Source organism: Artibeus jamaicensis, unplaced genomic scaffold, assembly GCF_021234435.1.
Source record: "Artibeus jamaicensis isolate MK-2021 breed Jamaican fruit bat unplaced genomic scaffold, CSHL_Jam_final contig_484, whole genome shotgun sequence".
In the NCBI taxonomy this organism is placed as follows: Eukaryota; Metazoa; Chordata; class Mammalia; order Chiroptera; family Phyllostomidae; genus Artibeus; species Artibeus jamaicensis.
The window spans coordinates 913748-1019670 of NW_026521859.1; the positions used below are offsets into that span (position 1 = coordinate 913748).

The following is a 105923-nucleotide window of genomic DNA, read 5'->3' on the forward strand; positions in this document are numbered from 1 at the left end:
CAAACAGCAGCCAGGTTCTTTTAGACCTTAAGCTATGTTATTCTTCTCTTTGGTACCATCTGAAGGGCTCCCATTGCAATCAGAGGCAATGAAACCTCTTACACTGTTTCCTCCTGGTTAATTCTCTGACCCCACCTTCTACCACTCTTAATTTTTCTCTTCATTCCAACTCCTTAACTTTCTGTTATTTGAACATACAAATTTCAATCTCATTTTAGGGACTTGACATGTTCTTTTTCTTCTTTTGTCTTAGCATGGTTTTCTACCACATGCCTTCTTTCATGTCATCTTTTAGTTCTTGAGTCAAATACATTAAGTCCTTACGTAATGTCTTCTATAGATTCTTGGAAACTGTGACATTAAGAAAAATCACATCGACAAACCGTTTTACCATAGGCTGATTGATATAATCAGAAGTTAAGTTTCTAAGGTTTGTTTTTGGTCACAACAAACATCACCCAACTTCTAAATAAAGACCCGAAACATTTCCAGTATTAAACATTGAAATAAACGTGAGCTATACACACACTTTAGAACAGGAAAGATAATTCTTTTCCAGCCTGCTTATTTCAGTTCAAGTTCAGGAGTGGCCAATGCCTGTCCCAGCAGCTCAGGGCACAAGGCTAGATATACCCTGGACAGGTCACCCTTCCATGGCAGGACCTCTCACACACACCCAACGCTCACTCAGACTATGACAATTTAGACACATCAATTCACGTCTCACACACACATCTTTGAGAGAGGGGAGGGAGCTGCGGTCCCAGAGAAGACATGCAAATTCCACAGAGACCCCCTCCACCCCACGAGGAATCCATTTTTTCTCTTTAACATTATAGTAAAACAACATTGAACTAAAAACCATATTATTCCAGGACTTGCTGTAGTACCACCCCCTGAGAGAATTCTTGTGACCTTCTATTAAAAAAACAAATGTGTTCATTGATGAACTAGGAAAAGCCATTAGTATAAGTAGAAATGAAATTGCCTTTGGTGTCTTACAGGTTGACACCTTATGAGAAGGGGACTGTACTTATTTTACTTTATAAAATAAGGTTTTTCCTTGAAATGCATTTGTGAGAGAGAATGAGGTATGGAGGGACCCAAGGGGTTGGTCTGAATGTTTCCCTGGACAGTGCCTCTTTGTCACTTTCACAGGACCCTTGTTTCTTCCTTGTTTTTTGTTTTTTTTCTTGCCTGTTGCTTACTGGTTTCCTGTTTTTGAGCTTATTTCTACCTTATCCTTCATGAAACCAGAAAAAAATTTAAAATTGAAAAAAAATGAGCAAAGGAGAGCAAGAGAAGATAAAGACTAATATCTCTGATGAAAGACCCTTACAGCATTTGTAAGACAATCAGACAAATGTGTAAAAAGATGTATCTTAATACCTAGTTGTGTGTTGGAAACAAGAACTCATGCAATGTGCAGAATACTCCATATGATTGGTACAGAGAATAATTTTGTGCACTTCGAGACTGCCGCCAGTAAAGCTCCGGACTGCCGGTTCTCCTCCCTCTGCCGTCGTTTGCTGCCCCGCCTCCCTTCCATCAAGTTCCAATACAAATGCGGCAAACGCTAAACACATTTACGTTCCAATCAGCCATTTCACTCTGTCGGACCTCTTAAAATGTATCTCTGAGCTCTTCCTCTATTATTGAAATATTAAGGGCACTAACAGATATTGCTTTTCTTTACATATTATTAAAGTCTAATATGTTAGCCCAATTTCTTAGTATTTGCAGACCAATTTCAATTAAATAGTCCCAAGAAAATAGGGCATCTCTAAAGCTTGCTCCTCACAGATATCTACTGCTTCCACACCCCCTCTTCATGGGGCTTTTATTCCCCATGTTTCCCTTCATATATTGGATCGCCCCTTTAGTTTCTACGCATAGCCCTCTGCCCTGGACTGTGCACTCATCTGGCATCAGGGTCCTCTACACCCAATCTGATCTGGTTTATTTGTTCAAGGCCTATCCACCATTTATTTGATAATAAAGATAATTTAGGATTTTGTAGCAGCAATCGTTGCCTACTTTACCCACGAGCCCTCTCCTGTTTTTACGTGCTAAAAGTAATCTGATTTCCTTTGGGAATCCACTCTTCTCCCATGTGATTCAAGGTCAATTCTTAATACTAAGTGATATTTTTTTTAGAAGAGAAGCCTTTTAGTACCCATGAAATACCCCCTTTCACTCCATTTAAAGACATCGATCCATTGGGAAAAAAAACAGTAAAATTTTTGTTAAAAAACATTAAATTATGAATAAGAATTGCTTACTTGCTACTATATACATATGTCCAAAGCAAACATTGGGCTTACAAATGAAGATTTTACTTAAAAGACAGCTGTTTAATATTTATAGTTGTATTTTTACCTAGGCATGAAACAGCCAGAAAACTATTTTACTTAGTTATATCCTAATTGCCTGTTACAGATTTTAATTATATAATAATATCAAATAATCCATCCCACTCAAAGTGTATATATATATAGATACATATTTCATAGACAGATCAACATAATTATATATGAAAGCTGGAAAAGTTCCATTATTTTATGAAGTTTTACGACTTTATTAAATGATAATCTTGTCTACCCCAAATTTTAAACTGCTGCCTTTTTTAAACTTTATATATGTGGTCTGCACTATTGCGGATGTCATTTTCCCCTTTGTCCTTCTCTACCCAGGCCTCACCCCTGCTCCCTCAGGCCGTCACCCCGGTCTTCCCCGTGTGCGTGGGTCAGGCATGTTTGTTCTTTGCCAAACCTCCTCATCATCTTTCATCCAGTCTTCCCCCCAAGTCCCTCCCCTCTGACAGCTGTAAACTGTTGCCCTTTAAAGGCATGTTTTCCTTTTCCTTGTAGAACCAAGGTAACAGACACACCTGTGTTATGAGACCCTAATTAAGAATACAAAACAGCCAGTGCAACTGGCTTTTTTTGAGGAGAAGGTTTTAGAGACACTCCTTGACCATTTTAGGTTTGGAAGCGCAACGACCAGTGTGACCTGAATAGACACTGAAGTCTCCAAAAGGCACTTAGGGAACAACCTGAGAAACGCGAGGGTAGTAAATCACTGTAGCCGTGGGGGGCATTCCTCTCGGAGCTCTATAAAGCAGAGTGTGAAACAGCAGACCAGGCAGACAGGGACATGTAAACACTCTAGTGCACCCAGGATACACGCTAACCTCACACTGCCTTAGAAGCAGTGATGCCATCATTTTGACCACCGGTCCCTTTGGTTTCATTTGGTTGCAGAGCTCATAATTTTGACTGTTCTCACAAAACTAAAAGAAGAAATATTTTACTTACTCTTTAAATTGTTGGTACTCGTTTCGCCGTACGTGGCAATGAAAGAGATGCACGTTTCAGAGCTCTCCAGGGAATTGAAAAGTAGGGACAGACGCAAGACCCAGCTTTGGAGTAACCAGAAATGCCATCTTCCTTCTGCCTCAAAGCTGTTCCCAGGAGACCTTTTTATTCACCTCAACAAGTTCCAGGTGGTACCACTCTGCTGATGCCTCGTGCTCAGGGACACCTGTGGGAGTTGATGGACAGAATTCCGGGGAAAGAAGCTGCTGGTAAATAGGCAGAAGCAGCTAGTGACACAAAAGCTTATTACTAGAATAGTCAGGTTACCCTGGAAGGAATCTGATCAACGGTTGAATTCTTCTGAGGATGATCTGGCCACCCTTCATCCAGTGTTTTTTCCTCGAATATTGCAGACGACCCCCTGGTGGCAAACTTACTTTCTCATCTGGGGAGAAAGAGATAAAAGGAAGATACTGGAAATTCTAAACGCAGTGGCTGTTGCTCAGATCTCACTTAGCAGGGCCACAGCCATGTCTTCCACTGGACTAATAGGTAATTCCACGTAAATATCCCACTGGTGTCAGTCCAAACCTGAAACAATCACCAGTGTACTCAAATTAAGATGAACTCTGAGTTATCCAAAGTGGCTAATTCTAAGAACATTTGACTCAGGGAGTCTTTATATAAGTGTGGGCAGTTGTAGGAAAACTGTAAGGGGCAATCCAGTAACTCAGGAACTCAAGGCTGTAACAGCTGAGCCCTTGGAACTACTAGTCCTGCAGAAAAAAAGAGAGGGAATGTTTAATGGAATCCAGAAGGCGAGTTTCACTGGAACAGGCCACTGACAGAAACAGTGACAGTTTGTCAAGGAAAACACCCAGCCCAAGGTGGGCCCTCCCAGAGGGACTGAAGGGAATATATTTCCCACCCCCTGTCATTTCTCATCATTGACTGAACCCAACTGGAAGCCAACTGTATCGCATATAGTTCAGCCTCCTGCAATGTGTAAGAGGTAGATAAAGGTGAGAACAGATCTGAAAATCAGTGGCATGCTGCCTTTTTGCGTTCCGAGTGGATCATCCTCCTGTATGAGCCAGTTTTCCGAGTAGCACCACGGTTCACCCCGTTGTGTAAATCAGAACCCCATTCTTCACCCCTGTTCCTGCCATCATTTTCACAACATCAATTCTCTGCAATGTGTGATCCCAAATCCCCATCTCTCTATTTGTGAAATATTTATGTTCATTCCATTTTTCTCATATCACTACTAGTTCTCTCACTCCCCTCTACCATTTCTTAGCAGCATCTATTATTTTCAGAAGTCACTTTCTTCACTTTTTTGGTTTTTGCATCTCTGAGAGGACTTTGTTCAGCACTATATCTCCAATATCTAACATAGGGTCTGGCATGCACAGTGACTCAATAAATACATGATGAACATATCAATTAACGTGGGCCTTCAATACTTAGCAGCCAAACATTACGGTGCATTTTTCGGCAGTCTCCTTTGCTGCCTTCAGTCTTCGCTGTCATTTACATGTCTGCCAGCATGCATTTTCTCATTCCTAAGTCTGAGGATGCCATTACCTTCTTTAAAATGATTTTTCAGCACTGTATAGACTTCCAAATGAAGCAGCTGATTTATTGGACAATCTTTATTGAACATACCTTATATGTAAAAGAATGGAAATCAGAGATGAGCCAACAGATTCAATCAGAGTGCTTACAATCTGCTGAGAGAAACAGTAATGAAGAATAAACTGCACTGAGGTGTAGTAATATAAGGCAGGGGCAGCACTGAGCAAAGAGCACCTGCCTGCTGGGTGGGAAGAGGCTGTGAGGAAAGGCTTCCCAGGGGACAGAAGAAGTTCACAAGCCACAGTGGGAGTGTCTCAGCTCCTTAGCCTCATGTTTAAGGACCTTCGGTGTCTCAGTCCTGATGAATATCTTATATTCCTTGTCCCCCATTTTTTTTAAATTTGGACTTCCAGCTCTAGAGACGGCTGACCGTTCAGAGTTCTCTAAAGGCTCCATGCTGAGTCCTGCTAGGCGGTTCTGCCCAGCATGGCCTCCTTCCTGCTGGCCTGGCAGATGCATCTGCTTTTCAGGGAGCTATTCTCCTTCACGCTCTGTCCTCCCCTTCTCTGCTCAGTGCAAACACATTTCTAAAAGCAACTTGACTTCTTCCCACAGTTTTCCAGAGGTGAGTTCATGGGTTCCCAGGCATTAGCAAGCATGAATTAAATAGCAGCTTTGGGCAGGGAAATGCCCACATTCTTTTCTCATTAACTTAGAGAGTTAACAGCCCCTGGAATATGGAGAACTCCTTGAGGAGATCTGTGACTCACCAAATCATTCTTCCCCATTTTAAAAGATAAATGGTGGCTTTTTTAATTACTCTGAGTAAACCCAGCAAATGTTAACTTCAAATTTAACTGAATGTACCCAGTTTGATCCACAGTGTAGTGAAAGCAATAGATGACACTACACAGAAAATGTCTGACCTTTAATTGTAAATATATTATTTGTATGCTTGGGTTATTAGATATTTGTGCCTCTGTGCTACTGTAGATAAAAAGAAATATCTCATTTATTCTTGGCAATGGGTACAAATATGATTACAGACAGTTCAAAAGCACATATGTATCAAAAACTTAATAAACATCTTTTCTACAATTTTCTAATTACAATTATACTCTGATGTGAAATCAAGCCAAAGTAACAATATGGAAACAATATAGAAGGGAACAACTGTTACTTTTTATTACAGAAGTTCATAATTAGCATAGAGAAAATTAAGTTCATAAACAAAATGCATTACCATTGAAATGCACACTGATTTTTCACCCAAAGCAGTTGCTTTAAAGCTTTGAGTATAAAATAAAGATAAGTTAAAAGTTAAAGTTCAACAAAATTCAAATTTTAAAAATCCAAAAATACCACTTTCGATTTTCAAGACTAATCATCTAACCAAATATATTTAGGAGTTTAAAGTCAATGCTAATAACTTAGCTAATGATTTGAAAATAGATATACAAATAACAAACACACTATAATTTTTAGTTAGCATTTTCTTTTTGGTGAGTTAATGAAAATTTATATAATTGAGCAGAAAAAAAACCCTGCTAACTGTGTCATATTGTGATGCAACTAATAACCATTCTGTGGATTCAACTGTATCATGAAATAAATCATGCAGAGTGTAATTTAGGTAACACTGTAACACTTTTTCCTTTCAAGGGCAATTTTGTAATTCTGTATCAGGGTCCCTAAAAATAATACTGTATATTTATACTTAAACATTTTCTTAAGAAAAAATAAATCGACACTTGCCATATTATTATACCTTACATTGTTATACTTAATGATCCAATATCATTAAATCCATCTCAACATTTTCTTTATTGATGATGAACAGGATATTCTGTTGACTGGCTATGAAGACTCGCTTGAAAGGAAATGATTGTTAATGATCCAAGACTCTTAATGAACCATGAGTCTTCCGGGTATTTGGACTGGTGAGGGATCTCTGGTTTGACATGGTATTCTGGAGGTTCTATATAAAAGTAAAAGAAAAAGTTAACAGTATGCCATTTTAAAGATTTTATAAATGTATGTGTGCTTATATTGTTGGATGGATCCTGTGCCTGGAGGTGAAACCAATCATTTTCCTGAATGTAAAGAACCAATAGGTGAGTATGCTATGGTCCTTCTAAGAAGTATCTGGAATTGAACTATGATTTCCAAGTAATCATTTTCAAAAAGAAAAAGAGTCCTTTCTTTTCTCAAATATTTTTTGTTTGAAAGTATTGGTTTCTACAAATTTCTTTGAAGATTTAGGGCTGTTTTAACTTAGTATGAGATGAAACAAATACAAAAATTTCAATCTTCCCTGCAGAAAGGCGTTCATGTGGATTAGACCTGACTACAGGTGAGTGGCATTCAGCCCCCTTTCACCGAGCAGGCACTATCTCTCTGCAGAGGTGGGAGAACACAGGTTTCCATGTTAATGATGCTTCTGTTTTGCTTTATTCTTTCTTTCTATGACTGCTTTTACTTTCATCATTTACTTAACCCTGAGTGTGGATCTTTCAGATCACATGTGAGGATGGATTTTCAATTGGATGGAAAATGATTTGTAACTAAATGTAATATGCTTAACAATATGACTGATTTCTTTAAAATAAATATTAGAGTAAATTCAAGATTTCTGTCTATACCACCCTCACTGTCATCCAGGTAAGGGATGTTCCTGTGTCTGCAGGCAAGAAGAGCAGTAAAGTTACACCAATGCACAGGGAATTTTAAATGTCCACCACCTTGTTTTTCTGTGGCACAACAGTCATCTGTCAAAACCCATGGGCCTGAGTGACAGATGTGAATTTTATACATTATATGTGAGGCTAAAAAATAAAGATTGAGAACCATTAAAATAAGATTTTTGCAAAAGACCATTTGTGCTCTTCTGAAACAATAGGTCTGTGATGGAATGTGCAGACAGGCCCAGTAACTGAACTCTCAAATACTGCAAACCAAATAAAGGGAAGTTGAATAAGTTCCAAATGCCATTTCCCTCTTGAAACTGACTCTAATTATATGGCCTTGGACTCTCAGAGTCCAAGGAATATCTTCTCATACAAATACAACTTCTAAGGCCATTGGGAAAAGCAGTTTGTTTTAGTATTGGTATTGGTAAGCATCAAGTTAAATGTTTAGAGAAGTTGGATTAAACAAATGGATATATTTAGCTGGCATTGCTATTAAAAATAAATGTTACTGAATGTTCATGGGCACAGCATACACTCTCTACGTGCCTGCCCCTTGGCACTGCCATATTCCTCCCCACTTCAGTGTCTCATTTATCTGCCACTGTGTCCAGGACGTGAAGCCTGAGGTTTCTGGGAGCAGCACGCACACATGCGTTGTGTAGTTGGCTGTGTCTCCCCCTGTGGGTGTCACAAAAAGGGAAATGCCCATTGCCTCTGGTACTCTCTAGGCTGAGTCTTACTGACAAATGTATCTTATGTTTGTATATATGTAATGTATATGCACACACTTATATATAGTTTCTTTATGATAAACTATATACAAAGATACATATAGGTATAATGAATTAGAAAATCAACATCACTGATATTTAAATGAGGTTATTTTTTTTAATTAAAGTAAGCAACTGCACACCACTTTACATCAATTTGTAGATGATAAATAGGTAGAAGGTTTTAAAACCCTGACATTTAGAAATCTAGAGATTACTGATCTTAAATCTCACAAGCCTGCTGGAGCATTACTGCATTTGAGCAATGAAGGCAGCCAAGAAAAAAAAATATTTGGAAAGAGTGGATTAATATCAGGCAGAAGTAATATCTTTCTAATGGTACCCTGTGAGGCCTCAAAATTATACAAGCCTTAATGCTTGCATATTGAAACATGAGTAAAATTCATTAGAATGTAAGGAATTAGAATGAAGAGTAAATCTTTAGGCAAATATAAACTGTATGAAGTGCACAACAGGTCCATTCTGTAAACTGATTATTCCTGCCAGTGATTGAATAGGGAAGGCAGCAAAGGTCAACTTGGATTTTGTATGAAAACCAGGAGAAGACTGATAACAATTTAATTGGGAGAACAATACATCTGTGCCTGCAAAATGCAATTCCCCTATGATCATATTTCTCTTCCATATGAAGGCTCAGAGTACTGTTTCCACAGACCCAGCCCACATTAAAAGTTGATTTAGTAGGTCTTAACAGAGAAGCATTCATTCTCAGGCCCTCTGTGAGCCCTGCCACGGCGAAATGCGCTCTAATGGGGCGGACTCAGCTTCAGCCCAGCCCTTCCGCGTGGTATCCAGTTACCTCAGCTTGATCGCAACCAGGAGGATTCCACAGGTGACTGTCATGCACACGACAGCATATATCACTTCATCTGGAGACAAAAGATTTTTAAAAGTTACTGGATTTCTCGAGAGAATAAATAATAAAAAGAATAGTACAGAAGTTTGATTTTTAACTGACTGTTGAAGGGGGAATGAAATCCACTTAGAGTTATTTCCTCTGTATGTTTACTTTTATGCAATGCAATGCCTTTGACATTGGACAGAGTTGAATAATCTGAAAGAAAATAAGGAAAATGAGATTAAAGCATTTAAAGGTAATGCATAGCTTTTATCCCATGGGTTGTAATTTGCTTTTTAAGGCAGCAACTTATTTCTATGATACTATTTTAATGAAATATAATAGGTTAGGGTAAACTTTTCTAAAATTCTGACAGCTTTTTTCACCTTTTAATCAGATAATTTCCTTATAGAAACTTTTTTCACAGCATGACTAGAGACCATATCACATTTTATAAAATATTCATATAGACAAGGAGAAAAAATAGTAACTTTAGGCTGTTATTGGGATATAAAAAGGGATTCCTTCTTTACGAGGGTGATTGTTTTAATGTACTTTTAATGATATGTCATTTCCCTGAGACCCATTGTATTTACGAATTTTTTTAAAAATTTATTTATTTATCTTTAGAGGGGAAGGGAAGGAGAAAGGGAGAGAAACGTCAATGTATGGTTGGCCTTTGCGCATCCCCTGCTGGGAACTGGCCTGCGACCCAGGCATGTGCCCTGACTGGGAATCGAACCACGATTGTCTGGTTCGCAGGCCCGAGCTCAATCCACTGAGCTACACCAGCCAGGGCCCTACTTATGAATTTTTACAAAGGAGAATCCTTAAACCCGCCACTGTGTTCACCCCTCTGCTCAGACATTTCAACATACAGATTTACTTATTCCCTGTATTCTGTTTCCCCCTTTTAACCCCTTCAGCCTCTATTGATGCTACTGGTTTTATCTCACTTACCGGCTCCTCTTGACCACTCCGTGACCCTAGTCTTTATGGCCACGTTTGCAAAACAAAGTTTCACTTCGCTTCACAAAACACAAAACAAAAAGATGTGATCCTTAAAATTAATCAATAGATCTATTTTCAGGTGATTTTTACTAATAACTCTGAAGTGAAACCACCTTTAGTTTTGATTCAGTTCCACACAAATATTGCCAAACATACCAATAACCCCAAAACCAATTTCTCTGATGACAGTGATCCAGGGGAATTTGGGGGCTTAAGAAAAATAAGGTAAAGTCTTCACTTGATGGAGGCTTTCCTGTCTTGTTTCAGGTGCCTTATGCATTTGGGGACTTAGAAGTCCAAGTATGAGTAGTCAGTTTTTTTGCAGAAATGAGTATATCAAGTAGCAGGATAATATGTCCCATGACAACCGGTGACAGCAGGGTCTGAGGAAGAGGGTGGAAAGCTCTATTCCTGACAGTCCCCATTAGTTCTCTCTCTGCCCAGGCCTGCTGCTGTTCCGAAGCCAGCTCCTTGGAAGCCAAGGTTTGATAAGCCTGGGGTTAAGGATTATCCCTATTACCCTAATTACCAAGGTTTGATACTAAGGATAATCAGATGAAAGCACAGGACGGTCAGTTTCAGATGAATAACCGAAGCCCCCCACCACCCCCTGCATCCAGAAGAAGCAGCCTAATATAAAAGCTAAAAAAGTAATGAGGATCTTGTCATTAAAAACCCATTCTCAAGGAGTCTAAACTCAATACAGTTAAGACATTTTTAGTTCAAGATTTTTTAATCCCCAACTCACAAATTGGGTTATCATGTAATATTTGTAGAAGTTGGGCCTTCTTAAAACTAAAAAAAAAAAAAATCAACTTCTTTTAAATGTAAAAGTAACAGAGGTAGAGCTTGTGGGAAATTTTCATTATTGTGGTTACAAAATATATTTTGTTATTCACTATAACGTTGAAATGAAAAAGTTCAGCTGTTTCCAATAATACTACTTTTTATAATAGTGGTCCCTTTTGAAAGAATTAATTTTATTCAAATTGAACATACAAATATTTAGTGAAATAAATTATTATAATACAATATTATGTTTAAATAAAATTTTAAAATAAAGGAAAAATTATTTTGCTTCTTTTTAATTCAGTGGCATTTTGTCAGGTTCATAGCCTACATGTAAATGCATTTAATGTACATTGATTATTCAAGTGAGGCTATCATTTTCTTTTTGAAGTTTTACCTCTAAGTACATTTGGTCTAGTTAGATATCATGATTTACCTTTGCATAAGAAAAAAGTATTATTTTGACAAATTATACTACCCTTTCGCTCTATAACTGCCTAAAGTAATTGTTAAACATTCACCTAGCAAAGTTTAGAAAGAATCATCGCATTCACTAAATTTAGCTCACATGGAACTCATTAACAAGGTTATAATAGATCAATGACAGAAATGCTAGCTAATGATCCCAGTGAAAATTTTAATGTGTCTAGCAATCACTCCGCAATCTTCAATATTGCACCCTAGGAGGATACCAAATATCAGTTAGTGAGATTAATGTTACAGAGGGTTTCTTGGCTACTGAAGCCCATTGGAGATTCTTCCCGGCCTTTTATAAACAGTGAGGTTTACAATGTTTTATAACTATGAAATTAAAGTCGGCAGAGTTAATAACCCACCTCAGCCCCACACCATCTGCTATATTTATAGATAAACACTGTCAGTGACTTGTTTATCTTGACTCGTTCCCTAGAGGAATTAAACACTATTATGAACTACATTGTAAAATCCCTGTACATTTGACGGGAAATCAAGATTAATTTCAGCCGTACATTAAGAACAAATTTAAATAGTATTCTCCCCAAATGAGCTGCAGAGATGTGATTATTTCTATGCTTTTCTTCCAAAGTCCTTGTGCCGAAGTGGCTGATGGAGACTAAAATTCTACTTTGTATAATTTATATGAAGTGGTAAGTGCAATGTACACAATGTGGTAGATAATATATGAAATAGTGTTTTAAAAATAGATGTCAGAATTCTTGAAATGGACATTAAACATACCACAAACTGAAAGTGTATAAACCTCCAATTAAAATTTTAATTAAAACACAACCTGGAAGATTTTGTTTAGAAGAAATATTTTCATAGAATAAGTGAGAAAAATTCTGTAGCTGTTTTTTAATGGTTAATGTATCATGTGACATTGTTATTACTGTTATTTTTTGCCTTTCTTTTCATGGTTAAATATAAGAGCAACAATACTGGGCAATAGCTTAGTGAGAGTGAAAACCAAGAATGACCTTTTTGCATATCCAAGGGTTGGTGCTGTTTACCAGACTTAATATATTAAATTTCTAATTTGTCAAATATTGTCCTCTCTGAAGATATACAAATTCCCAAATAGAAAATGAGTTTTGAATTATTTCATCTAATAATCAGGGGTGAAACTGCATATAACATGGAGTCTTTTGATCATCGTTGTCTGAAAGCCCCCATCTTAAAATGGATCTCAGAAGGACTGATGTTGGGAAAAAAGAAAAATACATAAGCATTCTTTAAGTCTGAAAAAAAAAACCACATTAGTAATGCGATAAGCCAAGGTCTCCACACAGATAATGGGAATATAATACCATTGCCACTAACGCTTACGTTATAAAACTAAACCTGCTAACAAATACACTTATCCTAGACAATCATGATCTGTGCCGATAAGGCAGGTTCGCAATCTTCAATAAAGATAAAAACACGTCTTAGGTCTACTTTCTACACTGTGGCAGAACCCATGGTGGTTGCCAGTCAGGGGTTGCAGGAAGGGGAAACTTGGAGGTATTGGTCAGAAGTGCAAAGTTTCAGTCCTGCAGGGCGCACAAGTCCTAGACATGTGCTGTATGCTGTGGTGTCTATTGTTAGCAATACTGAATTGTACCCTTAACATTTTTCTGAGAGGGTAGATCTCATTTTAATTGTTCTTATCACACACACAAATAATGAAGAGGATGGAAGGAGAACTTTTGGAGGAAACATATATGTTTTGGGTATAGATTATGGTGATGGTTTCATTGTGTGTACTTGTCTGCAAACTCATCAAGCTGCAGGCATCAAATATAGGCAGCTTTCTATAGGCAAAAAAAAGTAAGGAACAACAACAACACATCAATGAGGAAGTATACACGCCAGAACATTTGTCTTGATCTTTTGACCTGAGCCAAAAAGCTTAGGGTTCATAAATAACTATACAGATGGTCCCTGGCTTATGATGGTTTGACTTAAGTTTTTTTTTTTACTTTACAAAGGTGCCAAAGTGACAGAGGTTTAGTAGAAACTGTAGTTTGAATTTTGATCTTTGCCTGGGCTAGTGAACTGGGCAGTGGCAGGGAAAGGGTTTTGCCCAACTGTGGGCTAATCAGTGTTCTGAACACGCTTAAAGTAGGTGAGGCTAAGCTATGGGGTTTGGTAAGTAAGGAGTGTCAAATGCATCTTCAACTTATGACATTTTTACTTTATGATGGGTTTGTTGAAACAAACACCATTCTAAGTCTAGGAACATCTACTGGCAAGGCTGGCAACTGCTCTTTGACCCTCGGTTGAATGACAGTGTTGTTCACATGTCTAGTAGATACGCTTGGTGATTATAGTGAGTTTCAACTGCACTAATAAAATCTCCTAAATGTTCTACATTCTCCTTAGTAGTTTCTGCAAACAATGAAATAGTCATTGAGGTGGCGATGGGCATGCAAATTATGCTATTTCTGACAACTAACACTAGATTAGAGCAATAAAGTATTATGGTTTTAGAAGGCAATAATTTTAAATCTTGGAATTAAACATGTAGCTTTGGGCTCAAACATATCTAAAGATATTGATAGAAAATAGTAATAGAATATTCCCAGTTAGAGCATATGCGTACATCTATAAATACAAAGTGTGTATGCATAGTAGAATTACAAGACTGGCTGACACTTCTTAGATAATCTAATTTAAACTTTCATTGTAATGGTCCATTCTGCTTTATTCTTGACAGATAGTCATTACCATTCCTGCGATGAGCTATTTAATACCTTTATACATTTCCACTACAACGGATGGTCAGTTCTAATAAAAATAGAAAATTTCTAGATTGCTCTTTTGTCAACTCAGAATAATAAATCTACTTTTTTTGGTATCACTGCCTAGCTCTCTGGCTGCTTCGTGTACGTGTGTGTTTGTGGAGAAAAAGAGAAAGAGTGAGAGAGAGAGAGAGAGATCACACTATGAGTGTATTACATAATTCAGTGATTTCAAACTATAACGTGAATCTTGTTTATCTTAAAATGCCAATTTTAATTTAATAGGTCTGGGATAAAGCAGATGATGCTGATGCTGCAGGGTGAATATACATTTGTATATATATGACTATTTGTATACTTATATATTTGTATATATATCTTACATATGTCTACAGAATGGAAGAGAGAAATGCATTTATTGGGTTGGCCAAAAAGTTTTTGTCTTTAATTTCATTTAAATAATTTTATTAGATTGTATTGTGACAGCTGTCATATCAGTGTGCATTTAAAGAAATCAAAATTGGTAAATTTTTGTATAGCCATTTTAATATTGAAGATGGAAGAAAATATACAACATTTTTTGGCATATTATGCTTTATTATTTCAAGAAAGGTAAAAACACAACTGAAATGCAAAAAAAAAAAGATTTTTGCAGTGAATGGAAAAGGTGCTGTGACTGATCAAATGTGTCAAAAGTGGTTTGCAAAGTTTTGTGTTGGAGATTTCTCCCTGGAAGATGCTCCCCAGTTGGGTATATCAGCTGAAGTTGATAGTGATAAATTTGAGATATTAACTGAGAACAATGAATGTTATACTATGTGGGAAATAGCTGACATACTCAAAGTATCCAAATCAATAACATTATTGGTAAAATTAAAAATATGTCTCTTATTCTAAAACCATACAGCCTTTTTGGCCAACCCAATATATATATGCATACAACAAACAAAATGCTTTACCTCTATACATTTACAAGGTACTTGGACAAACACTCTTTAATTTTATAATAAGTATGCAGATGGGAAGAATTTTCAGCTCAACTTAACAAAGAATCTCAGACTTAGAATAGTCCTTCCAAGATCACAGAGTTGGTAAATACTGAAGCAAAATCTCCTACCAATTTTATATAAAGTAATACCACAAAAAAAGTAAAATACCTTCAGGTTTTTTTTAATGTGGTAGAAAATTGGCTTAGGAAATACATTTGAAAAATAATAGAAACCACTTTTTTGAAGGTGTTGTACACTAAAAAGCATTTAATAGTAGTATATGATTGTGAATATTCATGATTGTATATGTTTCTGTTGCTGAAAGTCACAGTAAAAGAGGTGACATAAAATCAATAACTAAAGCATCTGAAATGCCTCGCTATACCCATAAGATAGTTCAACTCATATGCACCTCTGAAATATGTCCATCATTTCCAATGTAATCAAACAACTCAAGACTTCCACCAAGATGGAGGCGTAGGTGGAAGCACTGTACCTTCTCACACAACCAAGTTTTAAAACAACAAAGTTTTAGCAACAAAAACACAGTCAAACCACAGAAAATTGAACTATACGGAAGTCTGACAACAACAAACCCTTCAGCCAAACCAGTAAGAGGGGAAGAGCCAGCAGCAGAGCGGGGTCAGGCAGGAAAGATCCACTGGACCGACCCAGGTGTGCAACCCAGGCACGCAAGCAGCTGTGGGTAGATCCCAGGTGTGGAGTAGTGGGCAGACCCACTGAGGGCACAAGGCAGGGGACACACTGAGGACTGACCACAGTCACACATTCGAGTGCAGATAAACTGGTGAAGGAGCGACCGGTGAGACAGACCGTGCAGGCCCCACTGGTGGAAAGTGGCAGAGGAGACTGCCATTGTCCCTCTCTGACCCCACCCCCACATACAGCGTCACAAACCAGGGACCTGGGTGGCCTCTCTCAGACCCGCCCCCACATACAGGGTCACAAACCAGAGACCTGGGTGGCCCTGCCCTGGTGAACGCCTCCTCATACGTAACAGGCAGGAACAGATCAAAACATGGCTCAAGAACAACTCAGAGCCCCAGAGCCAATAAATCTAAGCAATAAAGAAACGGCCAAACTTTCAGATGCACAGTTCAAAACACTGGTGATCAGGATGCTCACAGAACTGGTTGATTTTAGTCACAAATTAGAGGAACAGATGAAGGCTAAACTAATTGAAACGAATGGAAATGCACAGGAAACTAATAGTAATGGAAAGGAAACTGAGATTCAAATCAAAGGAGTGAACCAGAAAGAGGAAAAAAATGACCAAACAGAAAAGAATGTAGAAACAAGAATTCAGAAAAATGAGGAGAGGCTTAGGAACCTCCAGGACCTCTTTAAACGTTTCAACATCAGAATTATAGGGGTACCAGAAGGGGAAGAGGAACAGCCACAAGTGGAAAACTTATTTGAACAAATAATAAAGGAGAACTTCCCCAATCTGGCAAAGGAAATAGACTTCCAGGAAATCCAGGAAGCTCAGAGAGTCCCAAAGAAGTTGGACCCAAGAAGGAACACACCAATGCACATCATCATTGCATTAGACAAGATTAAAATGAAGCAGAGAATTCTAGAAGCAGCAAGAGATAAGGAGACAGTCACCTACAAAGGAGTTCCCATCAGACTGTCAGTGGATTTCTCAAAAGAGATCTTACAGGCAAGAAGGGGCTGGAAAGAAGTATTCCAAGTCATGAACTCCAAAGACCTACATCCAAGATTGCTCTATCCAGCAAAGCTTTCATTTAAAATGGAAGGACAGATAAAGTGCTTCTCAGATAAGATCAAATTCAAGGAGTTCATCATCACCAAGCCCTTATTATATGAAATGTTAAAGGGACTTACTTAAGAAAAAGAAGATAAAAAAGATGAACAGTGAAAGGACAGCAAACTCACAGTTATTAAGAACCACACCTAAAACAAAAGCAAACTAAGAGGACAGCTAGATCAGGAGTAGAACCATAGAAATGAAGATCACATGGAGGGTTAGCAACAGGGGAGTGGGAGAAGGAGAAGGGGGGAGAAGGTACAGAAAATAAGTAGCATAGATGGTAGGTATAAAATAGATAGGGGGAGGGCAAGAATAGTAGGGGAAATATTGAATCTAAAGAACTTGAGACACGTGGTCGTAAACAAAAGGGGGGAATGGTGGGGGAGGGGTGTGCAGGGTGGAGGGGAATTAAGGGGGGAATAGAACTGTAATGGCATAATCAATAAAATATATTTAAAAAACAACTCAGCCACTTTAACTCTGACATTTAACAGAAATATAAAAAAATGAATGCTGCTGTTTTTAAGGTGGATTATCTTAGAATATAATACTGAAATCATTTGCTCTTTTTGAAGATGTAGAGTTAGGACCATATGTAAATCTTTCCAAAATATTCATTAGGCAAAGAACATACAAAGAATAATGCACAAAAGATCAGTATAACTGCCTACAAACAGACTTGGCAATAACTTTGGTTGCTAGAATCTAGGTCTACATTAATATAACCTGAGTCTTAGATAAAAATAACCCTGCTGTTTGAAACTGCCTATGTCTGGAATAAGTTTAATAGGAAAAATATATTCCCAAAATTGAAGTCATTTTTACCTTGAATTGTATTATGCAAGTACTAGGAGGGCTTGCTATAAGACAAATGTAAGATAAGAATTGGAATATTTTACACTATATTTTATCAATTTTATACACTTATATTTTATATATATAGAAGTTTTTAACATACAGAATTTTTATGAAAAAGTGTATGTAACAATAATATTAATTGTCTCTAAATAGCTTTCTGATGTCTCCATTTGGAATTGAATGATTTACTAATGTCTACCATTTTGGAAATATGTAAGACTTTACCTGTCTGGCTTATGCAATTTTTTCAAGGCTGACTAATAACACCAGGGAAAAGAGAGTTAGAGAAATAAAGGAAAGGAATACATCTTGGAAAGCCTCCGTACTCATTTGGAATGATAAGCTAATTCAGAAACTCCTGTACACAAATTTCAGGCAAAAGCTGAATATAAAAGTAAGATACATGTTGTGAATTCTCCTTAGACAGTAACCTTCTTGAGAATTGAGACCATAACTATCTAATTTACAGTATAATATGGCTACTACAATGTCATGGCTGTTCAATGATCTAATAGTCAAAAAGTATATATTAGCAACTTTCACACTTGAAATAGCACATCTGTCACTGTGCAGTGACATACACTGTGCAGTATATGATTCTATGCTGGTCTTTCTCATCTTTAACTGACATCGGCCAAGGGTTGTCACCTAAATCCCATACTTTGCACATGTTATCACCATTTCTTAAAATATAAATTCAATGCCCCTACTGCAATAGATATGTTACTCAATCCATGAAAATGTGTTAAGAATCTTTTCCTGGTCAGTAATTCTAAGAGTGTTTTTTTTTTGTTTGTTTTGTTTTTTTTTTTGCTGATGGGAAAAGAGTGAGCATTTTCATCATTACATTAGGAGATATCTAAGTGGACACAATAAATTCAACGTTTATTGGAAAAAGCAAAATTTTCTAAACTGTGTCCCATAAAATACTAATTCTGTAGAATACTTTTATGTGTTAGATAAATAAAATGTCCCATAAGTAAATGACTAAAAATTCTACATTAAACAAAGTAAGTTATATACATTTTCTTTCTAGGTATTTTTTTCTACAGTGAGGGGAATACTTTACCTAAGTTTATTTTCTCCATGTAATATATCTGGGAGTCCATAAAAAAGTTGGGACAAAGGTGATCTTCAGACAAATATTTATATATTTTGGGTGGGCATAAGATATTTATTGAAGATTCTTCAGGCAACAGAAAGAAAACATAATACTAACAGTATTTCATGTCTGTAAATGTATGCATTAATTCATAATATTTTTCTCTACTAACACACATTCTCGAGGACCTAACACCATAATTTTTCTTGTTCTCTATCCCTGGAAGTCAAACAAGTGTTCCTGGCTCAAGGTTCCTGACTTCCCAATGCTACTCTTGTTGCCCCTTGGAGAGGCTGGCATGATACAACATTAATTCCATATTTGCTGCTAGGTAATCTTCGATTCTTCAATTTCTTAACTTGTCCTTATGAAATATGGTAAATTTAAATTTTTCCTTCTACTTTGGTGAGCTATTCCAGCAGAACTAGAGGAGTTCATGGATCATTTCTACTTAATCACCTGTAAAAGCCCACAGGACCACATGACAGAAACCACCTCACTTGGACCCAAATACAGAAGTTCCAGTTAAGTAATCCCTTCTTACTTCAAAGCTAACACTATGACAGTCAACATGGAGCATATTTGTAGGATAATACATGGTCCTGCTATCACAAAGTTCTCAATTTAATTTTGGGTAAGGGGAGGATTGTGAATAAAGTGAGGTGGGAATAAATGAGGTACAATTAAGGGAAAGTTACACCTTTGAGGACCGGTGGGAAATAAGGCTGGTATGTATTCTGGGTGTTCTTGGAAATCAGAGTTTAGTTGAGTCTTTGGAAAGGAGTTTAGTTGTGGGAAGGATGGAAATAGGACCCAAAGCAAGCTAGAACTATCTTTTGCATATAGAAACAACAAGGTCAAGGCACAATTCTAGAATTAGTCCAGTCAAGGTTAGGCTGGTTTGGTGGGGAGATCTAACTGGGAAGCTACAGTAGCAGTTTAGGTATAAGAAAAGCAGGTGGTGGAATCCAGAGCAGAGAACAGAGAAAGTGTAAGGGTATATTTAAAACAGAGATTTTGTTGAAAAGCAGAATGGTATGGACCATAATAACACAGGACTGTGAATCAAAGATGGATTAAAAACCAGCTCTGCCTCACCACCTTAGGCTACTTAGTGAGACTCTGTTCCCTCATCTTTACAATGGAATAATGCCTACCACTTAAAAATTAAATATGACAATATACAGAGACTTTGGAACAATGTTTTGGCACAAAGTAAGTGATCAATAAATTATATCATTAATAAATATTATATAGAGTATTATTTGATATTGAATACAAAGAGTTAAATTAGAAGACCCAGGCTCTTGATGCAGCATGATGTTTTAGAACAGCTTTGGCATGAAAGATGTAATAATAGAAGAGAGAACTACAGTGTCCTTCTCCCCACTTTTCAACCAGAATGGTCAGAGAGAACACTGGCTTTAGAATCAGAAAGAACTCTATCATCATATTAGCTGTATCATTCATTAGCTATAATAGCCTTGCACAAGCCAATTCAAACTCTGAGTCTCATTCATCTCATATGTAGAAGGGGAATTGAGATAGATTGTATTATTTTGCACAAGAATTCACTCCTCTTTCACTGTAATGAATTATATACCCATCACCAATGTCATATAACTTAGAGCACCCATTTTGGTGGGAGAAGTACATATACTGCCCCACTGACATTGAGCTTGACCTTGACTTGAGTTATTAAAAAATGTGATCAACCACCTAACTGGCATGGCTCAGTTGGTTGACCATCCTCCTGCGAAGCAAAAGATCACCAGTTCCTGGTTAGGACACATGCCTGAGTTGTGGGCCTGGTCCATGGTTGGGGTCCATGTGAGGCAAATCATTGATGTTTCTCTCTCACATTGATGTTTCTCTCCCTCTCTTTCTCTCTACCTTCCCCTCTCTCTAGGTAAATAAATACAAATAAATAAAATATTTTAAAAACATGATCAGCAATGATGTATGTTACATTCAAGCAGAAGCTTAAGAGCTATTCCATTGCTCCTTTTTTTTAATCTCTGCCATAAATGTGGTATTGTCCAAATAGCAGTGAGGCCACGAGCCTGAGTTTAGAAAGGCATCACAGGAACTCAGCCGTCACAACCCACAGCTGCCTCCATGTGCCACGACCTAGAAATCAAGCCACTGAAGTTTGCAGAGTGTAACTGCATGACCCAGAAAAGCAAAGTAATTCAGAGATAATAATATACCACAGATGAAAATTATTGACATATGGTAGGTGCTTAATAAATATTAGCTCTATCTTTTCTCTTCTCTTAGAGGCCGATTGAATCGTAGGTAGAGGAAGAAGAAAAAAAGTGAAAGAAGGCTAATAAAGGTGAGAAAGGAAAAGAGTAAACTTGAGAAAGGTGATGGCAATGCTCTCCCGCTTTGGGGGAAAATGCTGGGCTGTGGGATATGCACTCGTTGTCTCTCCTTGTAAGTGTTAACTTCATGTTATTGTCAAAAGAATGGGATTCAACATCATTATCTCTTCTGGGATTTAAATTATATCCCAGTTAATTAGGGATACTTTATTTTTATTCAAACACCTCTAGGTTACATTACTTATAATACAAGATATTAATTAGACCATTGAAGATATGAATTTTACAGGTGTTTTGTCACTTTAAATAAACCCACAAAGACATAGGGGGTGGGCTGGGATGGGAGTACAAGACAGAAAACTGTACTTGAACAACAATTAAATAAAAATATTTAAAAATAAATAAAAAGAATTAGAAACAAAAAAGTTAGTGAGTAAATAGAGTGAAATGAGTCAGCAGAATGAAGTGAGTAGTATGACAGAGTCGAATCAGGCCAGGCTTTGGCTTCAAGACACAGATTGAAGTCCTCATTCTAAAATTTGCTAAATGTATGACCTGAAGTACTTTAAACAGACAAAAACCTCAGCAAAATGACTCCCCTGTGCCCCAGTTTCCTACTATATTAAATGAGAATATTTATTGCCTTATTATGAGAATTAAATGAGATAAAACATAAAATATATTTTAGAAGATAGACATGCACTAGAAGCTATGAATATTTTTAAATTAGAGAAGTATGTTTGATTGTGGTTGCATCTCAGCATCAACTATGCAGCATTAACAATGAAGAGGCCTCGAGCTGACTTAACAGTGTCAAGGGATAAGTCTGGATAGAATACTGGACTTCATAGTTTCAAAAAGCTGTCTAGACCCTCTCGATGCATGATTGAGGTGGAGAACTACTGGTAAAGAATTGAAAAATCCATGATTTTGAAGGTGAAAGAGAGAGAAACTAGATCTCAAACCACATTATAGTAGGCTAATGGAATACCAGTTTTTTTTTTATTTTGTTTATTTATTTTTAGAGAGAGGGGAAGAGAGGGCAAAAAAGAGGGAGAAAAACATTGATGTCTGAGAGAAATATTGATTAGATGCTTCTGTGTGCCCCCAACTGAGGACCTGGCCCACATCCCAGGCATGTGCCCTGATCAGAAATCAAACTAGTGACCTTACAATTTGTGGGACAACTCCAAACCCACTGAGCCACACGTGTCAGGGTGGAATACAAGTTCTTAATGAGAAAGCGAGAAGAAGTCAGTGAGTTATATTTAGTAGAGGAAGACTTATGAAAAAATCAATAACTGGAGGAGAATAACCAGACATGGGAGAGTAACTCTGAAGCCAGTTTTAACCATGAGAGAAAACTTTATTTAGATTGGTAAGAGATCTTTCTTCCTCAGAATTTTCCTTTCAGCTACCTGGCAGTATTAAAAGAACAAAAACAATTAAAAGCAACAATATTTCCATTGTAGTAGAGGGGTGCTGGAATGGAAGTTTGGGCCAAAGAACAGTGAGAGAAATTGACTGGGTCAAAGCAGCCGTGTAGAAGTGTTGGAAGGCACAATTAGGGTTGTAGACATATGCTTAGTGTACATTTCCAATGTAATAACTACCATATGTACTTTAAACAAAATGCCATTGTACATTGCAGGCTGTCTGTTACACCAGGGAGCGGGTGGATAGAGATGCAGGTAGTGACTCATGGCTGGCATGGAAACGTAAAATGTCAACATCTGCATCTTCCTACCCAGACCCCAGTGACACACAGCAGTATATCACTAAGATAAGTTGCCTGATTTATATAGTTCCCCACCTTTCAGGTTGCCTGGACTCCCAACGAAAACAGACATACAATCAGAAACTAGTGAGCTCTGGCCTTTTTCTGCAGTTGGGTTGTTTTGAAAGTCTCTTTCACATACTGACAGTGAGTGTCTGGCCACCAATGCAGGGGCTAGTGCAATAATGAAACATCTGTCCTAAAGGTCTGGCAAACTCAAAGCATATTTGGAATTGGGAGTTCTCAGTCTCCAGCCTCAGTGGTGACCAAAGAAAGCCACTCAGCCCTAAGCTAGAAGCTGGCAGAAGAGAAAGAGATGAGGAATAGTCTGTCATAGAGGTACTTTCAAAACATCATCAAGTACACACTCTACCCTCCAAAGCATCCACTCTGCATTCTTTTACCTAGTTTGAAAGCAATTTGTTTACTGTAATTTGTACCACAGGAGCAAAATAAATGCATTCCAGAGTAATAGGTGAGAACAAAAGTTATGTTGTACCCATTCTCAGAGTTTACTAGATATCAGTGTGCTGTGGGAGCATTATTATAATTTTGAGTTTGAGAAAATATACTGATGTTTGCAATACTGTGTGGAGGGCAGGACCAATAAAATGGCATTTGTCCAGTCAAGATAGCATAAAGTATATAAAACAAAATGGAGTCACTCATGTCAACCACGATGGCTATGGGTCAGCCATGACACTTTGGTTCAAGAAGTATCATGCTAACATAGGTTATGCTAGACAACGTGGCAAGAAGACACACCTAAGATATTTGCACACTCAACTGGAACAGCTGTGTCTGCAGAGTGGCACCACCCATACATAGTCTCCTGAGGAAATTCCCCACTTGCCATCAGGGGTGCCAAAACACTTATGAAGAGACCCAGAAGGGTGGAGTGCATGACCCTCAGGGGTATACAGAGATAGGCTTCAGATTACTGCTGAGATACCTGAGCTCCACAAACCAAGGTGCTGCTCCGTGTCACACTGATCTCGCATAGGCTGCCAGAGGCTCTGCCCTACTTCCCACCTAGCTCTGGAGATCCTTCCTTGCACAATCCTGACAGCTCCTTTACCCACTGTGTTGTCTCCTGGACCTGCTCACTGAGACTTGGGACTCAGGTTCCTTATTCTCCATTGATTGCTATATGTGTGGTATATTTATCTTAGATTGTTAGAGTGTGAGTAGAATATTAATGTATGTTGAGGTTCTACTTTGAGTGAACCTGCATTCACTAAAAGCTAAGTGAATAGCACAGTCACCTTGTGTGCTGGGTTGCCCAACTAGCACACAAGGTGTAGGCAGAGAGCCAAGCAGTTGCCCAACTGACTTATAGGAAAGGCTATATCACAAAAACGGACTCGTGACACACTGTAAATGGTTTCCTTGAACCCAACCAAAGAACTCTAACAAATTGTTTGAGACAACCTAATACTAACAGAAGATAAACAATTGTCATTATCAATGGGTTCTTAACAAATGTCTATTCCTTGCTCACCTATCTCATTTTGTCTAAGTACCAAATGTTCTTTCTTCTAAGGAGTCCCCCTTTAAGATGATAGCCCAGCATGCAGGTGCCAGGGCAATAACTATTAAGTGCCCACATATGGTGTTTTATGGGAATACATCTGATGCTATTATATTGTTGTCACAAGAAGACTTGGCTCTTTAAGCCAGGAATACACATGCTCATAATAAATGATTTTTATGACTTCACATACACAATCATGATGTGCAGAAAGTAGAAAGGAAAAACTGCTTATTTAATGCAGTTTTGGCACCAACTCCAGCTCCAATTACAGGCAACAAGGGGATTGTATGAAGCCAGTGAGAGCATAAGGGTGGAAAATGGAAAAGATAACACTATGCTCTTACAAACTGAAGCCTGTTATTGTTTGAACTGTAACAGTATTGTTTTGTTATTTTATTTCCTTCCATGATCTTAAATGCTCCATCCTTTTCTAGTGGTTCCAAAACGTGCATTGTCTCACTCATCAATGGCAAGTCTTTAATCTTTTCTTTTTGGCTCTGAGCAAACAACAAAGGTAGTCATGGATGATTCATACCATCTTTCATGTTCAGTGGCAGACTCTCTCCCCTCCCTTAACAACACCTAAGCCTTTAAGGGTAGAGCTGGGAGAAAGTGAAGGTAGGAGACAGCTGTTCTCCTGTTGTTTCTATTGAGGTTTTGTACACGGCAGTATTTCCAGATTACAGTCGTGTGAAGCATTTTCTGCAAAATAGGAAGCCAGGCCAAATTTGCTGGGTTTCAGGTCTGCAGACAAAATTTAAACCAGCTGGATTTTATTGGGAACTTTTGTGCACAAGTAAACCTAGTGTAGAAACTGAAGCCAGCATTTGTCTCCATTGGAATGGGCTGTGTCTTCAGGGGCTATTTCCCCTCCCCCATAACTCTTCCCTTGAGGGAGTGTTGAATTTTGAAAGGTCCTGGACAAAACTGCCAGATTATTCCTTAGAGTGTCTGATTGGAATCTTAGCCAGTGAAGGTGGATGGTGCAACCAGATCAGGTGCTTCTCTTCAGAGAGGTAAGAGGAAGTGGGGTCTCTCCCTGAAATCTTACTATAAATTACCCCATTTAAAACAGCTAATGATTCCCTATCCACATGTATTTATAAAAACAAAAGCCAACAACACACAGATATCACTGAAACCTTTTCACATGTATACAGAATAGTGTCTGCTCAAAATGGCAAATAATGGTTGACATATCTGGTTTTATATACAGCAAAAGTTCCACATAATATTTTGAGTATGACTTAAATGAAAATTTTCATGTTCCTTGCTTGAAAATATGCCATTTTATAGATGTAAATATATAAGTACTAGAAGCAAAGAAACATGGCTTTCTATGATTACTTAGTGAGTTTAGGATACATCTTTTATAAAGCTATTTAGAATTTGGAAAACAAAAGGTAATCCAACAAGAAATAAAACCCTTTTATTTGAAATCTCAATATAGATCTCTGAAAGAATGAGTATTTTTCCAAAGGCAAAGAAAGAACTGCTACAAGCTTTCTTAAAAATTTGGTATAATCGTAGGAAGGAAAACTTCTTGGCAGACCACTAGTCTTTTGGCATGAAGAATAAAAATCTGCTCCAGAGCTGGCCCTATGTACAGGCAGTGGGGAGGTCTGTAGAAAATGTACTGGCCTCCAATGTATCTTCAGCTGCCTAATCCAAGAATATTAGAGCACAACATTGGAGATCTCCTATTTTTGTTAAATTATTACCAAAATTTAACATGCAAGAAACTTGTGTTCCAGGGTAAGAGTAACTGATTTTCTCTGTACCACCTGGTGTTTTTGGAGATCAAACTCCTTCCCAAGACTCTTGTTTATTCTTTATACTACAACATACTCTTTTCCATCAAACATATATTTTTGAGGATTCTCTTCTTATACACACATATGTTCTCTGGGAGATGTAACCTTTATCATAAATTGACAATTAGACATTTCACATCATTAGATGAGAAGAGTATATTATGGCTGTAAAAAAATCAGTTTCTGGTACCCAAATTCTGCCTCTGTTGCCTTCTGTGTGCCTGTGGACAAGTTACTAACTTCTAAGTGCTCCTGTTTCCTCTTAGATTAAAAAACAAAAAGCACCTACTTCATATATTTCTTTGAAAATTAAATTAATCAAAACATAAAATGAATAGAATACTATTGAACACATAGCACTCAAGTAGATCATGGGACTGAGTCAACAAGACAAGCTAGCAGTTTGTAGCTATAAACTGGCAAGTGATGTCATGATTACTTCATTCGAAGGATATTAAACCTTCATTTGAAGGATATTATATCTTAGCTTCACTGTCTTCCATGTTATTTATTATTTTGCAATGTTGAGATGAGTTTGCAAGCAGATCTATGAAAATGTTTCTTGCAATTTTCCAAATGGTAGGATTACTTTCAAGAGTTTGTCCAGATCTTGACTCTATTAATATTAATGCACTATTTTAAAGACCTGCTCCTGGCTATGAGTCATTCACTCTTCCTGAGGTTTCTTTGAGGCGGGTGATAATATGCTCAGAGAGTACCAACACCTGATAGTCATTGCTTTCCAAAATAAGTGATTTCAAATGTATGAAAGCTAAATGCACTGAACATCTCTAGGCTGTACCTCTCTGTCCTAAAGACTTGTGCTTTCCAGGATAGCCCCAACTATACCAGCAGAGAAGTTAGACCATTCCTCATAGGCTAACCTGGTAACTGAGACTGACTCACTACCATCCTTGGAAGGTTAGGCAAACTTAGGGTGAGTTTAAGATTTCTGAGATTTTCCTATGTGTGAAGTTCTGATGAGATACCAACTGCCAAGACAAAGTGTTCTTTAAAAAACTGTAAAAAGTTAGCATGGGAAATATAACTTCCTTCCATACACTCAGGTTCAAACAAGTAACCTTATCTAGCTCACTTTTCCCTCTCACCCCTCTGGTTGTTCTTTACCTCCAAGCCTAATTTCAATTGGTAGGAGCACACATTCTGCACTTCTTTCTGAATGTCGTGTGCTGTACGATAAAACTCAAGTGATGACACTGTTTTGATGTTCTTCTGACGTGTGATTTTTATCCATCAGATCAATGATTATCGATGTGGACAGTAAAACTGTGGGGACAATGAGAGTTCTTCCAGTGATCCAGGCTTACTTTTTTTTAGGTTTATAACATGACAATCTTGGTACTAATACATCTGGGATATATTAATAATTTATTTATATTTAACAAAAAGCAGACATCACCTCACAATTCTTTAATGAAAACCAGTGCCTCTCTTTCTGTTGACTCCGGGGATGTTTTATTGCATGGGGAGAAATCGGAAGTGATGAGATCTTTTGCTCAACAGACTTGGTAAGCAAATTGAAACACATTTAAGAATTATGATTCTGGGGATGGTATCTCTTTTGGTGTTCTGAGACCAATTCCACTGTGTGCGTGTGTGGGGGGGTCCCCCACAACAAACAATTTTAGAGACACCAGCTGGTGTTTTATAATTCAATTCAATTCTGACGCTACCTATCCAGAGGTAACATCAGATGCTGCAGGTGAAGGTTTCAGTCCTATCAGACTGCTTCCACCCCCTCGTGTCCCAAAGACGCCAGTTGCAATTTCAGGTTGTTGCTTGTACTTCTGACCAACTAGCTATAAATCAGAGTTTCCAGCAACCTTCTCCAACTCAGGATGCCAATTGTATGTGCAAGTTATCTGTACTTCTGACCAACTGCTATAAATTAGAGGTTTTCATGGCCTCTCCTTGGGTTTGATTAATTTGCTAGAGCTGCTCCCAGACTCAGAGAAACATTTTACTTACTAGATCACCAGCTTATTATGAAAGGCTATAACTCAGGAACAGCCAGACTGAAGAGACGTGTAGGGCAAAGTAAGTGAAAAGGGCAAGAATCTGCTATGTTCACTCCAGGCACACCACTCTCCCAGCACTTCCACATGTTCGCCTACCAGAAGGCTCTCTGAAACCAGTCCCTCGGGGGTTTGTAGAGGTATCATTACATAAGGATGATTGATTAAATCATTGGCCACTGGCTGTTGATTCAACCGTTAGCCCCTCCCCCTGCCTGGTGGTGGGGGATAGGTACTGAAAGTTTCCTCTAATCACTTGGTGGGTTCCTTTAGCAACCAGCCTCCATTCTTAGGTTACCAGAGCTTTCCAAAGGTCACTTCATTGACACAACAAGAGACACACTCATTATTCTAACCACAGGAAATTCAGGAGCTCTGGGACCGGAATAGGGTTGAAAATCAAATCTATTTTTCTTAGTATATATCACAATATCTCAAAACAACCAATGCTGAAACTTCTTCAGTGGAGGCACACAAGTATGTGCCTCCATTGGTGATTCAAGTAAGAGAACTTTGCTAGACTCTGGTTGATTTCAGGAAAGAATAAATGAGTTCTCTAAGCCAGTGGTCATCAAAGTGCAGTATCTGGACAAATAGTATTTGTGACACCTAGGAACTTGTTAGAAACGCAAATGCCTAAGTTCCATCTCTGGTCTGCTCTAAGTCACTATCTCAGAGAGAGCTTTAGGAAATTGTAAGGACATCTGCTTGAACTCTTTCATGACACTAAGTTACCTAGTGTCCATCAAAACATTAATAGGCTGACACCATGCCTCCAGTTGGTTAGGTTGATCTATTTCTCAGTAGCACACAGATACATAACTTATTTGATATATATTAAAAGTTCCTGAAGAGGTGCTCTAGGTTCACACTACTCAAAGTGTAATTCCCAGGCCAACAGCATTAGCATCACCTAGGAGCTGCTGACATGCAAATCTCAGGCCCCAGAACTACTGTACCAGAATCTATATTCTAACTGGAAACCATTCTTATACACATTAAAGTTGAAGACCAATTGAGTTCATCACCTCGGGTAACATCGTTCAAAGATATCATAGCTAAGAAGTCACTCATCCTGAGATAATATGACCTTTTAGAATCTTTCAGATATGAGTCTGTTGCCAGCACCGCCTTCATGGTATCATAATGATTATGCAAAAATTACTTGCATGATTTTCCAAATCTGTAAAAATCTCTAGTTAAGAGTTACTATATACCCAATGTTCCTATGTTCTAGATATTTCTTTACATAAATTACCTGATATAATATTTGTACCAGCATTCTGGGTTAAGACTGATTATTGTACATTTCACAGACAAGAACTCGAGACAAAGAGAGTGAGTCACTTGCTCACAGTTAATTATCTTGTAAAAGACAAGAAATTTTTTGAAACTGGATATGCTGGTACCATATGGCCTCCCTGGGGCTATGATCTCTAATAAAATCTACAGTTTCAAACATGGCATCTGATTTTTAGAGTAATTGTTGCTGATCATTCAGGAGTGGAGCTAAGGAAGAAGGGAGGTGAAAGAGGCCCTGTTTATATTTTAGGTTTGAATGCTAATGAAAGTTAAATACATCAATTTATCCCTGAGGCCCAAACCTGCCAAAATATCCAGATCTTGAAGTCTATAAAATAAGAAGCATAAAAGCAAAAAATTATAAAATTTACCATGGGTTTGAATTTTCACATTAGGTGGTAACTAAAGTCATTCTAAAAAAATGGTTTATTTTCTTTTTAATTATTCTCTTTATTGCTAATGTATAACACACATGCCTATTTTTAAGGAATTCAAGAATTTTCAAATAATGAAAAACAATATCCTAAAGGAATAATCACTAATTTCTAAGAGGAAAAACATGCATTTATAAGTGAGTACCTATGAATTTGATGAACTACAAATTCACCATTGAGCCACTTTAAGTCAGAAAATACAAAATATTGGAGTCTCTGTTATAAATATGAATACAGAGCAGGGAAATTCTGTTGAATGTTTTTTGGAAAACCAAGAAAGTTTTTTAGCACCTGGACTTGAATTAAAGTTTTGTGTGGAAACCAAGAAAAAGTCAGTGGTTTTGGCTAGATGAAGTGACTTATTTAAAGCCAGAATTTAACACAAAGCTCCTGGAAAACTAACCTGTATGAATCGGCCATAAGGGCAGGTGGCGTGTGTGCACGCACAGGAGAGAGAAAGAGAGACAGAGGGGGAGTTGCTTTTTTGCAATGGAAATGTCTTTCACAATTCACTTGGCTCACTGTTTGATTTATGGTCTAAATCTTTCTTTCTTAGACAATAATAAAAATTAAAACAAGAATTTATGAAAATGAGTTGGAGCCTTTATTAATCCAATTTTTCAAATCTGTAGATTTTTTTGCTAAAGTAAGTGTAAAATTTAATGTGGTTTAGAAAACAGTTATTAAAGTATGTATTGTATACCTCTCTCTCTCTCTCTCTCTCTCTCTCTCTCTCTATATATATATATATATATATATATGTGTGTGTGTTTAAAAATGTTCTATAAAAATATTCACTAATGGACTGTTATTTTTAGATTAAGACCTTCACTGAAAATAGATAAAATGTTGCAAAGCAAGATGAAATGCAGCCAAATAATCTATCCTTTGAATGCAGACAAGTAAGGTGAATAAAAGAGTCTTACTAGCAACCTTGATATCTAAGATGAGGCCTTAAAAATAGATGGATGAGACATAACACCACAAAAAAGAACCCGAGCAATAGAAATAGGTACTAATAACAAGGGCTCTGTTCTTAAGCTTCTTAAAAAAACAATATATATTTTTAGGAATTCTTATATTAATATTTCACCAACACCAGCTAGTTTTGCAAATCTTTTGGGAACAATCTTCCTTCATCCTTATTATTAACAGACAGAGTTAACCATATTATATAGTTTGTTAAGTATATATACACATTTAAAAGCAAATATGTGTTAGGATCCATTACCTATTTACAGTGTTCATACCACCCAAGAAACAACTGTAAAAGAATTTCCTACTACTCAGACTTTTTGAAAGTTTATCTATAAAAAGGAAAAGTGTTGGGAAATATAGGGGCTTCAAATGTTTTTATTAAAGTGGGCAGTAGCAGCTTGGTCTTGTTAATTCCTGATTCCTTTGCTCAAGTATTTAAATTGAAAATTCCAGAGTAAGTGGAAACACAAATGAGTGAGGCTCTTAACAGGGAAGCTGTATTATTAGAAGAGTTCTAACAAAAAAGAAAAAAAAAAAAAGAAAAGTAACAGTGCTCAGAAGACAGCACCGCCAAAGAGATACAGTGGACATTGGTTCCTTCCTTCCTTCCTTCCTTCCCTCCTTCATTCACTGTCTGTTTATTGAGTGGCTAATGTGCACCAACTGTTTGTAGGCACTGGGGTGAAGCAGGCCACCTTGAGAACTCCATGGTATTCGTCTTGCCTTTCTGAGCACAGACGTTTCTCATTCCCTGAGAGGTGTGAGTGAAAAGAGGCTGTGGGACTTACGGCTGGTGACTGGGTGTTTCCCACATGTGGATTAGAGCACTGGTTCTCCAACTTGGTTGAAAATCAGAACCACCTGGGTGCTTTTTTTTTTTTTTAATATAGAGTTCTGCACTCCACTTAGGCCCACTGAATTAGAATAACTGAGGTTAGGGCCAAATATATATTTCCAAACATTAATGGGTTTGAGAACCAAAAATTTAATGTCCATCTTCTCCATACTTAATGGTTGTCTTTGGGATCATCAAGTTCTTAATGATGGATCTTTTTTCCTAAGAGTTGTGGAACCAGCTGGCTTCAGTGAAACATTAGAAAAAGAAACCCAATGATTCAGTCCTCAATCCAGAACCTAAAACAATGGTGTACAAAGATAGGCAACTCAATGTATAGAATATTTGCTCTGTCACAGGCACTTTATATACTTAATCTCCTTCACATTCTCTGGATGTCTGTGGAGCCTCTGTCATGCCCTAATAGGAGAGTTATAGCACAGACCCCTCAAGTTCTGGAGCAAGGCTTTGCCATCTGAGTTGGAGAATTACTTGCCACTTGAAATACAGTTTCTAACATGCTACTGGGTATCAAATGCACTGAGTCATTGATCCCTAGAAAGGTGAATAGAGTCTATCAGTGCTACCTAAACCAGCAGCTGCCACAGCACAAATCCATGAAAGGTGACTTTAGAGGACAGTGCTGAATCCCACAGGCAGAGCACGAGCAGTGCCCTCGGCAGTTCACTTTGCAGAGAAAGAAGTAGATAAGAAGTTAAGACTGATGCACAGCGATAAATTGCTTGATTGGAGAGCTGAAAATAGCAAACTTTGAAAATTATAGACAAGGAAATCAGGCAAGAGGCATTTGGAAGGGACCATAGTAGTGGTACAAAGTAAGCAGACCTTGTGTTTGTGTAATGCCTAGCTGAGAGTATCACCTCAGAGGAAACCCTTGACAACTCGATAAATCTGTGATCGCCCAGTGGCAGCCACCTAAAGCCTGTGCAGTGAGCATGAGGAGAGTAGCTGTGGTGAAAGGATGATGTGATGCATGGGTACCACAGAACCTCTTTCTACAGTTAATCCACCCAGGTTCTGCCAGTGCTGAATGCCCCACCACCCAGCGAGACCAGAAGCCTACACTGAACCCTCGTTTTGGCAGGTTGGTGGTAGATTGATGATATAATGCATCCACTCTGAAGAAGGAAGTGATGCATTTCTGCCCAGACTTATTCCTACTCTGGATATGAATTTGCCTTTGTTCCTTACCATTAAAATGCTTCCTCAAACATCTAATCTATCTTTGTACAGATGCAACTTGACAGTATTTCACTTTGTGCCATATACCTCTGTGTTCCCCACCCAGTGCTTTTCTGCCACTGTGGCTGAAATGTACTTTGGACTCCCCTGAGCATTCATGAGCACTCTACACACAGTTTCCAGAGAAACGAGGCTCATGAGGCCGGGCCTGAGACAGGATCCGAAGAGTAAGTGTTTTCCCCTTTCTTCTTCCATGAAGACAGTTCTACAATGCATTTCTCAAATCACCTTGGAATGTCCCCAAAAGAGCAAGACAATCCAGAAGAACTAGAGTGATAGTTTGAGTTGATTATTCTTGAATGCACTGTGCAGAGTTTTACAATAAGAAGATATAAGCTCAGGTGGAAACTGGTCAGATTTTCAAGTAGAGATCAGAATGATTAAAATAAGGACTCTATAAAATTGAAAGCTGACTGCTTCTTGATCCCACATAGTAAGAGACAAGATTGAAAAATATGTCCAGTTGTAAAAGGCCTAGTATTTCTGAGTTAAAGAAATTGACTCAACTATGCAGCAAAAATAAGATTAAGGGTACTATATTTTCACTCGAGTCTATTGTTTAGATTAGTTTAATAATTAAATTGGAGAGAGGGACTTGGGGGTGAGACAGTGAGGAAATAAGACAGACTTGGGAAATAAGGCAGGTTTGGGACTAAGTCAAGAAAACACCTTTTTATTATGGATACTGGCACATGTAACTGACTAAAAGGAAATAGATTAGAAACCTAACACATTTTAAAGCCACCAGTGTGCTTGCAAAAAGTGTGTGACTGCTAAACTTCAAAACAAGTTTCAATCCCTCACACTGTGTGAACAGGATGCCTTCTATGAGAACACCATGTTTCCAAGGAGAACTAATTTGGATATGGCTCTGAAAGCGGATGGACAGGGAAGAACTCCCAGAGGGCAAAATCACGGCCCCAGAAAATGGCCCTTCCCAGTTAGCCAAGAAAATCCACACTGCCAGAGAGGCTTCACAACGCCTATCAAGCAGGATCTCATTACTGTGTGCTGCAACTTTCTCACTTTTCCTTATTTTGAATGGGAATCTTTATTGAGGTTTTGTTGTCCCTGTTACAATACATAATGTGTGTGTTTGTGTTCTGTGTGTGTTTGCGTTGGGGAAGATGGCTGGGAGTAACTAATCTCTGTAGTTCATAGGTTACCTGTCTGCTGTAAGGCGCCATAACATCTGCATTGCACATCATCCAAGATCTCGCACAGTCTTAAAATCCAAGTGCAAATATCGAGTAGGTGGGGAGAAAATGGGGTCTAAAGCATAGAAAAGAGCCTTGTCCTAAAATTTGTAAATCAACATAAGGGATAATGATGCTGTGGCCATGGCTGAGATCTTCTAGGGGAACATGGTAAGAGTTAGTCTAGGAGAGAGCCTACGATTGAACCTTATGCAAAACAAGTATGAATTGTCCATTTGGACAAGCCTACAAGGTCAGTCTGACAGGGGTGTCCAACCTTTTGGTATCTCTGCGTCACACTGTAGAAGAACAGTGTTTTGGGCCACATATTAAATACAATGTGACACATAATCACAAAAAAAACCTCATAATGTTTTAAGTAAGTGTATGATTTTGTGTTGGGTCACATTCCCAGCCATCCTGGGCTGCATGCAGCCTGCAGGCTGCAGGTTGGACACCCCCAGACGAAGCATTCAGAGTGAGCAGAGGAATAAGAGCCAGACAGGTAGAACTATCTTGTCTGTATCAAGAAAGAAAAGGTGTTAAACTATTCTTGACTGTGACTTAATATTCCGGAAAGTCAAAGACTTCTTGAATCTCTGACATGGATGTGCTTGGTAACTTGTGGGAAAGCTACTTCTGTGAGCTAGTTCGTACCATGAGGCCATCCTGAAGCGGGCCCTGCGATCAGTGTGTAAAGATGAAGAAACTGAAGGAAGGAACATAGGCAACTCTTCAGGGAAACTTTGCCTGTGAAGGGGAGGAGACAGAATGTGAATTAGCAAGGTTTCTTTTTTTTTTAAATTTTCATATAAATGGAGATCCTTGGGTATATTTTAAAATGAAGAGAGTACTTCCTTATTGCAGAATGACAGAAGTGACACCATAACCAATCGCTTTGCCACAACAAAGTGCTGAACAGGGTTTCCAATGAAATATCCAGATGTGGAAAGTCATTTACTAAAATCTAACATTCATTTTTGTTTAAAGGGAATTGCTGTCTAGGAATAGAGGCAAACTTCTTAACCTGGTACAGAGTGTCTCTAGAATGCCCATGATGAGCACCACACTTATCGATGACATGGGGAAAGAATGCCCTTTAAGACAAGCGTGATCACTCTTACAATTTATATTTAGCATTTTTCTGCAGGTCCTAGATGGAGGGGTGGGGAAGACAAAAAAGAAAGAAAAGGTATAAGCACTGGACAGAGAAACAAAATTCTAATTATTGAAAAGCACATAATTATCTACATAGAAAATTGTTAAATTTTATGAGTATCCAATAATGTCATTATAAAAAAATGAATATAGCAAAGTGAATTAAATTTCCAAAGTTCAAATATAAAGAGTCTAAAATATAATCTTACAAAGATATGATTTATAGTAGCAATTACAATATTTAGTAATATCTAGAATTACAGACAAAGCTACTGAAGAAACTTGTTATTTTTATTGAGAAAATAATAAAAACTAATGGAAAGATACAAAAAAACTTCCTCCATGTATCAGAAAGCTCAATATTGTTTTTTAAAATCAAATGCCTGGCAGCAGGTGAAGGGCAGGGGAATGGAAGGGTGCTGAGTGGGGCCCAGGGCCCAATACAGCGGGGCAGACAGCCGCCTGTCTCAGAAAAGTGGCAGGATGCAGGGACACACATGAGCCAAGGCTCCAACTCCTTCACATATGCTCCACTGGACTTCATTTACAACACACATTTAAAGTCATCAGGAATTTCTGAGCACAGATCGCTGTGTGACTGAACTAGCCACATGGCCATGAAATAGGCCCTGCTGATACCTCGGTCCTGCCTCTGTGTAATGTGATTGTATTAGTTTATTGGGCATCAGTATTTTTATTCTCTCAGTGATTCTTATCTTCAGTAATGGTTGAGAAACACTGCCCTAGATGATGTGACGCATGTGTATATCAGTTATGTTCCATGTGTGTATCAGCATATGGTTACCTCTGAGTTTGGGGAGAAAAGGATGTAATATGGAAGAGCACTTAAACATAAAGACAATGTTCTGTAACTAGAACTGAATGGTCGATACTATTATTCTTCATATTATAAATATCACAATTTATAATATTTTTCTTAAAAATATTATTATAAATACTTTCTTTGGTAAATATTAACCATGGAAAAAATCAATTGAAGTGGCAATGGAAAATATCTAATTGAGGAAGGACGTTTGGCTATTCAAACAGTAGTAAAAAAAAAAAAATCCCCTTTATGTAAGCCAGAAAACGCATAGCAGGGCCAATAACTGAGCCCAAGACTATATATCCCAGGTCATCACTTTGCCATAAGTGAACAGAAACTCAGGATCACTGTAAGGGGTATGCAGATTAGTGATTCTTCACATACCAGTACAAATGTCTGATATGGACAACAAAAGTGACATTTACTGGTACTAAAAAAAGCAGATGTTTTAGGCAAAGCACATAGTTAAGTAAAAAGAAATAGGATATTTCCACCAGACCACTCAAAATATGCTCAGCATTATTTATAGTAAAAATGCAAATTAAAACAATAAAATTTTTCTCACTAAGACTATAATTAAAACAATTTTTTTTAGTTTCTACCCAATTTAAAAATGCAAAAATCCTATGGTCTGGTAATCTCACTGTTCAAAATCTGTTCTACTGAAATGCCAGCTAAAATACACAATAACATGACAACAATGTCTATAATAATAGTCATATTCAACCTAACTGTCCACGTTAATAGATTAACTAAATAAGTTATCACATATATACATACACACACACTATAGGATACCAGGCATACTTAATAAAGAATAAAGCCATCATATATGTGCATACTTGCAAATGTGCCTGCCAAGTATTTATAAGTTAAAAAGCAAGCTTTAAAGCAGTATTTATAGTATTATTACATAAAAAATATGTGTATGTGTGTGTCAGGGTAAGGGGGACATCTATTTGTGTATATACAAGGTATTCAAGATACATATATGAGTATATATGTTTAAAAAGGTTCAAAAGAATGTACATCAACCTTCTGGGCATTGACTCTGTCTAGAGAATGGGATAGAGAGAAGATTTAATGTATTTTTATTTCTATATTCTTTAAATTATGTTTTGGCTCATATCATAAATTGCTATGTCTTCCATTTCCTATAGAATTTAATAGAGATAGGTCATCTCTTCATTTTTATTTTTAAAAGTAATTCTAAAAAAAAAGAATTGAGTGTTCATGGGCAGAATGGGGATATTTCCAAATCTTTTTTAGATGACTAGAGTTGGCATAAAAAAGACAACTTGGAGCAAGGGGTGACAGGTGGACACTCCCGTCAAAAGCTGTACCCCCACCTGTGTACCAACTCCCTCGGTGTAACTGAGAACACAAAGTAATTCTTTAATGTTTTCCACCTCTGTGGTCTTCTCTGTATTAAATAATTTTTCTCTCATCTCTTACCTCTCCATCAGCTCTAGCTGCCACAGATTTGCTCTGTGCTACAAGACACAGAAGAAATGTAAGGTATGTATCCAGAGGTTCGTAGTTAAGGGGACGTTTGTGGCTGACTACACTTTGTTCATGATGCTCCTTTGCCTAAGTCTGGTCCTGCAGGTGAGGTAATCTCATCGGCACATTTTCAAAGCTTAATTCTGTGACCAGAACTAAGAGATTCTGATGGAGAGGGCTTTAGAGGACACTGAGGGGACACAAGCTTGCTGTCTATCTGTCACAGTCAGGAGGACATAGTGGGCTGCAGGGCAGCCAGCCAGGGTTTTAGAGCCTGACTCTGCAGCACTCCAAGTGTAGAACCCTGGGCAAGATGTTTAATCTCTCAGCTTCCTTTATTTCCTGTGTGAAATGGAGAAAGTAGTAGCATCTAGCTCATGGAATTGTTAAGATTAAGAAGGAAAACAGGACCAAATTAAGCAGTCAATAAACTTTATAATTATAGTTATTAAGAGACTCTGATTCTTTGATACATCCATGTAAATTATTTCCAGATGAATTCATGCTCCAAGTAAATGTTCTCCAAACTTCAGAGAGAAACACATTAGTGAGTTATGAAATCTGTTCCTTGGGTAGTAGTCAATGCTGAAAAGAATTAATGAGATAGAATAACAATAATTTTTCTAAAAAAACAGAAGACATTGCACATAAAAAGCTAATGGAAAATTGCTTACTGTGTTTTGAGGTTAAATGCTTGAAAAACAATGCTTCTACGCAAAACAAATGTGCAAACTGAAACCCTTCCCCAGTTGTCCTCTCAATGCTACTCAACTCTGACTCTTTCAGGTAAAGTAAGCAAAAGCTAAAGGGCTTTGGAAGCGTGCAGTAGTGATCTTTTTGATAATGCGTGAGCATGCTGGGGTGATGTGAGAAGTCAGGAGGCAGTGGTTAGAGAGCCAGTTCATTCAGACATGAGCTGGTGCTACTTCCCAAGCGTATGGGGCAGGGAACAGGGATTTTTAGAGCTATCCAGGCCTCAGGATTTGGTTCTTGTTTTTGTTTGAAACTTTTCCTCTTAATTCAAGTACAGAGACTGTGACAGAAGGCTTTTCAGGTTCCTTTAATTCTATACACCTGGTTAATTAAAACCCCTGGTTTTAGTAGGTTATGTTTGAGGAGTAAGTCTTTCTCTGTGAGTGAAGAAAGTTGTTTTGGATTCTTATTTTTCTAAACATTGTGTAGTACATCAATGTTTATGGATTTTTAAATGCCATTTCTACTGTTTCTCTACAAATAGTTTTTGCTCCATACAAGTTATAGTATCTGAGCACCATATAAGTAAAAGATAACAACAATTAAATATATGCATAGCCCATAGACACAGACAGCAATGTGGTGAAGGAAGGCGGGTAGAGGGGGAAAAGGGTAAGAAAATTTGGTACATCTCTCAACAAATCATAGTGTCAACAATAAAAAAAACTTTTAAAGATTTAAAAAATATGGAAGAATTTCATGACTTGGAGTACTTCTTTCCAGCCTTTTCTTGCCTGTAAGGTCTCTTTTGAGAAATTCATTGACAGACCTACAACCAAGATTGCTCTATCCAGCAAAGCTTTCATTTAAAATGGAAGGACAGATAAAGGGCTTCTCAGATAAGATCAAATTCAAGAAGTTCATCATCACCAAGCCCTTATTATATGAAATGTTAAAGGGACTTACCTAAGAAAAAGAAGATAAAAAAGATGAACAGCAAAAGGACAGCAAACTCACAGTTACTAACAACCACACCTAAAACAAAAGCAAACTAAGAGGACAGCTAGATCAGGAGTAGAACCATAGAAATGAAGATCACATGGAGGGTTAGCAACAGGGCAGTGGGAGAAGGAGAAGTGGGGAGAAGGTACAGAAAATAAGTAGCATAGACAGTAGGTATAAAATAGATAGGGGGAGGGCAAGAATAGTATGGAAAATATAGAATCTAAAGAACTTGAGACATGTGGTCATAAACTAAAGGGGGGAATGGTGGGGGAGGGGTTTGCAGGGTGGAGGGGAATGAAGGGGGGAAATAGAACAACTGTAATGGCATAATCAATAAAATATATTTAAAAAAATATGGAAGAAAACCAGGCTTAGAACTACAATTAGGTTGCCAGAATTGGCATTTTAGAGAACTTATACCCAAGGAAAAGAGTTATCAGTAACCTGTAAGATTGACATTTCTATTTTCTGGATACTATTTAGTGTGGAGAAACCACATATAAACAACCATGATAATGTAACTATATATATATATATATATTTGCTTTAAATTATTTTATTTGCTATTTTCTTCTGTAATGTTATGAGCCACTCAACATAATTCCAACAGAATTATTCACCAAATATTAATCAAAGAGGAAAGTTATTTAGAAATTATGACTCAACATATATCATATTATAATTTTTCTTTTTTTATTATGTTTCAGTTGAAATATGTTTATAGAGCTAATTATAAAAATTGTAGAATTCCACAGAGAACTCTGTTTGAATCACAACCATATGCTCTCAGTTGTATGTCTATTACCTAATACACAACAAATCACAATTTTAATCACATTAGTATCTATAAAAATTTGAAAAAAAATAAAAAGATATGTATTTGTGTATAGTTAAATAGATGTATGTATAGGTACAGATATAGATATATACCTAGCTGTGTCTGTCAAATATTTTTCATAAATATAAAGATTTGGTTTGCAATGAAATAATTAAACATCTATTACTTCCTCACAGAAATGGTGTTTGCAGGTTTGGTGGTTACAACTGGGGCCTCTGGGCCAGGGGATGTTTTGAAGTTTGGATGGCTGCATGGACTAACCCTGAAGATGGACAATGGTGAGGACTTAAACTGTACATGATCGCTCCGTTAGGTTCTTTCTACAGGACTCACAAACAACTGCCTGTCAACCACCTGATTACTTTAAGACTCTGGACAAATTATTTAAATTCATAAGCCTCACTTTTCTTCTATCTGAAACTGAACACATAATAACTTTAGAAAATCTGTTTTCCATTGCATCATTACAGCTAAATCAGCAGACATATTAAAGACCAAGGGGAAAAAAACTAAACCCAAGAGTCAATATGTTTAACATAGACAGAGTAGATTTTTAAATGAACAATCCCCTGATGAATCCAACCTGGATGTACACATCTTTGTACAGCCTCCTGTCACAGTGACTCTGAGCTTGGCCACGTTATTTGTCTCTCCAATGAGACTTAAACCAATGTGACAGAGCACACTGTCTGTTTTTAAAGTATATTTTATTGATTATGCTATTACAGTTGTCCCATATTTTTTCTCCCCTTTATTCCCCTCTACCCTGCACCCCTCCTCCCACTTGCATGTACCCCTTAGTTCATGTCCATGGGTCATACATTTAAGTTCTTTGGCTTCTTCATTTTTTATACATATCTTAACCTCCCTCTATTTTGTACCTACCATTTATGCTTGTTATACCCTGTACCTTTTTCCCTATTCTTCTCCCTTTCCCTCCATGCTGATAACCCTCCCTTTCTCCATTTCTGAGTTTCTGTTCCTGTTATAGCTGTTTGCTTAGTTTGTTTTTGTTTTTGTTTCGGTTTAGGTTCAGTTGTTGATAGTTGTGAGTTTGTTGTCATTTTTTGACAACAAACTGTTCATACTTTTGATCATCTTCTTTTTCTTATAATAAGGGCTTGGTGATGATGAACTCCTTTAACTTTACCTTATCTGGGAAGCACTTATCTGCCCTTCCATTCTAAATGATAGGTTTGCTGGATAAAGTAATCTTGGATGTTGGTCCTTGCCTTTCATGATTTCTATTACTCCTTTCCAGCCTCTTCTTGCCTACAAGGTTTTGTTTTTTGTTTTTGTTTTTTTTTTTGAGAAATCAGCTGATAGTTCTATGGGCGCCTTTTTGTAGGTAACTGTCTCTTTTTCTCTTGCTGCTTTTAAGATTCTCTCCTAATCTTTAACCTCGAGTAATGTAATTATGATGTGTCTTGGTATATTCCTCTTTGGGTCTCACTTTATGTGACTCTGAGCTTCCTGGACTTCTTGGAAGTCTATTTCTTTTGCCAGATTGGGGAAGTTTTCCTTCATGGTTTGTTCAAATAAGTTTTCAGTTTATTGCTCTTCTTCTTCTTCTGGCACCCCTATGGTTTAGATGTTAAAATGTTTCAAGTTGTCCCAGAGGTTCCTAAGCCTCTCCTCATTTTTTCCTGAATTCTTTTTTTTTTTTTTTCTGTTCTGGTTGAATGTTTATTTTTCCTTCTGGTCTAAATGGTTGATCTGAGTCCTGGCTTCTTTCCCTTTACCCTTGGTTCCTGTATATTTTTTCTTTATTTCACTTTGTATAGTCTTCACTTTTTCTTCTATTTTGTGACCATTCTCAACCATTTCTGTGAGCATCCTGATTGCCAGTGTTTTAAATTCTGCATCTGATAGGTTGGCTATCTCCTCATCATTTAATTCTTTTCTAGAGTTTTGATCTGTTCTTTTATTTGAGCCATATTTCTTTGTCTTTGTACACTTATTACATTGTAAGGTTGGGAGCCTTAGGTATTCACCAGGGTAGGCAATCCATGTCTCTGTGTTGTAGCGCCGTATGTTGGAGTAGGGTCTGAGAGGGAACAGTGCTGCTTGCTCAGCTCTCGACCAGCTTTCAGTCACTTTCCCTGCTACCCAGAAGCAAATCGGGCCCCTCTGGTGCTGATTCTTGGGTGACAGAACAAACTCTGGATACGTACTTACCCATTAGGGCCCAGCCACTAGAAATGCTGCCTTTACCATGTAAGAGTCCCAGGGTATACTGCTGAAGAGGTTACAGGGAGAAGAACCATGCATCCTAGCCAACAGTGGTTGCTAAACACTATCTCGTACTGTCTATCTCCAGCTGAGCCACCAGATGACTGTAGCTACATGAGTGACCCTCGTTAAAACATATCATCAGAAGAACCACCCAACTGAGCCAAGCCCAGTGTGCAGAACTGTGAGCAAATAAATGATTGTTTCAAGTCCCTATGTTTTGGGTTGGTTAGTTACTTACAGTAGATAACTAATATATTCAGTTCCCCATAGGAAAAGCCTTCAATAGTGCTGATATTGAAATCAATAAATAGGAACTTGAAATGACAGATCATGTAGGATAAAAACATGTACCACTTACAGAAAAATGAGTAAAATACCAAATGTGCAGAACATAGTAGAAAATAATTTTAAAATGTGCAATAGTAAACAAAATTATCTTTCTGAACACATTTTCTGCACTGGATTACTACTTTGTGCTGTACAAACAAAAACAAGAATATATGTATTATATCTAATTTACTGAATATGTATGACTTACTGAAACATGATCTTCTATGAAGCATATGCTGGAAAATCTTGCACAAAGGTTCTTCGCTTTGTGTAATGGACCTACAGGTGCACTGCACTTGAAGGACCGTCCCAAGGGTACCAATGTAAGCTGCTTTGCAGTCATCACTTCCTGAGCAAGTGAAGTCCTCCTTGCCCAACATACTGATGCAAGTCTCATCTTCATAGCACTTTGCAGTCACACGCTGCCAGCATTTGGACTGAAATGTTCGATAGCGCCTCCTAGAAGGAGTCAAGAAATGGAATTAGTCTCTTCCATACTATTTCACATTAATATGAGGTGCTTCCTCACCTAATGAAAGGCTGACATAAAACAAAACGCCTCCTAGATGCCAGTACATAGCTGAAACCTAAGTTCATACATTTAAACATCGCCACAGAGTGTGGAACAAAATGCAGAGAAACCTTGTGAATTACATTTCTCTTTTGATGAAAGACAGAGGCTAAGTTTACAATTCCCTGGATAAATTTTCCTTCATTACTAATTTTGTTTCAATGGCTGATGATTTGCAGTTTGAACTACTTGGAAGATTTATTAGCAGTATTTTCTGATGCAGAATGTGGTTCTGGTTGACTAGCAGTTGCCCATTGTTTCACACCAACCGATTTTAGATAAGACTCTTGACCTTTTGAGCCAATTTTCCCACAGGATGGGAGGTACTACACTTTTTCTTAACATTTTTAAGCAGACTCATTAGAATTTGAAAAATGCTGTGAGATTCTTTGGCAGCAAGAGCTAATAAAACAAAAATTTATGAGTTTATTTAATTGCCAAAATAATCCATTAGAACCACATCCATTCATAAGTTTTCTGACCATGTACTTGATTAGTGCTGTACTAGCTTTGAAAAAGTGTCAATAATGTACAACAATTTTATTCTTGAAACTTTCACAGTAACAGGATATTCTTCTCCACAGAGCCAAGGATATTAATCTTCCTACTTAATATTTATCACCTAAATTTACTTTTCACCCTTTCTCAAATGGGTTTCCATGCAATCTGCACCAAAACCCTCTGCATGTGACACTTGTCATGTGCCTTTGTGTGCACATGGCTCTACTGCTTAACTCCACATACTGCATTCGTGTTTAATGATCCCATGTTTTAAATCCTCTTAGAGGAATCAGCTTTTTCATACATTGGCAAAATTAATTTATACTTAAGGAAATACAATTTTTTTCAGCTTATAATTCTGGGGCCAGAAGAACAAATAGGTTACTTTAATGCAATTACGGGTTATTCATAAGATGTTATATAAGTTTAAGCATTAACAGTATTGATTGTCATTTATGAGTTGAGTGAGAATAAATTTGTACTGAGGTGCCATGTTTTAGAAATATGTGTTTTGCTAAGTTTACGTTGCATGAAGCCCTGAGGCTCAGGTGGTTAAAGCAGCAAGCATCCTGATATGCCCAAGGTTATGGGTTCGATCGCCGGTTAGAGCACATGAATAGCTGGAGCAACAAATTAATATTTCTCTTGCTCTCTCTCACTCTGAAATTAATTTTTAAAACCTTTAAGTTGAGTCATTTATCTATCATGGCAGTTATTTACTCAGAAAACTAGCTGTAAAATTTTGTAAAAGTAATAAATTAATTGATATTTAAATGAATATTAAAATTATATAAATGCTTTGGTATCCTAGTAACTAAATCATTTGAAATAAATTTTTAAATATGGCAAAAAATTATACTATAGAAATTTTATTTTGGGTTTGAAATGTTTAGCTGTATGATGATTCCATATTCTTATTTTCTTGTATTCCACAATTTTCTATTTTGATTTATTGTTCAAAAAATTAAGTGATTAAAAGTAATGTCTTAGATGTAGTTGATTGTTTTGTTTTTATTTTTGCTATGACTTGCAGTTACATTGCAAAATGTAAGAGAATATGGTGTGTATAAATTCTGCACACAGAATGTATTACATTTGCCTTTGTGACCTTATAGCCAAATTTTATCAATGTTTAATGACCACTTAAATGTGTACATTGTAATACTTTGCTTTAAAAAATAATTAGGTTTTTTCTAAGCAAATGTTTTTTTCACTACTTTTGTGAGTTCCTAAACATAAAAATATATTATAATTTTGATATGTTCCTAAACAATTATAATTGGCAAAACATAATCTCATCTCCCAATGTATATCTGTATTCGACACAATTAATTGAAAAATTGTCTTTATATTATTCTTTTCAAATAAATGAAGGAGTTTCAAAACCTATCATGTATTAAAGAATCTGGAACAGGGACAAGTTGTATTTTCAAAACCAACGACTCTCTTTTGCCCCATATGCAGACTCTTTGGCCCCAAAAGAAAGTGATAAAGGGCTTAACAACCTCATTGAAGCAATGGGGTTTTTTTGAAGCCTTTTTTCTCTAGCTGAATTACATTAACAATAATTTAATATATGAGGGCACATCCCCCAAACTAGAGCTATATTCTGGAGGGCAGGCCTCTTACAGTACAGACTTCCCCCACTAGGTGAGTGTTCTAGGAACCCATCTGTATCAGTGTGTACCAGCTGGCGTTGTTGTGAGAGGCTGCACTGAACTTCAGTGAATTTTTTGGGAAAACTCTTTCAACATCTTTGTCCATGTCATAATGGAAAAAAGGTGACTGGTTCTTCCACTATGACAACACATCTGTTCATAATGAGCTGAGTGTTCAGCAGTTTTTGACCAAAAATGGCATTGCCCCCGTGCCCCACCCTCCCTATTCACCTGATGTGTCCCTGAGAGCTTTTTTTGTTTGTTTCCCAGATGAAAAAACGCCTTAAAGGAAACACTTAGCCAGTGTGGAAGAGGTGAAACAAAATACGGAAGAAGCAGAAAGTCATCAGAATCAACCAGCTGAAAAACTGTTTCTAGCTGTGGAAATAGTGCCTCAAGGACTCACAGTCAAGACAGTGGCATAGGCAGACATGGCTCACCTCTTCCGACAATCACATCAAAATTACAACTAAAATATAGAACGATCATCACTCGGAACCATCAGAAATCTATTTGAATGGAAATCTGAGAACTACAGAATTAAAGAAACCATATCCATCCAGACTGGTAAGAGGGCTGCAGACACTACATGTGTGGTTGATAAAAAAATTTAGCAGTGATATCTCAGGAGCAAGCAGGGCCATCTCCAAAACAGGCCCCCAGGCCAGGGTTCCAGTGCCAGGGAGATGAGCTCCCACAACTTATGGCTGCAAAAACTGGTGGGGATTGAGTCAATGGAACAAACTGCTAGAGCCTCAAGCAGTTTCTTAAAGAACCCACACATGGACTCACCTACTCAGACTCACTCCCTCTGAGCTCCAGAGCTGGGGTGACATGAGTGTCATACTGGGAGATGCTGAAGTATATCACATCTGGGCAGCCAGAGGCTGTTTTTTCTTTTCTGAGCTCTCATCTCACAGAGACACAGAGTGGGCAGGCTGGTATCATATCTGAGACTCCATCAACCTGACTAACACTGTTTGACTCACCTTCAAGATCCCTAGAGACTCTGCCCCACCCACCCAAGCTGCTTTTCCATATGAATGGCCTTGCCTCAGGCTTCGCAACTTCCTAAATCTTATCAAACAAGCAACTGCTGGCCTCAGTGAGCTCCAGGCTGGGCACTAGCAGCAACCAGATTAGTTCTACAACTTGGCTTCACCTGGGCATCTCAAAGCCTGGCACAAGCAGCAGCCTTCTCAGATTGCTTTATCTGAGAAAAGCAACTGAATCTAAAAAATAAAAACAAAAACAAACTAAGCAAACAACCAGAATAGGAACAGGATCACAGGTATAGGGATCATTTGAAGGGTTATGACTAGAAGGGAGATAGGGGGCAATGGGGGAAATGGTGTTGGAATCAAGAAGCATATTTTGTAGGAACAAAATAGACAAGGTGAGACTAGGAATAGTATATGAAAGAGGGAAGCCAAAGAACTTAGATGCACCACCCATGGACATAAACTAAGGTGGGGAGATAACTGGAGGAAAGGGGAGTACTAAATGGAAGGGGAAAAAGGGAAAAAATTGAGACAACTGTAACAGCATAATCAATAAAATATACATTAGAAAAGTCTCAATAGGTGTATTTCATCAAGTGGAGATGACTTTGAAGGTGACTGAAGTTTAAACATGAAAGAATAAATACACACTTTTTAATAAATAAAATTTAGGTATTTCCTCATAAATACTGGAAATCTCCCTAAGGCAAGATGTGCATGAGAAAATGACAGGACTCATCTTTTCACCTCGGCTACTAATATTGTATAATATTTCCATTGCTTCCATAAAGTAATCATGAAGGGACTATTTCAAATGACATTGAAGACACAAGTCCTTAGTCTAATCTATGAAAGTTAGAAATTACATAAGAGGAGATGTGTATATGTACATCAACAAATTATAAAAGTTAAGTGCAAGGCATTCAAAAATGGAGGAAAACATATGACAATTTTTGAGTCCTCTTGTGTTCCAGATCCTGCACTGAGCATTTCAGAGAGGTGGTTAAGCCCAGGAGTCCTCATAGAACAAAATTATCAAAAAAATATGCCAGTCAATCTGAGAAGATATTGGTGACAAAGTGAATTTATTTCAAGAGCATGTGCCTCAGAAACCATCATTTGCCATTACAATATTTAATATGATGGGAAACTTAGGTGTATCATGCTTTGAAGGTTGAATGCAAATATTTTAGGATAATGAGGAATTAGGGCCCTCTCAGTGGTATGAGCCAAAGCTGGATGCCCATCCATGCAGACATTGGGTATTTTTATAGGAATTGATTTTTTAAAAAGTGTCCTCTGTATAGTTAAAATGTTGTTTCATTGTTGGTATAGATGGGTAATAGATAGTTGGTAAAATTCTATTTGTAATATAAAAAAGTATACTCAAACATTTTTGTCATTGATGGATTTTAGGAGATATCATTTTATTATAATTAAAATCACTTGTTTGAAATTAAATTATTGTTATTAAATTTAATAAATGTTTTGTTGTCATTGAGCTTAAGATACATCCCAAATATGTTAGAGATGTTAAAATGTATAAAACCTTACATTTTAAATTTGTTGCTGTCCTTCATTTGGTTGTGTGAGGAGGCAAAGTGTATCTACCTATGCCTCCATCTTGGATATAAGACCAGAAAATAGAACTGTATGGAAGTCCAACAACCAAAAAGTTAAAGAAGAAACATTTATTCAGACCAATATGAGAGGCAGAGATGGGCAGCCAGGGTGGAAAGAACTTACAGCAAGGTGGCTGGTGGGCTAGGCAGCCCCACATTTATGTGCAGATAAACTGGGAGCACCAACTGAGGAGTGAGACAGATAGCGCAACCCAGGGTTCCAGTGTGGGGAAAAAAAGACTCAAAACCTCTGATTGAAAAAACCTATGAGGGTTGAGGTGGCAAGAGAAACTCCCAGTCTCACAGGACAGTTCATTCAAGAGACTCACAGGGTCCTAGAACATACACAAACCCACCCACCTGGGAATCAATGCCAGAAGGACCCAATTTGCTTGTAGATAGTGGGGGACATGACTGAAAGATGGCCGAGAGCTGAGCAAGCAGCATTGTTTCCTTTCAGACACTACCCCAACATATGGTGCTACAACACAGAGACCTGGCTTGCTCCACCCTAAGGTTCCACCCCTTACTATGTAACAGGCACTCTGAGACAAAAAATATGGCCCCAATGAAGGACAAATCAAAGTTCCAGAAAAATACAACAAAGCCATGAAGAGACAGCCAGCCCATCAGATGCAGAGTTCAGAACACTGGCAATCAGGATGCTCACAGAAATGGTTGAGTATGGTCACAAAATAGAAGAAAAAGCGAAGGCTATGCAAAGTGAAATGAAGAAAAAAATATACAGGGAACCAACAGTAAAGGGGAAGGAAACCAGAACTCAAATCAACAATTTGGACCAGAAGGAAAAATAAACATTCAACCAGAACAGAAAGAAGAAACAAGAATTCAAAAAAAAAAAGTGAGGAGAGGCTTAGGAACCTCTGGGACAACATGAAATGTTTTAATATCTGAATCATAGGGGTGCCAGAGGAAGAAGAGCAATAAATTAAAAACTTATTTGAACAAATCATGAAGAAAAACTTCCCCATCTGGCAAAAGAAATAGACTTCCAGGAAGTCCAGGAAGCTCAGAGAGTCCCATAAAGTGAGACCCAAGGAGGAACACACCAAGACACATCATAATTACATTACTTGAGGTTAAAGATTAGGAGAGAATCTTAAAAGCAGCAAGAGGAAAAAAAAAGACAGTTACCTACAAAGGTGTTCTCATAAGACTCTCACCTGATTTCTCAAAAGAAAGCTTACAGGCCAGCAGGAGCTGGAAAGAAGTATTCAAAGTCATGAAAGGCAAGGACCTACATCCAAGATCACTCTATCCAGCAAACCTATCATTTAGAGTGGAAGGGCAGATAAAGTGCTTTCCAGACAAGGTAAAGTTACAGAAGTTCAGCATCACTGAGCCCTTATAATATGAAATACTAAAGGGACTTATCTAGGAAAAAGCATATGATCAAAACTATGAACAGTAAAATGACAACAAATTCACTGCTACCAACAACTGAACCTTAAAAAGCAAACAAACTAAATAAACAACTAGAATAGGAGCAGATTCACAGAAATAGAGATCACATGTAAGGTTATCAGTGAGGAGGGAGAAAGAGTAAGGAAAGGTACAGGGAATAAGCAGCATAAATGGTAGGTACAAAATAGACAGGGGCAGGTTAAGAATAGTACGGGAAATGGAGAAGCCAAAGGACTTATATGTATGATCATGGACATGAACTAGGGGGGTGGATGCTGGTGGGAGAGAGGGTGCAGGGCAAAGGGGAATAAAGGGGAGAAAAAATATGGGATAACTGTAATAGCATAATCAATCAAATATATTTAAAAATTACATTTTAGAATTAATGGAATACAGTATTTCACTAAAATGAACTTTGGGGATATTAATGAATTTGGCAAATCTAAGTGGCATTATAAAATATTTTGATAATTAATATTATTTTTAACTCAAGAGAAGTTATTAATAGACCTTAAAATAACTGATAAACATTTACGTGACAGAATCCTCAAAGAAACCTTTCTTAAGGTCTTTGGCCTTTACATGTTTAGTTGAAGCAAAAAAAACCATGCCAATATCCCTGCATTCTTAGATCTTTACCCTTTATCTTACTGAATGCACATTAGAAGGAAGCAGCTGTCTTTTTTGACAAGTGTTTACAAGACCTGGAGCTACGTTTTCAAGTAATAATGACTGAGATTAAAGGAGGGAAGAGAGGTGACAGTTATCTTTTGACAAAGGAAAACAGTTTACCAAGAATCAGTGTCTTCAGAAAGTTATCATTAAACCTTTTAGTTTATTTGCCAGTGGTTGAAGCAAGGTGATAAATGTGACAGGTTGAACTATCACATGTTCTGAGCTATCACACACTGAGCTACTCCTTCTCACTAAATGGTTATTTTGATCTTTAAATGAATTTGCTATATAGGGAGTTTTATTCACTTAAATAAAATTAAATAAAATGGCCCCTGATAGAAGATACCAAGCAAATGACTTAATATGAAAAATTACTCAAAAAAGGAGCAAAAGAAAAATTTTAAAAATTATACAATTTAATGCTGGTTATTAAATGAAGCTCCTTCAACATTAACATCAATGTTACAAAATGTTTGACTCATGAAATTTATTTAGTATTCTCATTTTTTTCCTCCATTTCCTTACTCTCGTCCAAAGAGGCCCATTTGACTCTGGATTTTTTTTTTTACCACACAAAACATAAATTCATCCTGATTATACAAGGAAATGTAGTAATGACCGCAGTGAGGAAAAGAAATAGCCAGTGTTGGATCAAAGTTACGGTCCACAGAAGTAGTTTCCTGCAAAAGTACAGTCTACTCTCAACTACCAGCTAAAGCTGATGTTTTAACAAGCAAGCCAGATCATTCATACCTCTGCTCAAAATCCTCTGGTCCTTCTCTATTTGACTACGAGTCAAAACCTAAGTTGTAAGTGTCCCTCAAGGCCCTGTGCGAGATCTAGGCCCAGTCCCCCTGCAGTTAAAGCTCTAACCACTTCTCCTAATGCTCTCCTCCTTGCACTCACTGCCTCCATTGCTTTTTTAACAGGCCACAGGCCTTTGTTACTCAACAATGGCTGGTCTGTTCGGTATCTCTCTTTTGGATATCTCTTAAGAGAGGTTCATTACCTCCCTCACTTCCTCAACTCTGATAAACGCTCTCTGCTGGGACCACCCCATTTACATTGCTACTCTTTCTGCCCACTCACAACTCCCCAGTTACTCTGCTTTGCTACTGTTGCTGTTGCTAATCTCCAGAGCACTCATTATCTCACAATATAATATTCATTTTTGTATTTATTACCCATCTCCTCTATTAGAATATAAGTTCTACAGGGCAGGCATTTTTGTTTCTTGTACTCAGATAAATTTTTTTTTAATAAACAAATAAATGACTAACATTACCCCCCTTAGGTTCAAGAATATAAAGCTAGGAAGAGGAGACTAGGCATTTCTGACATCACAGTTTAGATGTGTGTGGGGGATATCCAGACTGTGGTCAAGCTACTTCTCCTTCCTCATCATCAGTGTAAGGCAGAAAAATTTATTTTGAAGTTTGAAGAGTCACCTTGTCAAAATTCTTTGACATTTAACAACCTTATACGATTATACCAAAAAGCAAATTAAAAAACTGGCATGCAAGATACATTTATTAACCAAATTCCTTATTCATTACTCTAATTTGAATATACAATTTCAGTAATAATATTTCATGGTGACCGAATCCTGACATACTGATTTTTTTTATTCCAAACATGTTCTGCATTTGAATTTCAAAAAGGACACTACATATGTACCACAGATTCGAAAATACGAATTGTCTGGCTTTGTTTACATCATGTTGGATAATGGTGGGAACTCCAGCTAATGTAATGAGATCAAGTGTTAGGACTGGACTGTAACAAATAAGGTGCAGAAATAAGAAAGTAAGGTATGCGTGTTTTTACTCACCTGCATAATTCATCATTTCGGCAGCTGTGAATTACATTGAGGCAAGTCAGGGGTGGAACTATGTTCACTGCACATGGCTTGCTGTGAAGAGCTTCTTTGGACTGCTGACAAGGTATATCAGATGGAGCACAGTCACAAAAAGCCAACATCTGGGCAATATTAAAAGGCATATTTTGATAGAAGAACCGTATGGCGGCTTGGCAGTGTTTCACATCACACAGATTTCCATTTGCTGAGCAAGCTTTAAGGTAAGGGGCCAACTGTGCATTACAGACCACATCCCCTACACACATCTCTGCCACTTCCAAACAGGACCGGATCCCTTTCATTTCTGAAAGCAAATGACATGCCCACGTCATGAAAATGTAAATATAAAGCTGCCCTTTACAGAATCTGCAAAACACTGCGAGATGTCTAGGAACAACATACAACTTTGTAGTAGCATTCTATTTTGGGCAAACATTTCTTTCTTTTTTTAGAGTTCACATGAATTTACTGAGACCTGAATAGCGGACTATTTGAATCATCTTTCATCTCTACTGGATACAAAACGTAGTATGATCCAAAAGAGATGGGAAATGTGCAAGGCCAAAACTGAGCTGAAGGAAAAATCCTTGGGTCCAAGTTTCTCAAATGTAAACAATAAATCTTCAGAAATTTTATTTGAGCTATATACCTTATGATGAGTTCATTGGCTCATATCAAAATGATTCTTATTCTGTTGCACTTTTTATTTGGGGAGTGGAAATCTTGAATAAAGGCTCCACATAATTGTTCACATTCTAGAAAACACAGGCACACGTGAATGCCCACCACACCCATAAACATAATACAGAAACAGTTGGCCTGGACCAACCTAATTTATGTGATCAAAATATCCATAAAATTTAACCAAGATCTAGTCTTTGCTTTTAATTGCAAAGTTTTTCTCAGCATAACATAAATTGATGACCAATGGGCAAATCAGTTGCTTTGATACTTTAGTGGAAGAAATGCAATGATTTTTTTTTGTATTTTGTAATATTGAAACTGTTTAAGAACTGCACAATTTATTTTGCATTGAAATATTTTTAAGAACTCTAGTAACTACATTTTAAATTATATTGTTCAGTATTTACAATGCCGATCAAAATTATAAATGAGAAACATTACCATGATAGGGAAGAGTAGTTAGATTCCACTTGAATTTATTATCCTCTCTCATGTTATCTAGAAGGAAGACAAAGACTTCATTAGTGAACCATTTTCTAAATTTAAGGGGAAAATGCGGACTACATCTATAAGTGAGTAATGAAGCAAAAATACATAGAGGCTCATATAATACTTGTTTAACCCCTGACACTCAAAGTTAGTGAAGTACAGATGAAGAAAAGTAAAACCCAGAAATATCATTCAAGTGAGTTAAACAGCCCTGCTGTGAGGAAAGATTCAGTTACTTGGAGGTTTAAACAAATGCTAATGACTACGCCATGTGCACTGAAGTAAACAAAGAATCTGTCTGGGGAGGCAAAACAGAAGGAATAATGTCTGACAAAAAAAAAAGACAACTCTTCCCAGTAGGGTTGTACACTGAAATGCAATTTGAAGACTGATTTCCACCTCTGATTATTTTAGCTTCTCAGAGTTCTTAGGAATTAAAATTATAGAATTGGAGAATCTTACTGACGGGAGTAAACTTGGTGGCCATGTATTCTAAAATCTTTCATTCAAGAAGCATTGATATCATGTGCCACATCGAAGACACAAATCTGTAGTCCCTTCCCCGGAGCCTCCAAAGCCTGGCAGGGAGTACAGACATACTATACATATGCACACATATACAAACACACAAATATATGTGTATACATATATAAATAATGTCATATGTACGTCATACATGTCATATGTATATATGCCGGTAGACATACATGCACACACACAAGAAAGTGATAGGAGAATAATATGATCAGATTTTTATATTTAAATACAAATTCAATTTTCTCTTTGGTTATTGATTAACATATTGACTTCTGTTATGGCACAAATATCCCTTGTCATATAATTTGTCCCTACTTGAGCTGTCTGTCCAAATTCCTTGGCTGTTCATTTAATGCACATACATGATGGTACAATCACAAGAAAGTTCTTGTTACACCCAAGTGTGTCACAGCCTTTCCAGAATCCTTGCTTTATTTCATCTATTCGCACTATACCGTGTCTCATTTCGCTACTTACTAAGTCTCTGCTGAAAGATCACTGAGCTGGGGCTTCACCTCTTCTAGAGTCCACTCTTCTGGGTCTCCAAGGAAGCCTGGAATGTTCCTTCCTCTCTGCTACTATCCCACATTGAATAAATCCAAATAGGCAAATCCAAAAAAGTCATATAACTTTTGTGACAGACACAAAAGTCTAGGCAGGAACTTCTCTTATAGATTAATGCCTCTGCTTTGGAACTGATTAGTATGGCCGTGCCACTGAATAAAACATATGCAGGAAACTAACATTGAAACATAAATAAGTATCGAATTTACTGACTGTTATGTGCTGGATGTTTGTGACTTTCCAAATTTCATGCATTGAAGTCCTAGCACCCAGTACAGCTGAATGCGGAGATGATATCTCTAAGGAAGTAACTGAGATTAAATGAAGTCATGGGCATGGGAATCTGACCTGAGGGAGTGTTGTCCTAATAAGAAGGAACATTACAGACTTTACTCACTCTCCCCGATCCATGCACACACAACATGGAATGTCGTGGGAGGCCATAGCAAGAAGCCAGGGATGTGACAAGTCAGCAAGAGAGCTCTCACCAGAAACCAACCCTGATGGAACTTGACCAGGAGCCTCCAAAGTTTTGAGATAATAAATTTTTGTTGTTTAGGCTAGCAGCCTGTGGCATCTTGTTACAGCAACCCAACCAAAGTAATATGCTCACTGTATGTGTGATTAGTACCAACTCAACAAGAGTTATTTTTAGCATAGGAAAATTAAGTCTATCTTAGATGCACATTATTTTATATGCTATGAGTAATGTATTATATAAACACTCTGCACATTAAATTCTAATGTCATATGGTACATACATATGTATATGCACATGTATTTTTCCCAGAGGACATTTTAAACAGTAGCTTAATTGCTGAAGAGGAGCTAAAGGACAATACGTCATGAGTATAAATAGAATCATACTAACAACCAGACTTAAATCTGAGTTATAAGATCATATGCATAAAAAATAGTTTCCTCTTATTGATCTACTAATAACAAAATATATGCAAAGTCAGATATCTTCTTACCCTGCTACCACTCTGGTTAAGGACATCATACATTTTCTCTACTGATCTCTTCTAGTCCCATGGTCTTATTTGTCATCTGTAAATAAATAACCCTCCCAATTTATATGTACTGTATAAATCTCATTTCTACATGTCATGCATGGGATTTAGACATCAATTCCATATATAATACTGACTTTTCAATATCTTCACTTCGATACCTAATAAACATTTCACACTCAACACATCCAAACTCACTTCTCATCTCCCCTCTGTCTCCCAACTAAAGCATCTTTTTCCGGTAGTTGTTCTTGTTTTAGTAAATAAAAATATTGGTGACCACATCCTTGTAATACTCCATACAAAAACTTTGGTGTCAACTTTAATTTTTACTTTTTCCCTTGAATTCCCATATGATCCACTAATATTAAAATATATCCAGAACTGACAACTTTTCATAAGGGTTCATCATTCATTACCTTTTTTACTACATTATTATAAAAGCTCCTACCTGGTCTTCCTACTTGGGCCATTCCTCCTTTTCAGTCAGTTGTCAACAACAACAACAGCAACAACAAAACCCAAGAATCATCCTGCTAAACATATATTCTAGACCATAACCGTATCCTGACCAAAATCCTTCAGTGGTTTCCTATATCACTTAGAGTACAGCCAACAGTTTTGAAATGATCCACAACATGCTTCATGATCTTGTCTCCTGTTCTATAGCAGATCTTACCTCCTACTCTTCTCTCCATTGGTCTCTCAACTCTAGCTGGTGGCCTCTTCGCTTTTCTTCTAAATCTGAGTTATAAGATCATATGCATAAAAAATAGTTTCCTCTTTTGACAAACATTATCAAAGTCAGATATCTTCTTACCCTGCTACCACTCTGGTTAAGGACATCATGGCTGTACTCATATTCCCAGCTCAGGACCTTTAATTACATGTTTGTTTTGCCTTAAATGTTCTTTCCCTAGGTATTCATAGGACTCATCCATTGCCACTTTCTATCTTTACTTAAACATTAATTTTTTCAGAGCAACTTTCTGGCCATCCTATTAAAATTACAAAGCCCACTCAGACTTCTTTTTTTATACCTTACCTATATTTAATTTTATCCTTAGCACTTACAGTATTTAAAGTACAAATCTTAAAGTCATTTATCCTGTTAATTTCTTCTTTGTCCCCATATCAGATGCTGATTCTTACTACTAAGATCCCCCCTTTGATGATCTAGGTATAAATTTTCTCAGCTGCTGGGAGTATTTAGGGTACTGGGTCACACTCGTCCTTCTCCTAACACTGCCCTCATCCAAAGAATGTTGCCACGCCCAATGTTACAGACATTCCCAGGGCAAAGCTCATATCTAAGCACTAGACCATTTGAGGGATTCAAAAATCAGCTTCCTTGCCTCAATAGGTGTGATACCTCTGAAAAGCCATTCTAGGTCCAAGGTTCCTATAGAATCAACTAAGTTTGCTGTGACAACTACTGCATTTCCATTTCCTCTACCTAAGCTTGTTTTCCTCACTTCCTTCTTTCTTTTCTTCCCGAGACCTAAGCCTAGTACATTACCTGTGTGCAAGCCTCTGTCTCAACTTAGAGTGGAAGCTCCTAGACAGTAGTGATTTTTGTTTGTTTTATTTACTGCTTTATCCCATCTTAGAGTATGCCTGGAGGAAGGTAGGCACTCAAAAGAAATATGTATTTATTTATTTATTTTTTAGGCAGAGGGAGAGGGAGGGGGAAAGAGAGGGAGAGAAACATCAATGTGTGGTTGTCTCTCTTGCATCCACTACTGGGGACCTGGTCTGCAACCCAGGCATGTGCCCTGAAAATTGAACCAGCAACCCTTTGGCTCACAGGCCAGTGCTCAATCCATTGAGCCACACCAGCCAGGACAAGAAATATTTATTAAATAAGTAAGTAATCATTGCTTACCACTTTTATCTCTATCTTTAATTTTTTTAAATTCCCTAAAAACCAATGAGCTTCTTTGATGAGGGAGAGAGAGTTTCTGTTTTGTTTTGTTTTTGTTTTTGTTTTTGTCTTGCGGCACAGGACCTAGTGCATTGTACATGGCTCTTAAGTATTTGTTCAATGAATGAATAAATTTAACCGTACACTATAACTTTTTAGCATTTGCCTCTTTCCTTATGTGGAGAGCAAGAACAATAAAATGGCATTGGTGCAATTAAGAGAGCATAAAGTATATAAAACAAAGTGGAGTCACTTATGTCAACTAAAATGGCTGTCAGTCAGCCATTACACTTTGGTTCAAGAGGAAAATTACCTAAGTCAGATAAATATATCTGAAGAGGAGACATATCTGCCCACATGGTCAGAGCAGACATATCTGGCAAGGAGACAACACTTGCACATTGCACATGTGGTCAGCGCAGCCATGTCTGCAGGGCGAGACCACCCACAGATAGGCTCCTGGGGAAATTCCACACTTGCCAGCAGGGATGTCAAACAGAACAGCCATGTATCACCCTTAGGCTTCTGAGAAAATTCCACACTTTGCATTAGCGGTGCCAAGACATTTACCGAAAAGACCCAGAAGGGTGGAGTACACCATTTTGAAGGCATTACTGAGGCAGGTTCCAGACCACTGCTGAGACAGCCAACCTTCACACACCATGATGCTGCTCCATGCCACACCGATCTCCCTTGGTATTGCCCACTGGAAGCTCTGCCCTGCTGGACTGAGGACTTCATCTGCTCTGCTGTCCACCTGGTTTGAGATCCTTCCTTTCAAGACCCTGATAAGTCCCTTGCCCACCATGCTGTCTCCTGGACCTGCTGACTGAAACTCTGGGTCTTGGGTTTGTTATCCCCTATTGATTGCTGTGTGTGTTATACTCCTCTTCCATTGTTAGAGTGTGAGTAGGACATTAATGTATGTTGATATTCTACTCTGAGTGAACCTGCATTCAATAAAAGCTGAGCAAATAACATAGTTACTGTGGTTGACTCTTGTCTATTCCTTCATCAGGCAGCTATCTGAGCAGTTGTTTGGCTAACCTATAAGAAAGGCTATATGGAGGGGATGCTGGGAAGATGGCGACGGAGTAAGATGGAGCGGATACTAGCTCCTGTACTCATGGGTGAAAATCCTGGCAGATCTATGGAGAAACAGCACAATAAACCATCGGTTACCCAGCATTTATGAAATTAAAAGACCAGAGACTGTGACCGACGCTGAAACACCAGACGGCGGCAGAGTCAGCTACCGGAGCTGGGTCTCACGCGGCCCCTGTACTGCCGCCAGAGCAACAGGCCTGGGAGCCGGGGCCTCAGGTACGGAAGCCGGACACTCCAAGCCCCTGTGACGGTCCTGGGAGACAGAGGAGCCAGGAACCGGAGCGGGGACACCCTTGTGCCGATGCCATAGCTACTGGCCTGGGCAACGGAAGGGTCAGTTGCAGGAGCTGGGACACCAAAGGCCCCTGTGACGCCGCCATAGAGACAGGCCTGGACCCTGAGGAGCCAACTACGGGAGCCGGGAAGCTCTCAAATCCTGTGTCGCTGCCATAGCGACGATACTAGACGCTGGGGAGCCAGGTACGGAAGCCCGGACTCTCCAAACCCGTGACACAGCAGAGGAGCCAGCTACAGGAGCCGGGAAGCTCTCAAATCCTGGGCTGCTGCCATAGCGACAGGACTGGACACCGGGGAGTCAGGTATGGAAGCCGGGACTCTCCAAACCCCTGTGACGCAGCTGAGGAGCCAGCTACGGGAGCCGGGAAGCTCTCAAATCCTGTGCCGCTGCCATAGTGACGGGACTAGACACCGGGGAGTCAGGTACGGAAGCCGGGACTCTCCAAAGCCCTGTGACGCAGCTGAGGAGCCAGCTACGGGAGCCGGGAAGCTCTCAAATTCTGTGCCGCTGCCATAGCCACAGGACTGGATGCTGGGGAGTCAGGTACGGAAGCCTGGACTCTCCAAACCCCTGAGACAGCCCGGGGTGGCAGAGGATCCCTCTACGGGAACTGGGAGGGTCACAACCCCTGTGCTGCTGCCATAGCGAGGGGATTGGACACTGGGGAATCAGGTACGGGAGTTGGGACTTTCTAAGCCTCTGTGCCACTGCCATAGAGACAGGACTAGACGCCGGGGAGTCAGGTACGGAGCAAGGAAACCAGGACACTCCAAGCCCCTGTGACGGCCCTGGACGGCAGAGAGAGCCAGATACGGGAGCCAGGACATTCCCAGCCTCTGTGCCACTGCCCTAGTAACGGGCCTGGGTGCTTGAGGAGGCGGCTACTAGAGCCGGGACATTCAGCAGTGGTAGGCGAGCAACGCAGAGACCAGTGCGAGGACCAGCGTGAGTGTAGGTGGAGACGAAGAACATCAAGAAACTTCAAGGAGTCTGTACCACTGAACTTCACAAGGAACATACCACAGAAGTTTACACCATAACACCAGTGATTCAGAACAGATCAATTTTGGAAGCAGAGACTAAAGAAGAGTCTCAAACAATGGGAAGACAAAGAAACAATCCCCAAATGAAAGAAAAAGCAGAAACTTCAGAAAGAATGTTAGATGAAATAGACGCTGATCAACTATCAGACAGTGAATTCAAAGCACTGGTTATTACGAAGTTCAAAGAGCTCACAGTGAGCTACCAGAAACTACAGGGGAATTATAATGATCTCTCTGCAAACTACAGCAACATCAAAAAGGAAATGGAAACCATCAGCAAGAGACAAGAGGAAATGAAGAATACAATTTCCGAATTGAAGTACACAGTAGAAAGTTTCCAAAGTAGGATAGATGAAGCGGAGGATAGGATTAGTGAGTTGGAGGACAGGGTAGAAAGCATCTCACAGAAAGAGCAAGAAAATGAAAAGAGGCTCAGAAAGAATGAAGAGGGATTAAGAGAAATGCAAGACAATATGAAACGTAATAATATACGAATAATAGGAATACCAGAAGGAGAAGAAGAACAAGGGATAGAAAACGTATTTGAACGAGTAATGAGAGAAAATTTTCCTAATTTGTTAAGAGAAAAAGTCTCACAAATCCAGGAATCACAGAGAGTCCCAACCAAGAGGAACCCAAGGAGGCCCACCTCAAGACACATCATCATCAAAATGGCAAAATTCCAAGACAAAGAGAGAATCTTAAAGGCAGCAAGGGAGAAAAAAGAAATAACATACAAGGGAGCCCCAATAAGGTTAGCTACCGACTTCTCAATGGAAACACTCCAAGCAAGAAGAGAATGGCAAGAAATATTTCAAGTAATGAGAACCAGAGGCCTACAACCAAGGCTACTTTACCCAGCAAGGCTCTCTATCAAGATAGAAGGCCAAATAAAGAGCTTCCAAGACAAAAGAAGTCTAAAAGAATATGCCTCCACCAAACCAGATCTACAAGAAATACTAAAAGGACTACTTTGAGGGAAGGAAGGATAAGAGGGAGACAGAGAGGAACACAGGTACAAAAATGGCAATGAATAAGTACCTATCAATAATAACCTTAAACGTAAATGGATTAAATTCTCCAATCAAAAGACACAGAATAGCTCAATGGATAAGAAAGCATGACCCACACATATGCTGCCTACAAGAGACTCACCTCAGGACAAAAGACCATCACAGAGTAAAAGTGAAAGGCTGGAAACAAGTGTTCCAAGCAAACGGACAAGAAAAAAAAGCTGGGGTAGCAATTCTCATATCAGACAAAATAGACTTCAAAAAAAAGGCTGTAAAGAGAGACCCAGAAGGTCATTTCATTATACTCAAAGGAAGAATCCACCAAGAAGACATTAACATTGTAAACATATATGCACCAAACATGGGGGCACCCAAATATATCAAGAAAATCTTAGAGGACTTCAAGAAAGATATTGACAGCAACACAATCATAGTAGGGGATTTGAACACCCCACTATCAAAAATGGACAGATCTTCCAAACAAATTATCAAAAAAGATATTGTGGCATTAAACAACACCCTAGATGAAATGGACTTAACTGATATATATAGAGCCCTTCATCCCAAAGAAGCTAAATACACATTCTTTTCAAATGTACATGGAACATTCTCAAAGATAGACCACATGATAGGACACAAAAGGAGCCTCAACAAATTCAAGAAAATTGAAATCATACCAAGCATCTTCTCTGACCACAAGGCACTGAAATTAGAAACCAACCCCAAAGAAAAAAACCCAAAGCACCCAAAAACATGGAGACTGAATGGTATGCTATTAAACAACGAATGGGTCAAGAATGAAATTAGGGAAGAAATCAAAACATTTCTGGAAACAAATGAAAATGATCGCACAACGACCCAAAACTTATGGGACACAGCCAAGGCAGTCCTGAGAGGGAAGTTTATAGCAATACAGGCCTACCTAAAGAATATAGAAACATTTCAAACAAACAACCTAACCCTACGCCTGCAAGAACTTGAGGAACAACAACAAAGACAGCCCAGAGCAAGCAGAAGGAAGGAAATAACCAAGATTAGAGCAGAATTAAATGACATAGAAACTAAAAGCACAATTTTAAGGATCAATGAATCCAGGAGTTGGTTCTTTGAGAAGATAAACAAAATAGACAAGCCTTTAAGTACGCTCATCAAGAAAAGAAGAGAGAGGACACAAATAAACACAATCAGAAATGAAAAAGAAGAGATTACAACTGATACCACAGAAATAGAAAAGATTGTAAGAAATTACTATGAAGAACGGTATGCCAAGAAATTTGAAAACCTAGGGGAAATGGACACATTTCTAGAAAAATACAATCTTCCAAAACTCAGTGAAAAAGAAGCAGAAAATCTAAATACACCAATAACAGCAAAAGAAATTGAAGCAGTAATCAAAAAACTCCCATCACACAAAAGCCCCGGACCAGATGGTTTCACAGGAGAATTCTACAAAGCATTTAAGGAAGAGCTAACCCCTATTCTCCAATCAGACATTCAAAAAATTCAGAAGGATGGAAAACTCCCAAATTCTTTTTATGAAGCCAGCATCATCCTAATTCCAAAACCAGATAGAGACACAACAAAGAAAGAAAACTTCAGGCCAATATCGCTGATGAACATAGATGCTAAAATCCTCAACAAAATATTGGCAAATCGCATCCAACAATATATCAAAAAGATCATACACCATGATCAAGTAGGATTCACCCCAGGAATGCAAGGATGGTTCAATATTCACAAATCAGTAAATGTAATACATCACATAAACAAAAGCAAAGACAAAAATCACATGATCATATCAATAGATGCAGAAAAAGCTTTTGATAAGGTACAACACCCATTTATGATAAAAACACTCAGCAAAGTGGGAATACAAGGAGCATTTCTCAAAATAATAAAGGCCATATATGAGAGACCTACAGCCAATATCATACTCAATGGGAAAAAACTAAAAGCTTTTCCATTAAGATCAGGAACAAGACAAGGTTGTCCACTTTCACCACTTCTATTCAATATAGTATTGGAAGTTTTAGCCACAGCGATCAGGCAAGAAAAGGAAATAAAAGGCATTCAAATAGGAAAGGAGGAAACAAAACTGTCACTGTTTGCAGATGACATGATAGTGTACATGGAAAATCCTATAGACTCTACCCAAAAACTGCTCAAACTAATTGATGAGTTTGGCAAAACAGCTGGTTATAAAGTCAATATCCAGAAATCAAAGGCATTTTTGTATACCAACAGTGAATCAGCAGAAGCAGAAATAAAGAGAAAAATCCCATTTGATATAGCAAAAAGAAAAATAAAATATCTGGGAATAAACCCAACAAAGGAGGTAAAAAACCTGTATGCAGAAAACTACACAGCCCTGAAGAACGAAATCAAGGAAGACACAAACAAATGGAAACATATACCTTGTTCATGGATTGGAAGAATTAACATTATCAAAATGTCCATACTACCCAAAGCAATATACAGATTCAATGCAATACCTATTAAAGTACCAATGGCATATTTCACAGACATAGAACAAACACTTCGAAAATTTATATGGAACCATAAATGAGCTCGAATAGCAGCTGCTCTTTTGAGAAAGAAGAACAAAGTAGGGGGGATCACAATACCTGATATCAAACTGTATTACAAGGCCACTGTAATCAAAACAGCCTGGTACTGGCATAAAAACAGGCACATAGACCAATGGAACAGAACAGAGAGCCCAGAAATCAACCCAACTCTCTACAGTCAATTAATATTCAACAAAGGGGGCAGTAACATAAAATGGAGTAAAGATAGCCTCTTCAACAAATGGTGTTGGGAGAACTGGACAGCTACATGCAAAAAAATGAAACTTGAGCACAGACTTACACCATACACCAAAATAAATTCAAGGTGGATAAAAGACTTAAATGTAAGTCATAATACCATTAAAGTCCTAGAGGAGAACATTGGCAAGAAAATCTCAGATATTTCACGCAGCAACTTCTTTACTGATATGTCCCCTAGAGCAAGGAATGTAAAGGAAAGAATAAACAAATGGGATCTCATCAAAATAAAAAGCTTCTGCATGGCTAAAGAAAACAGTATTAAATTAGCAAGACAACCAACTGTATGGGAAAACATATTTGCCAATGATACCTCAGACAAAGGTTTAATCTCTAAAATATACAAAGAACTTACACGACTCCACTCTAAGAAGACACCCAACCCAATTAGAAAATGGGAAAAGGACTTGAACAAACAATTCTCCAAGGAGGACATACAGAACATTCAGAGACACATGAAGAGATGCTCAATATCATTAGCTATCAGAGAGATGCAAATCAAAACCACAATGAGATACCACTTTACACCAGTCAGGATGGCTATCATAAACAAAGCAACAAACAACAAATGTTGGAGAGGTTGTGGGGAAAAGGGGTCCTTAGTTCACTGTTGGTGGGAGTGCAGACTGGTACAACCATTATGGAAAACAGTATGGATTTTTCTCAGAAAAATAAAAATCGACCTGCCTTTTGACCCAGCAATTCCACTGCTGGGATTATATCCTAAGAATCCTAAAACATCAATATCAAAGAACCTATGTACCACAATGTTCATAGCAGCACAATTTACAATAGCCAAGAGTTGGAAGCAACCTAGGTGCCCATCAGTAAATGAATGGATCCAAAAATTGTGGTACATATACACAATGGAATTCTATGCTGCAGAGAAGAAAGAAGAGAAGCTACTACCCTTTGCAACAACATGGATGGAACTGGAAAGCATTATGCTGAGTGAAATAGGCCAGGTGCTGAAAGACAAATACCATATGATCTCACCTTTAACAGGAAGCTAAACAACAAAACAAACAAGCAAGCAGAAAAAAAAAAAACCCAAAAAACATAGACATTGAAATAGAGAACAAGGGGACAGTGACCAGAGGGGAGAAGGAAGGGAAGTTAAGGGGAAAAGGGGGGAGGGATTTGGAGGAACAAATAGGAAGGACACAGGGACGAGAACTAAGGGGGGGTGGAAATGGGAGGGAGGTGGGGAGCAAGGGCGGGGGAGGCTGGGATGGGAAAAATAGACAAAAAACTGTACTTGAAAAATAACTAAATAAAATTAAAAAAAAATAAACAAAAAAAAACACAAAAAAAAAACAAAAAAAAAAAAGAAAGGCTATATGATGAACAGATGCTTGTGACACTTTACAATCAGTTTTGGACACCGTTATAGAATTAAGTTTTTACATTTAAATTTCCTAGGAGAAACACAGACAGAAATGACAGAACTGGAAAAAGAAATTAATTATTCTTTAGTTAACTTGTATTTGTGATCATCATCAATGATGCTAAATTCTTTTGAATACCCACCAGAAACAATGTTCTGCTGGTTGAATCCATCTTCATAGTCTTCACTGAAGGCTGGAACTTGATTCACCTGAGCATCCTGGATGCAACTGTCTTCAAACAAACTCCTCCAAATTTCAATGCACTCTGCTTTTGAAGTGTCATTGCATTGACAATTCCACAAGATCGTTTCCTGCAGACCTTCTGTTAATGCTGCACACAGGTGGCTTCCATCAAGGGTCTTGCATTGTTCTGATTCCCTCCCACAGGTTTTCTTAACATTCTCATACAACAGAGTGCAATGTTCAGACTCCTGGCAGATTCGTGCTGCTACAACACAGTCACTCGTTTTTTCCACCATTTGTGATGTGTCATTCTGATGGAGCCTTTGTGTGATATTTGATTCTGAAGCCAAATCTGAGGACGGTGCTGATACTTCTATTAATAAAGTAAAATAAATGAAAAAATTAATTCATTTACTTATGACCTTTTAATAAGTTTTCTGAAAAGAATATAGGTACATCTAATATTCTTATATATATGTCATTCCTATATATATGACATTATATATATTGTCAATATCTATAATATTTCAAATACCATTAAATTATTTTCAGAGTGGTATGTCAGCTAATGTTTAATGGTTAAAAATTGATATATAAAACATTTTTAATAGTTTGTGCAACTGTATAATCATAATTTTAAATATATTTGTCCTTTCATTATATTTTGATGATGGTTGGTAAAAATAATATGTAATTTAAAATACATACAAGATAATTCATTATTCCTCTTATTTAACTTTTTATATTTTTTTCTCCTAGAAATGTACCTATACTAACATGTTTCTCAACTTTTTTATTTCCTCTTCTTGTTTTTTTTATTTAATTATTTTTCAAGTACAGTTTTCTGTCTATTTCTCCCATCCCAGCCCACCCCGCCCCATGATCCCCACCTCCCTCCCATTTCCACCCCCCTTAGTTATTGTCCCTGTGTCCTTTATACTTGTTCCTCTAAATCCCTCCCCTTTTTCCCCTTAAATTCTCTCCCCTCTCCCCTCTGGTAGCCGTCCCCTCATTCTCTATTTCAGTGTCTTTGTTTTTATTCTGCTTGCTTGTTTGTTTTGTTGTTTAGCTTCCTGTTAAAGGTGAGATCATATGGTATTTGTCTTTCACCGCCTGGCTTATTTCACTCAGCATAATGCTTTCCAGTTCCATCCATGTTGTTGCAAAGGGTAGTAGATCCTTCTTTCTCTCTGCTGCATAGAATTCCATTGTGTATATGTACCATAATTTTTTGATACATTCATTTACTGACGGGCACCTAGGTTGCTTCTAACTCTTGGCTATTGTTTGGCAAAACAGTGGGTTACAAAGTCAATATCCAGAAATCAAAGGCATTTTTGTTTACCAACAATGAATCAGCAGAAGCAGAAATCAAAGAAAAAATCCCATTCAATATAGCAAAAAGAAAAATAAAATATCTGGGAATAAACCTAACCAAGGAGGTAAAAGATCTGTATGCAGAAAACTACACAACACTGAAGAAAAAAATGAAGGAAGACACACACAAATGGAAACATATACCTTGTTCATGGATTGGAAGAATGAACATCATCAAAATGCCCATACTACCCAAAGCAATTTACAGATTCGGTGCAATACCTATTAAAGTACCAATGGCATATTTCACAGACATAGAACACTTCAAAAATTTATATGGAACCATAAGTGACCCCAAATAGCAGCTGCAATTTTGAGAAAGAAGAACAAAATAGGAGGGATCACAGTACATGATATCAAACTGTATTACAAAGCCACTGTAATCAAAACAGCGTGGTACTGGCATAAAAACAGACATATTATTTCCTCTTAACATTTGTTAGAGAGTTTTCCATAATTCCCCTACTTTCTCATGAAAATTTAATTCTACAAATATATCTGTTTAGGGACTATATGTGTGTGTGTATACACACATACATACATATATATGCATATCTGTGCTTGTTACATAATAATAATTTTAAATGAGCAACATTTTGAAGGGACGTTTTGGAGATATTACATAGACATGGCACATAACCACATGAAAATAGGCTCAATGACATTATTTAAGTGCAAATGAAAACCATAGTGCGGGACCACTAAATATGTAATAGAGTGAAAAAAATTAAGTGCTCCGAGAATGTGGAGTGACTAGAAGTTTTATATATTGGTGGTTATCTCAAATATGAAATATTCCATGGAAGATTTTTTATAAAGTTAATCATAAACTTTATCTATGACTCAACAATTTCTCACCCATGAGAACTAAAAACTTACACTTGTACAAATCTTGCCTGTGAATATATATAGCAGCTTTATTTATAATCTCTAAAAACCTGGAAACAATGCAAGTGACTTTCAGTGGTTAACCAAGCTGTGGTCTGCCATACACTGGAATACTACTCCTCAAAAAAGGAAACAAACTTAATATGAAATGATGAATCTCAACTGTGTTATGTTAAACAAAAGGAATCAGGCTCAAAAGGCTACATGTTGTATAATTCCCTTCATATGAAATTCTGAAAAGGGAAAAATTACGGAAGAAAAAATTGTTTAATAAGATCACCATGCGTGATTGGAGGAGCTGGACAGTGGGACCATTCAAGATAGATGAGGGGAGAATCCATCTTATAAGGTGGCAGAAAGTCGATTGTGAAAGAAGTGGTGATAACTCTATGATAAGAGATTCATTCCCAAACCTACCACTTTTCAGTGACACAGTACATAGGGACAGTGAGGATCTGGAAACTGGTTGTTATAGGACTTTGATTTCACATTATCCCTTGGTAAATCTGTATGTACCCTCACAGACATAGGCAGCCTAGTTTGATTACCACTGCTTCAGTGTTAGCCTGGTACCTTGAAAAGGCAAATAAATTAAATGCTCCTAGTCAAAGGCAATTGTAATCCTATAAAAGTGGTTATATTTTGGTGTTCCTTGGGAGACTCTGAGTTTCTTAACAACAGAAATAATAGCTTATTTGTCTTCTATCATTTAGTCTTGTGAAAAGCCATAGTGAGACCCACAGATATATGGTTCGGATGAGTGAATCTATAATTCTAATAAATTATAATTAAATAAAGCTTGAAGTTGTGATTAGAAATTACAGAAATATGTTATGCATATACTGAGATCTACAACTTAAAGAATCTTAAATTATATAGAGAATTAATTGAATTATTATTTTTTAAATATTTTAGTTATTTTTAGAGATAGGGAAAAGGAAGGAGAAAGAGAGGGACAGAGAAACATCAATGTGCGAGAAAAACATTGATCAGTTGCCTCTTGTAAGCACCCTGACTGGAGACCAACCCGGCAACCCAGGCATGTGCCCTGACTGGGAATCGAACTGGTGACCTTTTGCCTTGCAGAATGATGTTCAACTAGCTGAGCCACATCAGTCACGGCTCAAATTATTAAAAAGTTAATAAAATTACATGGATGTGATTAAATTTTCTTTTTTATGACTTTAAATGTGCTCTCTACCAATGTATTACCTGATTCATTGATGCATTTTTTTCCAAGCAGTTTGTTAACAGTGCAATAGAGGTCATCAGTGCAGAGACAAGCTTGAAATTGGAAATTGCTTTCCACTAAGGATTGGATGCCCAGGTTACAGCTTGATGAATCCTTCATCTCACAGGGGTTACCTGAAGTTCACAATCAAACATATTGCACTCTAGATATTAATTTGAATATACTTTTACCCAAAGTACTTTTAACATATTAACCTGAATAATTCATTATTATAGTAAGATTTTCTGGGCTTGCTGCAGGATGTTCATTTAAGTAACTTCTAAGCAAAAATATGTTTTACTGTATTTTTCCTCTACTATTTACTTTCTAAAATATATTTAAATTTTCCATATATTAAAATAGCTTTAGAAAACAGAAAAAAGGAAAAATAATAATAGAATAGCTTTGTCCCCACATATAATGCCAATTTTTGCTCTTCATTAATAAGCAAGGCTGCCCTTATAGGAGGTGACCAGACTGCTCTGTAATCTCAGTTAGTTCTGTTGTCACTTTAGCTACTTCTTTAGCTATTTTGTCTTAACCTGCTATTTTATTTTGCACGTCATACTAATTATAACAAGAGAGGTACAGGTAGCTCTAAAATTAACATGGGAACTGAAGTAGCCTTGACACTTAGAAAACACTCAATAAATATTATTAAATATGAGTCTTTCATAATTACCAATAATTCATTTTCTTTTTAATTTAAAAAGGTGCATTTATCTACCCAACAATTTTTTTTGCAATTTTCTGAATAAAACTACTTGAGATCATTTCATTTGTATATTTAAGAACATTTCTATGTCTGCTTCATGCATGGGATAACTATGCAAATATTGCAATTCACTGCTACTTGTCTACTGAAATAAATAAATATGAGCTAATTAATAACAATGAATGTGATGTTTTAAATTGATGTGTAAGATGTAACAAGGAGTTGCATAATCCAAACAAATAACAGATTGTTTTTTGTCATTATCCCCTATTCTTACTTAAAAATACTGTGTCACTTTCAGCAAATTATGACTTTGCAAATCATTTCCTAAACAATAATAAGAATGGTTGGGTTAGAGAGCTATAACTTTTTTCACCTCTGTAAATTTACTTTGAAAAGATAAAAGATAGGATTATTAAGGAAGAGCTCAATTATTATAAATATCTACTATTCTAAACACTGCAAAAATAATTAAACAAAAAAACAGGAGAAAATCAAATTTTAATACATGTACATGGAGAATTCCAAAGCATAAAAATTCCAAAGACATTGAGCTAAAATGAGCTCAATACATCACTTTGGTTTTTTCACACTTTATTTTTTTTAATGTAATCTTTATTAAGAATGTTTGGATTAGAGAGCTATAGTTTTCTTTGGAAAATGAACACTTCATGTACTTCCTTCATGGGCAGGGAAGAGAATAAAATCTTTCTCCTTTCCGCAGCCTGTGCAATTCCTGGAGCTCTGCTGGCGGGGATGGTAAATGTCAGGTTGCTGCCTCTGAACCCTGCACTCTCCATCTGACATCTTTTGGGAGATAGAAGAAGCATATGCCAATAGGCAAGAGTTATTGACTATACAGAATGTACTCTTCATGAAATGAATGAAGAAATAAAGTGAGTCATAGAGAATATATTTTTATTTGCCCTTTTGGATTTCTTTTATTAAATATTCCAAAAAGTTGATCAGGTTATAGTATATTATAATATTTGATATACACAATGAAAAATTATCATTATGTTAGAATATGATTTTTTTTGAAAAGCTTTTTGTCATAATACTATTAGAACAATGTCCCATTATATAATCAATCATTTTATCTACTTCTAGTAAAGGGAATCTTCCTATAATGCTCTCATTTGATATTCATTCAGCTACTAGATGTACTTAGAATGCATTTTTTTCTTTTAAATAAGTAACAGCGACTCTCTAATCTTTACATTCTCTACCCTTTGGGCCTCCCCTCAAATGTCTGAAATGTAGAACAAGTTAAAAGTAATAATATACTTTAACTTGTTCTTGACACAGTTGGAATGCAAAATTGTGTAAAGTATATATTGTGAGAATATAGAATACATATGACATAAATTCAAATAAATAATTCTTTTGATCACCACAAAGTTTATTTTTCCTATTTTATCATTAACATATTAAAATATAAGCAAAACAACATTTTATTTGAAAAATTGTGGTCATGTTTCTGAGAAGCATATATAGAATTGTAACATTATACATAATGAGATAAGCAAAAAGGTAGACTGAAACCTTGCATAAAGCTGCCCACATTGTCAATGCATTAGGGCCCTTGAGTAGTTGAAGAATACCATTTTGTAACTGGAATTCCCTAATAAGCAAACTGCAGGTGCATAATTCAAATATCACATTTGAGTAACGTATTTAGGGCAAGATGAACTTAGATCTTCAGAAAGTGAAAGATAATATTGAATGCTATTCTTATCTCAGTAAAAAGAAATCATTTAAGTGTATTTTAAACAATGCATTTTACCTGAAACATGGCAGGCATCTTCCATTCTTCTCCATATCTGTTTACATCCATCCTCACCACTCAGGCATTGCTCTCTTAAATATGTGCATTCATTTTCTGAGGACAGCCCCATAGCTTGAATAGCAACAGTAACAGAACAAAAACAATTTTGCAGTATGACAGTATTACAGTCATTTACCTCAAATCTAAGTTATTAATAATAATAAGCATCATTATAGAAAATAAAATGTGACAAGATCATTACAAGACTGGAATGGATCTTAACCTCCCCTGGAGCTTTAGATTTAAATATCTTCTCCATGAAAAAAGATGCTCAATATTGCTAGCTATCAGAGAGATGCAAATTAAAACCACAATGAGATGCCACTTTATACCGGTCAGAATGGCTATCATAAACAAAGCAACAAACAACAAATATTGGAGAGGTAGTAGGTAAAAGGGGTTCCTAGTTCATTGTTGGTATGATTGTAGACTGGTACAACCACTATGGAAAAAAGTATGGAATTTTCTAAGAAACTAAAAATGGATCTGCCTTTTGATCCAGCAATTCCACTGCAGGGATTATATCCTAAGAACCCTAAAATACCAATCAAAAAGTACCTATGCACCCCAATGTTAATAGCAGCACAATTTACAATAGCCAAGAGATGGAAGCAACCTAGGTGTCCGTCAGTAAATGAATGTATCAAAAAATTATGGTGCATATACACAATGGAATTCTATGCAGCAGAAAGAAAGAAGGAACTACTACCCTTTGCAGAAATATGGATGGAACTGGAAAGCATTATGCTGAGTAAAATAAGCCAGGCACTGAAAGACAAATACCATATGATCTCACCTTTAACAGTATGATAAACAACAAAACAAACAAGCAAGCAAAATAAAAATACAGACACTAAAATAGAGAACGGGGTGACAGTGACCAGAGGGGAGAGGGGAGGGAATTTCAGGGGGCAAAGGGGAAGCATTTACAGGAACTAGTACAAAGGACACACGGAAAACAACTAAGAGGGGTGGAAATGGGAGGGAGGTGGGGATCATGGGGTGGGGTGGGCTGGGATGGGAGCGAAAGACAGAAGACTGTACTTGAACAATAATTAAATTAAAAAAATAAAGAAAGAATAATCTATGTTGTTGCAAAGGGTAGTAGCTCCTTCTTTCTTTCTGCATAGAAATTCCATTGTGCTGCATAGAATTCCATTTCTTGCTGCATAGAATTCCATTGTGTAAATGTACCATAGTTTTTTGATCCATTCACTTACTGATGGGTACCTAGGTTGCTTCCAACTCTTGGCTATTGTAAATTGTGCTGCTATGAACATTGGTGTGCATAGGTTCTTTTTGACTGGCGTTTTAGGGTTCTTAGGAGATACTCCTAACAGTGGAATTGCTGGGTCAAAAGCCCAGCGTGAAGGGAGCTGGAAAGCACTATGCTGAGTGAAATAAGCCAGATGGTGAAAGACAAATACCATATGATCTCACCTTTAACAACAAACAAACCTAAACAACAAAACAAACAAACAAGCAAAATATGACCAAAGACACTGAAATACAGAACAGGCTGACAGGGACCAGAAGGGAGAGGGGAGAGAATTTCAGGGGGAAAGGGGAAGGATTCACAGGAACAAGTATAAAGAACACATGGACAAAAACTAAGGTGGGGGCGGGGGGGAATGGGAGGGAGGTGGGGAACACTGTGGGGGGGCTGGGATGGGAGTATAAGACAAAAAACTGTACCTGAACAATAATTAAATAAATGTTAAAAAATAAAAAATAAATAAAAATAAAAATTAAAAAGAATAATCTGCATATGTTCTCTTTTTACTTACTGTCTATTTATTTCTCAATTTATAATTTATTTTTATGACTATTACTCCATTGAAACTGCTATTTAAACTACACTAATTATTTTCATAACATCAAATTTACTAGTTTTAAGACTTTACGTTGCCTACTTTTGTCATTGGGCATTTTGTTATCATTTTGTTCTTCAAACTCACCTTCCCTTTGGTGACACTCTCCTCTAGTTCTCTTGATATTTATTGATTTGACATATTCTGACCAGAATTTCCCCAGGATCCTCTTACTCTTCTGTTAATGTATATTTTTAGCTTAGGTCCTGTCCTCACACTTTTCCCAATCTCATTGTACACATTATCTGTGGATAATTCCACGTTCTCTCATGGTTCAACTAACACCTCTAGACTGATGATTCTCAAATGTATAATTCATTGCCTTATTTTCTAGTATTCCAGTTTTAGATGCTAACTGTTATCCCCATGTAAGTGTTCCCAACACACTTCCAGACTCTAATATCTTTAATATTGTCCTCATAGATATACTCCCTGATGGACCACCCTACTTCCTCAGCAATTCTACTATTCACCTGGGTGCCCAAATTAGAAAACTTGCACTTGTGGTAGACTCCTTTTTACCCTGAATGTCACTCTTCCATATCCATTCTTATATATTTCATTGACTCTCATTTAGAATATTTGACCAACTCATTAGTTAATCAGTCTATCTCCAGTTTTATCTATTCAGAAAGATTCTTTACATGCCCTAAGCTGTCTAACACAATGTCCAGGTGCTGTCATTTCTCTGCTTTATCCTTTGGATAGTCCCTCATACATGACTCACAGGCTTCATCATGTGCAGTCTGGAGGTCCTCAAGCATTTGTGGTTTCCAACTGCTCCAGGCTGTCTTGTATCTCCAAGCCATTTGCTGTATAGTCATTGGCAGGCTCTCCTCCCCTCACTCTGGAATAACCCTTTTTTTGTCCTTTAATATTCAACAAAATAATTACCTCTTTTATGGAATCTTTCCCTTAATTCAATACCCCCCTTTCCACATCCAAATTGAAGGGCAGGGAAGGGCTCTTTCTTTTTTTTTTCCTCCTCTCTCTCTCTTCTTTATTCTTGTTCAAGAACAGTTGTCTACATCTTTCCCCCACCACTTCCCCTCTTCCCAAACATTTCTATCTCCCACTTTTGATCCTGCCCTATTTTTAAATTTTAAATTTTACTTTTTTCTTCTGTTAGCCTGGTTTTCATCCCTCAGTCTTATTATTTCTTCTCCCTCTATCCTCTCAAAATCATTTTTCTTTCCTTTAGACATCTCATAACTTTTTTTCTTTGTTTCCCCTTCTTATTCCCTTTTTACCTGTATTAATCTTTGCCAATTTGTTGTTGATATTGCTGTGGTGGAGGTTTTACTTCAATTGTGCTCCTATTTTTTCACTATTTAAAAAATCTTTTTAAACTTCATAATCTATTTCTCTCATTCCTTATTCAATTTTGCCCACTTCCATCCTTATTAAATTTACAATGTAAATTTTATTTTCTTTCATTCTTCACCTTGTTACTATTTCCTACTTCTATTTCTCTACCCTCTCAAACTCACTTTTTTCTGTTAGTCATCTAATATTCATTTTTTCTTTGTTAATATAGCATTAATCTCTTTCTACCTTTATTAATATTTGCTTATTTGTTGTTGATAGTGTGGTTGTGGGTAGGGGATATTTTTATAGGTATAAGTTTTGTTTCCTCAGTTGTTTTGTTTTGTTCTGGTAACACCTGCACAATAGCATACAATATGGTGGGTGGTATAACTCTTAGCCAGACAGCCAAAGGAAGGACCCACCAAAGAATGACCCAATTATAACCAAAATCTAATTACAATAAGAGAGCCCACATGAATAGTATAAATGGCATCCCAAGAACATCCAGCTCAGGAAATCAAGGAGACTGCACCACTGAGTCCCACAGGTCTCCTACCACTGAAGGCAACCACACAAAGACAGGGAGTAAAAAGTAGATCAGTCTAATATGCAGAAACAAACAAGAATAGTCACCTAAAGTGAGGGGACAAAGAAACAACCCCCAAATGAAAGGAACGGTGGAATTCTTAGAAAGAGTTCTAAATGAAATGGAGGCAAGCAATCTATCATATACAATGTTCAAAATGGTTATAAGAATGTTCAGGAGCTTAGTGAGAACTACAAAAAACTCTTTGGAAACTACAAGTAACTTATTGGGAACTATATCAACATGAAAAATGACATAGAAACCATGAATAAAAATCATGAGGAAATGAGGAATACAATATCTGAAATAAATAATACACTAGCAGAAATTAAAAGTAGGCTAGATGAAGTAGAGGATCGAATCAGCAAGTTGGAGGACAAGGTAGAAAAAAATTCCCACACAGAGTAATGAAACAAAAAAAGACTCAGAAAAAACAAAGATGGTTTAAGGGTTTTGCAGAACATGAAACATGATATTCATATTATAGGGACACCAGAAGGAGAAGAAAAGGAACAATGGATAGAAAACCTGTTTGAAAAAGTAATGACAGAAAAATTCCCTAACATGGTAAGGGAAAAAGTCACACAAATCTAGGAATTACAAAAAGTCCCAGTGAAGATGAATCCACAAAGGCCCACTCCAGGACACACCATAATTAAATTGGCAAAATTTAATGACAAAGAGAGAATCTTAAATGCAGCAAGGGAGAAATGCTAGTAATATACTAGGGGTTCCAATAAGGCTATTAGCTAATTTCTCAACAGAAATACTACAAGCCAGAAAGGAATGGTACAAAATATTACAAGTAATGAAAAGCAAAGGCCAGCAACCAAGACTACTCTATCCAGCAAGGCTCTCAGTTAAAAGGGAAGATGAAATAAGGAGCTTCCCTGACAAAAAAAAAAAAAAAAAAGAAGAGGACAAAGAAGGTCACTAGATAATATGTAAGGGAGTATCCCAAAGAGAGAATATAACCCTTGTAAACACATCTGCACCCAAGATAGGAGTACCTAAATACATCAGGAAAATCTTGGAAGCCTTCAAGAAATATGTCAACAGCAACACAGTCATCACAGGGGATTTTAAATCCCCACTGTCAACAATGGATAGATCCTCCAAACAAAAACTCAGTAAGAATATTATGGCATCGAAAGACACTCTAGATCAAATTGATTTAATTGATACATACATAACATTCACCCCAAAGAAGCAAAATACACATTCTTTTCAAACATTCTTGGAACATTTAAAAAGATATACCACATGACAGGATATAAAACAAACCTCAACAAATCAAAGAGAATTGAAATCATATCAGGCATCTTCTCAGATCATAATGGCTTATAACTAGAAACCATCCTCAAGGAAAAATCTAAAAAACATTCATTCAAATACATGGAGACTGAATAACATGCTATTAAACAATGAATGGGTTAACAATGGGATCAAAAAAGAAACAAAAAAGGATCTAGTACCAAATGAAAATTAACACACAACAACCCAAAACCTTTGGGACACAGTGAAGGCAGTTCTGAAAGGGAAGTTCATAGCAATATATGCCTATCTAAAGAAGATAGAAAAATCTCAAATAAATAACCTAACCATATGTAACAAGAACTAGAAGAACAACAATAATCAAAGCCCACAGAAAGTAGAAGAAATAAAATAATCAAGATCAGAGCAGAAATAAATGATATAGAAATGAAAAAAAAATCAAAAGATCAATGAATCCAGGAGCAGTTCTTTGAAAAGATAAATAAAACTGACACCCATTTAACCAGTCTCATCAAGCAGAAGAGAGACAGGATTCAAATAAATAAAATCAGAAATGAAAGTGGAGCAGTTACAATAGAATAACACAGAAATACAAAGAATTTTAAGAAATATCTATGAACAACTATACACAAAGTAATTAGACAACCTGGGAAAAACAGACAAATTTTTAGAAACATACAATTTTCCAAAACTGAATCAGAAAGAAGCAGAAAGCCTGAACACACCAATAACAACTATTGAAATTAAAGCAGTAATAAAAAATGTATGGCACACAAAAGCCCTGGATTAGATGGCTTCACAGGCCAATTTTATCAAACATTCTGAGAAGAACTAACCCCTATTTTTACAATTTCAAAAATTCTAGAAGAGGGTGGACTCCCAAACTTTATTTACAAGGCCAGTATAGTCCTAACTCCAAAACCAGGTAAAGACACAACAAAGAAAGAAAACTACAGGCCAATATCTCTGGTGAACATAGATGCTAAAATCCTCAAAAAAATATTGACACTCTGGATTCACCAATACATTTTAAAACATCATACACCATGATCAAGTGGGGTGCATCACAGGTATGCAAGGATGGTACAATATTCACAAATCAATAAACATAATACATCACATAAACAAAATGAAGGATAAAATTACATGATCATATCAATAGATGCTGGAAAAGCATTTGACAAGATCCAGCACCCATTCATGATAAAAACTCTCAGCAAAGTGCGAATAGAGAGAACATACCTCAACATAATATAGGCCATCTACAAGAAACCTACAGCCAACATCCTACTCAATGGTCAAAATCTAAAAGCTTCCCCTTAAGGTCAGGAACAAGACAAGGGTGTCTGCTTTCATTACTCTCATTCAACATACTACTGGAAGTTCTAGCCACAACAATTAGACCATAAAAAGAAATAAATGCATCAAAATTGGAAAAGAGGAAGCAAAACTGTCACTATTTGCATACAATATGATAGTATACATAGAAAATCCTATAGTCTCCACGAAAAAACTATTCAACCTCACAAGTGAATTTAGCAAAATAGAGGAATACAAAGTCAATATGCAGAAACTAAAGACATTTTGATACACTAACAATGAAATATCAGAAACAAAAACTAGAAAATAAACCCTCATTTTCTATAGCAACAAGAAAAACATAGTACCTGGGAATAAACTTAATTAACCAAGGAAATAAAAGAACTGTACTTGGAAAACTATAGAACACTGAAGAAAGAAATTGAGGAAGATACAAATAAATGGAAGCATAGACAGTGTTTATGGATTGGAAGAATTAACATCATGAAAATGTCCATATTAGCCAAAGCAATCTATAGATTCAATGCAGTTCCCATTAAAATATCAGTGTCATGTTTCACAGATTTAGAAAAAAATATTTTGAAATTTACATGGAACTGCAAAATACCCAAATAGCCTCAGCAATCTTGAGAAAGAAGAAAATAGAAGGAATCACAATTCCTGATATCAGGCTATACTACAAGGCCACTGTAATCAAAATAGTCTGGTACTGGCATAAGAACAGACACATAGATCAATGGAACAGAATAGAGAGCATAGCAATAAACCCATATCTCTACGGTCAATTAATACTTGACAAAGGGGGAAGAATCATAAAATAGAGTAAAAATAGTCTCTTCAACAAATGATATTAGGCGATCTGGACAGCTACATGCAAAAAAGAAAAAGAAAGAAACTAGATCATCAAGATACACCATATGTCAGAGTAAACTCAAAAGTAACAGAAAACTTGAATGTAAGTCATGACACCATAAAAGCCCTAGAGGAAAACATAGCCAGTAAAATTTCAGATATCCCAAGTAGCAATATTTTTGCCAAAATAATACTAGGACAAGGAAAAAAAAACAAACGAAATTACATGAAATTAATTTTTTTCTGCATAGCTAAAGTAACCATCATCAAAATGAAAAGGGAACCGACTGTATGGAAGAACATATTTGCCAATAATATATTAGGTAAGGGTGTGAGCTCCAAAATATGTAAAGAACTCATTCAACTCAACACCAAGAAGACCAACAATTCAAGTAAAAAATGGCCAAAAGACCTGAATAGACAATTCTCCAAGGAAGACATACAAATATCTCATAGACATATGAAAAGATGCACATCACTAGCCATCAGAAAGATGCAAATTAAAACCACAGGAGATATCACCTCACACCTCTCAGAATGGCCATCATTAATAAACCAACAAACAACAGGTGCTGGTGAGGATGTGGAGAAAAGGAAACCCTAGTGCACTGTTATTGGGAATGCAGACTGGTGCAGCCACTGTAGAAAACAGTATAGAGTTTCCTCAAAAAAATAAAAATAGAACTGTCTTTTGACCCACCAATTCCACTGCTGGGAATATACCCTAAGAATTCTGAAACAACAATGCAAAAGAACTTGTGCATCCCTATATTGTGCTCTGCTATTAAAAAGAGCAGAGCTATTTTCAATAACCAAGTACTGAAAACAGCCTGAGTGCCCATCAGCAAATGAGTGGATCAGAAAAATATGATACATTTACACAATGGAATGCTACACAGCACAAAGAAAGAAAGATACCCTACTTTTCACAACAGCATGGATTAAACTGAAGAATATTATGCTAAGTGAAATAAGCCAGTGGGTGAAAGACAAATACTATATGATGTTACCTCTAAGAGAAACCTAATGAACAAAAATAAACTAACAAACAAAATAGAACCAGAGACATGAAAACATGGAACAGATTGACAGTGATAAGAGGGCAGGGGGCCAGGGATAATGGAAAGGGAAGGGACTAGTCAAAGAATATGTGTGAAGGACCCATGGACATGAACAATGGTGAGGGGATTGACTGTAGAAGTGGGGGCTGGCTGGGCAGAAGAGGGATAATGAAGAAAATGGGACAACTGTAATAGAATGACAATAAATAATTTTTAAATAAAATAAATAAGATGGAGATTATTGCATATTATATTGACTCTCTTAAAATGTAAAAGGCTCATCAAAACCTTAACCACTGTTTTAGTAACTCACTATGTCCCCCATTTCTTTGGACTTTCCCACATCACAAGGCCTATTTAGATAATGTTAAAAAATATTTTCAAGAATGAACTATGGTATGTATTGGTTAAAATAATAAAAAAGTACAATTTTGAACCTATGATTTTTGGAGATTATTTCTCTCCTTCATGTAATTCAGTGTCAAGGTTAATCTATAAATAAAAGTCAAAATCAAGAGGCCATCATTGTCTTTTCAACTTGGGCCATAATGATATTGTAATATATTTTGGATGTTCAGGTAGCAATATTGATTTGGATCATATATTGCTACCTGATCTATAGAAGTTAAACTCTCCTATATTTCCCTTTATAATAAGTATAAATAGTACATTATTATCATTAGAAATAAATACAAGAAGCACCCAACGAGGAACACGCCAAGGCACATCATAATTACATTAGCCAAGATTAAAATGGAGAGAATCCTAGAAGCAGCAAGAGATAAAGAGACACTAACCTACAAAGGAGTTCCCATCAGACTGTCAGCTGATTTCTCAAAAAAAGACCTTCCAGGCAAGAAGGGGCTGGAAAGAAGTATTCCAAGTCATGAAAGGCAAGGACCTACATCCAAGATTGCTCTATCCAGAAGAGCTTTCATTTATAATGGAAGGGCAAATAAAGTGCTTCTCAGATAAGGTCAAGTTCAAGGAGTTCATCATCACCAAGCCCTTATTTTATGAAATGTTAAAGGGGCTTATCTAAGAAAAAGAAGATAAAAAACATGTATAGTAAAATGACAGAAAACTCATTGTCATTTTACCATACACATTTTACAACCACACCTAAAACAAAAACAGAAACAAACTAAACAAGCAACTAGAACAGGAACAGAACCATAGAAATGGAGATCACATGGAGGGTTAGCAACAGGGGAGTGGGAGAAGGAGAAGGGGGGAGAAGGTACAGAAAATAAGTAGCATAGGCGCTAGGTAGAAAATAGGGGGAGGGCAAGAATAGTATGGGAAATGTAGAAGCTGAAGAACTTATGACACATGGACATGAACTAAAGGGGGGGAATGTGGGTGGGAGAGGGTGTGCAGGGTAGAGGGGAATGAAGGGGGAAATGGGACAACTGTAATAGTATAATCAATAAGATATATTTTAAAAAGAAAGTAAGAAATATAAGAAGCACAATATTGGAACATTGAATAACTATTAATTAAACCAAAAAAACCCTGAAATATAAAAAATTCCTTCCCTTTTTGCCTTAATTTCTTTCACTTGATTTATTTTAACTGTCCTTTTGTGTTCAACATAATCTGAAATAACCTTTGTTTTCTTGCCCACAATTATGTTCTTATTCACCAATATTTATTAGCATAGAGTAAGAGAAAAATATACTGGCTTTGGTTTAATGAGTGGATTATTAATATTCAGCTATAATCATAAATATCCCTATTTTCTTAATTCAATTTACAGATTCTACTAAATGCTGAAGAAAATATAATAGCTTCTCCAGTAACACATATGTCAAATAGATCTCACGAATTCTACCTGAGTTGGAATTCTTTTTTACCAGCATCTTACAGTATACTTACACTCCCCAATATAAGAGGGATATGTCCACACTTTATCTCAAGGTCACAAAAACTGACTGAAACGTAAAGTATTTGCTTTGCTGTTGTTTTATTCTACTGACTAACTCCTACCTTTTAAACATTAACACCATAAAATTAGGAGAACTGAATGGTTTAAATTAATCTCATTTTTATTTAACTTCAAATAAAAATAGATAATAATTTGACATTTGACATCTTATAATTTGTAAGTACGTACTAGAATATTTCATTTCTAAAAAGGTTGGAGTATATATGTGAGTTCCATAAAACCTAATAAATAACTCAAAGTAATTGTATTATTCTATCTGATCAAACAGAGGCAACCCAAGTAATAAATGTAATTCTTACATTATGCAATTTCTGTAGTTGTAAATAAATAAAAATAAGTGTACATTTTTTTTGCAAAAGTAATAAACTATGTTAAAATATAAAATTGTAATTGACACTTTATATTATAATCCCTATTAGCTAATTGACAGTTCGGTTGGACAGGAAAGCATTATGGAGAATCGGTGTTATGCATTCAGGGAAACCTGAAGCACAATTCACTTACCCAGGAAAATGAAGACGATCATGCTGTACGACTTGGGCTGTTCTCCTGAAAGAAAGGCAGCTGTATTCTCTCCAACCACCTTCTTAACAGTAATTGTGCAGAATAAGCCCTCAGCTTCTGCCCTTGCTTCCTAAAAGCATTACTGATTCAAGTCATCTTCCTATGTCACCATTTCCTCACCAATCTTTTCTGAGCTGCAAACTTTCCTAATTATGTCCAAATTCAATTATTTTGTTCTGTGTGTGCTGATCTCAAATATTACACTTCCAAAAAAGCCCACAAGCTAGATACTAAAAGTGATACATAGCCTGCACTTCCATGGAAAAGCCCCCCCTGCACAGCTAGAATACTAAACAGTGTAAAAGACTGCCAATGATAACCCAAAATTTTCCTAGACACTTGAGCTTGCTTAGTTTCCACTTTATTAATTAGCCTCAGTAAGGTAATTTTGTGTCTTTTGAGGATATAAAAAAGGAGATAAAGCATCAGAGCTTCCCCAGAAGATGTATGGAGAATTCCAGACCTACTAGTTTGAAACTAGTGTACTTTATCTTGCCAAGTTAGATCTCTAACATGTCCCACAAAACCTAGGATGCTTAAGAGGTGTGCTGCTCCAGCTACCATTTCTCAAAGCCTCCAAACACAGTGAGCATGATGTGGAAATTCTGTTTCCCTGAGAATGTAATCTTCCACATGTGCTCATCACTTGACAACTATTTTTCTCTTAGCTTCGATGAGAAGCATTGCTATTGTCTAGAAGAATATTTATGCCCACCAGAAATTCATATGTTAACATTCTAAACCCAAACGATGACAGGATGAGTAGGCAGCAAGTTTGGGAGATGCTCAAGTTGTGAGTATGAAACCCTCATGAATTGGGTTAGTGCCTTGAAAAGAGGCTCCAGAGAGATTCCTTGTTCCTTCCTTCCACCTTGTGAGGACACAGTGAGAAGGTGCCAGCTGTGAACCTGTAAGAGCACCCTCATGAGAACAATGACTATGCAGGTGCCATGATACTGAACTTCAGTTTCCAGAACCATGAGAACTAAATTTCCATTGTTTTATATGCCTCCCAGTCTATAATATATTGTTATAGCAAATATGTGGTGTCTGGGCTAGATAGGAATTATTTATCTCATCCTTTGATTGTGTTCTTCCCCACAAGAACCCAGAACACATCCTCTCCTATGAGGTATCATGAGACTTCCACTTTTAAGCCCCCTGAGACCTTTCTGTAATGGATGCTTAGAAATATAAAATGCAGGCTGGACAAAAAATCAGGAAAAAATAGGTGTAGATAACCAACTATTGATATGGGAGGAAGCATTTGCATATATACAGTTATACAATGAAAGCATTATTGATTGCAATTGTACATCTTATTTTACACTAGGAGATAAGTTATAGTTTGTCTTCAGAATGCATGGTGAATAAACACAGTCTCTGCAGCCAAAAAAACTGAAGTTGTAATGCTGTTTTTCTCTACAAATGTAGGCAAATGACTTTACATAGGAAGTTACATCAAAATTTACTCCTCTGTAAAAATGAGCTAATTGTATTCTTATAAATATTAAGTACATAGGTAGGATTTATATCACAGAGAACAGTGAGTACCAGTCATATTGTACCCAATCACTTAATTATTATTTAACAAAATAATTATAATGTCATAAAATTAATCAGTTGTTTCCTTTTACAGGCACTGAGTCACAAACTTGTATTATTTTTACAAAGATAATTGTTCTTTTTGATATAAGCCAACTAAAAACAGCTTAAGCCAGAGAGGATTTCGGTGGCTCTGTTGCTTCACAAACTGGTCCCCAAACATCAATGGCAAGGGGAGATCTAAAGGAAGCAGGCCACTCCAGACTGATAGGTGATGGATTTAATAGGCAAGGGAACTTACCTGTGATGACGCTTGTCTTGGGTAACTGAAAGATTAGTAGATCTCTGCATCCGTCTGCCAGAATTGTCAAAGTTTATATAAAAGCCTTTACTGGGTTCAGTCACATATTCAGTCCAGATGGTCTCAACAATACATTATTCTCTTGTGGTTATGTCCTTGAAATAGCTTCCTCTGTGGGAACTGTGAACAGAACTCGCATTCCAGGGACAGGGGAAGGGCTGAGGAGCCTGCAGTTGCCGAGTTCAGCCTGAGGGTCAATGGGCAGTCACGTCCTCTTCTTGACCTCCTCCAACAGGCTCCCATAGTTGAAGAGTACAGGTGTAGAACTGATTTCAGGCATGTTTTAAACCTTGTCTTTTGGGCCTGAGGGTGTTTTCCTCGTCTTGTCTCTGAGCTGCTTTCTTCTTCATTAGCTTCACTCTCAGGCAGCTTTTTTCCTTCAGGAGGAAAACAGTTTTCAAGTCCTGGGGATGCATTCTTTTCTCTTAGAAGGCAGTGTTGGAAGTGTGAGTCTTTCCTTATTAAAATTCCAGAATTGACTTGCCTGAGTTCTACATGTGTCTTGTGCCCATCATTTTCACCAGTCAAAAATGATCCCACTTGCTGTCCAGCATCACAGGTGGAGGTAGAGGCGGCCCTATTCCAGCCACAGGTACTGTTGGGAGAGGAGTACATCACCGAGGACAATCACTGTATTAAAAGAACTCCATGAAAGGATCCTGGGAAGAAGAAAAAGCAAACATACTCAGCAAAGCATGTAAATGGTGAATTTATGTAGAGCTACCACAAGCTAAATAAACCAATGAAACAAAGGAAAAGAATACCAACCAAAATACAATGTCCTGTTCAAGGGAGGTTTTATAACTATGACTTTCTAGAGTAATACCCAGGCCTGAACGTACGACCCTGAGTGAGTGAGGCTGATCTTCACCACACGGGTACAGCTGCTGAGGTCTATCACACAGGTGTAGAAAGCACCTGTTCCGTGGTCCTGTATCTGCTTATCCCAAGATAATTATCAGCTGTATCACCACCTAAATCAGGGGACTTTGGTGTCTCGGTGTGCCAGCAGCGCCTTTTCTCCATCTTGCCATGACTGTTTCAAAGGTCCAATTTTAAAACGATTGCAAAGGGCACTAACCATATTGAAATATATTTATCAAAATATTTTTAAAACAAATTTGTGAGAAAGTAATATATATGCTACTTTACTACAGGTGTAAATGTCAAGATCTTGATGGGTCCAAATAATACTATGGTGATGACAAAAATGCTAATGTGGGATAATTTCCATAAATGTCGTATCATAAAAAACATCTGTAATTTCTATTGGTGACAATGATAGTGCAAGAAGTAGTGAATATCAATCGGAGTTTAGTAAAACAGTACATAATTTTTCCCCAGGAAAATCTGCAGAAAGCTCAAATTAATAAACCTTATTCTAATATCAATGAAAACAGTACTTTTAACTCAATTACTCAAATGAAAACCAGCCATCAAACCAGAGCATTTTAGAGGTGAGAGGTAATAAAAAAATCATCAGTTTCAATAGTTTACAGTGATAATTGGTCTGAGATTTAAATATATGCTTTTAATAGCATGCTAGTAATGAATAAATAAAACAGGAGAAAGTAGAGTTGATTTGGTTGAAATCTGGGTGGGAAGCCCAGCCTCTGTTCAGTAATAGCCTTTGCCATCACCACCCACAGTTGCCAGTGAGCACCCAAAGTTTCCTGGACTCCTATTGAAGCCCACTGAGCTCATTTAGTTTTCCCCATAAAGAATCCATTCCTATAACAGATAAGTGAAATGCATAAGACCTTATACTTTATCACTGGGTAAAAGACACTAGGGTTTTTATTCAGCACATAATTACTACAAAGCCCACTATATGTGACCAAGCCTTCAAGCAAAAACAAAAAAGGGGAATGGTCCCTCATTTCACAGATCAGATCAAACAGGGTGCCAATAAAGTTACATATAAGAAAAAAATTGTTGAAAAACAAAAGTGATAGTAAATCAGTGAGACAGCTATACATTAGAATACATTTTCTTTTGAAATAAAAACAAGGAAACTACTATGTTTAACAATATTTGACTTCATCTAAAACAACCCCTGCATTTATACTGTATTTGTCTACTTAAAATTTCATAAAACATTCATCTGGAGGAGAGAAATAAAATCTAATCAGCTTCTGATTTAGAGTCAACCTAAAATTTACAGTTCTGGAAAGAATGAATGTGTGTGTGTGTGTGTGTGTGTGTGTGTGTGTGTGTGTGTACACACTTATTTCCCTCTAAAACACTGTATAATGTCTTCCTTTACTAGTGTCTTAAAATAACTCTCTGTGTATGTATACACACACACATACATACATACATGGAGAGAGAGTTATTCTAAGATGCTTAGTAGTACAGGAAGACATATTATTTTGCAGGGAAATAAGATGTTCTTATTATCTTTACTGGAGGGCCTCTCTTAGAAAAGAAAAACGAGTTAAACATGATGGTGTATGTAATCACCTTACTATGAACTGCCTGCTGGTATCCTCCCTAAAATTCTGATATGAAGTAGCCATGAATGAGGGGACAGGACAGCCAGGATTGGGAGAAACCAAGAAACACCATGGAGACAGAACCCTAGGGTCTGTTCTGGGACTTCAGAAGGACTAAATTCGCTGAAACACTGAGCAGGGAAAAAAGATAAATAACTGTATTATGGGAAGAATTTTATGCCTTACCAAGATGACTAGTTAAGTCTATCCATAAAGAAAAGGGAGTGTATTAGTGAGTTTTCAAAAGAAAGCAACCAGGCTTGTGTATTGAAAAACTGCTTGAGCAATGAATACTATGGAAGATGTTTTGGAAGCAAAGATAATGACCAGTTTTGAGGCTATTTCAGCATTTTCACAGATGCATTGGAATGATTGAACTAAGTAGTAGTGATAATGGAGAGGAGCTGGTAGATCCTCTCCATTGTAAAAGATATTTACAGGATCTGATGAGCATTTAAGGTGGAGGTGGGATGGAAGAGTCTAGGGTGTATCTATACTTCTGGTTTGTGTAACTGGGTGTTGACTGTTGTAGTTTATTGAGATGCCTGGCTCACAAATCAATGCTCTATGTATGATACAAGGCTATCCACTGAAAAACTTAAAATTAGAGTGAGACAACAGTTTCCACAGTTCATGTGTCACTAGGGAGGATAGGTTGGTTATTTCCAAAAGGATCAAAACAGTTTCACAAGACAGCATCATTGTGGGTTGTTATTGTTGTTTGAGGTCTGGTTCTTACTTTATTAATAGGGTCAAGGATGGATTTGCCCTGTAGGACTTTACTAACATGAAACAAAATAATCGAAATGGAAATGTTAATTAGATTGCCAATTTATTTATTCACAGAAAGAATTTCAATTACTAGATAGTATATTTACTTTAGTTGGGCATGCCAATAGGGGAAAGCTGGTAGGTTCAAGATTTAGATTGAGGAGGATTTGTTCTATAGTTAATTCTGTATAACCTGAATACTTAATGGCTTCAGGTCAGAATGGTCTCAGATATCATTCTTTATGATAATAAGGTAAATGCTGCATTTTTGCTTTCTTTGGGTAAATTAATGTAGTCAAACAAAGCAGCCCGAGCTGCTGTTCCAGCTAAAATTAAACATCTCTCTTTGTGATTGAGTTTTATTGATTTTATAGTTTAAATTTTGGTACATAATCTTTCTTTCAAGCTCTTGAGAAGTATTGAAACCCTAACATACTAATAATATCCTTTGGTCTGACACAGATGATTTAAAGTTTTTATACTGAAACATCATTTATGATTGGGCCAGTCATAAGTCAAATGTATGACATGGATGGTGCTTGTATGCTCCTATTCCTAGCAGAAGACAGCAGTTCTGTAGAACTGCTTTGACTTTTCCGGGAAAATCTGTTAGTTAGTTGGGTCTAATTTTGAAGAATTTATGACACCTCTAAAAACAAAATCAAGACCAACTTCTGTAAAATATTTCTTTAAAGATTTTATTTATTTATCTTTAGACAGAGGGGAAGGAAGGAAGAAAAAGAGGGAGAGAAACATCAATGTATGGCTGCCTCTTATGCTCACCCTACCGGGGGTGTGCCTGCAACCCAGGCATGTGCCCTGAGTGGAAATCAAACGAGCAAACTTTTGGTTCTCAGGCCACCAGCACTCTATACACTGTGACACACAAGCCAGGGCTAGAAAATATTTTTAATGCCTTTAAATTTTGTTTTCTAACTCTGTGCTCTCTGCTTCCCATTTCATGTTAATATTAGAGTCTGAGCACACTCTGATCATCACGTTGGTAAGTTGTTATGTGTCTGCTGATTTGGCCATTTTATTATTAAATGGAGGAAAGATGAGTTATTACCAGATAACCTCAAATCACTATATATTTATATTTAAATTTAATATACCTTCTTTCTTTTGTTATAAAATAGTGTACCCTTTGAAATCAGGTCATCCATGCATGGTGCAAGCTTTGTCCTCCAGAGAAATAAATGATTGGAGGTAGGGAAAACTTCCTGTTAACTTACAGGCTGAACAGTTTTTGTAAGATTAATTCTCCCAGGGAAGTATTGGAAAAAGGATTTGTACATCCCACAGGACAATAACACCCAGGAACACGTTATTGTTAATATTGCTAATGCTACTAGAAACAGATTATACTATTTAAATTACCTTCTTTTGCTTTTCAAGGCAAATTTTGTTTCCATTTCAAAATATTTGGTAATTAAGTATAGCATTTGAAAAACAACTAAAAATGTTTATATTTAAATCACTAAGAGATAGCCATTATTTACCTTTTGGTATATATTTATTTTTTTAAACTTCTTTTTTAGATTTTATTTATTAATTTTTTAGAGAGAGGGGAAGGGAGAGAGAAAGAGAGGGAGAGAAAAATTAATGTGTGGTTGCCTCTCATGCACCCCCTGCTGGGGACCTGGCCCGCAACCCAGGCACGTGCCCTGACTGAGAATGGAACTTGTGACCCCTTGCTTCGCAGGCTGGCACTCAATGCACTGAGCCACACCAGTCAGGGCTGGTGTATTTTCTTTAAATTGTTTCACTTTGTATTTATTAATTACTTTCAAAGCATTATTATCATATTGTATACACATTTGTACAAGAATATTAAAACTGTCCTTTTTTCTAATTGCAAATGTGAAGAAAAAATCACAATAATCCTATGACTTATGGGTAACTAGTGTAAATATTCATTTTTTCTAGTTTTTTTCATACTTACGTACATACATATGTACCCAGTAAACCATTTTCAAATCACTGGGAGCACAGTGTTACTCATAAATTGTAGGTGGAAATAACATGAAAAAGGAGAGTGAAAGTTAGTACCTACTAGGAATTTTCTCAGCTGCTCCCATTAAAATTCTACATTTACTTCTTGAATTTAAGATATTATTTTTTTTAATCAGGCTTTCTAAATCCTAAATGTTAAAACAGGAATAGAAATTCCATGAGTAGCACATAAAATAAACATTTGTTCACTTAATGCCTTTTTTTTCTGTATGTGGAAATTAGTTGTCTTTCATAAGTGTAAAAATAAACCTATAACCATTGTTTAAAATTTGGACAATACAGACAATTATAAATAAGAAAATAAAAATACTTTGTAATTCTACTCCCTGAGACACATCATGCTAAGCTTGAATGTACAACTCTCAAAATTTTCTAGACACATTTATAAACAGACACCATATAGAGTGTAACATTATACTCCACATGCTACCCTATAATTTGGTTCATTCTATTAACAATGTGTTCAAAGTGCCATGTACATATGTCAATATTAACATTGTCATATTTATTTCCACCTAGTATTCTATTATGGTGATATTTTAAGCTTTATTTAGTCTAATATTCATTTATTTATTCAACAAATATTTATTGAGCACCTACTACATTTCAGGCACAACTCCTATTTGGGAGATTGGTAATAAAAGAGACATAGCTCTTGTCTTCATATATTCTAGTTGGAATGTACAAAAGAAAATTAAAAGAAAGAATTTAAAAGAATTTTAAAAGAAAATTAAAAACTAAATAGCATCTATACCAGATATCTATAACTCTAAGAAGGAAAATTAGAATGGGTAAATGAGATATGAAATGCCCAAGTTGTGGGCCAAAGAATTACTATTTTCTATAGATTAAGTAAATAAATGGACAAGACATGACCAGAACAAGTGGGGAGAGATTGCAGGCAGGGGAGGAACAAGTGCAATGCTTTGAAATGGGTAAGTGCTGGGTATGTTCACAGATGAGCTATTAGGCCCCTGTGGCTGGGGTGGAGTGAGCGAAGGGGAGTGATAGGACATGGGGTCAGAGGGGCTATGGAGCCAGATCATACACACAGGCTTACAGTTAGAATGTTGATTTTTTTTTTTTACTTGAGTAACAGAGGAAGCCATTGGAAAGTATTGAGGTCAGTAGTAACAGGGTTTGGTTTACTTTTTTAAAAAAAGTATTACAATTCTGGTTGTTTGGAAAATGGAATAAAGGGAGTTAAGGTGGAAGCAGAAGCATAGTTGGGAGGCTAGTTTACTGCCTTGTAGTGTGTTGGGAGCTGCCCTGCCTGGTTTCAGGAGCTCTAACCCCCCCCCCCCATGGCTAAGGCTGAGTGAGTGACCCTTGGACCATAAGCCACTAAGGAGACAAAGCTTATCTCCCTGGCAGGAGCCCCGCTTCTGCTCCTTTTTTCATAACTGACCCCCAGTGCTTGGTCAGTTAGCCAATGACGGGTAAGATTCCCCAAGGGGGGAAGAACCTAAGACAGACATGATCACGTGGAGGCCCCAGGGAAGGACTTGGGGGGCTATGGAGAAAGGGGGTGATGGACCCTCACACCTTGGCTTTGACAAAGCCTGGATCTTCATTTTTCCTAATTCCTTGGCTGCCTTGCCTCCTCTGCCTGACTTAAGCCTGAAACAATGACAGAGGGTGGTACAGCCCTGTGCTAGAAAGGGTAGGCTCCCCAGGTGATCGGGCCTGAGAAAGGATGTGTAAAATCCTGTGAAGCCTGCTTTGCTAAGAATGCTCTTAGTTAAATGATAAAGGCCCAAGCAGAAAATGGGTTTGTTTCCCAAAGTTTTGTAGCCTTTTAGCCGATATACCCTGACTTAGAAGAAGCCCTAACAGTTCTTTGTATGCTATCTACTGTTTGAAACTTACTGCCTGACAATGATTAATGAGCTGTACCTGTATTCTTGCTCAAATTAAACCCAATAAAAGCCTGTCTAGGCAAGGGTCAGCATGCTCTCCCCTTGAAAGAGTAGCCAGACCATTCTGAGGCACTCCACCCTTGAGGGAGTAGCCATACTGTCCCTTTTCCTCCACAGGACTTGGTATTCCATGTGAATTTGTCTCATATCTCATCCATGACGGCCACAGCCCTGTGAGCCAGTGTCTGTGTCAGTAATGCACTGAAATACAAGGTCAGGAAGATGACAAGAAACTAGGAAGAAATGGCGAATGAAGTCAAAGGCAGACCATAACAGGGCATCCTAGAAGCCAAGTAGAAGAGTTTCAAGGAGAAGGGAACAATCAACAAGCAATTACTCAAGTACAATAAGAACAGAGTATTGAGCTAGCAATGTGGAGATCATTGGTGGTGATAATAAAAGTATTTGAAAACTTTAAGTGCTAAATTTGGAGTGGACTCAGGATAAAATGGAAGTAGAAGAATTTCTGATGATAGAAGTATTTCCCCTTTCAAGGAAATTTGCTGTAGTGAAACAGAGAATTAGGAAAATATCTGGGGAGGGATGTGAGGTCAAGGGAAAAATATTGGAGATATTAAATTATATTTGTTCTACACTTAAAGCATTTTTCCCTGACTGAAAATAAAATTGAAATGAGTTTTTAAGTCACAGCTATAACTTAACTTTGGCCCTTTCCTATAGCCATTCTGTTCCCAAATTAGAAGTATTCACCTGAGGTTAGCTTTCTCCTCCTCCATTGTGGTATCATTTCTAGTTTTTCTTTTTTCTCCATCATCCATATTCTACATCTGTCTGCTGCTTTATGGGAACTATTAATGTGTCATATCACTTTAAACAGATCATCATATTTTTATTCCCCTTTAATTCCTTCCTGGAAGAAACTTTTGTCTCTTTAATGGAATTATCATAAAAATATTTTCCAAAAGCTTTTGTTTTTCCTCTCCTGTTACAGATTTCTAAATAAATTAAACATATCTGTTGATGTAATGTTCATTTCCAAATCATATTTTCCTAAATAGTTCAGTTATTACAAATAGAGCCTGGGAATAATGGTACTTGGACCTGAAGCTGTGCATGTAATCTGACCCTTTGTTCATTACTATGCTTAGAACCAACTTTTCCTTTTGAAAGCTTTTTTCTGCAGAGTACTGTATTATTTTCCCTTTTTAAATTTCCCCCTATTTTTTCTCACTTTGCATTTTAACCATGTTTCAGTTCATCAGGTTTTTTCTACTGCTATGTAAAAAATCACCCCCAAAATTAGTGTCTTAAAACAATAGTAACAATTTACTATAGCTTACTCTTTCTATGAGTCTGGAATTTAAGAGTGGTTTGGCCTCTCGGTTCTGATTCAGGTCTCCATCGATGTTAAAGAGAGATATGTAGGAGGAATGATCTTGAAAGCCTCTTTACCATGTGTCTGATGCCTAAACTTTGAAGCCCTGAACAGCTGGTACTTTTTGAACATAGTCTTTTTTCTCTATATAGTTTCTTCACACAGTCTCTCCAGCACAGTAACTTCAGGGTGCTGAGATTCTTGCATGTCAGTTCAAGGCTCCCATGATGCATGTCCCAAAAGAAAATCAGATGGAAGCCAGTGTTGCCTTTTGTGAGTTAGCCTCTGAAACACTGTGACCAGACTTTCACTGCATTCTATTGGTCCCGAGAATGACACAATCCTACTTAGTCTCAGAGGAAAGGGACATGCCCCTTACCTTCTAAAGGAGAAATGTCATAGTTGCATTATAAAAGCAACACACACAGAACTTGATATATATTGGTCCAGCCATCTCAGAAAGATTATAGTCTGCCACACCTCCCAAGCACACCAAGTCCTTTCCTTTTAAAATCTTGTTTTTCTTATAATTATGTTCTTATACTTCAACATACTCTCTAGTTCTGCAAGATCTTCTTATTCTCTCATTACTCTCCTAACTTTACTGTCTTGCCTCCCATTCTGAAGGCTGTGGTAAGAAATTCCTTTGTAGTCTTCACTATTCTCAGATGTCTTCTATTTGTGATCCTTAAATACATTAAATATGTCAATTCCCAAATCAAATGAACTTTGCCTCTGTACTGCTGAAGATAATAAAAAATTCCATTACTGCTTATTGACATTATTAATATTAGTAGTAATATAAATTTCCCTCCTTAACCAGAGTATGTGACAAAGAGCACTACTAAGTGGTGCTCTTTGTCAATTAATTAAAAATATTTCCCATTCTCTGAATATTTATATATTAATAATGAATGATCAAAAAAGAAATGAAGAAAACAATGCCATTTACAATTGCATAATAAGCCCTAGAAATAAATTCACCCAAGAAGGCAAAAGATCTGTATTAAAAAAATTATAAGACTTTGAAACAGAGAAATTAAAGATGATACAAATAAATGGAAGCATATACCATGCTTATGGATGTGAAGAACTAACATCATTAAAATGACCATACTACCCAAAGCAATCTATAGATTCAATGTAATTTCTATCAAAATGCCAATGATGTTTTTCATAGAATTAGAACAAATAATCCAAAAATTTATATGGAACCACAAAAGGCCCTACATAGCCAAAGTATTCTTGAGAAAGAAGACTAAAGCTGAATGTTTCATTAATACTTGACATCAAACTATACTACAAGACTATAGTAATCACAACAGCATGGTACTGGCCTAGAAACAGACATGTAGAACAATGAAACAGAATACAGAGCCCAGAAATAAACCCACATCTACATGGTCATTAATATTTGACAAAGGAGGCAAGAACATATGATGGATTACAGGCAGTCTATTCAATAAAGGACGTTGAGAATATGGACAGGTATATGCCAAAAAAAAAAGAAAAGAAAAGAAACTGACCTCTTATACCATTATACAAGAATTAACTAAAATGGAATGAAGACTTAATGTAAGACTCATACCCAAAAAACTCCTAGAACAAAACATAGGCAGTAAACTCTCTGATATTTCTCCTACCATTATTTATTATATCTCCTTGGGAAAGAAAACAAAAGCAAAAATAAACAAATGAGACTACATCAAAATGAATTGTTACGCACAGCAAAGGAAACCACCAACAAAACAAAAGCACAACTTACTGAGTAGGGGAGTATATTTGTCAGTGATACATTCCATAATGGGTTAGTATTTAAAATCTATAAAGAACTCATACAACTCAAGACCAGAGAAACAAACAATGCAATTAAAAAACAGGCAGAGGACCTGAATGGACAATCTTCCAAAGAAGATGTACAGATAACCAGGACATTTAGGAAAAGATACTCAATACCACTAATCATCAGAGAAATGTAAATTAAAACCACAGTGAAATATCACCTCACGCCTGTCAGAATGGCCAACATCAAAAAAAACAACAAACAGCAAGTGTTGGTGAAAATGAGGTGAGTCAGTGCAGACTGGTGCAGGCACTGTGGAAAGCAGCCTGGAGCAACCTCAAAAAAAATGAAAACAGAACTGCCTTATAATCAGTAATTCTATTTCTAGATATATATCAGAAGAAACCCAAGACAGTAATTTTAACATGCACCCCTATGTTCATTGCAGCATTGTTTACTGTCGTTAATATATGGAAGCAACCCAAGTGCCCATAAAAGAGTGGATAAAAAGGTAGTGGTACATATATACAATGGAATATCATTCAGCCATATAAAGAATGAAATCTTACCATTTGCAACAGCATAGAAGGACCTAAAGGATAATGGGTAAGTGGCATAAGGAAGTGGCATATAGTCATTCTCATGACTATAAAATCGTCATAATAATGTAAAAGTACAGCATATGGAATATAGTCAATAATATAGTAATAATTATGCATGGTGCTAGGTGAGTACTTGAAATATGGAGGGGGTCATTTTGTAAAGTACATGACTATCTTGCTATTGTGTTGTACACATAAAACTAATAAGAAATGATTTTGAGTGTCAACTACAATTAAAATATAAAATAAAAAATTAAATTAAATATCTTTATATATATATATTCCCCACTTTCAAATACGGCTTTTACAAACATGTACCACTTATCTAAGATTTATGTTTTCAAAACTCTCTCCTATCAACAAAAATGTTGGCCTTCTTTTAACAGAAATTTATTAGTATAATAAATAAATTTTAATGCACTTGAACAATAAAATAATTTTTAAAAAGAAATAATACTCTAATGTTTCCTTTTTATAGATATAGCTATTTTTGTACATTGCTTTTGAAGTGTTCTTTTAAATTTTTGAATATAATTTAAATTTTAATTTTATTCTAAATCAAGTATTATTTAAAAGCACAATTCCTAACTTTTTAAACTAACATGTATTTAGTACACACTGTATGCCAAAAATGGTTCTAAGTGCTTTATTTTACTTCTTCTTTCACATTTTTTATTATTGTTAAAGTACAATTGTCTCCATTTACCCCCCACCACTTCCCCCCATCACCACAGCCATCTCCATGTCCCACCCTGGGTCCTACTCCCCTTTGTTTTTGTCCATGTGTCCTTTATACATGTTCCTGACAACCCTTTCCCCTTTAACCTCATTATCCCCTCCCACTTCCCCTCTGGTTACTGTCAGTTTGTTCTTAATTTCAATGTTTCTATTTATATTTTGCTTGATTGTTTGTATTGCTGATTAGGTTTTACTTATAGGTGAGATCATATGGTATTTGTATTTCACTGCCTGGCTTATTTCACTTAGCATAATGCTCATCAGATCCATTCATGCTGTCACAAAGGATAGGAGCTCCTTTCTTTGTGCTCTGTATTCCATTGTGTAAATGTACCATTGTGTAAATGTACCATAGTTTTTTGATCCACGCTTTTACTGATGAACACTTAGGTTGCTTCCAACACTCAACTATTATAAATTGTGCTTCTATGAACATTGGGGTGCATAGGTTCTTTTGGACTGGTGTTTCGGGGTTCTTAAGGTATAGTCCCAGCAGTGGAATTGCCAGGTCAAAAGATAGTCAATCATTTGATAATCAAAAGAGCCCTGTGTTACAGAAACTAATATTACTATCCCTATGCTATGTTAATTAAAATGAGGTAGAGATAAGATATATAACTTTTAAAATTCTCTATGAGAAAACTAGGCTAACTATACAGTTTTTATCCACAACTATATAATACTCCTTCCATTTATACCAAATGCTATTAGATTATTATTAAATTGGCTGAGATCTCTACCTTTCTAGATTTATTAAGGTTTCCTGAGCAACCAGAAAATTACCAATTTAGGTATTCGAGCTTCTTAAAAATTAATTTATATTCTTATTTTGAATAGTGTAATATGTATTTTAAATACATACACATGGATATTTTAATTTTTGTTTTTATTTGATATATTACTTTCTGCAATGAACACATTAGTGTTGCCTGATAATTTGAATTGTATCATTTTTTATTTTATACTATATTTTGCCAATACTTTTTAGTGAATATAATTGACATATTGTATACATTTAATATGTGCCATGTGCTCATGTGATATATATTCTAATACCATTATCATCATAGTATTAATACCTCTATCATCTCACATAATTATCATTTCTTTTTGTGTGTGAGAATATTTAAGGTCTAGTCTCTTAGCAAATTTAAAGTATGAGATACAGTATGTTTATTGCAATCGCTGTGCTGTGCATTGCATTTCCAGAACTTACTTATCTTCTAATTGCAAGTGTGTAACATTCTGACCATTATTTTCCCAAACTTTCAACCACCTAGTCCCTGGTTACCACCGACATATTCTGTTTCTATGAGACTGGCTTATTTAGATTTCTCATATAAGTGATTCCATACAGTATTTGTCTTTCTCTCTCTGACTTATTTCACTTAGCATAATGCCCTCAAGGTCCATTCATACTTTTACACATGGCAGCATGTCCTTGTTTCTCATGGATGAACAGCATTCCATTATATATATGTATACACGTGTTCTTTATCCTTTCATTCTTTGGTGGACATTTAAATTGTTTGCCTATTTTTTGTTATTTTAAGTAATGCTACAATGATCATGAGAGTACAGATATTCATCTGATATCCTATTTTCTTTTCCTCTGGTCTGTTCAGAAAGTATCCAGCCATGTACTATGAAAAATAGAGACATTTATTGAAGAAGATACAAGATAAAAGGAACATTGTATTTACGACAATGATGCCTCAGCCTCACCAAAGTAGACACTTTGGAACCTCACACAGTTCTCCCAATTGCATCAGCTGCCCCATCATATTTTCCTGAATATCATCGGAAGTCTGAAATTTCTTCACTTTCAAAGGTGATTTTAGATTTGGGAAAGGCCCAAAGTAACAGGATGCCAAATCTGGGCTATAGGGGAGCTGAGTCACCTGGGTAATTTGATGTTCTGGCAAAAACTCTGCACAAGACATGATGCATGAGCCAGTATGTTGTGATAAAGCTGTTGATTACCAGCTGTCCATAGATGCAGTCTTCTGAATCATCAGAATATTTTCCACAGAAAATGGTCAAGTTTAATGCAAAATTTGATGCAGATTCATTGCTCTACTCACTCAGTCATTTTGAATGTGATGGCCACACAGTACAAATGCTCACTCCACAGTATCTACCATTCCCACTGACTAGTATAGTGAAGTTGTTATTGTTCTCACATGTGTATTCCAGTCCACTCTCCTTGGCTTCCAGGTTACATAGATGTCACTCAAACCTTTTCCTTTATATTAACAATGACTGGACTTTTACAGATAGACCTCATATACCCAGAATATGGTAGTTACAGTTTAGTTTTCTGAGGAATCTTTATACTGTGTTTCATAGTCTCTGCACAATTTCCATTTCCACCAACAGTACACAAGAATTCTCTTTGCTTCACATCCTCACCAACTCTTGTTATCTTGTGTTTCCTTGATGAGAGTGTATTTTAATAGATGTGAGGTTATATCTCATAATGGTTTTGATTTGCATTTCTCTGATGACTAGTGATGTTGAACATCTTTCCGTGTACCTGCTGGCTGTTTGGATGTCTTCTTTTGAAAAGTAGGCATTCAGTTCCTCTGCCCATTTAAATCAAATCGTTTGTTTTTTACCAATTGAGTTGTATGAGTTCTTTACATAGTTCAGATATTATTCTCTTATCCAGTATATGTTTTGCAAATATTATCTCTCATTCCATAGTTTGCTTTCTCATTTCTTATTGTTTCTTTTGTTTTTTAAAAGCTTTTACATGCTATATAACCCACTTGTTTATTTTTTGCTTTTGTTTGTTGCTTGTGTTTTTAATATCATATACAAAAACTCATTGCCAAGATTGATGTCAAGCACCTCATTTCCTTGTTTTCTTCTTGGAGTTTTATGGTATCAGGCCTTACACTTAAATATTAAACTCATTTGAGTTAATTTTTATAAGTTATGTAACACAGGAGTCTAATTTTACTTTTCTATATGTGGTTATTCAGTTTTTCCAATACTATTTTTTGAAGAGGCTATCTCCTCCCCACTATGTATTCATGGATCCCTTGTCAAATATTAGTTGACTGTATAAGTATACATTTATGGATGGGCTCTTTGTTTTGTTCCAATTATCTATATGTCTGCTTCTATACTATTATACTACTATATTTTTTTCTTTCTTTAAAATATGTTTTTAAAGGTTTTATTTATCTTTAGAGGAGAAGGGAAGGAGAAAGGGAAGGAAATATCAATGTATGGTTGCCTCTTGTGCGTCCCCTGCTAGGAGCTGGCCTGCAACCCAGGCATGTGCCCTGACTGGGAACTGAACTGTTTTACTCTGGTTCGCAGGCCCATGCTCAATCCACTGAGCTACGCCAGCCAGGGCTACACTACTATCTTGATTATTACAGCAGTGTAATATAGTTTGATATCAGGAATTTTGATGCTTCTGGCTTCTCATTGTTTCTCAAGGATGCTTTGGGTATTCATGATCTTTTGAAGTTTCATAAAAACTCTAGAATTTTTTTCCACTTCTAAGAAAAATGACACTATCGGTCACATTGAACCTATTGATGGCTTTAGATAGTTATGGACATTTTAACAATAACAATTCTGATTATGAACACAATATGGCTTTGCATATTTTTGTGTCTTCAGTTTCATCACAGTCTCATCATTTTCATGGTATAGATCTTTCACTTCCTTGGTTAAATTTAATTTTAATATTTTATTTTTTATGCTATTGTAAATGGGATAGCTTTCTGTACTATTTATTTTTAGATATTTCATTGTTAACACATAGAAACCCAACTGATTTCTGTATGTTGATGTTATATCCTGCACTTTACTGAATTCATTGATTAGTTCCAACAGTTATTTGTGTGTGTGTGTGTTGATCTGTAGGATATTTCATATATAAAGTCACACCATCTGCAAATAAAAACGATTTTACTTCTTCCTTTTCAGTTTGGATGCCTTTTATTTCTTTGTCTTACCTGACTGCTCTGGCTAGGACTTCCAGTCCTATGTTAAATAGGAGTAGTGAGGGGGAACACCTTCATCTGCTTCTTGATCACAGAGGAAAAGCTTTCAACCTTTCACCAATAACTATGATATTGGCTGACTTCTGCTCCTGCCTAGCCACATAACTCTATCACATCTAAGAGACTAGAGGCCTGGGGCACTGAAATGGAATTTTGAATTTCAATTGATAAAAAGGGTGGTCCCTTGAGAAATAGCAGCCCAAATTTAAACTGTACCATTAAAGAGCTCGTAAGACTTGGACTTGAGAAAGATTTTGATGTGAAACACAAGAGCAGAAAATTTGGCCTACTCTTTTCTATATATTCATTAGACATACCCACACTCTCGAATATACACCCACAAACACACACTGGAAGAGAGGGGGAGAGAAGAGAACCTTCAGTGGCCATGCCTGTACACCAAGACCACCTTAAGCAGGGCAGGAGCTAGCAGAGCAGGCTGGTCAAGTTTAGTGGCAGATGCTTGGCTCTAACAGTGGCATGTTGGCTGCAGTTTTGTGCTACTGGGGGCAACATATTGCAGAACAGTGAGGGTCATTTGTTTGGGGTAAAAAAGAAAAAGGACAACTCACAGAGTGAACATCTACCTAACTTTGCCTCACTCATAAATACACACAGAACAGAGCATGTTACCTAGGGAAGAAGGCAGATTTAAAAAAGCATTTTAATCATCTCAGCTACTAGAAGAGCATTACCTCTGTTAACATGGTTGGTGGCTTGGATTCATGGTAAAAAGAATTAGACTTAATGTGACTCCTCTTATTTCCCAAATCTTTATCTACATATTAAATCTAATATGTCTTTTCCAGCCCCATTGCCACTGCCTTGGTTTAGATATGACTATTATTCTTGAAGATGAATAGTTCCATAAAAGCCTACCTAATATCTGAAATTTCAATATCCCACACTCAAATTCCCAGCTACGAGGCTATACTCTCCAGAAACAAAATCTAATCTTATGACTTCTCTCGACAGAATTCCTAAATTGTTCCCTATTATGTAACCTATTCCCTACTCCCTATTATTGTTCCCTATTATGAAATTTGTAACAAGTTTCAAATTTCCTTGAACATTATAAAAAGCTTTATACTATCTACCTCTTCCTACCCATTTAATGCCATTTCTGGTCATGGTCCCCCACTTGCCCTTTAAAGTACATGTCATTCCTGAAGGAGTCATACAGTCCCGCCTGCCTTTCCCACTGTGGATCTGTCCCTTCAGCCCCAAAAGCCATCCTCACTTTTACTTTGAAATTCCAGCAAAGCTTTTTTGCTTCCAGATCTACTTTTCTCTAGGCAGAGCCAAAAGTTATATCCTGTCTAATACCTAACATCTAAAAATTGATATTAGAAATTTTTGTTTATATTCTTCCTCACCAGAGGATTAGTTTGATGTGGGCAAGGATTTAGTTATTTTCATCTGTATTTCCCTCTTATTGTAGTGTTTAGGTAAGTAATAAACATTCAATATTTTATTTTCTTTATGAACAATGTTCATATTGATCCTAACTCTTTTCATAATTCAATGCTGTAAAGCACAATATTGGATAGGTGTTCTCCATTTATTGATTTAGTCAACAAAGATTCACTGAGTGCCTACATCTTAGAAGACACTGTGCTAATCCCAGAGATTGACACACAAGTCTTGTGAATATAGCCCTGCCTTAAAGGCTAATAGGGAATAAAGTAATTAAATAAAAAGACCTAAACTACAATTTATTGACAAGACAGTGGCACTGCAGGATTCTGAAAGATATTTACTAAATTACTGGTTGTTTATATTTCCTAAAACATGTTTACCTTTTTAGCCTTAAGAAAATCATGGACCTGAAACAATGAAACTCCTAGAAGAAAACATGGGCATTAAACTCTTTCATATCTTTCTTAGCAATATCTTTTTGGATCTATCTCCTTGAGCAAGGAAAACAGGGAAAAAAAGACCAAATGGAATTATATAAAACTAAAAAAGTTTTTGCACAATGAATGAAATGATTAACAAAACAAAAATAAACTGTACTAAATGAGAAAATATTTATAAATGATACATTCAATAAGGGATTAATATCCAAATTTTACAAAGAACTCATATAACTCAACACCAAAAAACCTCAATCTAATTAAAAAAATGGACACAGTGTTAGATCTAGACAGTCCTAGAAGGAAGGAAAATCACCAGGTGAGAAAATGGCACCATGGGAAGCTGCCTGCAGACCCTACCCAGGAAGATTAGGGTCTGGGGTCAGCCTATCCAGCATAACAGGATGCAGCTTTCACCCAGCAACCAGCTCTAGCCAATAAGAGTCTTATACCCCAAATGCAGGTTTTTGTGTTTAAAAACCCTGATCTAAGAACAACCGAGCGAGACCCAACCTCCCTCGGTTGGCTTCACTTTCCCTCTTACTCCCCGCTAATAAACCCTTAGCTCACTGTGTCTGTCTGGTTTCTGAGTGACTCCGACCTAACACAGAAGACCTGAATAGACATTTCTTTAAAGCAGACATATAGATGGTCAATAGACATATGAAAATATGCTTAACATCACTGGTCATCAGAGAAATGCAAATTAAAATCCCAGCGAGATAACACCTCACAATGATCAGAATGGCTATCATCAATAAATAAATGAACACGTGTTGGCAAGGATGTGGAGAAAATGAAATCCTCCTGCACTGTTGGGAGGATTGAGGATTGGGACAACCACTGTGGGAAACAGCATGGAGTTTCCTCAAAAAAATAAAATTAAAGCTGTCACATGACCCAGTGTTTCTACTTCTAATTTGAGAATTAAATAAAATTTGGAATATTAAATAAAATTCCAAATTAAATCTAATTTGGAATAAAAATAAAAATACTAATGAAACACTAATTTGAGAAGATATATGCACCCCTATGTTTATTGTAGCATTACTAATAATAGCCAATAGATGAATGGGTAAAGAAGAGGTAGTATTTGTGCATGTGTCTTTATACACACATATATATGTGTACATATGTGTGTGTGCAAGAAATATTATTCAGCAAGAAATATTATTCAGCATTAAAAATGAAATCTTGCCATTTATGACAATATAGATGGACCTAGGGCATATTATGCTAAGTGAAATAAGTTAGAGAAAGGCAAATATCATATGATCTCATTTACATGTGGAATCTAAAAGAACAAAATAAATGAGTAAGCAAAACAAAACAGGAATAGACCCATAGGTACAGAGAACAAGCTGACAGTTTCCAAAGGGGAGAGGGTGGGGGAAAGGAAAAAAAACAAAATGTAAATATTAAGTCTAATATATACTTACTGGTCAAGAAGTTAATTTGGGCAGGAAATTATTTTGAAGTGAAAAAAAATTAGATTTATTGCATAGTGCTGTGAAAAAAATCATAACTGAGATGTCGTCCATCAGGATTTGAAACCCATTAATAATCAGGAAAGCAGTTAAATGAATTTGACATTTCAAAAATTCTTTCTGACAGATATTTGTAAATACAATGATCACAGAGAGTCCTTGTGGTGTAGAGGGTTACCAAATTCCACCTGTGGGGGTGGGGCCTGAGATATGTAAAGCAGGGACACTAACTCTTCGGTTGTGACAATGTTGAGCCAGTACAATGTCTCCCACAGAAGCCACAGTCAGAGAGACTGAGGACCAAAATCTGCATTTATATCTTATTTACAGTTTTTGTAAGTTCATGTCCTTCCTCTCTTATTAATTAAAAAAATCATTTGCTGAAGTGTTCAAATTTATATGTAGTTCTATAGCTGATTTTAGTTTTGCTTAACATTAATCTCTTTAAATTTTTCTATTATGTTTGTCTTTTGTGCTTTCAAGCACATGTATTTTGTGCTTTCAAGCACATGTTTCAAACAAGATGTATTTGTTTCTAAAATAATTTAGGTCTGTTACAAACATAAAATGCAGGGAACAGTGGCAAATCGGGAAGAACAGAAGTAAAAAACGTGCAGCTTCACATGGATTAGACCATATGTTGGCCATGACCTTCTATATACTTGTTCAGGTGTGAGTGGGCAAGCAACTGATTGGCCTCTAAAGCTTCTGGCAGACAATTATGCAATGTTCTTAAAACGAAAGCAAATATTTGTGGACTAAGTTTAGGCATAAAATTGTCTATTTCTTAAAAGATTTTATTTATTTATAGACAGGGGAAGGGAACGAGAAAGAGAGGGAGGGAAACAGTGATGCTTGGTTACCTCTCACACGCCCCCTACTGGGGACCTGGCCCATAACCCAAGCATGTGCCCTGACTGGGATTTGAACATGCAATGCTTTGATTTGCAGGCTGGTGCTCAATCCACTGAGCAACACCAGCCAGGGCAGAAATTTTTCTTTATATTCTCCTTGATCATATACCTTGGAATGCTATGGACGAGCCTTCCACGCTATTAAGTAAACATAGTGATGTTCTTAGTGCTCTTCTTTGCAATGCTTCTCAGTGAAGGGTGCTATCTTCATACCAAAGTATAGTAAGACATACAAAGTTTATGCATGTTTACTGTACTAAGAAAGAACAAGACAGAGTTCCACTTGGGAATAATTTAAGGACCATTTTCAAAGTAACTGGAGGGAAAAAAAAGACTGCATATCCTGCAGAAAATTCTCAAAGGATATTGTTTCCTGTCTTCAGTTTTAATATGCAAAGGACAATAGTGTGCTCTATAAGTTCTTCTAATTATCTCCAGTTAGTTTCTGAAAGGCCATTTGGAAGTCTATTTATAGTCACATCCAAAGTGATACCATCTGGTGGTGATAGAGTCTTGCTTTGGCTTACAACTTTTTTGTTATCAAATATTGTTAGTTGAAAATGTGTAACTGGAAGATCACCCAGGAATTTTGACAAGAGCCTGAAATAGTTGTGTTAATCAAAAAAGAGCAGAGTCATATAACACGGCTCTCACGAAACTGGTGTTAGGCTGGTATTTTCTGAAAATAAGCAAGCAAACAAGAGCAATGGCTTAAATGAAATTCTGCCTCTTTCAGTCAAAACTGGGAAGAGAGGCATATTCTCCTAAAGATACAATGGAGTTGGGTCTAAAACAGAAAAGTGAGCGACTGACCTCCTAGATTCCCAGGAGTACCTCAGTGGCCAAATGCTTGGACCAGCTGAATTGGAATCCCCGAGTTTCACCCCAGACCAGCTAAAGCAGGGAATTGGGGTGGCGTTGGTGATCTGCATTTTTAACAAGACTCTCAGGGGATTCTGAAGTAGAGATGGGTCGGTGGTTCCTTCCATGAGAGCCTGGCCACCATAATTTCAGTTGGGAAATGAAGTATAATCAAACACTGCAGCCGTTCTACAGTGGCCTAGTAAATCACTCACTGAATGCCAGCATTACGAATCACTATGCTGATCTACATTCCAATTACATAAATACACTTTGTGGTTGAAAAATAAGCACAAACTTAATTGGATGAGGTGTCTTATTGTATGAGTGACCACGATTTACACTAGCTAGAATCTTAGGTCAGGAGCATCAGATTGTACAACTCTTTGTTGGTGGCATTATTGGGGCACACTCATACAATATAATGATATGTATTTAAACTGTTTTTATTTAAAGCTCTTTTTGATGGTAATAATTAGAAAGCTGTTTCAGTTTGTCTGTTTTGGATACTCCTATCAGCAATGTCATTTTGTTTAAGTGTATAAAAACACTGACTATCATTCTATGCTATGTAACAGGGGAAGGGATTATATATTTATCAGACTCAAACATTGTATTAAACCAAATGTTTCAAATATTTTGAGTGGAAGCACTCTCTAATGTGTCGCCCCATTGGAAAAGCTTGGTGGGGGAACATCTTGACACATCCTGACTCTTGAGAAATAGTGGGCCTCAGAACAAATCAAGCATCACCAGCAGGGCTTACCAGAACTCTGAAGAAGACATAGGGGGATGCTTTTGGTTTCTGGAAGGAGTTGCACTGAGGGCTGACTTTCACTTGCATGTAAGTTGTTGACAAGTGATAAGCCTGAAAGAGCCCCCCACATGTATGTAGAGTGTTATTGACTTCTGAACCCCAGATTCCTGCCAATGGGATGAGGGGACTACTGTGTCTTTCCCAATCAT

The 105923-nt window shown here is 36.9% G+C and overlaps 1 protein-coding gene across 1 annotated transcript; it reads right to left on the reverse strand.

The window, feature by feature from the left end:
• Positions 1 to 6800: 6800 nt before the first annotated feature.
• Positions 6801 to 84140, reverse strand: GFRAL (GDNF family receptor alpha like). The gene is made up of 10 exons (XM_037152081.2): positions 84095 to 84140; positions 82189 to 82233; positions 71422 to 71535; positions 68902 to 69054; positions 53482 to 53538; positions 52330 to 52660; positions 43254 to 43504; positions 9335 to 9430; positions 9176 to 9245; positions 6801 to 6873 (listed from the first exon to the last, which is right to left on the reverse strand). Exons 2-10 carry the CDS (start codon positions 82208 to 82210, stop codon positions 6801 to 6803), a joined length of 1167 nt encoding a protein of 388 aa, XP_037007976.2. The 5' UTR covers positions 82211 to 82233; positions 84095 to 84140.
• Positions 84141 to 105923: the final 21783 nt, after the last annotated feature.

What these genes read in the sequence shown, in the direction of transcription:
- GFRAL (XM_037152081.2), bottom strand. Translation starts at nt 82,210, where the DNA reads ATGATCGTCTTCATTTTCCTGG. An exon ending in GATCGTCTTCATTTTCCTGG is followed by an intron (nt 71,536 to 82,188) that starts GTAAGTGAATTG and finishes TTGCTATTCAAG; the next exon opens with CTATGGGGCTGTCCTCAGAA. An exon ending in ATTTCATTCCCCCTTCAACA is followed by an intron (nt 9,246 to 9,334) that starts GTCAGTTAAAAA and finishes TTTTGTCTCCAG; the next exon opens with ATGAAGTGATATATGCTGTC.